The 144,179-nt window shown below is 41.1% G+C and overlaps 3 protein-coding genes across 3 annotated transcripts; 1 reads left to right on the top strand and 2 right to left on the bottom strand.

Annotated features, from left to right (window-relative positions):
- Nucleotides 1-13,935: 13,935 nt before the first annotated feature.
- LOC104040318 (myosin regulatory light chain 2, smooth muscle minor isoform) lies at nt 13,936-18,873 on the bottom strand. Its single transcript, XM_009506523.2, has 3 exons — nt 18,690-18,873; nt 18,354-18,515; nt 13,936-14,688 (listed from the first exon to the last, which is right to left on the bottom strand). The coding sequence occupies exons 1-3, from the start codon at nt 18,871-18,873 to the stop codon at nt 14,516-14,518; spliced, it is 519 nt and encodes a 172-aa protein (XP_009504818.2). The 3' UTR covers nt 13,936-14,515.
- Nucleotides 18,874-31,715: 12,842 nt separating this feature from the next.
- On the bottom strand, nt 31,716-39,381 carry LOC104041849 (myosin regulatory light chain 2, smooth muscle minor isoform). Its single transcript, XM_064442931.1, has 4 exons — nt 39,242-39,381; nt 33,557-33,754; nt 33,221-33,382; nt 31,716-32,217 (listed from the first exon to the last, which is right to left on the bottom strand). Exons 2-4 carry the CDS (start codon nt 33,738-33,740, stop codon nt 32,045-32,047), a joined length of 519 nt encoding a protein of 172 aa, XP_064299001.1. The 5' UTR covers nt 33,741-33,754; nt 39,242-39,381; the 3' UTR covers nt 31,716-32,044.
- Nucleotides 39,382-60,578: 21,197 nt separating this feature from the next.
- On the top strand, nt 60,579-141,472 carry MYOM1 (myomesin 1). The gene is made up of 40 exons (XM_064442930.1): nt 60,579-60,717; nt 64,185-64,673; nt 73,878-74,015; nt 78,205-78,415; nt 80,106-80,263; nt 84,254-84,346; nt 85,275-85,363; nt 85,489-85,551; nt 87,773-87,937; nt 88,528-88,689; nt 92,072-92,213; nt 94,358-94,557; nt 96,204-96,260; nt 96,636-96,760; nt 98,275-98,458; nt 99,474-99,648; nt 101,671-101,792; nt 102,711-103,037; nt 104,613-104,809; nt 105,570-105,696; nt 106,447-106,631; nt 107,684-107,798; nt 112,666-112,822; nt 113,753-113,859; nt 113,981-114,025; nt 117,900-118,036; nt 118,913-119,057; nt 119,681-119,740; nt 119,996-120,063; nt 120,640-120,753; nt 121,378-121,465; nt 122,208-122,246; nt 122,340-122,445; nt 124,180-124,343; nt 125,775-125,811; nt 126,126-126,148; nt 127,782-127,837; nt 134,207-134,422; nt 137,274-137,397; nt 138,634-141,472. Exons 2-40 carry the CDS (start codon nt 64,246-64,248, stop codon nt 138,843-138,845), a joined length of 5,361 nt encoding a protein of 1,786 aa, XP_064299000.1. The 5' UTR covers nt 60,579-60,717; nt 64,185-64,245; the 3' UTR covers nt 138,846-141,472.
- Nucleotides 141,473-144,179: the final 2,707 nt, after the last annotated feature.

The raw sequence follows: 144,179 nt of genomic DNA, 5'->3' as shown, positions 1-144,179 counted from the left end.
CATTTGCCCTTTGCTGAGCCCTGCTGGTTTACTCAGTAGCTATATACAGCTGTCTGCTGTAGGACGTTACTGGCAGTATAGGGGTCTCTGCCCCTGAAAGCCCATGCAGGACAGCAAAACAGTCCTCACCAGCCCAAAGTCCTGGTCTTAGTCACATAATGATGTTGCAACGTAGCCTTTGACAACAAAACCTATACACAGGAGATTGTTTTGTGTAGCAAATATTTATCCTGCATATCACTTTTAGGTCACAATTTTACCTTTAAGTGCTCTGTATGACACATTTGTGTCTGTCTGTACAGTTAACATCTGAATTGAAATCTGTAGGGTCACTTCCAGGGTAAGAATGAATCTGCATGAGTAAGGATGACAAATGGCTTCATAAAATTCAAGAGGCAAAGCAAGACAAGATTAGAAACAGGGCAGTGCCATCCCTGCCAGGTAAGTCTGTTGCCTTCTCTCACCAGTTGCAGGGGTTTGCAGCCGGTTCCCAGCCCACCTGCCCTGGCCCCAGCCCACATGCGGTGCTTACCTCCTCCCTCCCCAGGACCCCTGCCCTGTGCAGCGCTGCTGTTGTGGCTGTTGCCTCCTGCAGTCCCAACCATGAACTCCACAGACTGTTCTTCCATCCATCCCCCTCTCTCTCTCCCTTCATCTGCTGGCGCCCTTTGGTTGATAATGCTCCCCTTCCCTGCAAACCTTTAGCTTTACCTTTCCCAGCCTCCATCCTCTGTCCTGCGGACAGCACACAAAACAGTGCTCGTTAGAGGGAAAAGAGGAGGCTTGATCTACACACCTATTTTCTAGGTAGAAAAAGCAGGGGGGCAGAAAAGACAACAACATTTTCACTTGATGGTGTTCCTTTATTTTTTGTGCAAGTTAGTTGTATATGCGTCTGAATGGATTGTGCCAGCCATACGGATAGCAAAACTTCCAGTTTCCAGGAAGTTTCCTACTTCTGATTTAAAATGGATGTCAGAGTTCTGGGGTTACACTGTTAAAACTGATCACAGAGGAGTGGAATAAATGCAAACACTTGATTTCCACATGAAATATTAAGTAAACTTCTCAATGAAGCAAATCAGCAGAACTGACGTGTGGTTTGATCTGAATTTTCCTTTGTGGTTTCTTTTGTCTCAGTCTGATTACGTTCCATACAGTCAGTTCTGTTCTTGCCCTCACAGGGAACAATTCTCTTGCTGCCTCCCAAACCTGCTCCCAGGCTCACCTACCTGAGAACCCAATGGAAAAGCTATGTTTTTCTGTAGTCTTACCACTCAGAAAATGACCGGCCAGTGCCTTTCTGAACATACTGTTCCTATTTCAGCCAGATTTCATCATCTTGTTCCATCCCTTGCTAACCTTTCTCCTCTGGCCATTATGAACATGAGCAGTTATATTTGGCCTATTGGTATCTCCTTTCAAGACCAGGAACTTTCTCCGCACCTCAGAGTATCACAGCACAAAGTAATTTGGGATTCTGAAGTAGAAAAGATGAAGGTAATAGCTTTCCTCATCTGTCAGATATACTGATGCCGCACTATGCTATGGTGCTCTCAGCAGCACACTAATTTCTGTCATTCGCTGCTATCAGAAGACACTAATAATCCCAATTCCCTTTTCAATACCAGTAACTTTCATCTCTCTACTCAGCTTGTCTTCCCCATTCGGCCTTTTTCCTGAGCTCCATGCAAAGAATTTTGATCTTTGTATTAATCTAAATTCTCTCCTTCCTTCAAAAGCCCCCCACCAACTTCTACTACAACTAGTTTGCCTCCTCCTGACTTGTACCAGTAGGCTCTCATGCCTTCCCATCACTTAAGAAACCCCCCTACAACATTTGGTCTGGGCTCACCGTCATCACTATTATTGCCCATCGCACAGATTTCCTGAGCTCGCTCTGTAGCGGGAGCCCCTCTGCACTCTCCTCTGATCAATCGCTCCTTTCATGTTGACAGTCTGACTGCTTCCTGTTGAATCTCAAAAGCTCCCTTTTCAGCGAGCGAATCATGAAAGCACCTTTGTTTCATCTTTCTAGTTTTGTTTTACCAAATACAGTTGAAACTAATTTTAACCTTTATTAATCTTACGCAGTAGATAATAACAGTATTACTAATGCTTCCTAAAAACTCTTGCTAGTTTTTTTTGTGTTCTTGAACTTGGTACCACCTTGTGTACTAATTACTGCTTATATACTAGTTATGCAGGCATCCCCCCCATTAGGATACCTGCTTTCCTTAGTCCGTAGTGATTCCCTTTTAGTACCATGACTTTTCTTCCATGGCAGCCTGGAAAGGTTGTATCAAACCGTGATATTTAGTCCTAATTCTTTCTCCTCTGCAATCATGTCAGCTTGCACGAAAAAGTATTTCAGTTGGGTATATTCTGACTGCTTGGACTGGATCAGGAGCTGTGAGCAGATTATCTTGTGCCGTTCTGTAGATTCACAGAGCTTAGATAGAAACTGGGACTAGAAAGGTGTGGAATGTGGCATGAGCTGACATAGCTGAAATTGGTTTAAGAGGATGAGGAGAAGCAGGCTTGTACCAAAATGTGCCAGGAGAATGGGAGTGTGCCGACTTGCATAGCACCAAAGCTAAGAGCAGGGTGTCTTAGGATGCAGCAGGTACGCAAAGGGCTGCCTGGGTCATGCAGCTGAAAAACGGACCTATCTATCTGACGTGTGAAGTAAGCTCAATCTACTGATTCCAGACAATTTAAAAGGAGAGCTGCAAACAAGCAGGCTTGTTGCATAACTGAGACATACATCAGAGAATGAACCACTGGATCAATGCCTTGCCACTGATGGAACCACAGGTGTGGAGCCAGAGCCAGTTCACTTTCATGACTTGCCATACCCATGCTACTTCTGCCAGGATCTGGGGTAAGGACAGACGAATTCGTCCGCAGCATGCTGTAAAAACACTGACAGAGCTACACAGCTTGCTGCAATGTTACAAACCCTAAGCACCACATCTGGAAGAAATGGAATGGGGTGAATGCATGACTTCACTCGCACAGGCCCTTATACGCTCCCTTCCCCTTCTCCCCAGTGCTTGACCATTATCCTGTCGTTCTCCATTATGGTAAGCTGGTACAATGGGAGTGTATTGAAGGTGTGCCTCTCTCGAATTAATCCCGTACTGGAGAGGCACTCTCGCTGGGGAGCTGAGGGCAGAGAAAATCCATGCAAGGCAAAACAGCATTATTTAAAGGCATGGAGACCCATGTGTTGGCATGCTTGGGCTGTAGAATTACAGCTCTGCTGAGAGCGAGCTAAAACTTGGCAAGGCTGGTGTCTGAGGGTGGGGTCGGGCAGGAACGTGAGCAGAAGCAGGCGTAATGTGTATCACAGACTTGGTATGTTCCTATGTACCACCCCCTCTCCCCCTACCTTTTATAGTTATTTAGGCTTGACAAATGCTAATCCTCTAAATTGGGCTTAAAACTTGAAACGTTGCTTCAGGTGCTTTGGCACTGAAGACCATTCTAGGAGTCTGAGGAGCTCTTCTACAATTTTCCACACATTGTGGGCCTAGGCTATACCTGCTGTAGAGGGCTTTGGCCATCCTTCTGTTGAATGTTTAGGACTGTTTGAAGAGGGGGCAGGTCAAGAGAGAGAACGCATGAGAGCTGTACGTTGCAGGTGTTTTACCCAGGAAGAGCAGGTCCAGATTTGCCCTGTGACCTCTTCCCAGCTGGGGGAAGCTGGGGGAAACTGGGGCATTGCTTCCCAAGTTATGCAATGAAGGAGTTCATCCCTTGCCTGCACACACCTCAGCCTCATCAGCAGTTAGTTACAGCTGTGATGGAGGTTATGCTTATGCTCCCCTGGAGGTATAGTGGAGGAGTCTGTAGATGAAAGGCAGAAAAGAGCATTTTTCAGTCAAGCCCCCATTGCCTGTGTGTTATCAAAACCTACAGAAATTCACCAACTAGAAGTCTAGCGGATGGAAATGAAAGGTGTAGACAGCCTCTTTCTCTTACCTATGTCCTTGCAGAACACAGTTTCCAAACCTAGCCAACAGAAAATCAGGAAACCGGCACCTTAGCTCTGCATTTCCATTAAATGCAGATAGAACAGTTGCCTTATTTAAAAAACAAAACCAAACCAAACCAAGTTCTTCGTGCCTGGGATAATTTCATACTAACAAATCAATTTTTTAATTCCCATCCACCCCATTTAACTGGGGCTTATTTGCAATGACCTCTGGATAGCCTGAGATCATGCTGCCACCTTGGGATTTTATCCTTAGGAAGAAGATTTTCTGTCCACAGAGTTATAACTTCTAATCGTACACCAGGCCTTAACAGATGAGAAGAATATATTCCTTGAAGTAGGACATACTTAAAATGCAATAATCTTTAATAACTCAGACCCTATGTTACAAATTGCCAGATTGCCATGATGACTAATGCAGCACATGAAGTCCCATCACGCAGTTTGTGTCACCAGTACTAGATCCAATAAAAAGATAAAATTTTGTATGCAAAATTGAGACTGATGTCAACCAACATACTAGGAAGGGAAACCTCTTGATTAAACAAAACGAAATGCCAATGATAAGGGTTTGTACAAAGTAGAAAAAGAGGTGGAAAAATAAAATAAATCTGAACCCACTTTTATAGTCCAATAAGAAGGATGGTTCCTGGGAGTGAAGGCAGGCCTGGCCTCTTCTGAGGAATTCTTTGCTTTAAACAAAATGCACAATCTGTGTTGGGCCTCACACTGAAGAAACCCAATGTCAAGTTCTTCAGGAACTTCTGAGTTACAGAGCTAGGCACACATGCTGTCTCCTTCTGTCTTCCCTTATCGTCCCATGAATCTGACCCACCCTTAAAAGTCCAGCTTCAACAGGAACAGTAGAAAAAGGTCTCATTCTAGAACAGCTTCTGGTATAAGAGCCTTGAGCCTTCTCAGGCTCAAAAGGAAATTGCACCCAGGTCTCTACTAGCTGCGTGTAAGCTCTAGATACGGAACTGGAAGGCAAAAGGCATGAATCTCTTCAGTTTTGATTTAGCCTGAGATGCCACCGTGCTTGTGCTTCACTCAGTGCTGTCATCCACCCTTGCTAAACATGTTCAGCCTATGGTTGCTGGACTCAGGCTGTGAAGGAGTAGGACACAAGTAAGGCCCAAAGACATCGTCCCATTGTAGACCGCATGTGCTTTAGATTGGAAACGACAATGAAGCTCTTCAGCTCAGCCTAGAACATTAGATATTAATCTTCTAGAAAATAAATGTAAAAGGCCACTCTAGACAATCAGGCCTGTAAGCCATTAGAACAGGAAAAGTACAACTCACTCTCTTAAGAGTTCAAAGCCTAGGTTCAGTATGGATTGAAACCCGGAAGTTTTAAGGTCCTTTACAAAATCTGTGTGTCTGTGCTTCTGGGACATTGGTAGGTGATGAAGTAATTTGTTACCTTAGTTATCTCATGTTCTCAAAAACAGAAGTTCCTTTCAAGCACTTTAGGATGGAAACAGATCTTCACTTGTTAAAAAGTGAGCTGCAGGCACAGAGCCAAAATTTGCCTGTCAAACTTGTATGAGTACTGGATTTACTTGTACGGATGTAGGTGAGGATTTGGCCAATACAGCTTGCCCCAGTCCCAGATGTTTTAAATGTCAATAACATGCTGTACTCTGGGTAGCTGTTAGAGCGAGGATTGAGGGTGTCTTGGCAGGAAGGTCAATAAAATGTAGTTGGACTCAGCTCCTAGGCATCTAAAGCCAGTCTTGCTGAGGCTTCAGCACTACTTTCACCTATGTGATTCATGTTTACATAGCCACCTGCAGCTGTAATTACCTGGGTTAAGTGTGAGGCTCGCTGGGAGCCTCTCTGATGGCTCTTAGTAGCTCACTAATTTGTGCTACTCCAGGAATTGATTCAGACCTCATTTCCTCTTTCTCTGCGTGGAAGGTCTTAGCCTGCTGACACCCAGTCACCTCAAGCTCCATGCACACATTGGTTCTATGCGTTCAAGCATGGTGCCAAAGCAAGACCCAGCATAAAACAGACTTCTTTTGCAGCTGCAGTAGCCGAACATAATAAAAGCTGCATAAGATGAGATGAGCTCATTTAAGCCACAGTTTTGGACACCTGAATACAACATGAGGTCTCTGAGGGGGTGTCAGAGCTGCAGGAATACCAGAGCGCAGACCTGTAGGCTGTGCAGCACAATTGACATTAAACAACTAGACTACTTATTCATCCATGCATGGAAAGGTCAGCGGAAACTTCAGCATTTCCACAAGGAAACAAAATCCTTCTGGTACTTTATGAGAGACTTACCCTCATTCTCTTTACAACACACTGATGTGGAAGCCTTACTGCTCAAAGCAGACAGCTACTGAGGCTGGAAGGTAGCGCTCTCACCTGACTGCTTGGAGGGCTGTGGCTCAGCTATAGTCGGAAGCATGCAGACCATATGGTGCCCAGGTGATGTATAATAGCATTTATTTAGCAGCCTGGAGATCTGATGTTTCAGCGGCTGGAAAAAGGAACAATTTCCCTCTAAACAACAGTTATCGACAGGTGCCAATGCTTGCGTTTGCCCTTTTGTGATACCATGCCCTTGTAACTCAGCCAAGAGCTGCACGGAGGAGCCGTGCAGACAGTGTCACAGAATGTCTAGCAACTTGATGACAACATAAGCCAAAATGCAAGATAAAGCACAGCACATAGTTAGCAAACAAGGTACAATTGTCTCCTTTTGTCATTAGGCTGTGGGATAAGAAAGGATGAGGCAGCCTTGGAATATTTTGGTTGCCACTTGTTATCTAGAACACTGCTAACAGAAAGCTGCTAAATCAGCCTAGTCAAAGCCAGAGGTGGAAATGATGTTCTGATGAATTAGAGAGGGCCTGGTGGAAGCTATTCAAACATAGCTTTTGTCACCCCTACTCAAAAAGTGCTTATTAGTTTTACTATGGAAATGCCTTAAGACATTATATTCCCCCCCCCCCCCCCCCCCAGTTTTGCTAGACACTGTACAAACACAGAGAGTGACCTACTCACCTGTCTGGAGCTCTGGGAGCATTGGCACAGAAGTTGCTTCTCAGCCAGCTTATTTTTAGTGTAGTAACATGAAATATGCTCAGCCTAATAGCAAAATACCTCCTCAAGTCAACTCAGGAGTCTGTCTGTCTTCCAATAAAGACGTAGCTTATTTCAGGAGTCCAAAGTACTTCTGACTATGGATTACAGGACAGACTGGCTTTCCCCAAAGTTTCTATCTTAACTCTACTTTTTTTATTACTTGGTTATGGCAATAGCATATTGTATAAGATTATATAAAACAAGATTGTACTGTGCAAAGAGCCCCAATTTATTTAATCAATATGTCTCATGGTGTCTGGATGATTACATACAAAATGCCAGGAGCAAAAAAGCAATAAAAGCAACAAGACACTAGAAGTATTGTTCAGATAGTTGTGTAATAATCTTAAGCAATTTAATTTTCTGTGTTGAAAGCTAATTACTTACTTTAGGGAAAGACCAATTTAACGTCTTGAGTCAACTAAGTGGCTGAGATTCATTAAAAGGAACCCGTATCACAAATACCTTCATGCCACATTGCTTTTATTTCCAGGGATAAAACTTCTTGCCCCCTACCCCCAACCAACTTCTGTTCTAAGCAGATTTTATACAGTCCTTTTCTCCATAGCTTCTGGGAACACAAGCTTGAAACGAACCTTTGTGGACGGTGTAAGAACATGCCCAGATATCCTAGGTGTCTGACATCTGCTGCATATAGCTGAGAAATGCAAGAAGATTCACCAAATGAAAATGACAACTGCCACAGAGATAAAAATGGGGCAAACTGTATAGGAAAGGCATTAATGTAGTAATGATTAGAGGCTGAAACTCAAGCAAAATGTACCTTTAAAAAAAAAAGTAAAAAAAACCCAACCAACCCAAAACTAAGAACACCAGAGTCAGGAAATGAGCCAGAATTACGTATTGGTATGTAAAGGTAAATACTGGAAACTCACATAATGTTGCTGAAACGGCCTTTTTAGGTAAGCCTCACTGAATCCAGTACAATTTCCCTGTAGAAGAAAAGCCTGTGAATAGGCTTAAGGGAGACATGGAGGGATTGGAAGGAGAAGAAATAACTAAAATAAACACCCCCTAACCTGTTCATAATAACAGCATCTTCCAAATGCTTTCCTGGGTTTTATAGTCACTTTAAAAACCACCAGTAGGTAACAAAAACATTCCTGTGAAGGGTGTGTGCGAGCACTAAATCTGTCATAGGTAAGAACAATCCAGAATCAGTCACATAGGTGTAAAGTACCCTTCCAGTCTGGAAAGTGGTTGTGAAAATAGGCAGCCAGCAGCCCTTCGTTTGATATTTGCTCTTTCATAGCAACACTTGAGATTAGTGGTGGAAGAGGCATAATTACCAGCCCTGAAAACCTGCCATAGGGTTAAGATCTTCCAGGCATCACTAGTAAGAACGTCAGCCAAACCAGTCTCTTATTTTCCTAGCACATTTACCTAGGACCCTCAGGTGACAGTTTTGTCACACGTTGCCCGATTGCTGTGCACCCCGAGATGTGCACGAGAATCTGATTTGCACTTTCAGCTAAGAGCCTGAAATGTCTGAGTGTACCGACATCCCATTTAGATACTGCCAGCATTTTCAAAGCTGCCACTGAATTACTCCTTAATCCTGAAGGTGCTTGAATTTTTACTCATCAAAATTTGTAAAGTCTGCCTTACAGCTTATTAGCTGCTTTGAATCTTATCTCAAGGTGAGGCCCAAGGTGTGGTACACAGAGTAGGGAAGGGAATGCCTTTCTTGCTTGAGGGCCTCAACCCTTAGGCATGTGTAAAGCTTGTAACAGAGGGGTAGATGCAGGCCCCTGACATGTGGAAGTCATGTGGAAGACATTTAAGTGCTTGCATAAAGGACAGGAGGCGGGGTGGGGGGAGAGAGAGAGAGAGAGTGAAACATCAAATATGAAACAGAACCCTGAAAGAGCTGCTGTGGGTTACCAAAGTAAGGCACTACCTAAAGAGCTGACTAGGCATTGGTGTCCAGTCTCTGAGTCAGTCAGAAGGCTGACTACTGGGATCTCCACTAGAGAGTCATTGCTCTGATCAGCTGCATCAGGAAATACTTCAGTGTCTTCTCTTTCTAGTATTTTAATCTTCATTAGTTTAGATGGCTACTCCGTTACCCAAATGCTGTGTCCAGAGCTTGGGGCAGAAAATTTCAGGGGCATCAGGCTGCACACATTGCAACAGGAAGAGAGTTAAACCAACTATTTCCAACAAGCCTCATCACTGTCTTCTGATTGCTGCCCCATCCACATTGGAACTTGCCTCCAAATTCTGCTATGGCTGCTACCAGGTAGGGTTTCTGCTAATTGCGCTGTTATACCTCATACATCATGGCAACAGTTTATCCTCCTCTTTGGGGGTTCAGGTAGCCCATAATCATCTTTCAATAAGTGAATCAGAGTTCTGCATTTCTGCAGTGTATTCCTTACTCATCCTTTTGTACAAGGTTGATGACTCCTCCTTCCTCTCAGGTCTGCGTGTGGTAGGACATCCCCAAATACGGTTGTAACAGTGCTGCTGTTCTCTGCCTCACCTGAGCAAAGAGGCTGTGGAACAGACGGATGTGCTAAAAAGCACCAATAACAAACACCAGCAAGGCAGATTCAGTTCGCATACCTACATTTGTTACAGCAGAGAAACTAGTTATTGTTAGTTACATTCCAAGATTATGCTCAATTAGCTACAAAAAAAAAGTCGAAGTCTGAAAGAAATGTTGTCTTCTGACAATTGCAAATTGCATTGCTACCTCTTTATTTTTTCCTTAATTAGTAGAGGAGGAGGGCAGGCAAAGTAGAAGGGTTTAGATTCATGGCCAGGTTCCCCTGTTTGCCAACAGGATAGCAAGAACGGTGTTTTAACTTGTGTTTCGCACAACATATAACTCAGGTTCTAATAAATATACAATACCTTATCCCCTGAGTCAGTAAAAGAAACAGGCAAGCACTAACTACAAGTAATTTTGTTCTATTTAATTCTCTTCCAAAAAATGTACCACAAAGTTCATGAGCTTATCTTGCTAACATGAAACTTGTCAACTCTTCTTTTAACTGACTCCAGCCCTACAGTTTTGAAGATTGGCAGGACTTTGGGGCATAGAGCTGAGGAGATTTCTCAGGAAATCTTGTGTATGTGTGGGGGGGCAGCATGCAATGACTGTGGTCTCACCATAGCTTTTTGCAACCGCTTCCAATGTCACAGTGACCCGCAGTTATTTGAAAAGGAAGTTTCCAGCTGCAAGTATCTTTCATTTGCAACTCCTACCTACTCACTGAAAGAAGCCTGCTGGGACTGGTATGCATTCCTATTAAAGCTGTGTGAACGCTTTTTTATATTTTTAAATACTCTGCTTACATGACAGTTCTGATCTCGTGACGATTACATGGCAACTCTGGTTAGGTTTGCCTTTCACAGTTAATGACTGCTACTAAAACAATTTTTATACTTAAGCAACGGGATGCGTAGAGTGGAACTAGAGATGAGTCAGCAGTTAGCTGAGGTTATTTGAACAGCAATACAAACTATGCCTGCCGCTAGGAAACAGTCCACAAAGGTCATACCAAGTGCCTAGTATTTAGACGCTACCACCCTGGAGATACGAATTCTCTTGAGACTCTCATGGTTTTTAGACCAAGCATCATTCTGTTTGACATTTTGATGTTGTCCTGTTAAACACCCACTGCTTGGTACCTGGATGACAGGGAGGAATGCCCCACATCACTGGTACTATCCACAGTGAGGCATGCCTGCCAGATTGACAGGCGCCGCTCTCTCCCCATCTAGGGGGGGTTAGGCACTAAAATTAGTAACTATTAAAATAAGCTTACTTAGTAAGGATCTGCTGAATCTCCTCAACAAGAAATACTGGAGAGAAGGTAAGAAGTGACCACTACTCTTTCTGCAGGACTTAGGGCTGTAATGCCCACATAAGGATAGCACAGCTTACAAAATGACTGCCCCCGGTACAGAGGTAGCAGAGTTGCTCGAGGATAATCGGGTGCTGAGCTACAGCAGTCCACAGCGCACAGCTTTAAAGCAGAGTAAAGGCAGTGACAACCTTTACAAGTCGTCACCTACACCGACGGGGAGTGCCTGTGTGGCGTGTTAGGCCAGATACAGGGTGTGCAAGACAGTTCCCTGGTGAGGCACTGCTTCTCACAAACAGCCCTGGAGAGGAAAATGTTTACAAACACTCCTGGAGAGGAAACGGTTTATAAGCTGAAACTCATTTATGGTTCAGCTTTGTTGCCTCCGCAACCACAGGAAACAAGCACACTAGCCCACTTGTGAATCATAGCTTTTGGGAACTTTACCTTGAAGAGCAGGAAAGTCTTTCTTCAGGTAGAATTGATCCCTTTAATCCCTTTTGCTGGGATCACTGCCTTCAGCGCCTTCATTTGCCAAAAAAGGAGGGAGAAAAAAAAGCACAATAAGAAACACAGCTGCTTGTGATGGTTCCACCCTCCCTTATTCAATTGTTCAGTGGTTTAACATTCAGCCTGAATGTTGCAGACCTACTTTTAATTCTCTCTTCTAGCTGAGAGTATTCAAGGCCACATTGTTCCAGCCCTCCACTCCAGTGACCTAGCTACAAAACAACGGAATTAATATTAAAAAAAAAAAAAAAAAAGAAAAAAGAAGAAAGGCATCCCACCATGAATGCCTTCATGTTCTGCTGACCCACTTGAGTAAGAACACTTGGAGATTCTGCGAGGCTCTTACTGAGACTGATTTTGCCAGGACTGAGAACTGCAGTTACTCTACAAAACCAGCGTTACCAGCTGCTGACGGACACAGACTTTAAGGCACCTTCTGCATCAGGGGTGAGCGGGGCGGGTGTTTAAAATTTCTTTGCAAGAGAAATCCCAGGCCTCTGAATTACCCACCAAGAGTCCGGTTTTTATCAGTCTCTCTGTCATGTTTGTATCAGAGCATTAAATGCCATTTAAACTTGAGAGGGTAAAACAAAGATTCTCCCGAAGGCAAGGCTAAGAACAATAGCATTAGTGAATTACAGTTCGTCATCACAAGAGCAACCGGCATAAAGGCGTTGCTATATAGTGACATCGCCCTGGCCCATAAGCAAGAACTGGGGTTTAACAATTAGCATTTATTGCTATAGATAAATACCAGCTGCCTCACTCCGAGCCTCAACAGTTTAGTTTGTATCACAGGTTTCAGTCTTTCATATGTAAACAAAGTTATGCAAACATATAAATTTGAATTTTCAAAGCTGATGTTAACAAGGAGAGCGCTTACGGAGCTACGGAGAAATGGAATGCGTGAGCAGCAGCAGCGTATCTGGTTTGAGTTACAAGGAAGGCCCTTAAGGCCTTTTGAAACCCAATCTTTGTCAAACATACACCACATGTGTGTTTGTACATACATCCCTGTACCAACAGCTTGCAGATACCTCTTTTTACCCTCTTCTGTAATGAATGAATTTGTTTAACGAGCCCGAACGCAGCGCATACAAAAGCTGCAATCTGAAAAATCCCGGCAGCTAGCCTTGGCCGCCCTCGGTGCGGTGGGAGCAGCGCTCCTGCGGGAAGGGCCCGCGTCTTCCCCGCCGCGCCGGGCCGGGCCGGGCCGGGCCCAGGCGCCCTTCGGGAGCCGGGCAACAAACGCCCCTCAGCCGCGCGCGCGCCAGGCGCTGCGGTGCCACCTGCTGACGGCCCTGGGGACCGGCGCCAGGCGCGCCCCGCGCGGGGCAGGCCGCCGCTGCAAATCCGGTTTCACGGGTACCTTGCAAAAAGTCTTTTCGAGTTTTTCTCTCCGCCCCCCTCTAAATATAAATAGCTTCAGGGAAAAAAAGCAGCAACTGAGAGAAAACCTACTTTTGAAGCACTTGGATTTCTTCTTCTGTCTTCTCTGAAAGCGTTTTGAACCCTTCCCCCCCCGCCCCCCTCTGCTTTTCAGCACCTTCCACTGGTCTTACAGGCCTGCTGCTAGCATCCTGTGACCCCTGATGCGCTCGCACCCTTCCGTCCTTCCGCAAAGCCAGCTGGGACCGAAGTAGAGCAGAAGCTTTGGAGCTTTTCCTTAGAGGTACCAGTGAATGATTTTTATGGCGTTGACCTTCTCAAAAGATGACAGCCCTGGTAGGTTATTCATGAAAGAACAGTGTGTTTCTGCAACAAATAATCACTGTCCTCTAAAAAAACTTATTAGAAGTTCAGTTCGCAATGGCAGCCTACCAAGAAACAGCAAAATGCTCCCAGCCAGATGACATTTCTTAATTCTGTAGCCTAAATTCTGAAGGGATAACGATGTAACTGCTAGAAGTGACAGCAGCAGCTCTGATCATCCTTTCTCTCAAGACCAAAAAACCAAAACCACAAGTATTCAGATTATGGCGAAGTTGCTTCAGAGCACTGCAGCAAATCTGCAACGCATTCCATACCACAAGAACTAGAGCATATAATTATGGGAAATGGAACAAAAAAGAATGCCTCCTTCTCACACACCCAAAGCACCGCTCTCAGCAGCAGCTCTTAAAAATATATCGTGTATTGTTTCATTTGGAAAGCAAGAATAACATTTTTGGATAGAAAACAAAAAGGACAGAGAAAGCACACCTTCCTTCTTCATCCAGCCCCGTTCTCACTGTGCTTTAAAAAAAGATGGGAAGAGAAAAGAAAGGGAAAAAAAAACAGTTGCAATGAAATGTAACGAATTCTATGTTGTCAGTCCTGCAGATCTGGTAAGCGGCATCACTCAAGCATTCCACTCACACACGGTGTCTCTTTAAAAGAAAGTGCTAGGATTTACCATCCAAGTTTTTAAAAAGCAGTATTAATATTGTTCTCAGTGTCAAGAAACGGAGGCGCTAAGGTGGTAAAATACCCCCTCAATTACATCCGTAAGATTTAAAATGTTTAATGTGCAAGTCGTGGACAGAAATAATTGATTTACAATCTACTAAAATTCAAAGGATGGAAATTTCTTCATTGTATACGCTTCACAGTAGTAAGTGAAATACTCAAGCCACTGAAGTACAAACATCGGTATGCTTAAGTGACTTATGCTTCATTTTTAAGGCAAAAACAGGTAACAACACAACTGCATATAGTTCCAAAAATATTTACAGATATGATTAGATAAACAGTCCGCTTCTAGCATGAGAATTTTAATGATGTACTTAATACAGCAGTGGTTTGTTTGAAAAGTTACCATTAAAAATGTAAAATTAGCTAGGATGAGTAGCACTGACATTTTCACCTGGGCCTCCACACTCACAGATCTGTGTCCCTAAACCTCTATCACTGTGAGCTGTCCTCTCTTAGGCGTGCCTGAGCAGCCCGGAGTCCACAGGCAAAAAAGGTGGAATGCTAAAAATGTATGCAAAAGGTCCCAAGAAGAAAAAAAGAAAATCAGATCCCAAGAAATAAAATTAATGGGGGGAGCAGGGGGGAAGCTATCTGCAGGTATCCAGGGACTTGCTCAGTCATCCTTGTCTTTCGCTCCGTGTTTCAGGATGCGCGTGAATTCAATGTAGTTGAAATTGCCCTTTTTGTCGATGGGTGCCTCTCTGTACAGCTCATCCACCTCTTCATCCGTGAACCTGTCCCCCATGGTCGTCAGCAGCTCGCGCAGGTAGTCTTCCTGGATGAACCCTGGAATGAGACGTACAGAGAGAATCACAGAAGGGAAGCCATTTCTTAGCCAAGTCTTCGAAAGCGGTAAGAGAGACCTACAACAGATATTCAATTAACTAATACAGCATGTAATATATGCGCTTGCACCAAGAGTCCAAAATACTTAACTGAATTCTAAGGAAATTCCGTGAATGCAAAGGGGAAGGGGGGAAAGTCTGATGTGTTTCATAGCAATTTGTGAAAAGAGGGCCTGATCTCCTGTGATCTAATAATACCTGTTCGCATCTACTGATCTTCAACAGCTCAATGTGGAAAAACAAGTTCCTGTGACTGCCGGTCTCATTACACAAGACGTTCTCTTAACTGAATTGTATTTTTCTTCACTTAAATAGATATATTTGCACATCCTTTATAAACTAGTTTCCTCTGGGGACTAAATAACCACTGGTTGGCTCTTCACTGCTGCACAATACTATTGCTGGAGGTGGTTTTTGTGGGTACGGTGAACTGCTGGCAAGCATCCAGGGAAAGAGTTTGTAACAGAAAAGACAGAAAAGACAGGATTCAGCAAGTTAACTCAAGAGGGGGGAGTAACGTTTACTGTGGAGAGGTAGAGGTGGACAAGCCAGTCAAAAAAGGTAGGATATATTATTTATTTTATGCTGAAATACTAGCAGAAGATTTTGGAGGCAATTAACAAATATATAAAAATGAGCAGCTGCTAAGTATGTTCTGTTAATTCAATTTCAATAGGTGGGCAGAACCACCAGTTGCCAAATAATTCCAGGAAAGTTTAGAGATGAAAGAAGGAATGTGCATAACAATAGGTAGACAGTGAATGCAGAAACTGCTTCATGTTGAAATAAGACCTACCATGCCTTTAAATCCACAATACTTGCTTCATTTGAGAAAGACATCGGTTATTGAACTTTAGTTGGAGAAATATCAATCACAGAACAGAGGAGGTAGAAGTAGGTTCAAAAAAAAACCAAAACGTAAACTGTGCAGAACAGCTGAAAATCATATGTAGACACCCACATCAACTGATGTACATTCAATTAGAATGTGATTTAAAAAAAAAAAAAGTTCTGCTTTTGAAAGAGAGTTCAATAACTGAAGCAGAGTTCATTAGAGAGACAAAGCCAAACAGGGAATCAGGGGACTAAAAGGCAGTCAATGAGCAGGACAAATTATCATGGGGTTGGCGTATGCTGCGGGGAAGGGAAAGAAAACGCGTTTCAACATACGCTAATTAAACCAGCATCATATCCCAGTGTAGAGAAGCCCTTAATTGCTGACTCCAAATGAAGAAGGCTAACAGCAATGTTCCACTTTAGAGATGGGGAGAATGTTCAGTTCACCAGGCCCATCTTAATCAGGTGAAATTTTGGAGTTGTCTCTTTGCAGGTGTGCATAAAGAAGGGGAAAAACCAGCTCAACAGATTAGGCTCTCTATTTCTGCAGTCCTACAGAGACCAAGTAGTGATGAGAGATGACATAAGGATTAGTATTCAAAGAATGCAAGGCCTTTGGTGCTGCAAGTTTAGCCTGAAGGACTTAAACTGCTTCTGTCTGAACAGCTAGGTGCTTAAACACTGAACTAGGTTGCCAGACGAGGAATATACTAAAACTTTTAGCAGCACTGAACTGTAAAGGGAACAGTACTCCCACTCTCCCTCACACACAGCTTCAATATAGATGGAGAGTAACACATTAATGAAGCACAATTTAAGATTCAGCACAAATCAGATGACAATACAGGATCAAAGAGCAGACAAAAGATATACCAAATGCAGACAGATGTAACTTTTATGCTAATTTTGTAGTACTACATACAGTAGTAATGCTGAAGCAATACACCCAACTAGATTGGCAATACAGGAAACGTAAGTAAAAACCAACAAGTACAACTACCGTATCCTCATCAAGGGGATCTGATTTGTATTATTCTCTTTCAGACGAACTACACTGATGTAGAGCTAGAAAATCAGGCCCATAACACACACACGCGTGGTGATTATGAAGTGGGAGGAAAAAAAAGGAAAAGGTTTGACATAGCTGGAAATGCTTTTGTTCAATTTTAAAGGGAACAAACTGATCAGAAGTCAAATGGGAGAATAAAATTAATATAAAGCAAACATACCATGGGTTCTACAAATACATCACACAGTATTTTGAAGACTGCATTTTGACTATTATGAATCAAAAATCAATAAAACAGCATAACTACCTAACATGTTTCCCGGTTAAACTTTGAGGATGGCCTAAGACACAAAAGAGACTGTTGGAATCATTATCCTCAAATCATCCTAGGACTAGACTAAAACATTTACTACACAGAGTTGAAAGATAATAAAATCAATCTTATCAGTACACGGAGGCCTGAACTAGTAACTTATTGTTTACATAGACGTAGGTTACTGTTCAAAAGAACTGGTGGCACAATCATTTTCTTTATATTGTAATTCGCAGGCTCTTGTTTTGGTGCACACAAAAAAACCCTGTGGCACAATGCGTCAGACTACCTGTGGAGAGAAAATAATTAACCTACTAACAAAAATTCCTTCTCTAGGAGATGGTAAAGAGATTTCCCTTGAGAGGGAGGAAGTCAATTAACATTTGAAAAGGCCTTACCAGCAGAAAGCCTGTTTACCTACACCTCAGCAGGAAGGGGATGCTCTTTGAAAAGGCAAAAGGTGCTAAAAATACACAGACTGAAAATAGCTGTTTGAAATGGAATAATATCCTTTGAAAGGTTCAGAGCACATATCCACAGGTTAGATTGAAATTTTGTGGTGGACGGCTGTGAGGAAAGTTATAGGTGCAGTGATGTCTCCAGTACAGAGGCTATATAATTTCAGCACGCCCTAGTGAGACGTGTTCACATGTCAAAGCGCTGATATTCTGTAATAGCACAGAATTGCCCTACAGATTCATCCCTGGCTGCTACACAATTCTCTGGAATCTAAACCTACGTGAATAAATAAATAAATTTTAAAAAGCATAAACTCTGACCTCAAGATGATAGACACAACCTTGAAAGTCTGATATAGTAAAACTGAGCTGTGCATTCTTCTTTCCCCCCAACTTACTCAGTCCAAACCCCACCCGGCTTTTATCTTTAGATTATTAAGGCTGCAGCCCTTCCTGCAACCTGAAAGCAAACAGACCTGCTGGTGCGCGCATGACACATGGCATTTGTGATCAGAGCCATAACATACACTAGGCAACTAGAGTTTACATAGTCTGGACAGCCTGCCTTGAACTCAGATGCATCTCAGACCTCCTGCCGGGGGAGGACAAACTCTGTTGTGTTACGGATTTCACATCTGTTACCTTTTCAGTGCCACGCTACCCATTTTAATTCCTCAGCTTCTTAGACCAAATGCATCTTATTTTGCACTTTGAGGAAGACGCATGCTGCCCAGTTAAAACACTCTTCTTCAAAGCCTCACAGAACATCATTACTAGTAGTCCTCAGTACTCACACAGAACAGCCGGACTGTTTTTGCTCTCACTGAGTAATAAGCCAAATTCTCATTACTTGGTAGAATATGCCATCTAGAAGGATTACTGTGTCATTGTTCATTTATAAAGGCACAAAAATCAGCATACTATTTAGAAACCCAAATAAACAGCATAAAAGCATCCCCCCCATCCCCTGCCAAGTGGCTGAGTTTCACCTGTTGCTTCTTCATCAAAGCAAGCAAAAGCATTCCTGATGACGTCTTCTGGATCGGTGCCATTTAACTTCTCTCCAAACATTGTGAGGAACATTGTGAAGTTTATGGGGCCTGGAGCCTCATTCATCATGGCATCTAGGTATTCATCCGTTGGATTCTTTCCTGCAAATAAAGGCAGCTTTAGCTAAAGCTGGTTTAGCTTTCACACTAAAAGAAAAAGTAATCTGAAGAGCATAACACAAACTGAGACACCTCTCCTACGCTATCCCAAACTCAACATCTTCATTACAACAGCGTGAATTTCCTTGGCAACCATAAACAGCAAAGCGACATTACCAAGGGAGGCGAGCATATCGTGCAAGTCCTCTTTGTCAATGAAGCCATCCCTGTTCTGGTCGATCATGTTGAAGGCCTCCTTGAATTCTTGGATCTGCGACTGATCAAACATTGCGAATACATTGGAAGTGGCACGCTGAGGGCGCTTCTTGGTGGTCTTTGTCTTTGCCTTTTTGCTAGACATGTTGATTTTTGGACACTAGGGAGAGAAATAAACACGGTAAATATAATAAGATCAGAGTTAGGACTAAAAAAAAACCAAACCTGTACTAAGGTTTACTGTTAAACTTTGCAGATAGAAAACACCTCTAACACACTTCCATTTCCTCTCATCAGAACACACTTCCCTAATCAAAAAGGCAAAAATAGAAGCAGAAAATACAAACGAATGAAAGACTGACTCCTAAACAAATAAAGTCACTGAAAGAAGACATAAGTTAAACTTGATTTTCAGCCTTCAAAGGGACAGCTTTGTCTGGGATCCTTTCTTAGTACAGACACTTGCAAGGAGGGAAGTCAGAAGGGTCTCCAGCGTAAAAGAGCAAAGCGAGGTTTTGAGAGCTGCGTTAAGTCTGTGAAAGAGCTCTGTATGCATATGGCTATATGATAACTGTATGGATATATGATAACTACCCCTAGGTAGTAGGGGAAGGAAAAACACAACTCAGTTCACCTGAGCCAACATTGAAGCCCCTACACTTGACAGCTGACAGCAGTAAATTGATGCTTTCTTGTATAATGATGGGTCTCTGTCCTTGCCTTCCATTATTTAAAACACCTTAAACCTAGAAGAAAACTGTGCAAGCTATATTTCTGCTCATACTGGTAAATTCTGCCTAATCTCCATTTACTTTTACGCATTTCATTTTACCTGAAATATACCACAGTCAGCATACCTGAAAGCTGACTTCTGCTGCCCACTCCTCTAAGCAAAAAGGTAAAAGCAACCAACTCATGCTGCTTTTGCTCGTCTCCCTAGAAAAACTGCTCAGAAAAAGATATCTTCATCTGTAACACTCAGCTTGGGGTCTGAACAACCCAGGGCAATGGCCATGCTTTGGTCCACTGTCATTTAATTGACCTGTTGCTAAGCCTGCTAAGGCTTCCATCGTACAGTGCTGCAGAACAAGCTTTAAGATTTTAAAAATCGAACTAGGGGAAACTGCATTTGTTCTTTAGGGTAGGCGGGAGGGGGAAACCTACATGCCGCCCCTTTCAGCTTTAACCACAGAAGGCCCTGACCTGAAAACAACCTGGCAGCTACCCTTTGCCCTAAGCTTGGACTTGTGGGGAGAATTGAGCTCAGCGACAAAGCTCAGCTCACCGGTGAGCTGAGGAGATTTTTTAATTAAAAAAAAAAAATAAAATTATCCCCTCGATCTCGCCGATGGTTAAGGCTGAGGCTCCGGCAGCCACATCCTGCCAGAGCCTTAGCCTCAACTGTCGGGGATGGCGGTGGCGGTGGAGCCCGGCGCCATCGCTTCTCCTCAGCAGCGGCTGCCCCAGCAGCTGCCGCCAACGGTCGCCGGTTCGAACGCGTCTCCCAAGGGTCACTCTCCTCAGCCCCTTCCCGCCCCACCGGCAGCACCCAGACCCTCCCGGCCTCACCCCAACGATCGCTGCGGGGACCCGGTACGAGCCAGACGCGGAAGGGAGGAAGCGACCGCAGCCCCGGTGCTTCCCGGTGAAACCATCGCCCTCCAGAGCGGCGGGTGGGGACGACCGGGGCGGGCTGACACCGGGTGGCGGCGGGAGAAGCAGCGGAGGGCAGCGAAGCCTTTTCTCCTAACGATCGCAGCGCCCACCCCGCTGCTCGGGGGCCGGCTGGTCCGGGACATCCCTGCAAACGCTTCTCTCCCACCCCCTCCGCTCCGGCAGCCTTGGCGCAGCCCGGGGGAAGTCGCCGCCGCCGCCGCTGGGCCCCGGGCGCCGCCTGCAGGTACCGGGCGGTGGGGAAGGGAGGGGGTTCCGTGGGCTGGGGACGGTGGGGGGAGCTCAGAAAGTTGATGAAGAAGGATAAATCCGAGCCGCCTTGAAAACGCCTGTCTGAGGTCGGGGGGCCGCCGGTGCCCGCCCCGGGTGGGGATACGCTCCGGGCTGGTGGTTTAAGAGGTGGAAACGTAGTTCTGGAGGGGTTCTTCGGGTCAGCGGGTTCTTCCCTTGTGCTTATTTTTTATGTATCACGTTGAAGATGGAGCTTCGGTCCGTGTTCCTGAAGCCTCAGCCGGCGGCCGCGGTGCTGACAGGTTCACGGTGTCACAGCAGTGAGGGGAACGAAGCCTGGCCGTTTGGTAATATACCGCCTGAATTAAGTGTGGGCAGTTACCCTTACCTCCAGTCTTCCTCGGGTTTCACGTAAGGGATCAGAAAAGTTCCAGTTTGCATCTTTAAGTCTTCTAAATGAGTACTCCCGCCTGAGCAAGACTTACAGCCTGTCGCAGCCGTAGATTATAAGACCCCTTGGAGGATTTATTCTCTTCATTATATTTTCTTCATTAAAACAGTGCAAAGGATAACACTAATTTTTTTGCTTTCTTAATTTACTGCCTTAGGGTCTCAAAGAAACCGAGGCACCAGCTCTTTTTAGTGCTCCCCTGAGGCTGGGGTCTGAAACGACTTCAGAAGCAGTTTGGTTTTAACCCCTGACCGCTTCTGCATTTTTGAAATTTTCCTGAAAAGAACGCTTATTCACATTTTGCATATTGAAGTCCCATGTAAATCACTTGGGCTTCTAGAAGCTGTTGTTTTGTACAGAAACAGATACTGAAATATTATCAGATGGGAAAGCTGCGCTGTCTGTTCATCACTCTTTTAAATCCTTTCCTACCTACTAACAGTTTTGTTGGTATACACTCCGCATCTTGGTAAACAATAGCTCTTAAGGAGGAAAGGAAAAAAATCGAGGAACAGGCTTTTACTGAAATTGCCAATTCTATTTACAAATAGAAATGGTTTACATTTAGGCAGTGTACATATGAAAGTTAATATATTAATACATAATCTAGAAGTCGCAGTCCCAAATTTGAAGGGAGGGACTAACTGCCAAAAGGCCCAAGTTTCTTTCCCTGCCCTCCCCTCAAACCAGAAGAGTTACTTCATGAGGTCTGAGAATTTGGCCTAATGAGCTTAAAAGAATACTTCCCCAGTGAATTTTAATATCACTCTTCTAAAATTTGCCTTGAAATGCAAGGGAAAGAAATAATCAACTTCAATGAATCAAGAGAGAGCATGCTTATGGAAAAAGTATTGGGGAAAAATCCTCTGTACTTACTAGACATGGTGCATAGTTTCGGGATAATTATATGCAAAGTGTGAGTGGGCAGAAAAGCAGTAGAAACACCAAGATAGTATTAGAGTTATTAAAATACTCCATGGTAATCTTCAACAAGTTAATTGTGTGTTGAAATTTAATTATGAAAATAGCTATTTGATATCTTAATTTAAAAATCTTTTATCATTTGCTGTAAATTGAAGCAGTGCTGCAAATGTACTACTCCGTATTGTATTGTTTTTTATGCTATTAAAAAGGTGTTGCATGAAACCTGTCAACGTGTATGTTGTTCCCACTGTTTAACTTTCAAAGGTGTGAGAGTAGGTGCAGTAATATTAACCGCCCAGTATGAGATCAGGTCTTAGTGACAGAATTGTCTGTCTGTATCTCCCTCTGTCTCTTAAAGCTTTTGTCTCCAATTTGTCACATCGTAATGGAATGAGAAGCAGTTGTTAAATGCAGACCATTTTCTGTGCAATGTTGATCTAGATATTGCTTTTACAAATGGTTCAATTTTACTTGATTCCAACACACATGATACCGCTAAAGAAATTTAAAGGGGAGAGAAGGGATTTGTTTTGTCTTTCAGAATATTTGGAGATTATTGGTTTTTTACTCATTGACATAAATCTCTAAAAGAAAAAAAAAAAGTAAAGGTCTTTTTTTGTGAATGTATTAGCTTGCGCTTCAGCTTTTAATGAAGAAGATCTGTTGTGATGATCTCTCAGGTGAACGCGACTTTGTGTCTGCTGTTTAAAACTCCCTCCGGAGAGTTTGCTGCTTGAGAATGGTACCTGTGAGCTGCCCGCAGCCCTGAGCAGCCCTTAGTTCCCTGTGGTTGTGCATCCCTGGCTGTTGCTGGAGAACAGGGTGGCTCTAGTCCCGTTTCCTGCTGCCTTACAGGCTGTGTCTGGGAGTGCAGTGATGCCACGGGCTGTTTCTTGAGCACGCAGGCTCTTCCGTGCTCCCGCAGCGCTCCCCGGCTGCAGAGAGAGCTGTGCTGGCAGATCGCCCTCTGATGGGAGAGCAGGCCTGGTCTTGACGGCGGCCTTCGGGCTCTTCTAAAAGAACAGTCCAGGCACATCCTAGGGAGAGCACGTTCTGGGAGGCCCGGGGTTGAAGTGGGCAGCTCTGCTGCTAAGTGATTCGTCCAGCCTTTTGCCACCACCCAGGGCAAAGTATGGCCAGAGTGAAGGGTTTCTCCAAGCGCCCTGCGGCGAGAGCGTGCCCCCCCCGCCGCCCGGTGCGCAGGGCAGCCGCGGCGGGAGCTTCTCGTGGCGCGGGCGGGCTGCGCTGGAGGGGCGCTCTCGCAGCTCGCCGTGCTGTACTGAGAATGGTGCCACCTGCTGGTAGGCTCCGGTTTCATACAGCGTTTGCTTTGTGGGCTGGAGAAAAATGCTTGCGCTGCCAAATCCAAGAAAATATGCCAAAAATTTGTTTGTTTCTCAAGTACCACATAACTTCCTGCAAAAACCATGCAGAATAGGAATTAATTTATCCATTCTGAAAACATGGGGTTTTTTAGATGCTGAGCTCTTACCTCCTTCAGTTTTTCTTTCTACTACTTTTTCCTTCATTACTCCCACATTCTTTCTCATTTATGTCAGTCTTGTGTAAGAAAAAACCTTTTTAAGCAAAACATATAAAATTTCATATCCTTTCCCTCTAAAATACTCAATCCTTTGGTGTTGTTGAAATGTTATCCTAGGCTTGTTTTCTTTGGATTGTCTAAAAGCCTTCAAAATTATCTGTTTCATGCTTAAGTTCTAAGGCTCTTTCAGACGGCAAGCAATTTACAGTAAACCTTCTCCCTGCTTTTATTTAACTCTCTCCATTTCCCCGCCTCCGCTGAGTTATGATGACAGTGCAAATACTTGTGATTAACTTGGTTGCTTAATGAAGCAGAATCAGTCTTTGTCATATGATGTTTATTATGAATCTAATTCATGTTAGAGAAGCAGCTGCACTGGCTCACAGTAAAAGTCTGCCTAGTCCTGTCTGCCCTGGCTGTAGAGAGATGTGTATTCTGGAGCAAAGTCCTGGCTGTGCTTTGGTGAGCTGCCATTCCTGTAGACTGTATCTGCACTGCCTGCTCCACAAAGGCAACTGCACTGAACGAGTGGGAGCCAGGGGACTGCGGTCATGGTGTACCGCTTGCTCGCTGCAAGGCCAAGAAAAATACCATGATCGTCCACAGCAGCTGCATTTGGCCATACACAACAGCAAGGAGCAGAGCAAGCCTATCAGGATTGCTCAGGCTGGACTTTTGCTCAACATTCAGGTCTTGCTACCTCCTGAGAAGGTGAGAACTGTGAATCTGGGGTTAAATGACATAGCCCAAGTCTCACCCTCATTTTACAGCAAGTCAAAATCGCCCCATAAAGTGGGGAAGGGGAAGCCCAATAGTTGTGTCCTCTTCCTGCTTCTTGCATTTCTGGGTGGAGCACCACTGGGATGTGTCTGCTGGTTCCTTGGATGCCTTCAATAAGTAATAGATGCTGTGCGGTCTCTCCTGCCAGGTCCCTGAGGGTTTTATTGTTTGTTCTAGGGTTGGTTTGTTTGTGTGGGGGTTTGTTTTTTTGTTTGTTTGTTTTGTTTTTTTCTGAAACTTGGAATAATTTTTTTTAAAATCACTTTCACACTATGCTTCCTCTTCTTTTTGGAGCAGAAAGAGCACTGAGTGCTTTTAGCCTGTTCTTAAGGGGAGAGCAGCAGCAATGGCCATATGCAGGTATTGACGGACAAATAAGAATGAGGGAAGCCTATGGTATCTTCCCAGAATTCTCTCCCAACCTCTACTATTTTTAGCTCATGGAGGGGTAAGCCACCCTGTTTCAGATCTGGTATTTAGTAACCCATGAGCTTGCCTAATATGTAGTCTGTGGACTGATGTAAATTTAGCATCCACAATATCCTTTGCGTGTGCTTTTTGGATGCCTCTGCAAGGTTGCTATATGTTACGTGAAGAACTTCACCTTACTATTTTTGAACCTACCTATTCCTATTTTTATTCGATGCTCTAGACTTTGTATTGGAAGAAATACTGAGGCTGAATTGTGTGCCCACCTCTTTTGTATTACTTGTGCTTCTAGAGAGCTCTTGGTGTTCCGTCAGCTGTAGCAGAGTCCTGCTTAGGTCATTTTTTTGTATAGCAGCTATTCCATACCCTTGGTCATCATAGAAGTAAGACTGAGGATATGCATAGGAAACAAACAAAATACTATCAAAAAGGAGACTAGGTGAAAAAGTCTATTTGTGATTTTTGCATTGAATTAAGCGTTAAAGATATGTGAGAGTTGGATATTTTTGCCAGTTAAGGGATTTTTCTGAGTGTATTGTCACTGTTGAGACAAGTAGCAAACGCTACTTAACAGAGGTTAAGTATTGACAGCACAGTCAAATATTTCTAAATTTTGTTCTAAGTAATTTCTAGGTCAAACCAGTCATTTAACAAAAGCAGTTTGACTTCACCTAGTATTTTGGCTCATCCCGCTGCCTTCCTGTCCCTTCTCCTCTGATTCCAGCTGGCATCTGTTGTCTCTGTCAAGCTATCCCAAGTGCAGTGCCGTATCCGTCAGAGTGACAGTCATTCTTTTTGTGATGCTGGGAGTGTCCCAGAGTTGTTCTGGAACTTCTCCAAAAATAGCTCCAGCGCTGTGATCCAAACGGAATGTATTTTGGAAGTCATGAGTGAAAGAAGGGATTCTGAATCCATGTCTTTGCTTGGGTCTCTTGGAGGGCCTCAGAACAAGGCTTCTAACCGGCTGCGGGGTATTCCCTGTTTTCATTCAAAGAGCTCATGAGTAAGAATGGTAAGTTACTGCTTTCCCAGGTGGTCCCTGCCACAGTGTAGGTGCTGGAGCATGAAAAATAAAGGCTCTCGGAGAATGTACTGGAGCCTAGAGAAGGCAGATATATCCTTTCTCCATACTGAAAATGAGAAACAGGTGTTCTGACTTTCTGGTAACTTCCAGAGTGCATAGCTGAGGAAAACGTGAGAATATAAGTTCTCTAGAGCATCGTATGACAATGGTATGCCAGGGCCAAGGACAAAGCAGAGAGATGTAATGGAACGTGAATAAAATAAAGTCAGTCTCTGAAGAGTTGTAAAACAGGAGAAAATTATTTATATTTATATAATTATTTAAATCTGCAGCTCCGTCACTGTATGAATGGGCACTGAAATGTGTTTGACGGAGCATCAAGGGACTGGACTCAGCAGACAAGGTGCTCCTTGCATTCCCAAGTTCAAAGTCCTTTATTTATAAGAACACAAATTTAAAAAAAAAAAAAAAGACAGGCAAAGTTGAAAAGTACATCTTAGGCTGTTGATTTCTGCTAGGTTTTTGTCCCCTGCTACCTTTTCTCCATGATAACGAAGTCACTGTATTGCCACTTATGGTGTATGTCCGTCACTTGTTTTTTACCTCATCTGCTAAATTGCAATAATTTTAGCCAAATCTTTGTGGGTTTTTCTCCCTTTTGCACTAGTTTTAAAGAGAAATATTGCCAGACACCCTGATTCCACAATGTTTGTAAATGAAATGGAAAAACAAGCATTGATAAAGTATTCTTAGTAAGAAGAGAGTGAGTCCTCTAATCTTTCAAATGCATGCAATTAATTCTGCTAAACCTAAGGACACACATACGGGGCTTCTCCTCGCATGGTAAATTAGTGCTTGTATCTATCTGACAATGTGTATGTACAAAGAACGCAGATGACAAAATCTGCTCAATGCTTGGCCAAAGGCCTAAAATGGTATTTTAAAACATACCCAGAAATAAAGAAGGGTTATATTTAGTCAGGTGTTTGACATAAAAAGTAAGCTGTTATCAGTGTTCTTCTTAGGTGATGCCTACACAAGTTTGGTTGGCTGCTGGAGCAATTTCAAAATCAACACACTTCTTGTGGGGTGGTAATACATTGCCAGTGTAAAAGCTATTGTGTTAGAGATGGTTAGCTCTCAGTTAAGGAAGAGGGATTCGATAGAGAAAAAAACCAACCCAGTATCTGTTCGATACAATGCTAAATCAAGGCTTAAGTTGCTTGTGTCGGATGCCAACTCTATTTTAGCAAATACTAAGGCAGGGCTCGCAGGCCCCATTTTACACCCACTCACTTGAACATGCTAGAGAGAGGCTGGACATTATCATGAAATGCTGCCTTTTAACTCCCAAGGACCTGTGCCCACAGCGTTCATAAAGGAATAAACAAAACAAAAAAGTAGTTGAATACTTAGTGAGGTTGTACTCACTGATGCCCTAAAACAGTCAAAGCGAGGAAATTACAAATTAAGGATTAAATAAACCTTGCAAAATTGAGCAGTGACATCTTACAAGAGTGCTAAAATGAATGGTGCTGTCACACACCGCCTGCTCCTTTAGGCACACATATTATAGTTAGTCTTGACCTTCCTAATCCTATAGTATTGGTAACTGACTTTCAAGCTGTATGTGCAGGGCTGCTCTACTAAGGGACCGAATCACGGCTGCATGGCAGAGGAGCCTGCGTGCAGTGAGCGGTTGGGATTTTCCCGGAGGCAGTTCGATTTCCTGCTCTCCCATTAATCGCGTGCTTCCGAGAAACATGTAAACATCTTCCCTTGGATTTATTGCATTCATACCACCTGCATGACCCCGTAAGCCCTGTGATGCAACATCTATTATGTATGGTCTGTTCTCTAGGGAATATCACACATTTGCTCTAAAAACATTCCTTGGCAGCATTTTTTTCTGTATTGTTGAACATTGCAATACAAGGTGGTGGCTTTTTTTTTTTTTTCAAGGTCTGGCACAGGAATTCCCGAAGGGTGTGCCACCACAGCAGCCTGCCTGCTTTGTCTGCCCACAGCGCCTCAGCTCCCTCCTACCCAAAACGAGTGGTCCCAGGTAATGATGTGTGCGCAGGCCCATGGGCTGCAGAGGGAAATAGGAGGAGCTGCCATGTGCCACCACCTTTTTTTTTAAGATGAAAAGTTTTCTAATATATAAAAAGCTTGAAAAAAACGTGATCTCTGTGGAATTACTGCTCAGAGCGCAACAAAAATGAAATGAGCTGTGTGGAATTTGTTGGTTCCCCCCCCCCCCCAGTATTGCTTTTCAACATTTCATGATAATTTATTTTTAAGCTGCATTTCAAGAGGCATCTACTGATTTCTTTTTGCCTTTATATTGTTCCCAGCTTCTGTAACACTGTTTCTGAGTTAACATCATCCTAAATATTTTTTTCTGAGGGAGGAGGTTATCTAAAAATGACAGTAGAGTTTGAAAAATTAAGTAAGCAAGCCAAGATAAGAGCATGGGTACATAGGCAACACCAACAGCAGATTGATATCTGGTATCTAAAATGTTCCCGACTCTGCTTTGGTTGTTAGTCACCCGTTATTTGGACTTGCATTGTCTGAATGCCTTCAGTATGGTAAAAGCTATTTGTTGCCATTTGAAACCCCCCACGAACATACCAAATAATAGGTTAGTAATGCTCCGGACAAGAAAAGGCCACAGCCACAAGACACATGTGATGACAAGATTTCAGGTATTTTCCAGCTTTTGGAACAATTGCGCAGGGCAGGACACAAAGGCCTACTGTTACTGACATCCTGTGCCAGGATGGGGCGCATTTCATTACATTTTGTTTCTCATCATATGAGAGTGACCCTAGAAACAAGCAATCTAAAGATAGTTCTTTGGTCAGCAGTGAAACAGATCCTCACTTCAGAGCATACAAACACCACCTCTGTGACATCAATTAGCTGCTGAGCTAGTGTATTAAGGTGACTTCATGTTGTCAAATGCTTCAGTTACCTGATCACTGTGTGATAAAAGATGGTTTTATTTGCTTAAATGCAGCATAAAGAGCAGAAACAAGTGGATCCTGTGCGGTTAAGATGTTGCATAGTACCAGTATCTCCAGCAACAGTCAGAGTAGGGGGCTGGGGAGGGGGGGAAAGGCAGCAGGCAAGCGCATACTGGCAGCCCTTCACACAAATGTCGTCCTCTCTGGAGGTTTCTCATGCAGCTGCAACAGCTCTTTGGCTTCAGTTTGACCTTTGCGGATGTAGCCTTAGAACAGGGTAAATGGGTCATGTAAAATAAATCACTGCTTTTCAATAGTGCTTCACAGGGCATTATATATCACTGTAGATGTAAGACTATTAAATGTGTGCATCAGCCTATGAAAATAGTTTTTAATCATAAGCTTAGTCTGGCGTGGAGCTCGGAGACCATTATCTATGAACCCCAAGGGAGAAAAGATTAGGTTCCAAGATTTTGACTGCAAAATGCTAAGTCTAAGTCATCAGAATCTGAAGCTGCTTCAGTGACCAAAGTTATTTTTATTTTTGGAAGTGGATTATTGATGACACATCCCTACAGCCCTCAGCACGCAACCTCAGCTGTCCGGACATTCCTCGCTGCCTAGCTACAGAATGCATCTGATGCTCTTATATGGTCTTTTGGCTGGGTCTGTCGGTCACGTAGCTCTCCAGCAGTTAAGGGGTTTGCACCCACTTGCAGGTTAACTGGTCTCCTGTGTTACAATACAGATACTAGGGAAACCTGAGCGTGGAAGGTCATCATTGGTTAGACCCCAACATCCTTGGAAATTCTCTCTCAATAACTTATCTTCCTGAATAGGTATCTTAACATTAACACAGTTCCCCGTCCCCATCCCTAATCTAGAAAGCAGCCAAGAACGTAGCACCCGCAGCGCGACAAGGAACAAAGCAGCTACACCCTGCATTTCAGCTGGCTGTTCAAATATTGAGAGCAGCAGTTCACAAGATTTTGAAGTGGACAGTTTCCTCTCAAGGAGGGTAACAGATTTACTTTTATGTAACTCATATTTTTCATTTAAAAATCACTACTTCAAAACTTACCTCCAGCAAGAAAAATCCAGCTGGTCTATCTGCCCATTACTCAGTGTAACTAACATACCAGCGCCTGAAATTTACTGAGAAGACAGGATCAGGAAAAGAATGGTTTGGGGACCCAGTGCTCGTAACAGAAGAAAACTGATCCTCTGAATCTTACACCATTTAGACAGTCAAAGCAGAAAAAAAAAAAAATCGAGATAGTCTAACATCTCTCTGTAGCACAGGCTGCTTGCACATATGTGCATGGTATTGAATTGCATAGGAATGACAAGATCAGTCTAAAGAAGTGACAGTGTAAATGTTCTCCAGCTTGATGTTACATAGCAACATTTCAACAGGACAGTGTTTCCTGCATCTCTGCACAGTTCTTTGTCACATGGGCATTGTAGGTGAAAACTTCCATACATACTTGTAAACTACCTTCCAAAAAAAAATAATAAAAAACATCAGCTGTTGCTAGAACCTTGCAGGCACCCCATGGAGAAACAGCTCAGCAACCTACTGAGGAACACAGAGTTTAAAAACAAACTTTTGAGAAAAGGAGCAGGTGTGGCAGTCTGAAGCAGTATAGCAAGGAGCATAGTCTGGGTAGGAGAAAAAGAAAAATGGAGGCTAAGTTCCAGTTAGCAGACAAAACGCAAAATTGGGAAAAAAATGGCTGAAAACTCATTTTAAGCCCAGAATTAGAATAAGCCAACCTGGAATTAAACAAAAAACCCAAACAAAAAACCCTAAACAGAAAGCATACCTACTGAGCATGCTTTGTCAAGTAAACTTATTTACAAAGCTAAAGCCAGAATATCTTCAAGAACTGCCATACTGGGAACACAAGGAAGATGAAGTAACCAAGCCACCGTGCTACCACATGGGACACAAGACAAACCCTCCTTATAGTATACGCTGTCCCAGCTTTTACAAGCCCTTAAGCTGAAGAAAAATTCTGATTCCTAGGGGCCTTTTAAGTCATGTGATATAGCTCAGGGCATGGTTTCTGGATAAGAGGTCATCGCTTTAACTGGCAAATATGGAGGTACGATAAATTCCCCTTATGCTTTTCAGCTTGCAGTAGCCAATAAAATGAGACACATTGAAGGACATGGTCATACTGAGAACAACCTTCCTCTTTTCTTGGTATTTGAGACAACAGCATCAGCACAGCTGGTTTTGAATGAGCCTTGCTTGCTTAAAAGCCATCTTACCCATGCAGCTGAGGAAAGCGTATGATCTTTTAAAAAGTAAGAGGGACTTTAGCACGTGTAAGGTTTTACCAAGTTAATTCTCAGAACTCCTTTGCTCACATTCTCACATACACATTAAAAGCTGCAGAACAGTAAAGTGTTATGTAGGTTTTCTGACCATGTATTGCTGTTAATTAGCACCAGCACAGACACTGTAACTCAGAGACAGACCCCTTTGCACAAGCTTCCTTCACCAGAAGGGCAAGAATATGCCTAATTCCCACTTACTGACAGCATAAAAACTTAGCAAACAGGAATGCAAACTTTGACATGAGAATATTGCTTAAAAACCTATCAATATTACATGGAAATAAAAGCTGGGCATGATATCTACTTAAGAATTTAAGTGTTCTCTGCTGGCAATTAGGCAACTGTAACAATCTTCCCTAACCAGTTTTGTCTAATTACTTACACCAGTCAGATGCCACTTCAGAAACCCGAGGTAAAGAGATTTGTATAGCTGCATTTTTAAAGACACCAGCACACACTGCTAGGAGCTTTTCAGAACCGTGTGAAACTGCACAAAACATTACAAAAATTAGTTTTCCAGCTTGATTTGCAACTGCAAGTGAAATACAATTAGCACACCTGCATTTGTAAATGCAGAATAGAAACGTCATTCTTCACAAAAGAGTTTGAGGTATCTTATCTATATAGCAATCTTTATTTCAAAATGGCATTTATTACAAAAAAATGTAAAAATCCAGCTAAACCAGAAATGCTGAGATTGTTTTCCTGGGCTATCAAAGGTCCGTGGATCTTTGTCCCCATAGCCTTTCCCTCACAATATTTTTCCCCGCTTCCAGTCTGATTACACAGGTGCAAATGCGCCTAAATGGCCTGAAATAGATAAATACATTGAGAAAGGCAAAAGCTGTAAAGCTAAATGCATGCAACAAGTTCTATCAGGAAGAAACCCTCAAAAAACTTAAGTGTAAAGCAGAGGTAATCTGCAGGTATCCAGGGACTTGCTCAGTCATCCTTGTCTTTCGCTCCGTGTTTCAGGATGCGCGTGAATTCAATGTAGTTGAAATTGCCCTTTTTATCGATGGGCGCCTCTCTGTACAGCTCATCCACCTCTTCATCCGTGAACCTGTCCCCCATGGTCGTCAGCAGCTCGCGCAGGTAGTCTTCCTGGATGAACCCTGGAACACAGTGTGAGAGGACATAAGAAAAAAGAGATTTTGTATTTATCTGCGAATACATGGATGATAATTTCTTTCTTCAAATTCTTTGTTTCAATTCAAGACACTTACAGTCTTTGTTGCCAAATTAAAACATAGCCATTAAATCCTATTACTATCATTGCCAAATAATTACAAGCGTTCAATCAAGTCAAGCCTCTTAGTTAATATGCATGCTCTCACTGCTTCAAGTAAAGGCCATTTTATGATTTGCCCGTGTTGTCTCAAAGAATATACAAGTTTGTCAGCATGCATACTGGACCTTCTTCCCAACAGCAGGGCTATACTCCCAGTAGCACTGACAGCCTTCTAACAACTGAGCATGCCTAATGAAAATCACTAAAGAAAAAAAATATGGAACTTGAGTACCAGTGCTCAACACGTCCATGAAACACAGGCGAGTTTGAAATATTTCAAAGATTTTAAATTGATCTTAAATCAGTGACAAAACTCAGATTTACTAGATTGGTTGCAAAGAACACATTTTTGACATTGTTTATTAAACAAGCAACCTCATATAACTTCTGATTCCTTCTATCAGCACCCTTGTGAGTCACATAAGGTTTTTGTTGTATTAATTTTCTTCTCCCTTAAATGCAGCTTAGAGGGAAGGTTGATACAAGCTGCTCACAGAAAACAAGTTCTTCAGAAAAGCACAACAGCTTTGAAGACAAGGATTCCCCTTACAAGAGTTGCCCCAAAGCTGAATTAGAAGTTAGGAAAAATTTAAGACCCTGGTTCCCAATCAGCATCTTGTTCTCCTTTCTCCTGTCTTGAGCAAGGGATTTTAAGTTTTATAGTGTTTGAAAAAGTAACTTCAACTGCTGAGGATATATGGCATGATTTTTAGTTTGCAGAAACCAATTTTAGAGCTTAAAAATTCATCACCACTCTATGAATACAAGTATTTATTGTTATAAAACTAAGTAGAAATAATACACACACTGTTATTTTGCCCACGTACCTGTTGCTTCTTCATCAAAGCAAGCAAAAGCATTCCTGATGACGTCTTCTGGATCGGTGCCATTTAACTTCTCTCCAAACATTGTGAGGAACATTGTGAAGTTTATGGGGCCTGGAGCCTCATTCATCATGGCATCTAGGTATTCATCCGTTGGATTCTTTCCTGCAAATAAAGGCAGCTTTAGCTAAAGCTGGTTTAGCTTTCACACTAAAAGAAAAAGTAATCTGAAGAGCATAACACAAACTGAGACACCTCTCCTACGCTATCCCAAACTCAACATCTTCATTACAACAGCGTGAATTTCCTTGGCAACCATAAACAGCAAAGCGACATTACCAAGGGAGGCGAGCATATCGTGCAAGTCCTCTTTGTCAATGAAGCCATCCCTGTTCTGGTCGATCATGTTGAAGGCCTCCTTGAATTCTTGGATCTGCGACTGATCAAACATTGCGAATACATTGGAAGTGGCACGCTGAGGGCGCTTCTTGGTGGTCTTCGTCTTTGCCCTTTTGCTAGACATGTTGGCTGTTGGTTCTAGAGAGACAGAAACATGTCCAAGATTTAGCCTTATTAAATCAGATTACAAGTCCTTGACTGAGAGATGCATAGAGAGATATAAAATTCATGTTTAAGCAAGTACCCCAAAGTATACATTTATTTTAATAGTTCTTGCTCTATTTTCTTTCATATGGACTTCATTTGCTATCAAGCATAATGCCTTCCAGGATTCAGAGACTGGCACTGTAGGCCCATAGCAGGCTACACTGAAAAACTAATCAAATCATAGTTCCTGAAACTCAGTGCTTGAATTATCAATTCAATACCCTATCTGCATCACCCACAAATGAAGACAACTACATACTTAGCAGTTTAGGAGGCACTGTTGACCTACCACATAGGAGGATATGGGCTGCCAACATAGCACAGTATATAGCGGTTAAATAAATCAAGCCGCATGCTCAACTAATATTTGGGGGATGGAGGAAGAGAAAGTATTTTAGGCTCTGAATAGCATTTTGTTAGAATAGCTGCTGTTAAAAGAGCAGTAGGATTTTCAGGACACAGAATGTTTCTGACAAGAGCCTCATGGTTTTTGTGAAAATCATTGGATGGCACAGGGACTGGGAGAGAGATCTGCCAAAGAGCTCCTACTGCAATGCTTTCATCAAAGCCAACTAGAGGATCGTGGTGTTAGAAAAAGGACACTGACGTGGTTCAGAAGCACTACATTGCTATTCTCTTACACAGTGGAACTATTACATACTATACACACAAATGCAAGCGTACTCTTTTAAATTAATTGACATAACAGTTCTAAAAATCTGGATTGTTTCTTTTAAGTTATCAACCTTTTAAAACATTTATATATTCTTACAGAATCTTTATGGAGTTTCATGTATCACAAACATACTAATTTCATTGTTTCCCTTGAGGTGTCAAATGAAGAGAGAAATGTGGTAGTTTCCATGTTTTAACAGTAATATAAGGGTAGAAGTGAGACTTTCAAGTTAGCTGCTTCCTTTTAGCTGCGAAGAAACATATACTGTTCAACTATGGTTGACAGTACAAACACAAAAAGCTGAGTCATTCACTGAAATGCAAACACAAAGACCTCATCATTGCTATTGGATCAAAGTAAGGTAGACCCTTTTAAAGTTGTTTCTAAAAGTCTTGTACACCTCTGTGCCTTAGTTTTATCTAATGCAAGCAATCCATGCTGCTATAATCTTTTATTATGCCCAAACCAAGCATTATGCAAACCAGATTCCTTCCATCCTCAATTTTGAATTTGACAGGAAGCACCTGCATCAAGTGCCATGAAAGAGGATAAATTTAAGTTTCACCTGTAGACACAAGAATGCCAATATTTTGAAATTTACAATCAGTATTAATTTTGTAATTTTAAAAAATTATCTGGTCAGAAATGCAATTCTAAATCAGAGTCACAGCACAGTTCTATGGGTTTCTTAGATAGTTTGCTCAAAGTTACTACTATCTGTCAGACTCCTGAAAAGCAAGACTGAAGTCACTAACTTGGATTCATCCTTTAACAAAAAAAAAAAAAGGAGTAAAATTAAGCAAAGTAAATCCCTTACATGGTCAGCCAATCCAATTTTCAGGCAAAAAGCAGTTAGGTTTTTTTGTTTTTAATTAAAGGAAAGACATTTTACCTTGCTTTGTATCAGACACATGACATGCTGAACCAAGCATCTGGATCATAAAAGGATATTCCATGGTTACGTCCTTCTCAGTCTGTCTACAAAGAGTGTAACTGATTTCCCTTGCTAATTCCACACTTTTAAATCCTCCGTGCATATACAACATTCTTCTGACGTATACAAAAACCCATTATGTCCTGAACTAAAAATAGCCTATGAAATGCAACTGTGCATCATTCAACTGTGAGAACTGAAGTTCTCTTCATTGCATTCACTAACCACAGGCTATCTGAGATGTCTGGCCTCCAACAACACTTCAACAAATAAATATGAACTCCTGACATCTAGATATTTATGAAGACAGCTGACAATAAAGGTAGCTTGCTTTCAAGCTACAGTCAAGTGTTGTGCATAACCTCAGTCATTTTCTTACCTCTGTAAACACACTCATGCAAGTTACTGCAAAACTCAATTATTGATTAAAAGTTCCACTACCTAGAATAGAGTCAAACAATCTCTGTTAATAACTGATCTCTGAAATAATTCATAGTTTTCAGGATATGGCCTATTCAAATTAAACAAAAAAGTTTACTTTGCATGTGCTGCAAGGCAGCGCTCCCGGCAAGCCACTACCTGCAATTCCCTCAAGTATACTTCAATCCAAATTGAGAAGAGGTAACAAAAGGAGACTACTGCTGACTGTAGCTACACATGGTAGGAAGGAAGCCTGTTTGTTTCTAATTCTGTTTCAGAAGATTGCCATATCAGAATACTGTACTAGAGAAGATGAAAATTTGCCAATGCTTGCATTACTATTTTCTAAGTTTCTCTCAACCAGGCTTGGGAGGCAGCCATACAGAATACATGACTTTCACTTGAAAAGACTGTCAGCCTGCATATCGTGTCTAAGACTGTAGTGCCTTTCAGCCCAAGTTTGGTGCAGGTATGCCTGAAATGGTAAAATACTGTCTGTCTGGGCCTAAAAAGTGGTGGCGAATTGAGTTAAATCCAGTTGGTGACTGGTCACAAGTGGTGCTCCCCAGGGCTCAGCAGTGGGACCAGTTCTCTTTAATATCAATGATCTGGATGAGGGGATTGAGTGCACCCTCAGTAAGTTTGCAGATGACACCAAGCTGAGTAGGAGTGTTGATCTGCTTGAGGGTAGGAAGGCTCTACAGCAGGATCTGGACAGGCTGGATCAATGGGCCGAAGTCAACTGTACAAGGCTCAACAAGGCCAAGTGCCAGGTCCTGCACCTGGGTCGCAACAACCTGAGGCAGCGCTACAGGCTTGGGGAGGAGTGGCTGGAGCTGCCTGGTGGAAAAGGACCTGGGCGTGCTGGCTGACTGCTGGCTGGACAGAAGCCAGCAGTTTGCCCAGGTGGCCGAGAAGGCCAACAGCATCCTGGCTTGTATCAGGAATAGTGTGGCCAGCAGGAGTAGGGAAGTGATCGTGCCCCTGTACTCCGCATCGGTGAGGCCGCAACTCAAATACTATGTTCAGTTTTGAGCCCCTCAGTACAAGGAAGACGCTGAGTTGCTGGAGCATGTCCAGAGAAGGGCAACGAAGCTGGTGAAGGGTCTGGAGAGAAAGTCTTATGAGGAGCAGCTGAGGGAACTGGGATTGTTTAGCCTGGAGAAGAGGAGGCTGAGGGGAGGCCTTCTCACTCTTTACAACTACCTGAAAAGGGGTTTTAGGTAGGTGGGTGTTGATCTCCCAGGTAACAAGCGATAGGACAAGAGGAAATGGCCTCAAGTTGCATCAGGGGAGGTTTAGATTGGATATTAGGAAAAATGTCTTCACTGAAAAGGTTGTCAAGCACTGGAACAGGCCACCCAGGGAAGTTTTTGAGTCACCATCCCTGGAGGTATTTAAAAAACATGCAGATGTGGGGCTTAGGGACATGGTTTAGTGGTGGACTTGGCAGTGTGAGGTTGATGGTTGGACTTGATAATCTTAAAGGTCTTTTGCAACCTAAATGATTCTACGAAATACTGCACCCAACGGTGGAAAACTATTAGAAAGAGGGTGATAAATTAGAACATGTTCAGAAAAACAAGCACATCAATCCAGTTAGCCAAAGAGATCAATTTACAATGAAAAAGTTCCAAGTGTTTACACTTAGTATTATCTCTTTGTGTACAACAGTGAATGACGTAACAAGCAAGAACTAACCTCATCTGAGTCAAGCACTGGACCCACTAGTTCTAGAGAAAACAGTATTTCAGATGAGAAATCCACCAGGTCATTTTTATTAAAAAAAAATAATCATGATTTTGTAATTGAAATAGGGTAAGTATAGCCTGAAAATAGAAGAATTTCAGCAGATAAAAAGTGGAAATGCTTCACATTAGATAGTACAAGTCATAACAGGCAGGTTTAGTCTGTTGTTTAACACTATGATGCACTGAATGGTCTGGGCCTCGTTTTGGAAACTGTTCAAGAAACTTCTAACTTAAGATCTTGCCTGCAAGACTTACCATAAAGTATTTCAAAAAACGTAACCTTTATTTAGGAAGATTTTCACATATTAAAAACAGTAAGTTGTACCCATTGGACTAGAGACATAGTAATAGCACTATGCTGCTCCTGTGCTGCTTGTACATATACATTCATTTGCTTAGTCGAGCAGCAGCAACGGATACCAAACTACAGAAGCACAGGAAGTCATTACACTCCTTACCTCTGGGAAAACGATAAACCCTAGGAGACAAAACCAAGCAACTAAAGAGCTTGAGTCAGACAATAAGGTACAAAACTTTACAACCCACTAACAGTGGTGCAAGTTTAGAGGCAGTGGCCGGAAGTTATGCTTCAGGGAACAGCCTCGTGTTCCAACAGTGGTTTTCTGACTGCAAATGTTTATCACTCAAAAATAATAATAAAAAAAAAAAACAAAACAAAAAAACCAAACCACAAACGAAAAACAAAAAACTGAAACCCAACCCTTCCCCAACAGAAAACACAGACCCAGGAAAGTCTCCAGATAAAATTTAGTACTGTACTGAATATTTTAACACTGCCAATTTTTGGGGAACTTTATTAAACTAAGATATAACAGCCACCTTCTCTTCAATCACCAAATTCAAAAGTCAGCCTCAAAGCTAAATCCCAAGTTCTGTCCATGCAATCAGTTACGGCATCAGGTACCACCACCACCACCAGGAAGAGACGATAAGACCAACGCACTCCAGCAGATCTGTGCCAACGCTCAATAAAGAGCAGATTACACTTTGAACAAAATACCCTATGCCATCTCACCTAGTCTCAAAAACCACCCATATACACTCCTCGTTCATAAGTTTTCCTAAAGGCTTGTACAGGACTCAAACCTGCCTCAACACCTAGTTTTTGTGACTCAACAAATCCTCTGTCCGCAAGTTAGAGAATGGAAATCACTATGAACTGTCCCCAGTTGCTCTGTTTCGGCCGTAACCGTTTCAAAACGTAAGCAGGAAAGGACGGACTCACGACCTCCCCTGCTACCTCAGCCTCCTCCAGCCGCCGGAGGCCGGACCAGCCCTTCCCATGCTCCAGCAACGGCGAGGAAACGGCTGCGGGGGATCGATGCGGCCGGAAGGCGGCCGATCCGAGCCCCGCGGGGTGCCGGTGCCTACGGGCACGGCCCATCGCCTGCCCCGGCTGGCGAGGCGGGGCACCACCGGGGTAGGGCATGTCCCTCCCCGTCCCCGCACCACCCGCGGCTCCGGCCGGGCCCGTCAGCGGCGAGGGGACGCCGCAAGCGACCCCCGGCCGGCTCCTCAGGCGGCCCCGCCCCCCGCCCGCCTGCCCCTGGCTCCAGGCCCCGCCAGGAGGCCCCCCTCCCCTCTCTCCCCCCGCGCTGGCGGCGGCCCCGCCTCACCCGGCGGCTACGGCAGAGGGTCCTCGTCCGAGCGCGGCGGGCGATCAACGGCAGCAGGAACGGCCGCGGCAACAGCGCTTCCGGAGAGCGAGCGGCCGCCGCCCCGCCGGCACAGAGGAAGGAAGACGGGGACGAGACCATTCGCGCGGCGGGGAGGGTGGTGGGGGTGACGACGAGTCTCGTCGCTTCGGCGGCACCACCCATGCAAGGAGGAATCCCGCGGTGAAGGTCTGCTTCGCGCCTCCCCTCAGGGGTCTCTGCCGTCCTGGGTGGGGATGAGGCCAAGGTCCCGGGCTCGGCCTCTGTCGCCTCCCCTCCCCCCGCCGGGGAGCGGAGCGTTGGTGCAGCGCGGTGCGGTCACCGCATTCCAGAGGCGGGGGCGGGGGCAGCGCCGTGCCTGCCCTTGTAAGGCAACGGCGGGAGTTTCCTGCTCGCCCGCCTCGCGGCGACGGGCGGGACGGGGCGGGGCGGGGCGGGGCGCGGTGGGGCCGGGGAGGGCGGGGCCGGCCTCCGCGGCCGGGGGGCCGCGCGTCTCCCACCTCCCCTCGCCTCACACCGGCCCCAAAACTGCCCCTCCCAACCGCCCGCAACCGCCTTCCCGCGGGCCTCTTTGTACTTACGGTTACAGTTGTCTCATAAGGCGTCACAGACCTCAACTCTTCCCATTTTCCGACATAAAACGAAATCATGCTCCCTCTTGACTGTGAATCTCCAGGGCAGCGCGGTGGCGGCGCGGGGGCAGCCGGTCACCAGCCAATAAAACGTAAAAATACGCTTCATTACGCTGTCGCACGCTCTCAGGAGGTGGCACCTCGCAACAGCGGAGGGAGCTGATGCATCTGGAAGGCTGTTATTAGCCAGCTAATTCCTCGCCCGTCGTGGGTCCGGAGGCTGTAAGGCTGCGCATCTGGCCTGGTTTCCCAAGTAAAAGGGCTTGTGCTGGTTTGTCGCCCATACGTCACCCCATCCCGCACTAATTCTTACCTGCCTCAGCCGATGCCAGCAGGTGTAACAGGTGGCTGGAGGCCTCGGGTGTACTCAATTCTCACATAGTTTGTGAAAACGGTGAGAGATTACCTGTATTTCTGACCTTACGGAGGGAAATAAACTGCACTGCATGAACGGGAGGTGCAGCAGCCAGGCTGTGCCTCCCAGGGGGTACCCTGGCCGGCCGAGAGAAGGGTGGGGGTGAGAGCGTGGCTCGGGGGAGCATCTCCTCTGCTCGGCTGCCGAGTCAAAGGAGAGCCGCTTGCATCGTTTCCCCTGTCGCTGGTGCTGCTGGGGTATTTTTCATTTATAGGGAAGCGGAGTAGTTTCTCTCACATCTCCTGGCCACAGGCCGCCCGCTTGGAATGAGGCTTCTGCACCGTGACAGGTAGCGCCTGACCCCAAGCGCAGGCGTTTCTGTCGCAGAGCAACTACACCGTGGAAGCTGAGACAACCTGAGGCAACCTGGAGCTGAGGCGACAATGCGGAAATGTGTCGTTCCCTGTGCTGCGTACAAAAATCGTGCCTGTTCTGAGCCACTTTTTTCAATCTTTGTTTCTTATGTTTCTAGAGTCCAATACTTCTACTGCTGGAGTCAGTGGCAAAATTGACATGTAATTTAGCAGTGTTAGCCTTGATAAGAGCAGGAAGGGGAATCTTTATCTACGTTAGAGGTTGTATTTTTAACCACCAATGAAATGAATAATACTCGATAACGATTTCCTAATTTTTTCCTTCAGAACTTATATTAACTCAATGATTTATAAGTATATTTATTTTAATGACCTGTTCTAAAATAATTTTTTAGCTTACCCAAAATTGAAATAATGAAAAATGTACTAATAAAAGAAAAATCAAAGGCTAAAGTGTGCAAAATTAACATGTCAGAATGAGCCTTCACACCTGAGATCTCTGTCTGAAGTGTCTGGATATGAGTAACAGCCAGGTTTAATATTTAACATAATGAGCAATACTTAATATGTTGACTAACCATGGAGGACTTCAGTCTATACTCTAAATTACCATAGGTGAGTTTGCCTTATTGCCCATTGACCTTTCATAAGATCTTTTTCTGAATCATTTCTTCATGGGAAAAGGTGTGCAACCTTCTATTTGGAGAAACGGAGAAATTTAGAGACTTACTAGATTTCAGGCATCTTTAAGAAATGCAGATGGCAGTAATAATGATTCATGAAGAGCAATCCTGTTTCTAGGAAAAAAAATAATTAAGCAGTTATAAAAAAATGCATTGTTTGTTTCTAACACTCCTCTTCATTAGCTCTCATTAAACTTCTTTAGCCAGTATAAAAGCGTCATGAGTTCCACTTTACAGATGGTGAAACTGAAGCACAGGTGGGCTGAACAACCAGCGATACGCAAAGGCTCCAGATGAGAATGTAAAAGGATATTCCATAAGTAGTTTCGGAGTCTTACCTTCGATGGGATTTAGAAGCTTGCATGCTTCCAAAACGCTTATGAACTTCCAATCTTTGGACACCTAAATAATATTTACTTTAAAGTGACTTACCTGCTGCTTCCTCAGAGGCCAGAGGTCCCTAAAGGAGGAAATTTTCCAAGGCTGCTTGTAAACTCAGCCTTGAATATATGCTAGACAGGCTAATCCTTCTTGGTTGTTGTCTCTTTTGTATGCATGTATGGTCTCATTGCAGTAAATACACTATTAACGGAGCAACCACACGCCTCACTTAGCTGACAGGCAATCTGCCTGAGAACTCCTCTGCGGTGGCTTGTTTGGGGAAGGGTCTGCCTTCCTGGGCTTGCTCGGTCACTGGCATCATCGTGGTTTGCATCTTCTGTGTCTTTTCACGCTCCACTGTTGCGAGGATCTCCACTGCTGCTTTCTGTATGCTTTTGGGGAACTTCTCACTCTCAGTAATACCTTATTCTGCATGTAGACTGGTATTTTCCACTTGCATACAATACGATTCCCCTCCATGGAAATTATCATATTGCAATCCAGGCTGGCAACGGCATGTCTAAATGAATTATATCAATTTACCAAGAAGAGTGTGCAGCCAGCAAAATCCTGGCCATACGGAAGTAAAGGGCCAGAATGTCACACCTCCTCGTCAGTGTGTCTCCTCTGTGAGGATGTATCTTACTGGGAGAAGGATACTTTAACGAAGTGCATAATTCAATGAAGCTCATGCTTCATTAAAAAAAAAACAAACCGAAACAACTCAGTGACACCTAGAGCATTCGAAGAAACCAAAGCTAAGCACTGCCCTCCAGTAGATGATTTACCTACTCTAACCATATGTCAAATTTAGCAATATGTCCAATGCTTTTCAAATGTTTTACTATCTTTGTCTAGAAATAAAACAATTACCAAAGTAACTAAATAATAACAATAACAAAATAAAATATAAGAGTAATAATAGTAGTAATAGTAGTAGCTTAATACATTTGCAGCAAAAGTCAAGATAATATATTATTTCATGATATTCAGTTATACAAACAATAGTATAGTCAGACTACTAAATAAAATAAACCAAGGAAGCAGGACTACAGTTACATTCTGGGAATTGCCAATACTGACAGTCAGGAAAGAAGTAACGTGCTCTAACTTGTCGCCAATTCCAGCAATCAATACACACCTTCCACGCTACAGTGAATAATGTAAGTTTATTTAAACAGTGCAACTCCCGCTGACAGCAGCACGTGGAAGGCGGGTGCCACGTTGTGGGCCTGGCAGTGCTGTTCCCAGGGAATTCCTAGCATGGGAATATGGCCATGCACCTCACGGACCCGTGAAGATGTGCCTGGGGAGAAGTCAGAGGTGCTGCTGCTTGCTCACTCTGTGCAGGCTGGGCTGCTTTATCCGTATTGTCTGTTTGCTTCCTGCACAACTCGGACGTCCCACTCACAGCTGAAGTAAAGAAATAGTTTGAAAATGCAAAGTGACATCAACACACTTGACAATAGACCAAACAAAGTGCTCTCTAAGCCGAGCTGCTGTTCTCCCACACCATGAGGCTGTGAGCAACAGCATGTGGAAGAGTAATGGCCAAAGTGTCTGAAGTGTTAAAAAAGAGCACTGTGGTGGGCTTTCCACACTGAATAGCTGTGTCCATGTAGTGAGTTAGTCCTCTGGTCTTGCTGAACAGCAAATAACTACGAAGTAATGGTTAAAAATACAGTTACCTTTGATCACAGTATGGTGGATGACATTAGATCTTATATTTATCTTGCTCTTCCCAGAGACTTCTTTCTGCTACATTTCTTTCTTCCCAGGCCACATTACATTTTCCCCAGCCATGTTCAGTGCTACAGGAACATTTTTAGTTTGAACATCTCTGCAATATTCTCTTCTTTTTAATCTTGCAAGTGCATCTCTCTGCCATTTTGCACAGTTGTATTACGTGTGAAGTAGATTTGTCCTTTCGTTTTGGGACGAAACCTGGCTCTAAGGTGGAATGCAAGCAGCCGGGCCATGCACTGGGCATTGCAAGGCCTGGAAGTGAAAGGAATAGCAGCCCATCCATCCCCTATGCCCATTCTGCTCTGTGTCAGCTTCTCTCACACCTTACTTATCTGTGGGCAGGTTATACAGGTTGTGCAGTGACTGGGGGTGCACAAAGCCGATGCGGATGCTGTGTGAGCAGATTGGGTTCGCAAGCAGCACGGCCACGTTCCCACCGCACTCCCAGGCTTCCCTGGTTGGCAGGCAGGACATCCCCGCTCTCCGCAGCAGCATTCCTTCGTTTGTCAAGCTCCTATTGTAATCTTTATCCTGTAATTTATATATGTCTTGTGCTATAAATGTTTTATTTTTTCCAGGCTATTTCTTTCCCTGGTAGCTGTTGACTACTAGGTTTAAGATGAAATAGCTCTTACCATTGTGCCTTCCTCCAGGAGGAAGATGTCTGTTTCTACCCTACTCTATTTCTGTCTCTACTACTTACAGCAGTAGTCTGCTACCTTTCCTTACTGTCCTTTCAAAGTCTGGGACACAGAAACTCCATCCACATCTGAGGCATCCCAGCACCGTGCATCTGGGCTCAGAGTCCATCCTCCCAGCAGCTCCTTTCTTGCTCCACTGCCAGAAACCCGCACCAGAGCCCTGCTGCTGCCTGCTTTCAGGCTCTGGGGAGGCTGAGGATGATTTGTTCACTTTGATTTTTAATTCTGACCTTGAGCTGGGCACGTTTGTGTCGCTACAAGCCACCTGTGATGGAAGCAAGCAGCTCCCGTCCCAGCTGTCACCAGCAAGGGGAGCTCCTCTTTTGGGGAGGACAGACACAGACAGACAGGAACAGACAGAGAGAGAGAGACAGAGACAGACAGACGAGGTCCGGTACCACCACAGGCAGGAGAGGACGCTGTAAAATGACATTAAATCGTTTTGGGGCTAAATCCTATCCTGCTGCGGCCTGGAAAAGGAAAGGGCAAAACCCTACAAGTGCCACAGGCTCCGGGGTGACATTTGGGGTACTTCTGAGTTCCTCAAATGCCTGTAGCGAGTGTCTGCCCACCTTTACCGAGATAAACTGCTGGCTGCTTTACAAAGTGGGGGTCTGCCTTGCTATGGTATCCCCTCTTTGCTTCACAGCTGTTAATTGCTTTTTCCCAATCACCAGAAACTTACAGAAGCATCTCCAGGCTCTGTTTGTGTCAGAAGCTTTCCTGAGAGCTTGGTTTATCACAGCTGTTGAAGCTCTGTGAACCCTGACATCACGGCTTCACCTGTGATGACACCCTGAACAGTCTCTCTGGTTTCAGAACAGCCTGGGAATCAGTGTATTCATTTTATGAAAATCCCGAATATTTTTTTTTTTTCTGGGATGAAAATAATTTTGGTTTATGGTGTTGCCATCAAAATCGCAAATGCAATAACAGGTACAACATCATAGTAATCAACAACACCTATGATAAATATGTTTTCTGCTTGTATAACAAAACCAGTCTCCTTGTTTTCAGCAGAGGTACCTGTGTAAGCGTGATGAGCCAGAGCTGACCTACCATTTGAACAAGGTTTGCAAATCTTCTTCTGAATCTGGAATGAATTTAGAACAGGCTGAAAGGATATTTTTAATAAATCTGGGTTGAAAAATACACTCAAGTGTTTGGAAAGTATATGAAAACAAATATTCTAGATTAGGCCAAGAGCTGTAAAAAATGAGATTTGGGGTGAGTTTCATTCAAACCTGAAAGCCAATGGAGAGCTCATAGTTTATGAACCCTTTTAATCAAGAATTGAGGAAATGAGGACATGGACACACTGAACAAACAAATTACAACGAAAAAATGAGCAAACAAACAGAGCAAATTAAACCCAGCTTCACAAAGCTCTAAGGATGCTATCCTTCTCTAGCCATGCTTCCCAGTCCAAGTCTACCTGGATATCCCACAGGAACATGTTAACTTTGATGTTAGGCTTAAGAACATGTTCTCTCCCTTGTGTAGCATAGGAAAAGTAATGAGGACTTAATGAGGACTGTGAAAAATTGACGAAAGACATAAATGCTTTTAAAATAAAATATTTTGCAATTTTTCTATCTGTAGGCCTTTCCCACTGAATATTATCTAGATGTTCTGCTTGGACCCAGGACTCCACTGGCTCCCTGTTGCCAGCTATGGAAGGTAATATGATTTTTTCTGTTGATGACCCGGGAAGATGTCTCAAAAGCCCTTGTTTAGAAAGCTGGCTTTTGTTCTTTTTAAAAGGGCATCTCACTTTAAAACACAAAGCATTAAGTCTCTGGCCATTTTACGCATGAAAGCAGCCTTGAGACCAGAAACCAGCTGATAAGGTTGAAATGGCATGTGTAACTTGATTCAACCTCTCCAACTGAAAGTGGGGATAAGGAAAAGCATAATCATTTTCCAAACGCTCCACCCAAAACTGTAGTCTGACCCATGGCTCCAGAGTGATAATAGTGGACAGAAGCTGATTGCGAATGGTAGGGGGAATTGAAAAAACTGTTTTGCAATCCCTCTAGATCGTCACATTTTAAAGGTAGCCTTCTTGTGAGTGTCTCATTTTGCAGAATAGCTGCTGACAGATGATGGTCCCCAAGAGTGTGCCCCAAAAAGGCTTCCTTGGGATAACTGACTGATGTAATAATCCTTTTTTCCCTTTTCCTTCCCTGGTACCAATTTCAAGGAAGAGAAAAGCACAAGCTCCTACTTTTCCAACTGGAAGTTCTGAAGCCCTTGTCCGGCCCTTTTCCCACCAGACTCCGCTTGCCCAGCCCTCGCTGCTTTCTCTGGAGCAGCTGTTGCAGGGAACATGGGACTCTGGCTTCATTGCTGCAGTTTGGGTCTCCCCCGGCTCCCGCAGCCTCCTGGGGACGTGCCCCACTGCTAGGGCAGGCAGCGCATGCACGAGACCAGGCGCTGCTCAATTGAGCTTTGCTGGCAGGCAGACTTGTTCCCATCTTCATTAGCAACCTGGCAGCGAAAAAAATTAATTGCTCCACCAGGAATTTCTGGAGCTCATCAGCAGCTGTTATTAACCCTCTAGCAGTCATTATGCAGCTGCGCTTGGTCGTAAGTCCCTGCTGGCGTCAGCAGAGGGAAGGGGCATATTCCCTCTGTATTTACTCTGCCAGCTGGTGTAACAGTCCCTAGAGAGCTATAAATAAAAAGTAAAATTTTACAGAACTGCAGGAGGGTAAGCAGAAAATCAGCCCTATGACAGGAAGCCCCTAATACCTTTTGCAGGGCTGTTCTCAGACATGCCTTGCACTTAGAGCCGGGAGCTGAGGATTCAGCTGTCTGCCCATCATCGCTGTCAGAGCAGCACACACCATTCCACTCTGAAACCCCAAACACAGGACATTTTTGTTGCTGGGAAATGTAAAGTGCCATGGTACGCTTAATAAGTTAACCTTGTATTCTGTAGGCAAAATGAGAAAAATCTGATATCGGCTGAAAAATTTTCATTGTGTGTTTTATTTTAATGACACTTTCAGCCTGCAGAAGTAATGATAAATAAACGTATTAAAAATTTCAAGGTATCTCCGAAAAAGCTTGATGAAACTGTTTCTTCATCATATATAGATAAATAAAAGAAAATACTGGCAAAAGTCTTTAAGAATAATACATTTCTGGTCCCAAAATATTGCCATTTCTCCCCAGTGTGGATTAATTGCAAAGATTTTTCCCAAAATCCCATTGGAATCTGAAACTTTCAAGAAGTTCAGCCTCTGCAAGCTAAGTAACCTAAAACTTTATATCATAAAACCACAGAATGTGAAAATAGGCTTGAACTATTCAGCTTGATCTCTCTCTCATAGCTAACTTTAATTTTCTTTGGCCTTTGGCCAGAGCTAAAGAGATGTTTAAACAAATCTTTTTATGCAAGAGCAAATACAGTAACTGTGGCTAAACTTCAAAGAACTGCCAGGAGGTGATAAATTATCAGCAGATGGGCTCAAATTTGGACCATCTCATAGAAAATAAGACGAAACTAGTGGACAAATGCTTTCCCTCTGTTTTTGCATGTGACTATAAATAGTAAACAAAGATAAGCCCAATATTTCAGCTGTGCATGTTTAGTCCTTGGGTTGGTATCAGCTTCATAACACAGTGAATCAAATGAACTCCAGACTCCACAGTCTTCTAACTTTATCTAATAACTCTGAGTGTTGTGGGATCCCTATCACTGTTCTAATTATTCCTATAAAGATTATGCTGTTATATGTAAGAGTGTTTCTAATTAATCCAGGGACTGTATGTACATAGAGATAATAACTGTAGAGGCTGTCTTCCTTCCACTGTTTTTCTCATGATAGACATAAACATTAGGAATCGTATCCGTTGGGGTTAGCAGTGTAACAGGCCATGCGGAGCGGCATCTCTTGCAATAAAGAGATTGTGTTGCAATTATGTTAGCCACATTTTAGGATCATGTACAGTGCATGCCTATCCATAAAGAGTACGGCCATCTGTGTGTAGTTCTCCGAATTACTCATCTAGCCTCTTTTAATACACAGGGGATGAGTGCTGGAGGAACTATTATCATAAGAAGTTCAAAAGCAGAAACTACCTGGACAAAAGAGACTTTTCCGCCCCATTGTCAGCTCACTACCAGTAACAGTGAGGTCAAGTAATAAGGACATATGTAGACAATGATTTTTATAATACTCTTATCAGAACAACTCAGAGACTCACAGAAAGACAAAAATCAGAATGCTGGTATCTCTCCAGCCTCTTGAACTGGAGACGGTTAATGTTAATCACAAAAGACGTGTATCTAAGTACACCGGAATGAAAGATGTTCTGTGACAAAAATGCATAATTATTAATGCCAGATGCCAGGCAGGTTTCAAATGGCTGCCAAGCTGCCCGTGTAGCACATTTACTGGGTGAGCAGGAGAAACCCAAGCAAAGCAAGGAGATCACCAGGCTTCCACTTGTTGCAGAGAACTAGGTTGCAACATCTTCCTTGGTTAGCGAAGTTAATACTGGCACTAAGTAGGGGTGGACCTGCTCTATTGAACAAACTCTAAGAGAAACAGTTTTCAGAGTAAGGCGTAGCTATGCAGCAGCAAAGTGTGACTCAAAAGCTTTAAATACCAAATAGTTTGCAAATGCATTTTGGAGAAAGATCTCCATTTAATTGTGCTACAGGGAAAGGAGAGAAAAAAAGAAAGGAAAAGATACAAAGCGAGTTATATGGCAGGATTATAATATTTGCAAATTTGACTTAGATGACTGGAGGCTGAAATACATTTCCAGCGCTATATTCTCTGGTCAGTCTTGCACATATTTGGTTCTTAGGTCGTATCTCCTTGTCTCCTTCTACTTCCCTGGGCAGACTGAAAAGACAGAGATCACAGTGTAGAAAAGGCAGGGAGAGGATAATCCCTGTGTGCCCGGACCCTACCAGAGCCATTCCCTAAGGCTGTGTTCAGGTTTGGCAGCCCTACACCTGCCTGCTTAAGTTGTGATAATGTTGAATGAACCTTTAGTTCCTCATGAACTCTATGTCCACCATTATAAAAAGCTGGATGTTAATTAAGTGTATATGCAGCTCACCCAGTGAGTGCGGTTCACAAACTCCCTGAATACTACATCTTGAATAGTAATGCCCTAATGTATAGTCTTTCTTCCTTGAATCATTTTGGGATTCTTAAGATGTGGCTTTCCCAGGTAATTGCTTCTCCTATGTAAAATTTTTTGAATTCCAAAATCAATTTGACATTACAAACTTGTATTAAGAACTTGTGCTGAGAAGGGGCGGAAACTAAAGAGTTTTGTGAACTGTACAGTTGGTTTCCATTTGCTCGTTAATTCAAAGTTATTTTCAGTGAAATAATATTATGTTTGTACGTGACACTTGGAAAAAAAAACTAAAAAATAAGGCATTGCTGTGTTTGCTAGAGACTGTGAATACCAATATTGCTTTCAGCAGTTTTCACTGATCTATGCAAATAACCGTGTGGTCGATTAGCTAGTCTGAGCTAGTCTGAGTTTACATTCAGAATACTGACCTATTAATTATACACATAATTCAGAGATGTGATGCTCTGAAAATTAATGTTATTCAGCAACTTTAGTGAGCACATTCAAATTTTAAAATGGCTATCATTGCCACAACTCTGTGTTCTCACAGCTCGCAATATCTGTACAGATATTCTGTGGATTGGTGTAGAGTTTGTCGGGTCCACACCCTTTATCTGGACATGCAGCTGAAGACCTAACCATGTTCCTGGACATCATACGCTTGCTAATATTAAATGTTTGTAACACTGTGAGCCCTCATGACAATCTAGCAGTGATGCAGCACTAACCCTTCCTGGAGCTATGTCCAGAGATCATCCAGATGTCAAGTTTTGCCATCTTCAGAAATCCTCCCCTCTGGTGACAGCACCCAACTGACTGGAGGGAAACCTATTCTCCTGAGAGGCTTCCACCAGCTGCTTCCTTTCAGATGCTCCAAGCTCAATGACTTGAGCTCTGCCACTGATTTTCCAGGGTAAGGCAAAGATTGGGAAGCATGAGACAGGGACACAGAATAGGAGATGAAAAATTGGGCAAGTAAAAATACCCTTGAAATCTTCTTTAGAGCCTGTCACTGTCAAAAGTCAACCCTTGAAGAAAAGCTTTTCATCCATGGGTAGACTGGAAACTTGGGCAATGGAGCAAAATCACTTTGCTTGGTGCCACTGATAAATTGCTGGCTTCGGGGATGACTTTGGTCCTAACAGATCTGAACCGGTTACAATAGCAGAATTTTATTTTACTGTTTAAACTGCAGAGATTTTTAAAACAAATCTGTCATCAGACCTCCAAATGATCTGTTGTTATTGTTCTGCAACTTTCAGAGTACTGGCCACCTGTGTGCATTGGGGTTATCTGGAGGAGTTCAAACACCAGACTGTAGAGCCAGAAATAAGTCACAGTTTTAAAAAAAATGCAAGCAAAGAATCAAACTATGATTCTGGAGGGGAAGCCCCAGATTTCTGAGCATCTATGGATGATGCTCCTGTTTCTCAGCTGTTAGAAGAGCCAAGGACTATGACAGGTTGCTCAGGGAGGTTGTGCAGTCTCCATCGCTGGAAGTTTTCAAGACCCAACTCAACAAAGCCATGGACAATCTCACAGCTGAATCTCACAGCTGACTCTGCATTGGGCCACAGGTTCAAGAAGACACCTCCCAGGTCTCTTCCAACCTGAATTATTTTGTGATTCTGCAGTTCTCTTTGTGGAACCAAATTGCCATTCAGATGTGCTTTACTGTATGTTGATAGTAAACTAATTACTCGAAATTATTAGCTGGACTAGCATTATGGTACCCTGAGATGGAAAAGAGTATGCAAATTTCTACAAACATGAGGTTGGTTAGAAATAATGGCCAATAGAGAGATCACAGTAAAATGATGGGACACTTGTCCTCTGTCTAGCACCAGTAATCTTATCTTCAAAAACGTATGATTAATTTCTGAAATCCTTCACTCACACATAGGCTTAATTTTTTCCAGGAGAGGTTTTTCTCTGCTGAAGATCAGTAATGACTTTCTTGGCAACTGAATATTCTTTCAAGTGCGTAAATGCAATCCAATAAAAGTAATAATCGCTCTTTTATTTTACTTCAGACATGCAAACCAATCAGAGTAGCTTAAAAGGCTGGTCTTGTACTGCTGCACACAATTCAGACTCATTAGAGAGAAGTATGATTGAAAACCACAACTGAAGTAGAGCTAGATTTAGAATTTCTGCTGGTGATGCATTGTTTTAAATAGTAATTCCCTCTGGTGTAAGGGAAATTTAGAAATCAGTGTTTTGTGCAGCCAAGCAATATTAAGATCCTGTGAAGAGCAAAATACTCAGGGGAAAGAGAGGAAAAAGAGAATAAAATAAAGAGCACAGATTAGCAAGACAAAAAGTTCTATAAAAAAGAAGAAATATGAACCAGTCTTCTGATTTTTACCCCATGGGTAGGATGCAGCGGTGATGGTTACAGACTGGGAAAATTTCCAAGATTTCTTTGTTTTGGTAAAGGAAGCAGTACCAAATTACCAAGTTGGCCAGCAAAATGGGTTGTTTTGCCACAGTCTTTGGGTGAATTTGTTTTCATTGACTTCACAGAAGAACGGGAAGTAAATCGCATTCTCAAGGTTCATTTTTTTTATCTGGTGTGGAGAATGTTTTTGTCTCAGCCTACTAGCAACACTTGACAGTTACTCAACTATGAGAGCCTCCAGCAGGGTTTCTCCAGCTCATATTTACTTAGTACTTTAGAAAAGCCAATGGCTGCAAGAACAGGACCCACAGGAATGGAGAAAATCAGTTTTTCCTTTTACAAACTATTATATTGCAGCTGGGATTTCTTTCAGATTCCATATGAAATTATTTTCTTTGTCTGCTACACTGACCTCTGATGTTTTTGACTTTTTAAAATAAGAATGATTTAAAATTAGTTTCATTTATATTTGCAGTCTTCCTGCCTGTTTTCAAATATGGCAAGAATATAAAACTTTATGGGCTAACATTCAGTAGTTCTTTATTTCAAAATTCATAAAATGGGTAAAAAAAAACCCCAACTGTTCTTTCAGATAGAAAGAGGTCCAATTTAAAACGTGTAGGCAATTCCAGTTTAGCTGAGATGGCCATAACAGGTACTACAAGGAAAAGCTTTGACATACAAAAATAAGAATTGGTGAAAAATCCAGGCTCATACATAAAAGTTAAATGAAGCAATATTTAAAATATAAACCAACTAGGAGATGTGAGATACAGTATCATACATTTAAAATGGTGATTCTTTTGAAAGCACATCAGCATGTGGAAGATTTTTGACAAATGATTTCACACGGGAAGCTTGAACCTCACATCTCTCCAGCTCCCACAGCTCTGCTGTGATTTATGCAAAGCAACAGCAATCATCATCAGATTTAGAAAAAAAGAGACAATGTTTCCCCTTAATGATTTGCATATTCTGAATAAATTTGTATTACATATGCCCATCAAATTTGCAAGCACATGTAAAATCTTTGTACAGTTTCCACACAGAGACTGAGCAGTGACAAAGCGTGGAAGAGATTCAAAGTAGTTGGTGTGAAACAGTAAAAAGATTTTTAATAGAAAGATTTTAGCTCAGTTGGACAATGATTGGTTTTCAACATCCCTTTTAAATGACTGAAGCACTAAACAAAAAATATGGTAGGTGAGAAGCTGAGTATGCAGGACGGGCCAGGCCATACACTCAACAGTGCTACAGCCTGTGCTTTGCACAACAAAAATGATCCATATGTCACTTGTTTCTGCCATATTATGTCATATTCAGCCTTTTAAAGCCTTATTTAAGGTTTCAGAAATTGAGCTCCTGGGATACCATTTATCTATTTGGCAGCATGTAGGATGGTAACTTTATTTTTCCAAGACCAAATAAGGCATGCCAAAGAGAGAGAGAGGGAGCAGGTGATCCACGTGCATCCACGTCCAAGTAGTGTGGATGTGCAATGTGCTGGGAGAAGTGGTAGAATGTATGGACATGTAATCAGGCACAGGGACAGAATTAAGGCACAGCCTTAACGTAAGCACAGCCTTGACGTAATAGCACTCTTTGTATTAGGTCAGTAATTTTCTTTTTTGTTGTTTTCATTAAGAGGGAGGGCTTTTTTATTATGTGCACTGTGATACGCCTCATTTGGGCTTTAACAAAGCCTTGATGACCTCAAGTTCTTACGCTGAAAAAATAACTAATGATTTGTCCACACAGCCATCATCTAGAGATATATCTGAGGGTACTTTAAAGTAACTAATTCATTCAAGCTAGCTGTACACCTGCACCAGTGCCAAGATCAGGGCTGACTGAAAAACTCACCCCAAACTGTAAATAGCAGGTGAAAAGGTGTTATGCCGAGCTTTGTGTTGCCAGACCATCACTGATGCTGGATTTAGCTAGTTAAATCTAGCATGGATAAATCTATACTTTGTGATAGCTGTTATCAGGAAAAAAAAAAAAGAGATGTTCTGCTTTTTAAGCCAGCTGCTTGTGTAGGCAGAGGAGGATAATTTAACAGCTGAAACTCACCCCCTGCTTGACCCTCCCCTGCCCTGTAAGTTGCTCTGGGTACCTCCTCTTAGTTCCCCCTCTCGCAGTCACAGAGATTTCTTTCTCTGGCAGTGAACCTGTGGTCTCTTTTCCTCGGGAGCTACAGGAGCCAGTGGGGTTTGGGCACATCTCTTGCCCGTATGGTGTAAGTCTCCCACGCAACATCACTGCAGCTTACACAGTGGAAATATCAAAAGTGGTGTAAATGACACATCCAGAAGTAATTATTTTTCACTGGTGGCATACACAAGCACAGCGTTTTGGAGAGGCACTTCTGCAATTTAGTGTGGCTAAGTGACTTGGAGGAGATGGGTTTGCTGGATTAGGGTTTGCATTTTGCCACTGTTGTTTAACCTTACAGTGAGTTACGAGGCTTGCTTTGGCTATAAAGGTGCTGCGTTTTGAATCCCAGTCATTAGAAACGAAGCAGTGGTCCTCTGCTTCTTTCCAGATGCAGTGGGGAAGACTGCTGCCACCTTGCTAGCATGTCCTGCTGAAGGAGATTTCACAGGAAGAGGCATGGTCGTGCTAACAGGACATTGACAGCTCCTGGTAAAAAGCCAGGAACAAGCTATAGCGAGCAAAAGACAGATGGGAACTAGTAACTTTCGACAGCTTATAAAGTAACCAAATACAAACTGATTTTCAGAGAGTCAGTAAAGGGTGAGGTCTCATCTGTAGGACTAGCATTATATATATTCATTTTTTTAATAAAGGACTTCGTTAAGCCACCACAACTTCTCTTATAAGTCACATGAGTTATAACATCATAAAATAACTGATAAACAACAACTGTTAAGGTGAAATATCCCCTTGGAAAGGATATTACAAACCTGTCTACTGTGTGATTTCTTGTATCTTTTCCTGAACCATTTAGTACTGACCGCCATCAGTCAGGAAACTGGACTGATCTTGCCCTGCAAATTCATATATTCTCCAGTCCTCGAAGCATCTTATTTTGGCTGATGCTGGTCCCTTTTGTTGAGTCTCTGAACTTGATCTTGCTCAGAAACATAGAAAACTTGTCCTACAGCATGGATGGAGAAACAAGAATATTGGCCCCTCACATAAAAATCAGAATGAATCCGTTTCAAAGTTAAATACACTGCTGCCCTCATGGAATACGACTGCACCGCAGCCTGAGGCAACCAGCTATAGCAGATGTTTTAAGTGACTGGAAAAAGCTATTAAAATAATTTGATTAACTGTCTAAATACTTATAAAAAGTCCTGGTGGGTTTGGTAGCTGTCTCAAATATAATTTGCTGCTGCAACTCATGCTGTTGGTGTTGGAGCTGCATCATTTAAAGCTAAATCACACATGGCAAATAGTCACCAGAATTATCTGACTTGTGCCTTCACCCATCAGATCCCTCTTCCTCAAATACTAAGCTCCAGTCTATTTTCCTGTCTTGGTCTTCACCAGGTCTTTTTGCATTATGTCCCCAACCTCTGTAATAGTTTTTTGTTCTTAACTGAGGTTCTAAATTTGATGGTTCTGTCCTGCAGGGAGTATTGAATAAAACAATCAGTTTGTAAATTTCGGATGCAAATTTTCCTCAATACTTTGTTCAGCTTAAATACTGCATTGGAAATAATTTCCAAGTGTGATAGATAAAACCATTCTATTTTTCCAGTAAGACATTGCCACTATCCTTTTCTTTAATGGAAACATATGACTGATACAAAAGTATTTCATCATCCAATGTGAGAACAAGGAAAATGAAAATTATTATTGCATTCTGGGTGGTAAATTTGTGTTAGCTGTGCCTGAATGATTGTGGTAATGATTATTGTAATACCTGAGGCAATTGCTTCATATTATTGCAATAGTGCCTTAAATCTGAGTGAGATGATATCTAGAGTTTGTTTTCTTTGTATTAAAATAGTGCAATTAAATAGACTTTTGATAACAGGAAAGGGGAAGGCAATCAATACAAAGTCACTGTTTAAGTGTCCAGGCTCCCTGGTGACAATGAGGGCTCCCCACAGGGTCCACCAGGGCAGGGCCTGGCAGCCAGGTCCTGTCCCACTACCCCAGCAGGGAGCAGAGCAGCCTCGGGGCACCTGGGCAGCCCCAGCCCCGGGCATCAGGCACCTCCATTTGGCCAATATCCTGGCCAAACTACTTAACTCATATTTTGAAGTATATTATCTGCTTCTAAAAACTGCGTAACTAAATGGCAAGAGCTCAAATATTAAACCTCAGTCAAGTTTTCTGGCTTTGGGTTATCTGCAGTTGGAGCAACTCTCTGGTCCTTCAGCAGTTGTGTGTCGAGGTGTTTTGGCCAGTCTTTCCAAGATGCAAACCTAGGGTGAGGATTACAGAAACTATCCATCATTATTGGAATAAAGATATTGAAGGATCTGTGGTGCTTAGGAAAGATTGACAGATACAGTATGGGACAACATTTAACAACCATCTGTTTTGGTATGTCATTTAAAATGACAGGAGATACAGTGGACTGAAAAAGCATGTAAGTGCCAAAGGCACTTAAAGAAATTATAAGAATTCAATGTTGGAATAGCTCTAGGAGTCTGCGATAGACTCTCAGGGTGAGGTTTTAATATGAACAGAAACCTTTAAAATGTTACAAAGGAAAATAAATGCTGCCAGCAACTGACTTGTTATGGGACACTTCCAGTTCCCAGAGAGACGCTGCGGAATAAATGTTACTTATAATGGTAAGGCAAATATTTCTGTATAATGAAAAATTGATCTAGGCACCAACAGTCAATAGCTTGAAAGGCTTTTGGAAAAATCGTGCTTTAAAACAGGTTTTGAAGAGAAAGCTACTACACATTTGGAGGAAAATGCAAATCTGGATGGAATGCGCTCAATAAGAATAAATCATGTAGCCCATCTAGGTCAAGAAGAACAAAATCAAGAACAGATCAAGTAACCTTTTTTTTTAAAATAAAATGATAAATCATTCTCCATACAACAGAAATGCAACTGATTGAGCCCATCTAGATTTGATACCCTACCACCTGGAAAGCTCTTAGTTAAAATGGAGAATTTCCACAAAAGGTGTAGACCAGACAAGCCCTACACTAGCCCAATGGCTAGATGAGCAATACCACGTTTTGTTGAGAGGGGAAGAATTAGGGGAGAGACTTTAGTGGCAAAGGAGCAGTCTTGGGACCAATATTTAATGTTTTTACTGGTGATCTTATTATCAAAAAATAGACAGGTGCTAATGTAATTTACTGACTATGTAACATTGAGGGGCATCTGCACTACAAGGAATAATTAGAACATTATATAGGAGCAAAGCTTAGAGTAACAGAGATGAAATTCAGTAGTACAAAGTGTAACGTCATAAGATGCAAGATGTCATTGGGTTGCCTCAGCTGGAAATGACAGAGGACTAAAGAGATCTGAAGACGTCAATCAAGTCAGAATGAGCTGCCAATGTAATGTATGGGTGAAAAAGACCAATGCAATTCTAAAGCTTACCAGTTGAGCTTTTTTCCCAGCACAGACAGAAATGTGTTACAGTATGAAAGTAATGGTTTCTAATGAAACTTCTTCCAGAGTACTGCGTACGGTTCAGGCCACCCATGGTGCAGAAGGATAACTTCAAGCAGGACGGGGTACAGGTGGGCTTTGCTAAATTTATGAAAAAAATTATTTTCCATCATTGCCTGTCAGTAAGCAGAAGGAAGGAGTGCAGACTGGTCTCTCCTGTGCATGCATTGGCAGTGAGGAAACTGGGACCAGAGGTGAAGCTGTGCAGTGGTCCTGTCTGGAGACCTCTGTACATGGAGGAGTCAGTAATCCACACAGCAATTAACCAGAGCATGACCAGGCCTGTGCTATGCCAGGTTGTGCTGCAGGTAGAGCATGGCCTTCAGGCTGTGTTGTGCTGCACACATCCCTTGGCTGCAGGACAAACTCTGCCAACAAATTGCACAGAGGAGCTTGCAGGCAGCTCCCAATTGGTACCAGCAATTACACCACCTGCGTGGCCTTGCCTGCACTTGTCCAACGGTGCAGCAAGAAGTTCTCATGTAAACATCCTTTCTGTTTGACAATAGAAATAATAGAGTTGTTTTCTTGTAAGGAAATCCTATAATAGCTCAAATGACTGAAATGTGGGGTCGACTTCTGCTGACAGGGTCTTTATGGTGTGTTGCACATGGGTTGGAGTCCCGTTTGATGTTACACCGCTTGGGGCTTCCAGCATATAAGGGGATGTAAGATTATCTATACTAATTTATTCTTATGGTGTTAGCTCTAATACATAACATTTTGACTGATACCTTAGGGACTCTGAATGCCTTTCTTACAGGGGTCGTAACGGACCAGCACCTCCTGATGTAAAACAAGCAGTAACATTCAGCACACCTAATGAAAAACTTGCACCAGTGTTGGTTCACTTCACACCTGATTTATTTCCCCCTACTTTTGCATGCTATTGAGGCCAAACTCTCAAGGTGCAGTAAGCTGCTCTTAGTCCCTTCTGTTACAAGTCTGACTCCATGTGAAATACATGAACTGAGAGTGACACAGAGAATAAGCAGAAACAGAGATTGACTCTACCTGGAGATTAAGACCTTCTCATGGGTGAAGGTAAGGGAACACAGATCTCCCTTGTCTTCAGTGGGTTGGGAAGCCAGCGAGTTAGGGTATAATGGAGAATAGCACATCTTCCCAAAGCGGCTTTTTTTCTGGAGAAAAATGTCTGTGGAATCTGATTAATACCCACAGCTACAGGATGCTGTAGCTCTCAGAACTTCAATAGACAAAAAGTCTAGAAAGCTGTTTATTCTGCTGTGTCAGGTTCTAAATTCATCTTCCATCTTTCCCATTCAGAAAAACGAACCGATCTCTGGCACTATGTAATTCTAATTAGACAGAACTAACACTTCCAAAGACTTTTTCTCCCAGGACCGGTGTGACTAAATGTGGATACAGAGTGCTGCAGGGATTCCCAGACTTACAGAGCTCCAAGTGATTTGAATCATACACTTTGATATTCAAAGAGGAGTTAAGTGGTTTAAAATTAGCTGTGGATATTATCTCATTTTAAAGCCAGATAGAAGTGTGTAAATTTAAGTGCCAAAATAATTAAAGAACCCAGAAGATTTTGCTGTCACACAGTGTCTCCATTTTATTTACAGAATAAACAGAGCCAGCACAGAATTTGAAAACTGTATTGGACTTGGTAGTGCCATTATAGCCAGAAAACCACTGGAAAATGTTGTTTAGATTTTTATGTCCCACTTGTCATCTATACAAATTGTATCACAATGAGAACAGAGAAACAAGATGTTTAATTGTTTTCATTTCTCTACATCTCTCTCTGAAATTTTCAAAAGCAATTTGCATGTCATTAAGTCTTTCAGGATGCTAATACAAATGACCCATATGGAAGGAGTGGATCAGGAGTCTGCAACAGAATCCAGGAGTCCATCCATTGAGGCCCCTACCTTCTCTAATTAAAAATGTATGTCATAGTCCAGATACCATTGCTCAGCGGCACTGCTGTTGGCACGTAACTGGGGGGAAGAAGAGGTTATATTAGGGTCCCCAGCTTTCATGCTGCCTGTGGCAGGTACGGCCAGTTTCCTGAGCCAAGATACAATTTTTATGACTGTACAAACTTTTGCTGGCCATACTTTCTGTGCTTGGGAGCAAAGACCAAAAGCCCATATGGTTCAAGTAGCTGAACAGCTCCTGGTGTGGGAGATCACAGAACCTTAGAATCATAGAATCGTTTGGGTTGGAAGGGACCTTTAAAGGTCATCTGCTCCAACCCCCCTGCAACCCCGCCTTCAACTAGATCAGGTTGCTCAGAGCCCTGTCCAACCTGACCTTGAATATTTCGAGGGATGGGGCACCTACCACCTTGCTGGGCAACCTGTGCCAGAGTTTCACCACCTTCATTGTAAAAAATTTCTTCCTTATATCCAATCTAAATCCACCATCTTTCAGTTTAAAACCATTACTCCTTGTCCTATCGCTACAGGCCCTGCTAAAAAGTCTGTCCCTATCTTTCTTATAGTCCCCCTTTAAGTACTGAAAGGCAGCAACCAGGTCTCCCCAGAGCCTTCCCTCCTCCATGCCGAATAACCCTAACTCTCTCAGCCTGTCTTCATAGGAGAGGCATTCCATCCCTCTGGTCATTTTTGTGGCCCTCCTCTGGACCTGCTCCATCAGGTCCATGTCCTTTCTGTGCTGAGGACCCCAGAGCTGGACGCAGCACTCCAGGTGGGGTCTCATCAGAGCGGAGTAGAGCAACAGAGTGACCTCCCTCAGCCTGCTGGCCACACTTCTTTTGATGAGCTGGGGATATGGTTGGTCTTCTGGGCTGCATTACATGTAACACCTTGTCAACAGAACAAAGAAAGCACATTTTTATTGAATTGCAACACATTTGCTGCTAAGTACTTCTCTAGGTTGTCTGTCATTAAGCTAGAATATCTGCATTACAAGCACTGTGGCTTGGCATAAAAAAAAAAAGGAATCCATAAAACATTCATATTCTTGTACCATGGCAAAGGTCAATACAGGGACTGGTTTTTTCTGGTTCATGACACAAAACATTCTTTTCCTCTCCTAAATCTGATTTAACTAAGGAAAAAAGTCCTAAAAATTATTTTGAATTGGAATTCTGATTTTGTAGTGAATTTAGTGAAGATACGGAATAGGGAGAGCTCAGTTTGAAGCTGCTGTCATCATGTCTTTGCACAGAGATAGCACAGGGTATCGGTATCTGTCTCTGTCCCTCTTCCTCTTCGATGCTATATTTATCACCCCTCTGGCCATAAAAGGTCTGGACTGGAGCTCTGACATTCCACTGACTCCAGGCATTATTTTTGTTCTGGACCTTGAAGTCCAGTCCTTACCCCTCGTCCTGACTACCTCCTTCTTTGCTGGCTTCATCGTTGCTGTATTTTTCTGCTCTTCATCCGCTTGATAGCTATTCAATTTGCTGCCATTCATTTGGGCCCTGGTAAGTGTTCCTTTATGACAGAAGATTTTATGTGTTCAAATATTTTTAACCTGAATCTGTAATGCCGAGTTGATAGTAGCTCCCTTTATTCTTCTTAGCTCAGCAGTTATTTGAAGGACTTGTGGACATGAACTGAAGACATCTGAGGGTGAAACAAAGCAAAATAGTGCAAGGGTTCACTTATCAGCTCAACTATCCTTGCATATTGTCACAATACTCACAAATGAAGCATGGGTTACTGAGACACAGGAGGAATTTGTCATGTAACCTCCTTTGGGCTTAGAGAATGTGTAAATAATCTAAATATTTTCAAGTTGCATAGCATGTCTTGTGATCTGTAAAGCCATTGACTGAGCTGAAGGAAATGTTATAATTTTTTTCCTGCTTATAAGTGTTTCTGTTTTTTATGTATTTCACTATTTTCCCTGGTTGATGGAGTAGGTCTGTAAAGAATTACAGATACTGATAAACAGAGCAAGAGGCAATGCCAATAATGTGTAGCCACAGCTATGAACAAGTACAGAACTGTCTGTCTGCTCAGTAGTCATTTTGAAAATTCAGTTCAACAGCTGCTAACATATAGCTCCATTTAGCTGCATATTCATCTAATTATGGCCACTAATATTTTTAGGCCAAGCTCTGCAGTTACAAAAACCTACTGGATTGTTGCCCTCACACTAAAGGGGGCTGATCAGTGAACACAGACTGAGCAGGCACAGGTAGCATGAATTTTATAAAACTGAAGAGATGGAAGTAAACCCAATAATCAGACAGTATTCCAAATAAAATCCTTACAAGGTTCAGAATTTCTTGTCATCTCCAACAACGTCACACAACTATATCTGATTAGACTAGAGTAACTAACTGATCCTGGCCTGTAAGCAATGCTTGATGTTTCAGAGGAAATAGAAAACACAACTCATAGTGTAACAAAATACCTATAAAAGCAGTTTCCTCTTATATGATGTGAGTAAGAGTTGGCCTTTGATTTGAACCAGGAGAGGTGACTTCATGCTCAGCTCCTGCCTTACTACCTTAGTTCTTACTCCTGTCACAGACTCCTCCTCTTACTCCTGAGGACAGTGAGGTCCAGACCTTATATGTTTGGAAGAAAAAGGTTGCCTTTGTATGTTTTAAATATGTTTTATGTCCTCTGCTTGTTCTTTTGCTCTGATAAGATGTAGATGAAATGCCTCTTTTAACTCCTCCTTAATGGGCAACAGATACTTTTGGATCACCTTCCTTCCTTTGAAACCTGGAAGATTGTGGGAATCCCTGAGTGACAGGACTGAAGGGCTGTTGGCATTGGGGCTGTTGTATCCATGATGAAGCCAGCCAATGCTGCAAATAAAGCTGGTGAAGACGAAGGGAGACAACTGTAGTACTCTGGAGAAGGAAAACAGGATATTTTCATGTTCTTTCCCTTTCAGTGTGCAAGACAAGACTCATCTTTATGCCTTAACTTTGCTTAGCAGAGATCAAAGTGGCTTGCAAACCCTCAACCTAGCCCTGTGGAGCTGGGAGAGAAAGCAATGAGGGAAAATAGAGAAGAAATCTTCTGAAACTAGGGAAATTAAGAGGAACTACATACTACTGAAAGCTAACAAAGTGAAATGAATAACAACACAAAATATTGATAGGTATTAGAAACAAGGATATTAGACAAAATAATTGTGTTCTTTAGATTTACATGAAAAAATAGCCAGCAGGAGAAATAAGGGAATTAAAAAGGAACATCGGCTTTTGCCATAGAGAACAATAGGCTAACACTCTTTCCCATTCCTTCCCCTTCCTCAGATAAAAATAAAGTAAAGGCATAAACTGGTTTCCTTGAAGTCACAGTTTTACTGTGGTCAGGATATCAGCACTGTCTTTTACATACTAAAGACTTCTGAATTTCTTTCTTACTTGTTGACTTTCTGTGAACAAGTGATCTGTTCCGGTATCACACAAATGGCGGTTCCCTTGGGAGAGCCCTGAAATATAAGAAAGATGAAACATTGGGGTTTGGGGTTTTTTTTTCATAATTTTCCTTAGTCAGGGTGAGTACCTGAGCAGTTACCAAAGAGAACAGTTTGTAATTTGTTGACTTGCTATCAGAACCAAATACTAAAGAAAAAGCCAAGGTCTGAAAACTAGGAAGCATAAAGGCCATGGAAAAAATACCTTGATTTGCATAAAATCATGATTACACTCCAGCTCTGTAAATGTATTTTATGTTAAAACATCAGATCATTGTTCATTAACATGAACAAAACCAGAAGCAGAACAAGTCTCCTGTTGTGATTGATATTAAAAAAACCAATAACAAACACCTCTCACCATTGTTTTTTTGATCTTTAAATTCTTCTATACATTTCCCCACTGTAGCTCATTTCTATTCATAATCATGTACTTTTTAAGGGACAATCCTAGCCATGTTGTAAGCCTAATCACCAGTGATAAGAGAAAGAAAGGTTCTCATAGGGATTAGTAGAGGCAATCTTGTGTGTCAAAGAAAAAGTCAGGTTTAACAACAGCAAAATAAAACAATAACAAAATAAAGGCTGAATTGCCAGCTTAAAAACCAAGGGAAATCCTTTCTGCACTCAGCCCTCATCCCATTTTGAGAGGGGAACTACCTCTCACCTGATCAAATTTCCTGCTATGAGTGACTGCAAGACAATCTACTGATGACTCTGCAAAGTAAAACTTAGATGGAGCTATTGTCTGGAGGAAGTTTCTTGATGATCTTGAACATGACATTCTAGGTGGGAAAAAAAAAAGGTCATTTGGACTGAGGAGAATGATCATTTTACTCATTGCATACAGACTGTATCACTGATTAAACTGTAAAAGTATGATAAGCCATTTTAAATGCATCTCTAGTATCACATACAAAATAAGCAATGTAATGCATGTTTACAGAAAAAGTGACATCCTTCTCAATCTTAGTGTTTTTAATTCACTGTTAAAATATTAAATGGAATATTCAATTCAATCTGAAAATTGGATTACAAAAATTAATGAAATGTTAATATGTTTTTATTTCAGCTTATATAATCTTGTTGAAATTGGTCATACCTCTTTAAATAATTTATTACTTTATTCTCTGTTTTGTAATTTAACAAAATATTTACACTATCTCAAGAAGCTGAGCACATAAAATTTCATTAGCTCGCAGTAATGAGTGGAGAAGTTGAGCATGTAAAACGTGAATAGTTTGCAGTAACAGGGAGACAAACTACAAATGAACTGACACAATAGTGCAAGGTTTTCTGGTCATGATGAGCGACATAGGGTCTTGAAACTTAAATACAAACCTATCTGAAGGTCTAAAACATATCATAGAAAGATAACCCTAAATTCATTGCATTTGATTTTTGAAGTTTTAAGTTTGTGTTAGTTTGTATTGTTGTGTATTATTTGCATGCTAACTCAGAAGTTTATTTAAAAGTAGTTGTTATGTTTGATCTTTTCTTTTTCAGACACTGTCCTGTTTATTTACATTCAGAAACGTGCAGTAAAAAACAAAATTAGACGACACCCATGATGTCTTTACCTTTCTACCAAAGACACCATGACCACTATGACCGTGCATACCGCCATAAAGCACTGCAGTCCACTGTCAGCCAGTACCAAAAGGAAACAAAGCGCAAATCTGCTGTCTATGCTCAAGGATCTACAGCTTACGCTAGGGGCTCTGCAGCCTATCGCCATGCATCTGCAGCAGACTTCAGCCTTGACTCTTCAGCGGCATACAGTCATGGCTCTTCAGCCTATGACCTTGAGTCAGCAGCCTACAGCTACGGATCTCAAGCCTATGATCACTCCGCTGCACAAAGTAAAAGATCTGCTGCCTACAGTCTTGACTCTGAATCCCTCAGCAAGAGCTCTGCTGCCTACAGCCACGGATCTGAATCCATCAACAAGCTGGCTGCAGCCTACAGGCTGGGATCTGAAACCTACAGTCTTGGGTAAGTAGATCTGCCTTTGAAACAATATTCTGAAACAAAAACATCCAACATCCAACCACCTCCCATTGACATCAATGACAAAGATCTCCTCCTCTTCCACAGAATTGCCTCTGTAACTTGGTGTTAATGTGTCTTCCAGGCTTGATGTTTTCCTTTGGCTTTGGCAATGGGAAAGACTGTGGTCAGCTTAGTTTGTTGGATTAATTTGTGTGTGATGGTTGGATTGGCAGAAGAACACTGGCAATGCTGATGTGGCTGAATGATGACATATTCATGCTCCAAACCGGTTACGCATGAGCCACTTCTCCTTCCAAGTTGTTTACCCATATAAATACAGCTGACCTTAACGTGCAGTGTTGAGATAGCTTTTGCTTTGAGGCTGGCTCTTATCTGGCCAAGTTGGAGCAGTAAAAGAACTTAGGGCTGTTCACACAAGTTTGAGCTGACATGTCCATACATCATTAAACAATTCTTCTTTGGCCTAATGGTTTCACTTTTATGCTGAGTGATTCAAGAAATTTGGATTTTCACACTGTGTATTGGTTGAGGCATACTATTTCCGAAGTAGGAATACCCTGAAATGTTTATCTTGCACTAGAAGAGCAGCTAGGCTTAGCTGCCATGTTTTCTGTTTAATTAAGATAATAAATGTTGCTCAAGCAATTACATTAGCAGAATATTTTAGATATCATAGCCTCTCATTGTTTGTATGTATCTCAGAGATTTACAGAAATTAGGGGGGTATTAAAGTAAGATTAGAGCAGCTGTTAGCAATAGAGGAAATGGTCAACAAATTATAGGCCAAAACATCTGCTTGCTGTTACATTAATACAAAATTTAGAGTATTATTAGCAGAACTGATCAAGACTTGTCCATCAGAAAATTTAAATTTTGAAAACTGAATATCCTCCAAGGATTGTGGATAAAGATGGAATTTTCGGCAAAACCACTGAGGGAAAGACTACCTCTACTGCATTAAACAATGTCTTGTGATTACAGCCTTCATCTGGCTTTCTGCAAGTTCAGAGTCAAGTCTATTTGCCAGGGTCTGTTCAGGAATTTGAACCTCAGGCCGTTAGAGCCCAGATGAATGACTTGACTACTTTACTGTCTTGGGCTAGGTAATATCCAATCTTTGCTGTCAGAGCAATTTCATTTGTGCAAATAATTAACCACAAAGTGGAGCAGTGAGAAGCTCATTTATAATCTGCTGCTGAAGGGAAGCAAGTGAGATGTTGTGACTGAGAGTTATGCTTCCAGAGAGAGTTGGGTAGGGGAAGATATCCCAAATTTCAGCAGTGATCCTGCTTTGCCTACACAGCCTGTTGCTGACCCTACCCCAAAGCCTCCTTCTTCTCATAGAAAATGTTCCCATAAGAAATAAGAACATTACCTGAAATTGCAAAATATGATTGTAAAAAAAACCTGTTTCTGTGTCCCAGATATAAACACTTCAGAGACTCTGGTTTGTCAGATGAGTTTCTTCTGAAATCTGTATATTCTCACCAAGAACTCCAACGTCAGCAAAGTAATATTAAAGGAGATGGAATTGTGTAATTGAGGGAGAACTTAAAACATTTCCAGGTTTCCTGAGGTTTTGTTCAAGATAATAGCTTTTGTTTTAAAATAGTATATTCAGTGATACTTCCAAGCCGCTCTGTAGTACAGGAGTTGCCAACAGATTGATATACTATCCTGGTAATGAAAGATAAGAATGTCTCAGACGTAACTTCTTCTTTTCTGTGATCCTGTCCTTGTGTTGGAGGTTTGAGAAACTCAGTGCTGCTACGTAAGACTAGGTCTCAGGAGATTAGACCCACACAATTTGAATCTCTCTTGCACAAAACAATTAATACATGAGAGAATATGGTTGTGAATTATAATCTCAATTTTTAAACTAATTTTATGGTTAATATGGCCTCTATGTTGGTATTTATTTGGTTTTTGCAGCCCATTTTGCTGCCATTTGCAAGAGATAAAGTAGAACAAATAGTGTGATTACATGGTTAAATGTAGTGCCAATTTGAAGTAATTCTTTCCAAGCTTGTACTGTCTTCCTTAGACAGCCCAGAACACTTCAAGGGATAATGCGGAGACAAAAAGGATTACTAAAATAAATTGGGCAAATCAAAGACATTCTGTTTCCATCTGTATGAAAGGAGAAGTGTAGCAAAAAAAAAGATGAGTCTTCAAACTCTTTCAATTTTCAAAAAGTAGAAAAGGCCTTGATTTGAAACGCTGTATCTAAATGACCTACAACAGTGGTGGTTGCTTGAAACCTGAATGGACACACAAATCTAAATCCAGATAAAATTTTTTCAGCTAACAGTTGATGATTACATATCAATGGTTTTTAATATCAAAAGTACATTTATGTATAATGGATATAGGATTGGATATGGATATGGGATTAAGCCCCAGAGGAAAAGTATACTATTCAAATACTAAGCTTTTATTCAAGTCACTTCTTATTTTTATCTAAGGTAGCTTCTACTAAACTTTACTATATTTGCAAAATTTCTCATCCTTTTCTGTAGCCACTGTACAGAAGAGAGTGTTCATAAAGAAACAGTGTTCACATGCATTTAGTGCTATGTGAGGAATTTATCACGGGAAAAGAGTGGAGAAGGACTAGGGACTACGTAACCTGCAAGCCCTTGACCTGAACCCAATTCTCGATGTTGAAGCCTCACTTGAGTGGAAAACGTGACCAGAGCATGGATGTAGACAGCTTGAAGGAGCTGCAGCTTGCTTTTTCATGAAGACATAAAAGTCTCTTTGCAAGCGGGCTGTCCCTTCCTCACATTTCAAGTCTTCTTCACACCATGACAGCTTGAAGAAGTAAAGGGAGAGAAATGAAAACTGGCAAAACCAAGAGCAAGTACAGAAGCTTGCAGCTTTGTTGGTTACAGTTTGCCAAAGCTGCAAAACCCTGGGCTCCTCAAAGAAAGCGAGTCTTACTGTGTAGATTGCCACTTCACACCTCACTCTCCCTACCAGCTCATGGGGCCATCTCTAGCCGTACACTGTGTCTTTGGCCTCCGCAGAGCCCGGAGAAGCGGGGTGTGCTGCTTCCCCCAAGGAGCGGACAGGGTCTGTACCTGAGAGGGTTGGCAGCTCTCTCCCAAAAGCTGCTGTTGTGGCCACATGTCCTCTTCCCTGTCCCATCTTCAGGGGCTGCTGGAGTGGGCAGGTTGGCTCCTGAGGGAGAACCTTCTTCCCACAGCACCGCTCCATCCTCCATGTGCTTCTGAGGAGTTTTGAGTCAGGTCTGCCAAAGCTGCTTATAGGTCTACAGGGCTGTCAAACAGGACTGTTGGATTAAACCCATTTTCCTCTTTTTTTGGAAGCTCAGTCATTTGCCTTTACTCAAACTTTCACTGCTTTTCCATGTGCTATTTTCCTGGCCAGCAGCATCAGGTAATCCCATTGTGTCACAGACAGGTTATCTGCCACCAAATGGACCAGAGGCTCGCTTAAAGAGAAAACTGAAGTTATTGGTATGGCTCAGGCATTTGCATATATTTTGCAGGTCAAGCAAAATAGCAAAAGAGACATGGCATAATTCAGGTGAACCAAGCAAACAGAGGAGAGGTGTGTGACTAAGTTGCAATTAATTAGGCTGCCAGACCGTAAGAGTGAATGCTTTTCTGAGCAATATTGTAACCACGATCAGGACAGGGCTGGGTAAATAATACACTTTAAGAAACATGAGAAGACCGTGATCTTGGCACTGCTCATCCTTTGGTTTATTATAGGTGAGGGTTAAGAAGGTGGCTTCCAAAAGTCATAGCCAAGCATGGAAATTTTTTTTTAATGGGACCTGCTATGTGGAAACAATCCCCCTTTAAAAAAAATTGTTGTGGAAGCTGTGTTAGGGAGCAGCATGATTATTGCCAGCAATATTGCCTGGGCCTGTGACAAATCTGTCAGCAACTTTAAATGAGTATAGTCACTGGAGAGCACCTCTGATATTTAGAGGCTGGCTTTAAAGAGCTTTCTTCTGAAAATTTCTTTCCTGTAATTGGGTTTGCCAATCCACTATCTCCTCTTTACAGTGAGTAAATTCAAACATTGCATATTAGGAAAGAAGCGGCTGCTAGAAAGAGCGCCTGGAAAACGTCTCTTGGCTAATGGAGCTCCTCTGGCAGGTACAGCTGGTACAGCCATTGTGTGTATACCGAATGCATCCTTTGCTGCTGTCGGAATAAACTGAGAGAGAGATGTAACAAAATCATGCTAAGGACAAGATACATGATTTCCTAGAGGTGTAAAAGAGCTTACAGCCTTTTTATGCAGGGGTGGAATAACTAAGGAATAGGGTGTTGTGGTCCACTCCCAGAAAACATTCCTAAATCCACTGGGTCCAGACTCTCTGTGCAGGGTGGGAAACCTGTCCCTTCAGGCACAGAAACAAGGGCGGTGCCAACATTCTGACATCTGCTTGGGAGTTTCAGAGGCCGTGCAGAGTGGTGTTGTCTTTAGTTCCTCTGTTGGGCTAGAGGAGAAAGCTAATAGCATCTACCTGTTCTTTACATCTCTACAGCACAATGCCTGTGCCTTTAGGATTTACAGTCACCCAACTCCCAATTCAGTGACTCTACTAAGAATCTAGGAAAGAGCTGGCACTGATATTTTAGCATGCTGAAAACCATTGAGAAATGAGGACAGTAGGCTTGGGTCACCAACCTTGATAATGCAGTACAGATAGCATCTGACCTGGAAAAAAACATACATATGCTAGTTGGGCATATCAGATGAGGCTGAAAGCTGTTAAAAGGTCATGGTACTGTTCCTCCTTGTGAAACTAGAGAGCACTGATACCCTGCTCCTTATCCTCTGGGGAGATTCTGTTCCACATATCAGGTAAAAGGTTGGAACATTTCAAAATAAAGGGCAAGATTTTAGAATCTGTTCAAGAAAGCAGAGTCTTCTGTTGGGCTACCTAAATAATGGTTGTAGGCAGGGTTTGGTTTTCGTGTTGCACAGGAAGAAATAGTAATAACAAAAAAAAAAACAAAAACAGGGAAATAAACCTCCTGGTAGAAATAATGATCAATCTGTTTTCCCATGCAAAGATCTGCATTTGAATATGCATTTCTACTAGCATCTATATAGCTTTGCCTGAACAGAGGCAAATGATAAGAGGATTTGGAAAGGAGAAACATTTTCTGCTGGTTCAAATTTATTCATCTCAGCTCTTGGTTTATGCAGTGCAATTCTAAACAAGATTTTGGAGTAACTCTGGATACCGCTCTGCAAACACCAGCTGGATGCTCTGATGTGATCATGAAGCAACTAGAAATTTAGGAACATCTGTGAGAGAAAGTGAAAATAAAACAGAAAGCATATTGTGTCCGTGTGTTAATCCAAGGTGTGCTTGTAGCTGGAACTGTAGGTGCAGTTCTGAATACCTTCTGGGAATACTGTCTGTTGAGAGAAGGTAAGACACTGGGGGGGTCTTACCTCAGGAAGGAGGAAAACGTGGGCATGTAACGTTAATGTATAAAATAGTGAAAGGTGTGCAGAGAGCAAATAGGGAATGATTTTTCACTCAGAGCGCATGTAAGCACAAAAGACATTATAAAGTGGCAGATTAAAATGGTTCAAAAGAAAGCACCATTTTCAAATATAAATAAATTGTAAGCTCACTGCTACAGCCAGGACGCAACCTCTGGCTCAGGATGTCCCTAGGTTTGAAACCAAAAGGATTTAGCAAGGGAGGTATTTCTCCACATAAATTTTCTTTTTACCTGCTCTTGACTATTGCTGGAACAGAAAAATGGTCTAAAAGCAGCACTGGCACTATTCAACGAAACACTTCTCACTGGGGCCTTGCTCAGTCCAGCTCAAGTTTCTGGAAGAACAAATGACTGAAGTAAATTGGTCGGAGCATTGTGTTAGCAATCTGAGAACAGCAGACAATTACAGGATCTGCATGGATCCATTATTCAGTTCACAGTTATCATTTGTGCTTTTGGTAGCTGAGTGCTCCCTCTTCTATACCACTGCAAAGTATTGGGACCCAACACTTGCTCTTCGAAGACAGCACAACAACCTTGCTACAGCTACCCCTTCCAGAGAACAGAGAGGGGAAAAGGCATCTAGAAATGTGCTTTTCTGGTCCTGAGCACACACACACAAGGGCCAACCAAAGCATACAATAACATTAAGGATCCAGGAGTAGTAATCCTAATCCAGAAAATAATCAGGTGGCTGCATGAAAAGGTGCCTCAATCAAGAGACATGCAGTTTAGAAAACTTGGAAGAGAGTGGGAATCAGCTGTGCGTGTACGGTGTTTTTATCCTAGTCAACATACCTCAATAAAAGTCCTGTTTCGTCCCTGTTTCTCAGGCTCCATTGTGATGGTCATCTCTGGCATTAATCTGAAGGATTTGGGGGATATTTTCATAAAGCCAGCTGTGGAAGGCAGAAAAAATGAAAGCAAGATGTTCAACTTCAAACACTTGGAGTGCTTGATTAAAAAAACAACCATCAAAAAACCAGAACCTATAGCAATTTATTCTTTCCTTTTAAAATAATTTTAGAGAGCTATAAGTGAAAGATGGGGAAAAAAACCCACATAGGAAAGACATTGACAAATGGCCTAGTAGAAGTGATGGGAACTGCTATGTACGCTCCCCATTAATTCCCTACGTGAGCGTGCAGTCTGGACCTTAACTGAAAACTTAACTGACAGGGTGGCCAAATTCTCCTTTAGGAACAAAGAACTAGTCTGGATTTAACACTGCTGAAAATGCCTGAGCTGAAATTTTCACCACATTTCATCTACTTTTATGAAAATAGAAACTTCTTGACATTTAAATTGAAGTTCAAATACTGTGATCCTTCTCGATCTAGAAACAACCAGGAATCAAGTGGTCTCCTAAAGGGTTCAGCCTAAAGTCCCTAGGAAATCTGTTGGTAGAGTCAAAATTCCAGGGTTGTCCCATTTTAAAATAGGACAGGAATAAAAGTCACCTGTTAAGGAAAGAACTGCTGCTCCTTACAGACTATAGCCTTTGATGGTTCTCACCATGCATTTGACAACGAGTTATCCCAATGCATTTGTGGTTGACTGTAGTGATTGTACCATATCGTTGCCCAACCCAGGAGTGAGGCCACTGGATATACCCTGTTTCACTCTGCCTCTTCCTTTTTATTTTACTCTGCCTGGACTGTTCCCAAGTGTTTTCTGCTTGGATTTCTGTCCCTAAAGCTGGATCCTCCCCCTTTGGACTCCTTTCCTGGCTGCCTTGGGCAGTGCCTGGCACCAGACCCTGGAGAAGACAGCATCTCTCTCCTGTAGACTTGGTCTGTGCCTTGGCTGACCCAGTGGTGCCTGGTGTGGTAAAGTCCTGCAGTGTGTGCCACAGTCTCTCTCTGGCTGTGCTTTTGTTTGCATGGAAACCAGGATACAGAGGGAGGAGGAAGGAAGGAGAACTGGTGCATGGTTGCTTTTACACCCCATATCGAGCTTTTCTTGGCAATGGTGCTGTAGGCTTGGTGATGGTGGCTAAAACGTGGGCACCCTGGGAGCACAGAGGAGAGGACTGCCTCACCGTGATGTCGGACAAGTCAAATACAGTCCAGTCTGATGAGATGGGTCCTAAGCAGAAAGGAAGGGAAATTCTTACTGACGGTGCTGGGAGTGGCAGGGCAAAGAGATGAGGGCTGGAAAGCAGATGTGGGAGGGGATGTGAAGTTCAGTCAAGGAACTAGATGGAGAAAGAGAAGAGATAAGACAATAAGAAAGCTATTAAGAGGGCTAGAGAATGGGAGACTGATTTAACAGGCACTGGGTATGGAGTGAACTTATCCTGAGCAAAAGGACAGGCACAAAGAGGCAAAGGAAGGAAAGATGGGAGAGTGAAACTGGGCCTATGTGATCTCACACACACAGTCTCACATGGATAGATGTTAACACATATTTTGGAAATTAGGCACTCTTCCTGTTATGACTTGTGTTGGTGGCACATCTGGACCTTGGTAGTTTTCCAGGGCTGCAGCCTAAGAGAAACATTAGCCCAAGTATGTATCTGTAATCTCACATTATGTATGTGCAACATTCTCAGGGGCCCTGTGCTAGCATGAGTTTTGATCATATGTGTACAACATGCTGCACAGAGACACCGCTGTAAGCTACCCAGGGTATGGGAAGCAGATTAGCCATGTTAGTGGTACATGTCTGGGCTAGCAAGCCTTGCTGAGAAACCACGCGCCTTAATTCTGCTCCTGTATCTGTGCACATAAGTGGTAAGCTAATGCTGTGTAGACAAATCTCCAGATCAGAAGCAGACTCACATATTATTTCCTTTGGCGATGTTGAGATCGAGATGGTAGATACTTTGGGGATTTATATAAGGCTGACAGCTAATTAGGTAGTTCCACAGATCTGGGTGTTAGAGACGTGTTGCACTGGGAAAGGCTGACAGAGGTATTTGGAGCTCTGACAACACAATCTGTAACCATGTTAAAAATGACCCCAAAATGACTGCCTCAAATATTCTTCGCACTCTTCAGAATCCCTCCCAGGCTGGTGGGGAGGGAAAGCCTTCCCTTAGGTTTGCTCTTCTCTCTTTCCACTCCTTCTCCGTTTATCTGTGCTATGTTAAATGGTGTTACTTCACTCAGATCTCTGCTTTCAATGGATCGGGGTGGTATGGGAGAACCACGGGAATGGCAACACTGGTTGCTGAGCTGCCCTACAATTTCTGAATTTGAATTTCTGTAGAGAGGCTTAAATGCCTTACTACTTTGAATATATTTGCACACCAGTGTTTTGGTTGAGGACAGACAATTTCAGGACTGTAAATTTTGGAAAAGTAGAGGTTATGAGTCCAAAGACAATATTCGGAATTACTCAGTGGTCTCAGAGATTTCAGGTTGTACCAAAACCGGGTATACAAACACTCCAAGTCCCAAACAAAGAAGCTATTAAATGTGCATTGCTGTCAGGTATATTGTTTCTTCTCTCTGTTTAGATTTAATATCAAGGGGCATCAGCGTTATATTTGTAATGATGAGTTTTTCAAAAGTGCATTTAGTTATGTGTTTAATAACTCTGAAGCCATGGCTATTAAAAATTATATTTTCTTGCTTATCAAACAAGAAAGCAAAAATTTTTAGCACTTTAATTTTATTTTGGAGTGTTTCTTAACAGCTTTTTTTCTCTGAATTTAACAATATTATTTTTATTTCAGACTGAAAGATTCCAATTTAATGATTGAAGATCAATCCTATAAGATGAGTCCCAAAGCAAAGAGAGCAAAACAGAATTTGGTATCTGAGGACAAAGAGAATGAAGCCATAGACTACTCAGTGCCCATATTCACAGGACGGTATGTTAATTTTCCTTATGTTTGGTATCTTACTTCTGACTTTTTACTAACAAATTATAAAATAACAAATCCATTAATCTTTTTTTCACTCATGGATCTCAAGGTGATTGATTGCACTTCACATGAGTGATAAAAAGAACGAGAAGTCAACTGACTGGCAGAAAATCAGACATTGAACATCCAGAGCCAGGACAAATGAACCAAGGTGTCTGGACCTTGTTTTGAACACATTCCCAGGGCCACTTTCTATGAAATTAAGATATAGTTATAACCCTGCTTATTAGGAACTGGATGAGCATGTTGTCCATATTATTTGGCTTATTCTTTTGGTTGGAAGACTTGTTCTGCAATTCAATATCTCTTACCAAGCATTAAACATAGAAACAATGAAATAATGTGCTAATGTTTTGTCCTGGCACAGGGAAAACCTGGAATGAAACCAAATACTTTCTCAAATCCATCGTAATGATTCATCCTTATCTCACGTGCTGGTGGTATTTATTGCATGGTTACTACTGATGTAATACATCTCACTGCAGCAGTGTCCTCAGTAAAGCTGAATGTGAACTTTATGTGGAAGCCAGAACGACCATGAGCAAAGAGGCTCCCCTGACCTTTTTGGGGTATGTCATACCCATTTTATTAGGAGTCGCTGTCAGTTCGAGCACAGTCACTTGTTCAGATTAATACATACCAGGGTGTGGTGTGAAAACCTGGTTCCTGATTGGAGGCCAGGAGAAAAATTTCTTGCCTACCTGCAGTTGAACAGAAACCTTCCTTCCACTTGTCTTTCTTCTGCAGCACAGCATTTTTCTTCGGAAACTTCCAAGCTGTTTCTGGGAGCCAGTCTACTGTTTAATGTACACCCAATGTCACTTCTGCTTTGCGTCCAAACTTGTGCTTTCATGTGAAACTGAATTCCACCTTGTCAGTGGGAGATGTTATTGCTTTGGCCTTTTGAGCATTTGTGTTGCTTTTGTGATGAGACCAGCAGTTTTGGTTTTTATTAATTCCCTCCCACTATCCTGGAGTAATTTTTTTCTCACCCCTTGTACATTTCTGTGTCAGATTCACTGCTCTTTGATCCAACTAACATTCAGAAGCACACACTGTTGCCTTTTTAAACTGTTGTTTTGGAGTTTCAGCTATATCTTCTGCGATAAAAATACATAAGTACATCTCACACAAAACTTGTGGTAACATATTTTCAAGGCTTCTCACTACTTTTGCATCTCTCCTGGTGTTTCTGCTTACATAGAAGTAGATTTGCAGATCACCATCATCTGTCTCCCATGCCCTCAGGCACAAACATCTTCCCTTCTTGTTGTGTCTTGTTTCTACAAAAGTAAAATTTATAGTGTTGGCCAATAGTTGAAAATCATGACTGATGGCTAGTACTCCTGGATGATGTTGGTTTCTTTACAGGTCCCTTTGATCTTAACACGTCATGTTAACATCTTAACAAATCTTAACAAATCACCTTTTTCTAGTTCACTTTTTAAAAAAGTATACAGTAATATCTAATTCAGTGTGATCATGTGTAGCATCACTTATTTGTGTCTGTGCAATACTTTGGGGTCCTACATTAAAAGATACTGTTGGATTCTTACATTTTTATTACTCCTCTTCTTCTTACTGTTGTTGGCATCAACCTTACTTTTTCCACACGGCAGCTCAGGAAGTTGTGTGTGATTTTGTGCCACTGAAATGACCCAAATAGGTTGGGTTTTTTTTAAAATTAGTTAAAAAATATAAGAAGGGCATATGATGATTGTTACGGTGCCCAACTCAACATGGCATGAAATGGTTGGGGTATCTGTTTTAGGCATTTTTTCTGTTGGCATCATGTTCACGACTGCATGCCAAGACCACAGAAGTTGCATGCCACATTCCTGTCATTTATTTTTGTTTGAAAGATAACAGCTGAAGCCCATTGAACCATGTGCATGTTATATGTCATTCCCAAATTCCCCTGTGAAATTGATGTGTTGTTTCCCATGGGCAGATAGCTTTTACAAGGAATAGTTATTTATAAAGATCAGCTCTCTGTGGGTTCATCAGAGCTATTGCCTGTGCTGTTGGATGACCTTCAGCACCATGTCACCATTTCTATTATTTGGTTCTATTTCAGAGCCCTCAGATTCTGCTGTAAAAACCTCCCATGCTCAGATTATTCACTTCACAACTGCTTTTCTTAAACACCTAGCCTAATCCTTGCAAGATAAAATTAAGGACAGCCAGCCAGTATTCTAGATAATCAAACACCCAGAGCCTGATTTAATGTCATAGGTGCTAAAGATCCTGGATGTGAAACTATTTGCAACCACTAATAAGCCTACACCAAAGGACTGCGGATGGCAGATACCCTATAATTAATATTTTGTGTGTGCCGTTTGGGGTTTGATCCCATTGTCTCTGTTTGAAAAGAGTTTGCTACTGAAACCCCTGAGACTTGACTTCAGAATCAGTTCTTAAATGATGCTGTGTGCTGTTTCGAATGCATTCGTCATTTCAGGGAACATCTCTCTTTGATCTGGGAAGATTATAACAGGAAGAAATGATTAGCAAATCCAAATATTTAATACTGTTGATAAAAAGCACCTGGGAACCACTACTTCAGATGGCTAGGCTGAGTCCTATATTAGTCTGAGGATATCCATCAGCTCCGAAAAGATGCTTTATGCCTTGAGCAGCTGGTCCATACTGTGAAGTTGCTGAGGTCTTAACTACTGTAATTACGGAGTTAATAATGTCAGCTTGCCTTTGAAAGAAAATGCCACTGATTCATTTAAACTGAATGTAGATAGCTGCATTCATATTCATTAAACTGAGTTTTCAAAATTGTCCTTAGAAATCTCTGCCATATATCTGCAGCTTCAGATTATATTTGTGTGGGGAGCTGATGTGCCTAAGTGAAGGGAATCAATCGTCCCACTGATATGTTTAAGGATCATCCTGTTAAAGCAGCCTGAAACACAGAAAGTTCACGGCAGAGTGTGAACGCATGAGGGAGGTCAAAGTTCTGTGCTGTTAAGTAAATTTTTTAGTCTTTTGAGCAATTTTTATGCATAATTAAGTTTACAGCACACTCCACTGCTTGGCTGTCTTGCATCTCGCGAAACTGACTTCATACCCCAAGCATAAGGGGCTGGAAAGTTAATTATGGGCTTGAATCCAAATTTTCCTTGAGTGTTGAGATATGCCATCAAATGCATAATATTAACAATCTTAAAGAAAACAGGAAAAAATAATCATTGTCCCTAATCTTTTTCTTTGAAGCAGTAGTTAAGTGTTTTATGTTAAAATAGTGAGGCTGTGCTTGAGTGCATTCTGGAAATAAACAGAGGCTACTTTCTCTATAGTGCTTGCAAGATGGCACTTCATGAGAACTTAAACAGAACCTTTTTTCAGTGTGCCTTCTAATGTTAACCCAAATGAACTAAACTCAGCAGGAGGATATTGATGCTTCGCCTTAAGTCAAGGAACTCCCACTGTATATGCACTACTGTAGCAGCTATAATGTCTTGGCAGTGCCAAAACAATATGGCTGCAATGGCACTTCCACATGTGCATATGGAAACAGGATTGGACCCACTGAGAGTAACCGTTCTCTGCATCTTGCCCCTGTAGAAAGCCTGAGGATGCTTCAAGAAAATCCTTAATCATCTTCTTGAAAACATTTGGAAGAATAATGACCCTACAAACATTACATGATTTAATTTTCTATGAATAAAGAGAACTTTTTGTGATATACAGTAATGTGGTTTTTTGTATAAATCACAAATGAGGACATTGTTATACAGCTACAATTATGTCCTGCTCCTTTGGTAGTGTTATTATGAACGCTGCAGCTGTAAGTCAATAACTGAAGATCTGTGGGTATGCCTTACGCTAATCTTTATAGCTATGGAGATATAAAACCACAGCAGGATAATGGTTAAACTGAAAATGTGTATGGCATGGTTATACAGAAAGGCCCTGAAAATGGCCATGACTTTAGACAGTGAAATACCCAATCATTCTGCAGTACCCTTCCATGTTTCTGCTTTGAATCCATATAAGACCGTAAAAGCAGAAATATATTATGAAAGAGTGTGCCCACTCTAGTTGGCTAATTTGATAGAAAGTATAAATGGAATATGTTCTCAGCATTTTCCAATGGGATTCTGCTTTTTAAAAATTCTTTCAGAGAAGTGAGTGTCAGTGGGATCACAGACACAGAAGAGGAAAGAATTAAAGAAAGTGCTGCATATGTTGCCAAGAGGAACCTTTTTGCCACAGGTGAAGGAGTTAGTGTCAGCAAGGTGGCCAAGACAACTTCTGAAGAGGAGCATCGTGAAAAAAAATCAAGGAAAGTAGCGATCCGGGAGTCTGCTGAACGTGTGGCCCTGAAGAAAACGGTAAAAGAGCAGAAATGAACACCTAGGCTGTTAACAGCACGGGTCTTGTTTGTTTGGTGTTTGTAAAGTGCCTAGCACAACAGGGCTCTGATTTACACCACAGGAACTCACAATAATGGTAGTAAAAACCCGAAGTATTTTCAATGGAAATCTTTTCAGTCACTTAAAATCTTGTTATCTTGGTGTCAGGTGGATAAGAAAAGAGGCACTGTGCCTGAGGTAGGCACCAGGAACGCTTCTGTTATGCTGGGAGAAAGGGAGGGAGAATGGGGCCAGGGAATGCTCTTTGGTCATGCCTACACCTAGTTGAATGGCACAGCATCCTTCACCTGGACAATAAGGCATTTGCTGGGCAGAGAAGAAAGGTGCCAATGGATGTACTTGCCAATAAGAAGGTGATGGGGTAATTTCTGGATTTTTATGGCCTGGGAACAAGCTTGTACAAAGTGTTTACCCCAGAGTTTTAATCACAGGGTATAAATCAGGGAGGGAACTGCCAAAGACATCTGGAAGTGACTCTCTAGTTGTGGGTAGCTTTGATGTTATTGTGCAACTTCTTAAAAAATAACACTCAGAGCATGGTTACAAACATGTTATGGCCAGACTGGCAGAATATATCAAGTGCAAATTTGTTTCGTTTAGCAAATTTATTAATGATTTAGCAGAAGAATTGGTGATATGCTTATATCCTCATGACACGAGGTTGGAAAGAGTGTAAACACTCTGAAGGACAAGGTAAAAATTCAAAATAAGTTCAAAACCAGTGAAGGTGAAATTTGATAACAACCAATGGAAATTACTACACATAGAAGGAAAAGAACCAGTAAACAAGGAATGCCTGGCTAGGTGGAAGTAGATGAGGATCTAGGAGTTATAACAGGTCACAAATTAAATGTCAGTCAATTTAATGTCAGCCACTGCTGTATAAAAACAAATGCCATTCTAGAGTGTGTTAACAAAAGTAATGTCATTAAAACATAGGAGGCAATTATTTAATTGTGTTGGAGACTGTTGGACCTCTAATAATCAGTACTTACTGTTTTATGAATGTTGAGGACAAGTAGAACCTGTCCAGACTGAGAAACAACAATTGTAAAGAAAATAGGTATTGCGCAATTTGTAAAAGACCAAGAGGATTATGAAAGCTGTCTTCTTTTTACAACCTTAATACAGGGACCTGTAATTCTCCATATATGTGAAAGCTAGGGCAAAAATAAATAGTTTCGTTTGCAGAAAGCAAGATTTATAGTATGTTAGGATTTTTTTTTTCAGCTCTGTGGATAACCAAGCAGTTGAAACAGCAGGAAAGGTTTGAGAGCAGGTCTGTCAGAGATGATCTAGGCATACACAATCTTGCATTACAGCAAAATTACAGAAGACATCTGAGTTTCAGACCTATTTCGCCTTTCATGCTGTATTAAAAAAAATTAAATGTGGAAAATTATTTTACTTAAAGTAGTTTTAAGGAAGAAAACCCAGTAGAATCAAACCTAGCTTTTTTGGAAGGAGAGCTTCTTGAAGCTGAAAACTTGTTTTTCCTGACCAGGTGAGATAAATACATTAGGTATGTCTATTTGGATTTTAAAATTAAAATTACATAGTTTTTAATGCTCTTTAAAATATGCTTTTTGTGTATTAATAATTTGCACTTATAACTGCTGGAGTTTATAAACAAATGCTTCTTTTCCAGCTAGAAGAGACTCAGGCATTCCACAAAAAGCTGAATCAAGATAAACTTTTACATGCTCCTGAGTTTGTTATCGAGCCTCGTTCCCACACCATCTGGGAAAAGCAAAATGTCAAATTTCATTGTTCTGTGGCTGGCTGGCCAGCACCCCGTGTAACATGGTAAGTTTGCATCTCTAGCACTGAACGTCACCACATAACCAATATCTGAAGTCATCTGAGTGAATGTGGTATTTTTTCTGGAAAGATACAGGTTCCATAAAAAACATCAGGTACAGAGGCCTGTCAAACACCTTTCAAGTCACCATGTTCAAAAAGAAAGCAAAATATTAAAAGGCAAAATAATACTTTGTATAAAAAGAATAGGAATACATAGATTTTTTTTTTCATAGAGACATCCGATATATTCGTTCTGTCTGTTGATGAAGGAAAAAGCAGTTTAATTTATCACCAGTACTATCCTTAAAATAACATTTTCCAAATACTTCTGTTTAGTCTACAAATGCCTTTAAAGTCCCTGAAGCATTAAAGCATGCTTTGGTTAAGGACGAGCTGCTTGGCTGCTCAGCAGTTACAGTACTGAATGAAACTGAAATCTCCTGATGCAGGATGTTCATAGCAGACACATCGTAATTATTTGAAGTCAAAGACTGCAGGTAGATCCAGAACCACCCAAATCTTCTGAAAGCTTTGGAGTCTATTGGAAACTTTCTATTCACTTGAATGGTCCTTGGACTAAATCTTTACTGTAAGAACTCCAAAGTATACTCTTAATCATGGCTGAAGGTCTAACTTGACTCTTGGGTTAAAGTTCAACCTGACTGGAATTGAATTTAGCTCAATTAACAGTGACTTCTGAAGCTTTGGTGCCTCACCATCTCTTGAGCTGTTCTTATCTGTTTCATGCTACAAAGATACCATCACGTGGTTTAGAGAATAGGTAATAACTTTTTTTTAAACACAAAATGAGATTTGATGCTCATTATTTAATTTAAGATTCTTCCAGAATGTGTATATAAAACATATGTATGTGTCTGTAAAATGAACAGAGAACAAGCCTGAGTTCAGCGTTAAGCATTAATTAGGAGTAAGTCCTATGGAGATTCTATTTGTGGAGACAACAGAAAACATTTACCATATGGTGATGTTAAGTAACACTCATATTTTGCAATTTACTACTTGAATTGCTTAATGGACTCTGTGTTTATTTAGGTCTTAAAATCCTTAATCTCAGGGTTTGATAAAAAGTGCTACTAAGGGGTACATTAATAGGCCAGAGCTGATGCCCATGAATCCACTTGATCTCTCTCCTTAGATTATGACAACCATTAGCCAGGCATTGCATGGACACATTTTTCCCATCATGTAAGCTTTGTGAGTGTCTGTTTTGACATTCCTCCTAGAGAGGATTCCAGACAAATCCTTCGGGTCTGGTCTCAGCTGGATTTAGGAATGGTCAGCTACGCTCATGGCTGTAATCCAGCTCTGTAACCTGAATCCTAACCAAGAACGCAAGAACAGGGTCATTTTCACTTTGGTTGAGATTCACCTTATCCCAGAACCCTGACGTGGTTAAACCAAGCTTTCAGCTGTCTGCCTTTGCTCTCACTGTGAACCAGCCTTTCATCAAAGTGCTAAATGTAGATGGTGGAAATTAACGCATCATTTTACCCTACATCTGAATTCCAAAGGGATTTCAGATCACCGCAGGCTACTAATGGAAAAAAAGAGTTCACAGCCATTTCAGTAGGTGCCTTTGCTCTGAGACACAGAACAGTGCTGACCCGGATCTGTCAGCTTTCATTCAGTGTTTCTAACGAAATATCAGTTGTGTATTCCAAGCAGTCACCCTTTGTATAAGCAATAAAGACCTTTTCATGCTGTGCCTGAAAAAGTATAAAGCTTCATGAACTTTCTCTAGAGAAAGCCTGTCTGATGCAGCTGTTCTGACTCCCCTGGAAAAAGCATATGGAAAACCCAGGACATTTGAAACCAGTAGCAGAAAGCATAAACTATCAGTGCATAATGACAGTGGGACATTGCAGTCCAACATTAGCTAATGACTTGGCTGTTCTGGAATTTGCGTTTCCAGAAATAACAAGTGGTCCCTCTAACACATCTATTCTTTCCATAGATAAAAACAAATAAGTGAAAATCGGATCAACTATTTTTTACTAACCTGATAATGAAGACAAAAGTGAAAGTCTTCTCACTGCTGGCATGGCTAAGTTAAAGCTTGTTTCTGCACAGCACCACGTGCTACCAAACGCCTTTGCTGCCAACAGGATCCAAGGGTTGCCCAGCCCTTTGGAGAAAAGTTAAAGAGATTATGGAGTCAAGCCCTGTTTCACAGGATTTCATATTCCCTGGAAAATATTAGGAACTGATGGCATTATTCTATTTTCTAAACTATTTGACACAGTACATGGACTATAAAGACACCCAGACATTCCCAGGCAGATCAGTCTGGGGGGCATCATTACACAGGTCAGGCGAAGAGTGGTGGTGAATGGATTACTCTTACTGGACCCATGTATTATTCTTTGCTGTAAGTCAGGATAATACAGTAGGAGATCTGCAATGAGGTCAAGCATCTCTGCAACTGTTTGAAGTCCAGAACAGAGAGCATTGCCCTGCATTTCATAGACATCTTGCTGAGAGGAAGATCAGGATGAAAAGCATTAGAGGTTATGATCCTTGCTTACTTTGGCACTTGGAATAATCCCAGTGTATCACTGTGCCCAAATATTTGTAGCCAGGGAAATTTTCTTTATTCCACAACACTGAAGTGCTGAGAGGCAATTTTCAGATTTATTGTGGATATAGCTTCATCTTGAGATATATTAAACTAATAATATTCTTGTAAAAATGAAATTGCTTATTACTGACTTGTCTGGTGAAGTGGGGCAAGCCACTGACACCAGACCAGTTCCCTTTCCTGACTGAAAATCGTAAGAGATTTGAAATTTAAAATCTGAAATGAAGGAACAAAGCTGTTTGGCTGGATATCTGTTATGACTTATGAAGAGAAAGGTTTATTTAAGCTACATGAAATAAAAGATGAAGATACTTTTATCTATCATCATTTATATTTCTACTACCCTTACATATGCACCTTATAGAGCACAAGGAAAGCTATGTTAAAGAAGACACTATCTTAGGAAACATTCTTTCTCAATAGACCTCATATTGATCCCAAATGTACAGAATACAATTCAGTATGTAACTTTATGAGACTCCTATTACCAGTTTTTTCCATATTACTAGTGTTTACTTAAGACAGGATTCACTCAAACATTTACTTGGTTACACCAGGCATTGTCCAGAATGAGTGACTTTTTATGCAATAATTGGTGAGGAAGAATTGACCATGAACCACTGAACTCTCCTTCTGTGAGTCTCAAGCTGTTTATATGAATTCTGAAATCAGCAGTGCCAGCTCACTCCTGATCAGTACTGGTTCATTCCTTCAAATTACTTACTGGGAATTTTGAACAGCAAACTTTTTCTACCTGAAGATATACCTGTACCAGAAAACACTCATAGAGTATACCTGTAAAGGCAGAGAAGTTTTTTGTAGCACAGCTTCTGCCAGATCCCTCACTGCAATGCACTTTATCAGCAAGACAATTTTTCTTTACCAGTCTAACCCTGTTGGGGCTTCTGTCAATTTAGCCATGCAAGTAAAAAAAAAAGCCTTCTACCTGACATTTTTGTGAATATGAAGGTTTTAAAACTAGATCAAATATGCAAACTAAACAAAATGTGTACGATAGCTAGTAGGTAAGGATGCTACAGATTTTTCATTGTTTGCAATTCACAAAACTCTGAGATGTTGCTCATGTGACTCCTCCATTCCTTTACAGGTAGTAACATGAATTTCATGGTAAAATAAACTGATTCTCATCCCATTCAAGTCTTTTTTGTCCTTTTAATTAGAAAATAAATATCACCGGGGGCAGATCAAAGAGAAAAAGAGAAAGGTTAAGCTTCCAAAGATACGTAATGTCTTCCCAGCAAATTAGACTACAGTTTGGCTGGGAGAAACATGCAGAAACCAATGTTCTATTTCAAACATCAAGCACTTAACCTTTTAAAGTATGTAATTATACACTTCCGTTTGTGACATACTGTTTCTTTGCTTTTCCATAGGTACAAAAATAACGTGCCCATCAATGTACAGACTCACCCTGGCAAGTATATCATTGAAAGTCGATATGGGCTGCACTCACTGGAGATTAGCACGTAAGGGAATACTAGATAATTTAACAAATACCTTAAGATGAAATGTTGCTAGAGACTGAGACCTGCAAAATGTGAACAAATCTCTTGGGGATATGAGAGATATCAAGTTTGTACAGCTGAGGTGAATGCTGCCCAGTAAATGTTGAAGCAGTTCTGGTTTTCTTCAGTGGAGGATATGTGATTTACCTAAATGAGTAATTTATCTGGATTATTTTTCTATTTATGGCTGAGTCAGGAACACGCTGGACATTTTTGATTACTTTTTCCATTTGTCTGCGGCCTGAGTACAGTTAAACATGAGAAAAATCTAGTTCAGAGTAAAAACATGTGAGTTAACTGTTTTTCAAATATAGCAAAGTTCCTGATTCCTACTGAAATGAGGAACAGAACTGAGATGTCCTCACTTATACACAAGGAAGATCTTCAATGGTACTCATCCTTCGAATGAGAAATTTTTGCAGTCACTTTGCATTAAAAACCATCAAAAATATGAGACCTAATCACCTAATTTGACAATCAGCAGCAACCTAGATTTGACATTTAGATACTGGTAGGTGCCCTTTGAAAATATTTTATGATATCTACCATTTCTACAGCTTCCACGTTAGTCATGTCTCAGTAGGAGACAGTAAATTAGAGATAACTTAGATAAATACTATCAGACAGTTTTTTCCTACTTCTGCTGTGTTCTCAATTTCAAATCTGTTAGTGAAATTTGAAAATAGATATTTATTTCAAACACTGGACTTTTAACATTGAGAAAAACTTAATGGCTACAATAGGTCCAGTGTCCAGTGTGTCTGTCTCCCAAGCTTTTACTTCTTATAGATTTTACCCAGATTTCTGAGGCTTTCTTTAATATAAAACACAGGAGAGGCTATGCCAAGGAATAAATGCGTGCCCTGCCTAACCATTTCTATCATTTTAGATGTGATTTTGATGACACTGCTCAGTATCGGGCCTCTGCTATGAATGTTAAAGGAGAAATTTCGGCTTATGCTTCCCTCGTGGTAAAGAGTAGGTTTGCAAAATATTTGCTTTGGGGGGTTTTGTTAAGATGCACATTACTTATTTGGGTTTTGTGGCTCAGAGAGACTTTGCCTCTTGGTGATAGTGACTGGAGTTGTTCTTTTTCTGTCTAGGGTACAAAGGAGAAATTGATGCAAGTCTTCTGCATGCCGGAAGTGTTTCCATGCCTCTGGGCTGTAAGTTGCAATATATGTTTTTCTGACACATCCATTTACCGTAGTGCCATCATGACAAATGACTAAGTAGAATATTTTGGAACATTATTTAAAAAGGAAGCAGGTCTGATTTACAAAGTTACTGAGCTCTGCAATTTCAGGTGGTGTTGGCCTACCCTATAGAGGAAAGTGGCATTGCCTTCTAGGTCTATGGCTATTTGCTTATATAAGAAACATCCTTTTAATATGGCACTTTGCTGTGGAATAAAATCTGTCAAAAAGAGAGACATTTCATCTTTTGCAATATGTAAAACATGTCCTGAAGAAAAAGTTAGAGGGTGCATGTGCATAAGTAGAGTAGTTGGCTGAATCGTTCTTGATCACTGCTATGCAGTTCCATGCGTTGCAAAAATGCGTAGAAAAGAATCAAATAGCCAGAACCTGATTTGAATATTTTGGATATATAAAGGTAAAAATTGTAGTTTGTTTTGCCTGAGAACCCCACATTTTGAAGTGATTTACAGTATTGCATAGATACTTGCATGGTGTTAAGACAATCCACCCATGTATGTCATGTGCGTCAAATGCCCTAGGTGCCCTGCGCATGGAAGGCTTCACAGATGAGACTTATGGATGTTTCTGTTATTGTAGCAGCACAAAGAGAAACAGACATATGCTGCAAAGCCATACTAGCTGGCATTTATATACTGAAGCTCTGAAATAATAGAAACAAGATGAGGTACCAAATTACAAAATGCAAGGCCACATTAATTCCAATATAATTGGGTTAATACATTTATTATTATATATCATAATTATATATTAATTTATTATTTTGGCTATGGGAAAGACAGACGATGATCTGCATATATTCATTGATCACAGGAAGACTGATACCTATCAGTGTAGGGCAATTCTTGAAAAGGAAAATGTGACCCTAGGTTTTATCAGCTGAGCTGTTTTCAAAAGAAACATGGAAGCCCCTGTGCCATGTATGTGCAGTACAAGTGTAAGGCACTGTCACGGTTTAACCCCAGTCAGCAACTAAGCTCCACCCAGTTGCTTACTCTCTCACCCCCAGTAGGATTGGGAGAGAATCAGAAGAGTAAAAGTGAGAAAACTCATGGGTTGAGAGAAAAACAGTTTTATAGGTAGAGCAAAAGCTGTGCACACATGAAAAGCAAAACAAGGAATTCATTCACTGCTTCCCATGGTGTTCAGCCATCTCCAGGAAAACAGGGCTCCATCACACATAATGGTTACTTGGGAAGACAAAACACCCTCCCTCCAAACGTCTCCCCGTTTCTTCTTCTTCCCCCAGCTTTATATGCTGAGCATGGCATTATGTGCTATGGAATATCCCTCTGGTCAGTTGGGGTCAGCTGTCCCAGCTGTGCCCCCTCCCAGCTCCCTGTGCCCCCCCAGCCCACTCACTGGTGGGGTGGGGTGAGAGGCAGAAAAGGCCTTGACTCTGTGTAAGCCCTGCTCAGCAGTAACGAAACCATCCCTGTGTTATCAACACTGTTTCCAGCATAAATTCAAAACATTGCCCCATACTAGCTACTATGAAGAAAATTCACTCTACCCCAGACAAAACCAGCAAAGGCACTTAGGATATTCTGACTGGAACACTGCACAACTTGGATCACACAGCATCAGAAAAGATGAACTCAGGAGCAAGTACAGAAACAGGCTACCTGAATGCATGTGGGAATGGAGAGCTCATTTTATATCAAAACACACACACACCCCCCAAAGGCTTATAAAAATGAAGGCTGAGTGGGCACCTGAGTGCCCTGAGGTAGAGCAAGAAGTTAAAAAAGAGAAAGAGAAGAACCACGTAAGCTAAAGATCAGCTTGACCTGAACAAATCATTAATCATAGATAGAAGTCTTTTAAAGTTATAAAACAAACCTTATGCTAAAATGATAAAATGATGGATCTGAAATTTTGGAAATTCTGGAATGAAATTCTGCAGGAGCCTCTCCCTGATAAGATGAACTAGATGTAAGAATTAGAGTTTGATGAACAAAGAAATAGTTGATTCTCTGTGATAGCAAGAGCTTGGATTATTTAACACTGCAATTACCTCTGAAGAAGATGACTAAATATATATTGTTCCTATTTATACCTTAAACTTTACCTGAGGTTGTATTCATAATCAGTGGGTACTTCTGCTTCCTACACTTGCCACAAAAGGAAAGAAAAAGTAAACACTCAGATTTGTTTTCCCCTTATACAGTTGGCGTTACACCTCATGGCTATGCTTCCAGATTTGAAATCAGCTTTGTCGACAAGTTTGATGTAGCCTTTGGGAGAGAGGGTGAGACAATGAGTCTGGGCTGCACAGTTGTCATCAATCCTGATATCAAGCGCTTCAAACCAGACATTGAATGGTACAGAAATGGTGAGAATGTTTTACAAGAAAAAAATACAAACTTCTTTCATGTAAATCTTTACTTTTTCCAACATATGTGAATGTTATGACTTGGTCATCACCTTCTCAGATTTCCAAACAGTAATATTTTCTCTTTTTCAATTAAAAATTTTTCAAAATTTAATGTTTTGAAGTGGAACCACAATTAGAAAATGACAAAGCACCTTGAAAACATCTTCTAGGGATTTTTTTCTTTCGTAAAAAAAATTTAAATTGGAAGCATTTCTATCAGCTCCAACATCTGTGTGGCCCTACATAGCCCACACAGCTTTCACTATTTATTTATAAGCCAAGATATTTCTTAAGCAGTTGGACAAATATGTTGTGCAACAGCTGATAAAAAAAGTTGTTGCTTTCTGAAGTCACACTTTGAAAACGAAGACAAAATTGGCATGAGAGCAGAATTAGCTGTAATTTATGATTGTGTTCAAAGACAGAAAGCTGCATAATAAGAATGGTCTCTTGTGTATTTCCAGTCTATTCCAATATATTCTCTGTATTCGGAATCTATTCCTCAGTAGATCCAGCTGGTTCTCGTAATGAAAATCTCTAATTTCTAGGTGTTCTTATTACACCATCCAAATGGGTCCAGATGCACTGGAGTGGGGAGCGAGCTACATTAACACTGACTCATGCAAACAAGGAAGATGAAGGTCTTTACACTCTACGAGTGGTGATGGGAGACTACTATGAAGAATACAGCAATTACGTCTTTGTTCGAGGTAGGATACTGTCTTGTGAATGAAACTCACTACAGAAATGAGGAAAACAAGCTGGCAAAATCAGTCTCAGACATTTGGGGTGCTTTTTTCCCCAATAAAAAAACAAGAATAATTATTTTCTGTTAATAGATTCTAGCAATATAGCTTCCAATTGTTATCGCTGGAAAAATTAAATGCCTATCTCATGCGTTGGTGTCACCACTGGCTTTCTGGAGAGGAAATTTAGCGTGTTGATGCTAACTCACTACTTTTTCTTTATTTCAGCCTGTGAAGAGTACTGAATATAAGTCATAAAGATGAAAAATATACATAATAACTTTAAAATGTATTTTTGTAAACATCTCACTGCTAGCTAAACTCCAATCTTCTGATCAAGATTTTGTGAACCATTTGAGGCATTCCCTCTAATGCATAATGCAGGAAAAAATACAGTGGAAGGGAAGCACAAAGATCTGCACCTGGGGAAGAATAATCTCATGCGCCAGTACAGGCTGGGGCTGACTGGCCGGAATGCCACTCTTCAGAAAAGACCCTGAGGGTCCTGGTGGACACCACGATGAACATGTGCCCTTGACACAAAGAAAGACAGTGGCATCCTGGGCTGCATTAGGATGAGCATTGCCAGCAGGTTGCGGAGGTGATACTTCCCCTCTACTCAGCACTGGTGAGACTCATCTGGAGTCCTGGATCCAGTTCTGGACTCCCCAGTACGAAAGAGACATGGACTCACTGGAGTGAGTCCAGTGAAGGGCTGTGAAGGTGATTAAGGGCTTGGAGCATCTCTCATATGAGGAACAGCTGAGAGAGCTGGGGCTGTTCAGCTGGAGAAGAGAATGCTCATGGGGAGGGAAGTAAAGAGGACAGAGCCAGGCACTTTTCAGTGGTATCCAGTGCTGGGGAAAGAGGCAATGGACACAAATTAAAATACAGAAAAGCTCATTTAACATAAAAACCCACTTCTTTTACTGCAAGGGTAGTTGAATACTGGAACAGGTTACCCAGACAGGCTGTGGAGATATCCAAAGCCTGATTTGACACAGTCCTGGGAAACCAGCTCTAACTGACCCTGCTTTGAGCCAGAGATTGGACTAGGCGATCTCTGGAGTTGTCTGCCAGTCTCAACCATTCTGTGATTCTCTAAAGTAAAGCAGCAAAGTGTAGAATTAAAATATAATTTCTCTGGGTGTTGTTTGCTTATACCATGAAAAACTTCCTTGAATTTCTATTAAAGAAATATTTCTTTAAAAGGAGCCATGGCTATCAGGTTGCGTGCTGATTCTATATCTGTCCCAGCTGCTAAAAGCAGCTGAAGTGTGTAATGCTAATTCAAAGGCTCTGGAAATTCTTGGCTCTGAGACCATGCCCAGAATGGCACTGTGTTGCCAAGTCCAGCAGAGCTGTGTGAGATAACAGCCTGCTCAGAAAATATGACTGAGGCAGATGTTTTCATCACCTGAAGAAAGAGTCTACTGAAATGAGTATCTGTGGCAAGAAATAGAACTTGTCTTTCTTGCTTTGTTTCAAATTGTGCTGCCTATAAATAAATGATCACTCTCGTTCTTTTTACATCTTCTAGCAACACAGGTATGACCTGACTGCGAACCCACTACCCCTTCCACCAGAGTATTTTACTAGCCAATTAGTATGTTTGCTAAATTCTAATTAGATTAATAATATTCTCCATTCCTACTTAAATGGTCTCCACAGCCTCAGCTGGCTAGTATGTTCCTCACTGCTCCCTCTAAAGTGTAGACAAATTTGCTATAAATGGCTAGCTATGGTATCTAAGCACAAGCAGTTGCCTTTCTGTGTCACACATAGAAATCCCTGTGTTTCAATGGAAGTGAGCAATGCACTAAACAGTAGGTCTTTAGACAGGCTTAGAGCGCATGTGTGATTCTTCTGTCATGGCTACAGGTCAGCATTTGTCAACAAGCCATCACGGATTAAATCCTAGCCTCTCTGAGACTGATCAGCAATGCAGGTTGCCCCAGCTATTTCCCAGTCTGTCTTGGAAAGAAACGGGGGGGGTCTCATGTTCCATCAAGTGGTAAATATGGGCAATTAAAACCTTTCGTACAGAGATCATGGAAGACATATTGTTATTACTCTTAATGTTCTTATTATTTTATTATGTTAAATTGGATTGCTCCCTCTGTACATTATCATTTTTAAAAATGCATCAAGTTAGCTGTAATTAGAACCTGGACTCGGTAACTTTGGTGCAGCTTCAAAAGCTCCATGTGATGCTACTCTGTCTTTAAGAGAAGACACAGTGTAAAGTGTGTGTGTGAGAGGTTCTGAAGACTACTGTTTTACTTAATGAAGCATGGTAAATACTCTTATAAGGCATTTTTTTCTGAAAATCAAAAGCATGAAAAATAGGGATTACTGTATATTGTAATACAAAATCCTGTAATGCTTTTAAACATTGAACTTTTTAAAGAAGTCTGGGGTTTAGAAGGAATGTTTGAATAGTATTTATTAGCAAATTGGTTTTTTCTTCAGGAATATATATCTTCCTTGTCTGAGTCAGATCCTCTTTTAAAGTAGCTCACAACAGGGCTTGAAAAATGCTACATGTAATTGTACAAATTGATGTCACTCTGCAGAGAAACAACCTCTCTTCTTTGAAAATCTTTCATGCAATTGTCCTGCAAGGTTATTTTTCTCTACATGAAAATTACCCCATCTCACAAATCAGACTCTGACTGTGTACACAGTAAAATTCCCCAGTGCCCAGCACTGTGATCTGTTTTTTAAAGCTTTAGATAAGATATGTCCAGAAGCTGGTGCTGGAGTCAAGGCCCTTTGACACCAGCAGTCCTAGATTTGTGATTAATATTTGAAAGGAACAATATGCTCATCCTTATGAAGGTTATATACCTCAATGATAATGTATGTGCAATACAATTAGGCTTCAAAAGGCTTTGCAGTTCATAGCTAACCAAAAAAACCCCCAATGCCTATGTGTGGAGACAGGATGTTTAATGCAGTGCTGTATATACAATGGGTACATACTTTTGATTGAGCTATTGCCCGGCTGTAAGGCAAGACATTAGACTCTTCTCCTAAGTAGAACAGCAGGTAAATACATAGTCTGCCAAGTGTTTCTTTCAGCTATCTCTGTGGCAGCTACCTAACCAGAATGCATGTTGCTAATTTTATTTAAAATAACTGTAACATAGTAAGTATTTGTAAATGTGGCAAAGAGAAAACCAAAACCTAGAAAAACACTGGCAATATAAAAACAAATAATTTTTGAAGCTAGGGATGGAACTTCTTTTTTTGGCTCAGTAGGAACAGAGTTCGGTCCTTAAAGCTTAATAATTGTGAAAGAACTGTGGTTCACATTTGGAAATGTATATTTCCGTCCTCATAGATGCTGATGCTGAAATCCCCGGAGCCCCTGGTGCACCACTGGATGTGCAGTGCTTAGATGCCAACAAAGATTATGTCATTGTCTCCTGGAAGCAGCCCGCTGTTGATGGAGGAAACCCCATCCTTGGATATTTCATTGACAGGTCAGTGAGCACGCCAGACTAGAGAATTCGTATTGCTGCACATTCTAACTCAAAAACCTAAAAGCATATTGAAAAGCGTGCAAAAAAATGGTCATTGTTATTTTCATTCTTGTTGCTAGCCAGAATAAAATGACTTTTTTGTTTTAGATTGGCTGGGCCTGATGTAACTTTCATGGAAAGAATTATGTCCTGCTTCATTTAACTACTTAGAAAAGATTCTGCAAGACACTGCATAACTCAGCCCTCACTGCTCCTCGTGAGGCTTGAGAGGCCTCAGGACTTTGCAGTTTGGTAGCTTACAAGATTGGCTCCTTCATCAGACAGCTGTGGCTCCTTCTGTATCAATGCTCTACTGCCCCTTTCCAAATAGTTGCCACCTACCAGAAAGCAAAATATTATCTCAAAGGGAGTTGGATTTCTTTTATGTGCTGTTGTTTTCCAAGATCTTAGATTGACACATGCAGATCATGCTTATGTGTTTTTTCTCTGCAAAAACAAGAATTGGAAATAATTTTTAAAAATATGAAATCTGAATGAGTCACACAGTGGCAGGACTCCAGAAGGTCAGGATTTAATAAATTCAGTCACTATTTTGATTGCAATGATCTACAGAGCTGGTAATATTTGTTTCGATTCCAGTAACAGGAGTTCCTGTGGTCTTATTCAGATGCATGTAAAAAAAAACCCAAACATTTTATATATATATATATGTGTATATATATAAAAATATGCCAGTATATTATGCCATTGTATATACATAAATTATATATGAGTAAAAACAGAGCATTGGTTTGTGAAACAAATCTAACATCAGTACATTCAATTCAAATATAATTTTACTGGTTTGATAACTTATGAGTGCCAGTTGCTGCTGTTACTAGGTAGTGCTAGGTCTAAGCTACAGCTCTTTAACATTTCATTGAAAAATCCTAAACGAAAGACAAGACTAGACTCTGAAAAATAGAATCTCATTTTAAAACTAGGCTATTCAAGGACAAATGGAGTTTTTCTTTTTTCTCTTGTGATCACCTCCTTTATTCTACATTTGCTCCTAAATTCAAAGCTTTGTTGCTGCTCTCCAGTATTTGATCCCACTGAAGGTATTTAGGCACCCAAATATTCAGCCAGGGTAGCCCCTAACTGTCTCACACTGTGAGTGTGTTGCTCAAGGCAGCAGGATTGGTCTGTGCTAATGTTAGAGGTGAAGATCAGGCATCCTTCACCCCCAGCAGAAGCCAGGACCACAAAACTGCTCTGAGGGAGACGGTAGCAATTCCCGGAAAAGAGACACATCTACTAAGAAATCTGGGTAGGCACTGTAACATTCGCTTTGGCAGATATCTCAGCAGCAATAAAAAGTCTTTCCCGAGCTGCTAGTTCATGATCCCCTTGACCATGTTGCTGGATACTGGGAAGCCATGCCCACGGGCTCTTCCTGTCTCCCTGAGCTGAAGTCATTATGATCCCTCCCTGCTCCTGGTTATCTCTTCCTTCTGACAGAAACCAGCCTCCTGCCAGGTGTGAGGCTTAGCAGCAGCGTGACCAGCACCGCCTCGCTGGGTCTTGTCGTTGCAGTGGCTGCAGCCACCATACCACAGGCTCCCTTGGCGGCCCCAGAGGTGTTTGAAGCAGGGTCCAGCTGAATGCCTGACTTCAACCTTAGTCACAGCCATCTGTGTGCTGGGCTGGTCACAGAACTTAAAACGGAGGTCTCCACACCATGTGAAGCCCATCATTTTGCAGGACGTACAGTGGAGCACTGTGCACGAAAGATGAACTAGTGGCATTCTGGCAACTGCGAAAGATATATGTATTTCATGTGCCTTCATGTATGCTAAAGCTGACACTCCCTAAGCATCCTGGTGCATGCTCTGGAGGGTTTAAAGAGTGAAGTGAGTTCTGCTTGTGTCCCTTCCTCAGTTCAGGAAAGAAGGAGCACAGCTGCAAGCGATTTAGTGCATGCCCATCAGCCCTGACCCCCTTGGTGCAGCTGCTTTGATATCGCCAGTATATGGCGCTGCAGAGGAAACTGGTATGGATCAGCCAATGAACACAAACAGATGGTGAAGCTGTAAAGGGGGGTGGGTGGCCCGAGTCTGCATTTTTCCCTTCCCAGCACTGCTCTTGCTGTTTGTTCTTTTCAGGTGTGAGGTTGGCACCACCCACTGGACCCAGTGCAACGAGACTCCTGTGAAGTTTGCTCGTTTTCCTGTCACTGGTCTGATTGAAGGCCGTTCCTACATTTTCCGAGTCCGAGCTGTGAACAAAGCTGGCATTAGCTTACCATCCCGGGTGTCAGAGCCTGTGGCTGCTCTGGATCCTGCTGACAGAGCCAGGCTTAGAAGTAAGATGTGCTTTTTGCAGGTTGCTTTAGAGCTTTAAGAAGTCACAAATTAAAAAAAAATAATTACATCTACTTATAAGCCTTCAAATTCCCACTAGAGGGAGCAATGCAAACCCAAAATATTCTTTGGAGACAGCTTTGCCAAGAAGAAATCATCTCAGTGCTCTTTGCACAAAGTGCTCTGTCTGCTCAAATGGGTTTTGCTGGCTGCGGTGCTACACTCCAAACTTGCAGGAAGGGGGGAGAAAGCACAGGAGGACTAATTGCCTAAAAAGACTTGCTTTTGTTCAGCCAACAAAATAGCTAAACAGATCTTGTGAATAGTCTCTCTCCGTGCCACAGACAAGGGTGGCTGATTCTGTGCTCATGTGATGATCAAAGTCTTGCAGTAACATCAGCACAATACCAGGGTTGCCCAACAGGTAATTGATCCCAAGCTCTCTGCTGTAAAGTTAACATTTTACAAGTCAAGGATATTTTTCCTGTGGCCTGGCAATGTCCCAGACATTTTGCTTCCAAATCCACCTCTCTACCCATATGCCAAAAACCATATGCCTAAAATCCAGTTATTTCTACTTGTTTCTGAAGTTTTACTATTTAAAATGATCCAATGTGACAGGGTATTGTATGCAAAGCTACAGAGCTCCCACGGTCCCAGCTTGTATGTCTTACTCTATATAATGCTGCAAGCTACTGACTTCAGTCAGATGATCAAGGTTCCCATTCAAAATAAAAACAAAAGGCCAGAGGACGGAGGTTTGGCACTGCCAGGTAACATTGTGCTCAGACAGACATGTGAAACCTGAAGCCTGGGGGGAGGCCTCTTCTTCTCACTGAGAAGTGTGGAAGCTGTCTCAGGAGATGAAGTCTGGTCTTGGTGGCCTATTCCCATTATACCTCCTCCTCTTGTTCCCCATGATCCTCTTTTCTCCCTACCTGATCCCTCTCTGCTTGCATCTCCAATACAGATCAGCCAACATAAGGTGAAACATGTGGCAGTGGAGAACAGCATTTGCAAAAATTATCTCTGAAAGTGCGTTGACCTGGTTGATAGCTGAATACATAACTACAATAACTACAATAATATGATAACGAAGAGGTGCTGAGAGAGCCACCCAAATCATATCAAGTGGATATGTTGAGTCAGGCTGAGCAGTTGCTGTTCGTGACTGTGACCCATGATTTGAAAGCTGGTAATGAGAGGGAAAGTGGTTAAAAAGAGACAAAGAGCAGCCTGCAGGAATTTGGCTGTTCCTTTAACGAGTGAGCTGTTAAACCAAATGAATAAAGTATGGAAAATAAAGTTGAAGTTAATTCTCTGAAAATGATGAGCTGAGTGAGCCAAATACCTCTGTTTGTTACCTAGGTGACTTCAGTGATATTTCAGGAGGGCATAGATGTTTAAGTGGATTAAATTTTCTAGCTATATTGATTGCTGAGCTGCTTTCAATATTCAAGCTGGTCAGCCTACCACTAGCTTAGCTTAGTAGCTTGCAACATGAGCAACAGTCACAGCAGTAACCAAAAATGGAGCCCACGTGAATCATGCAAATGTTAGTTTTGAACCACAAAAGAGTTGGTTTTCTCATTATTTCAAAAGTTCCTGAACTCTCCCATTTCCATGATACCTCTGCCATTCGTTTCAGGTCACCCTTCTGCTCCCTGGACTGGACAGATTATTGTCACGGAGGAAGAACCTGCAGGTAAACACAGCCCTTTTGCTTACAAATGTCTAATGTGAAGCTGGCTGAGTAAGTAAGAAAACTCCCAGTGATTTCAGCGGACTTTGGCAGGCACCCAAAGTTCATTGTTCTGAGAGTCACTTGATCTTGAATAACTCCCAACTTGGTTGTCAAGGTGAGTTTCATTATTCAGGACGTAACAAATAAACATGCTTAGAGTTAAAAGAAGGATATTTTAAACCAATATTTAGAAGACTTTTAACTCTAAGTTTCAAAAAAATTCAGGTGTCAAGATATATTAATACTCCTATTTCTTAATTATGCCACTAATTCTGATACAAATATGAAGGAATTGAATCCCAATTCCCATTCCTATTCTTCTCCCCTGTTCTTCAGAGGGTGTTGTTCCTGGTCCACCTACAGACCTCCAAGTTATTGAAGCCACCAAGAACTATGTTGTGCTTAGCTGGAAACCTCCTGGACAGCGGGGCCACGAGGGTATCATGTACTTTGTGGAAAAGGTAAAATTGGACAAAATCAGAATCATGTTGTGGCAATCTTTTACATTTGTTTTGCCATCTCTTCTGGACTTTTAGTTAACTTTTGTTTCCACCTGAGACTTTCAAACTAGGGCCAGGACTAGAACTTCATCAAGATAACTGTTACTGTAGATTAAGATAAACTAGGAAGAAAAGAAAGATGGGAAATAGGAACATAGATGCAGAATGTGTCACACACTGTAATATCCTTTCATGAATTCTGTCATTGACCTACCCTGGAGTAGACAGGCTGACAAACTCCCTCTTTAACGAGAAAGCATAGAGCAAAGTCACATGTTTATAGATATACACATATATTTAAAATATTTTTAATGTATATACATATATATAATAAAAATTGTATAAATGAAGCTTTTCTGGTGGGACAGATTGTTAACATTTTGGATAGAGGCATTCTGCAAGTTTCTTGGCATCAGCACTTTCTCCTCCAGCTGCCTTTTCATATTTATCCTCTACATTAACTTTCCATTTGCTTCACCAACTCAAGAAAGGTGACAAAATTTATTTTCTAGAACAGTATCAGTTTTAATTTCAGTGTCCTGCTTTTCTGAGATGTTTTTTGCATGGCTGCTAGCCTAGAAAATTCTTCATGCCATCACCCTTTTAACTTGTGTCTCATGGCTCACAAACTTTTTTATCAATGCTTTTGCCTATCAGTCTAGAGGTGTCATCAAGGGAGACATAAATATCTTCCCATTACATATTTTTAATCTCTCTTATGAAATCTGGTCTAAATAAATGATTTTCACTTAGCAACAGACTTAGAGAGGATGAATATATGAATACTGAGCTTCCATGTAAGAAAGCTTTTTAATAACCTATTGCATGCTGAGTACTGAGCGCTAATGTCACATAGTCAGATAATGTTGCCCTAAGAATTTGAAATCCCTCAGAAACCAGAACCATTACTTGAAATTATCCTTAATGTAAATCACAGGCAAAAATTAATCATCAATATTAATGGTATCAATGATCATGGTATGTAGAGCTTCTAGCACAGAAATAAAAACAATTCACAAGTTAATTGCACATGTTAATTTTTTTTTGTGAAAATGAAGGTCAGATCCTGATTAACTCTGCAAGCCACCCCAAAAACATTAAAAGCATCTAGAAACAATGTGGTAATGTGAGAGTTTTGTTCTTTGGATGGTGTTGAATGTCTGCAGAACTTATTTTGAAAGTGATCCAGAACTGGGTGCCATTAATAACAACATTGCTTCCTTGCAGTAGAGAGGAGTTTAGCTATGATATATTAAAACCAGTAAGCTTTTATGTATGTTTTCTGGAGAAAGTGGACAGCTGGGGTTCATAAGCTTTGAAATACGCTCATTCACTTGAAAGGCCAAAAAAAGGAACGTGACTCCTTCTTCTCCATAGCAGACATGCGTTTGGTGGTCCGGGTAGAAAGCCTTGTTGGCTTAGACACTCAGCTTTCAGACACTCGTTCCCAATGTGGTTTCTGGGTTTGACTGCAGTGCGTTGCCGGCACAGAGGACTGGCAAAGGGTGAACACTGAGATCCCTGTGAAGTCTCCTCGCTTTGCAGTTTTTGATTTGGCTGAAGGCAAATCCTACTGCTTCCGAGTTCGCTGTTGCAATTCAGCTGGAATTGGTGAACCTTCAGAAGCAACTGAACCCACTGTAGTGGACGACAAGCTCGGTAAGTGTGTGGTTGTACATAGTAAATTATCTCCATGGTATCTTTTCAGTTTATGATGTAATTGTTTTGCCCGAAGACAGGTAGCTGCCTAGTAACTAATTCAAGTACGAAGAGTAGTCAGTGATTTATTCCCTTTAGCTAAAATAATTTTGGTTTGGGTTGTTGAACCTTTAATGTATAGTCAAATGACAGATGCAAACCAAGGGAATTAAGCTGCAAATAGTGATGCCAAGAACTGCAAAGGCTGCAAATACTGAAAGAAAAGGAAAACTCAAGGAAGTACAAAAATGTTTTGTTTTACTTAGAGTCTTTATTGAAAATAAGCCCAGACATCAGCAGACTCTAACCTTCTTTGTTTGCCAAATTAAACAAAAGTGAAGGATTTAATACTTACATGAATGCAGAGACTATTTCCACTGGAAGAAAAGCCAAGATGTTCACCACAGTAAAGCATCAGTAGCTTTGTCTACATTAGCAATTTCTTTCCAAATGGCAATGCAGATTTGAATCCAGTTCCCAGATTGTCTCCATTTACTTCATATCGGTTGAATTCTCAGAGCAGTTTGATGCGCATGAACTACATTCTTTGAGAGTAAAACAGCTTTTCTTGAAAAACACTTTAGATGCATTTTGCTACTTAACAGGGGCATTTGTTTCTGACTTATTCCGTGGGCTGCACAAAATCCTGCAGTGTGTACCTAACATATTTTCCCATTTAGAAAGCTCCAAATCCAATCTCTGGTGCAGATGTTCAGCAGAAACGAATAAACTAAATCTAATTTGAAGGAAATGCCCATAACCATAAGCAATGGAGACGTCAGTCAGAACCTCACCGTTAAAGGCTTGAACCTGCTGAACCTGTCCTGTTGTGTCAGATTAATCGATTGAAATCAGAAGTTTTGAGGGGTTAAATCTGTATTAGTTGTGCTAATATAATAAAGAATAGAATGTCACTCATTTTATTTGTAAATTTTGACTGGCTGGTCACTAATTTATTTCTTTTTCTGTCCCACAGATATTCCCAAAGCTCCTGGGCGTATTATGCCAACCAGGAATACAGATACCTCAGTTGTTGTCACTTGGACAGAGCCTCCAGATGCCAAGGAGCTGGTTGGGTACTACATTGAGTCAAGTGTAGTTGGATCTGGTCGTTGGGAACCATGCAACAACAATCCAGTGAAAGGCACGAGGTAATGGATTTTAAAGCATGGAAATTACGGTCACCAGTTTTTGACTTGCTGGATATATGTGCTTTCGGCCATTAGCAGCAGCAGAGTTAACTGTTCTGTGGTAGCCAGCAGGCTGGAATCTCGCAGGCGAAATTCATGAGAAGTTATAAAACATATTGCAAACTGTGAGTCTTGTCCAAAAGGAATTTATAATAAACTTTATATTAGAAACAATTAGTCAAGGGGGAGGAAACATAGACATTGCTAGTGAAGAAAAGAGAAGCAGCTTGCTAGTTGTAGCTATTGTACAGCTTATCTGTTTGACGAAAAACAGCACAGCGAGGAATTACTGAAATTACAAATGTGGAAAACTGAACTGCATAATGTTTGGATGCAAAGTCCTCTGTTTTGGAAGACTGCTGTAAACATTTCTGGACTGTATATCTAGAATGTCAGGAGGACATGTGGAATATATCAACTAACAATATTTATTTCTAACTGCTCTTTCACTTGCAATTATCAAGATATTAATGAACACTCTTAAATATTGGGTATATACTCACATTTCTTACCAACATGAAGCTCAGTCTCTAGTCAGAAAAAATAATCAAGATTTTAACTTCGCAAGATAAATCAGATTTGGTTTTGTTTGAATAAGGATGCAATCTTCAGAGTGTAAAGGAGTAATTGCAGAACTTGATCTCAAGTGGATTGATGTCAATCCAGAAGCAGTTCCTGCTTGTTATGACTGATTATGCTTGCCTGTAATTTCTATCCATGACAACCCTTAATGTAATAAGTAAGGCTCTGCTAAACACTCTTGGACCACCCTTGCTGTTTAGAAGGGCATTGTAAATGTTTAGTATATCAAAAGTACCTAAAAGCCCACTTGCTTGGACACAAGCACAACAATTTCCTCGAAGTATTCTTTTGTACATTTATATTGCAACAGCTGTATGTGCCAATATTATATAATTTCATACATACTTCTGTGTTTTATATTGTGGTTACATCAAGTGTTGGTGAAGTTTTGTGCTGTTTGCTTATTTTAAAATATGAACCATGATCTTTATTCACCGTAGAAATAAAAATATTGTTCTGAGTTACTATATATTGTGATGTAACTACACCGCTTAGGTTCCTATCACTGCATTTTTAGTCAATGCGATACAACGTATGATGCCGTCAGGCACAGGCTGCCTGTTAACTCTTGTTTTTTCTGGTTGAGTCAATCCCAAAGCATTAGCTGTAGCTCATAGTTGGCATTATACAGTATATTTTGATCTTTTGAAATGTGTTTTCTGCACACATCCTGGTGAAAGCAAATGATTTGGGAAAGTCTGGTAGAATGGGTAGAGAAAATCCTCCTCTGAAAATTTTGATTCAGGTTTTATTTTTTCCCCCAAATAAAATTTTTATTTCAAAATACATTTTGTTTTCCACATTATATTTGCTTTGGACATCATTGCATGATGTCAATGTTTGTAGTGCATTATTTTGTTATGTATAGAAGCAGGAAAGTGAAATTAAAAATCAGACACTTTTTCTTTTTTTAGCTCTTTTATAATGACCTGTAATCTTTTTGAACACTGCAATTTTTCATTTCTGATTGGAAGTAAATTATGGGATCTTGTGCTACAGGTATCTTTTACCTATGTCATGAAGATATCCCACAAGCAGATACAGACTTCATCTCTGCAGATGTTTGTATTGTTTCCACTAGGAAGTATGGGTTTTATATACTAGTAGAAGTAGGGCTGACCCTCTGGTAACACAAAAACTTGTGTAATCTTACGAAGGAAAGAGTGTTGGTAAATGGTATGTCTAAAGAGACATAGTTTTAGACATTACCTTCGTTGTGTGTATGAGGTGCTTAGAAACATTCTGCATTATCTGACCCTCATTTAAGTGAGTAGGGTCATGTTTATCCTCAGTTTTCAGAAACTAGGATAAATTTTATGGAAGAAATGCTTTCTTTTGCACCTTAAGATTTTTATTGTCTTCATAATACTTTCTAAGAATGCCTTCACTGGTTTGTTTTAGATTCATTTGCCATGGGCTTACCAATGGTGAGAAGTACATTTTCAGAGTCAGAGCTGTTAATGCAGCAGGACTCAGTGAATTTTCACAGGATTCGGAGCCTATAGAAGTGCAAGCAGCCATTGGTAAGCTATTTGCCATTGCTCTTTTAAATGGTAAATATGGTTTTTTTTCAATTAAGTAAAAAAGTTTTCAGCAGTTATTTGTAATTGTTTTATTTTACAATGCTGTCCAGAAATAATAATTTATCCATAACTCCTATGGTCTCACAGCCATAGTTTCACAGTCACTGCACGCTTGTAGACTGTTCACCTTCACCATCCAGTCTTCTTCAGGTGTTTCTTGTGAACCACTGTAAGAGAGCACTGCCAAGTTCACTTCATAGGTGTCCTGGAAAATGGAATGTCATTCTGAATCTGTAATGTGGTATTTATCACATGTAATGCACACCAACCTATATACAGTCAGTCCCTAAGAAATTTGTTTCCATACCTAAACCTAATAATCAGGGCAATGTGTCTTTTGTAAACCTTCTATAACCCCGTGTATTCTCCCTTTGTTGATGAATTACTTGTTTGCCACTGCCTGAACTAATCCATAAAGATTAATGAGATCATTGGGCTAAAATAAATTGCATGTCTGCAACACCATCACTCTCATTTGTATCAAAACTGCGTACCTCACAACCCTAGAACCTAGGGGAATTTTTTGAGATCATCATGAAAGGATCAGAAATATGACTTGGAAGATCTAAGACTAAAATAATTGGAGCAAAAGAAGATTACTATTAATTTTCCGTATTTCTTCTGCTCTGAGAAATAGACATTATTAAAAGAGCACTACCTGTGTGCAGGTTGAGAGGTATTCTATGCATCTCAAATTTTTTGTGAATTCAAGCTTAACATTCCGTGTGTAAAACCTGAGATTTGTCATGCTTTGTCTGAATTGTTCAATGTATGCGTTTCTTAATTTTTGTGACTAAATGAAGAAAAAAAGAATGTATTCTAATTCAAAATGTCTTTGCTGTTTTCTGGCAATTATAGGGGGAGGATTGCTTCATGGTGTGTGTCCTGAACTGAGTGGTAAAGCTGGTGGACTAACAGACTGCACTACCAGCTGGGAAGGCATGCATGAGTCCTCCCAGCCTATTTTTGACACAGATGCTTTGCTAAAATGCAATGCTAAATCTAATAGAGACACACTACCCAGCAGCTCTGACAAACTGGGGAGTACAGGAGACAATAACATGAGAGAAATTGTTAAGGACGCTGTCACATCCATACCACAAAAAGTAGCTGCTAAGCAGGCAAGTAAGTCTCAACCCAGGGATCTTTTGACACTGGAAAAAGGGACAAAGAAGAAAGATACAGGTGAGAGTTAAAAAAAAAAATAGATTTCACTGCTTTGGTACATCCACTTCAGACAGCTCTAACCTTTGCTCATCCATGCCACAAGTGAACGTGCTCTCCAGTGATGCGACTTCCATCGCACCCATTAATTACGTGCTCAACTCTCCGTTAAGATCATTATGCATGTAATGGTATCAGAGACCACTTTACAAACTTAGTGGCTACTGAAAGTGAAACGTATAAATCCATTTACTAATTTAATAGCTTGTTTGACTACATATTAATGTATCCAAGAAACTGTATTATTTCCAAATCACTTCAGTAATTTGTTAGGAGTCTTCTTACCTAGTCTCTGGGTTACGTACGTGTGAAGGAAACAAAATCTGATTATGATGGTAAGCATGAATATCTGTATTGTGTTAGCATACATGAAGATCCTTTGTGGATTTATGCCTAAACTACAGTTTATCCTCTGAGACACAGTGCTAATGAATGTTGTGTTGTACCTCTGACTGACAGCAATATGTAACGAGGAAAACCTATGAAGTTGAAGGCATATGCACAAAATATTGTCAACACCTAAACACCCATTGTGCCTGAGAAATGTGGGGCTTGAATGTCATTTAAGTCCTGGTACCTGGCCAGTGAACTGAATTTGTCCCCAGGCCTCTGAAGTGAGACTCAAAAGGCTTGCGCAAAGTGTTGAACAGAAAATGAAGTAGAGGCACCTGGGGGCTAGCTGACACTGATATAAAACATCAAAGAAAAAAAGAAGCATATACGATGTAGGATTTCCATCAAAAGTAGGTCTTCAGGGTCACAAGTAGGACTCTTCACTGGTGCATGACATATTCCTTATGGGCAAGCATTTCCCCACTAGATACAGAAAAGGGTTGGGATTAAGTTAATTATTTCTGTACTGTTAAAAAAAATTAAAAAGAGGATTATGCAGCAAATTTTTTAATGTAAGTTCCAATAACAGTCGTGTTCCATTTCTGGTCAGTCTACAGTGCCTATGATCATGCTTCCTTCCATTAAGGTAAGATCATGTGATGGGTGCAATGATAAAACTTGCACAGTGTATAAATAGAAAAGAAAAAAAAATCCTGAACAGATAGACTACATTCTCAGAAGGAAAGAATGTGGGCCTATTTTAAAAAAAGGACTTACAATTAATATTATATGTGTGGAAAAGGGTTTGGATTCAGCAAAAGAAAACAAATCATTGCATCTCCAATTCTTTTACTTTTCCTGTAATGTTAGTTTTAGTTCCTCATTTTTCACAGTTTTAAAGCTAGTCCTGATCACTTACATCAGAGCTGCAAGTGCAACACATTTTTTCACTATGTATCAGCTTGCTTTTCAAAAAACAAATGATCCTGAAAACTAATGCCTATGCAGTTTGGACTTTTTCATTTGGTTTATGGAAGCTTTTATCCTGCATTTCTTATTCCAACTCTAGAAACTTCCCTTGACCAAATAAATATTGTCCTAATTAGGAAATGCAGGATGGGAGCCACCTGAATATGGTAATTGAATGCCAGTCTGACTACTGAAATATTACTTCCTGCTTATGTATTATTCATGTTGAAACAGCTGCCCCATCTCCACCTTATGACATCATGGTACTTGAGAGTGTTCGTGACTCAATGGTATTAGGATGGAAACAACCTAAAGCCACTGGTGGAACTGAAGTTACCGGCTACTACGTGAATTATCGTGAAGTGGTTGATGGAGTTCCTGGGAAATGGATGGAGGCCAACATTAAGGCCATCAGTGAGAGGGCATACAGGGTAAGAGGTTAACTTCTGTTATTGCTGTGGGTGCAGACAGTATTTCCAAAACATATCTCACAGATTGGGATGAATTATGATTCACTGTACAGATTGCTTTTCAGAGGGTTTTATATCCATGATGACAAATTTATTTAGCTCTGTTAAACTTCTCTGCAAAATCATTTGTCCACTTATCTGTTAGTCTGGCACCAACTGTCATCTCTGAATGCACTGTTCTAGACGTAGCCTGAATTTTTGTAAGTGAGGCCCTCACAACAAATGGCATTCCTACTGGGCTTGGTGGACCTACCCCAGTGTTTGCTGGTGCTGGAACCAGTTCTGTGTCAGCTGTGGTCTGTGATTAGTTCTGGGCCCAATTTAGAGATAGTGCTAGTTACAATCTCGTTGAGCTGCTTTACATATGAAAACCAATGCCAGGACTGAGTTTCACCCTGCTGTGGGGACAACTCTTGCCTCAAGTGAACTTGCTCCGTACCATGAGACAGATTAGTATGATGGTTGAGCAATACCCTGCTCCCTCCCTGACTACCAAAGTGTCTGTCACTTGGAAAAGGGGTTGAGCGTGTTAAGACCATTCATGTACACTTCACCGATTAGAGGAAAAGCAAAGATAGTTATCACCTTATATACCATGTCAATAATGCTTTCATTTCTTCAGGCACTTAAAAGCATGCTCACATGTCAAATAATTGTCATCGCGACTTTCTCCTAAAGCCTTAATGTAAAGTTAATAAGCACCATTTTATTGATTCTGCAGATTCAAAACCTGAAGGAAAACATGGTGTACCAGTTCCAGGTGGCTGCTGCTAACCTGGCTGGGGTTGGGACACCCTCCCTACCCAGCCAGCCATTCAAATGTGAAGAATGGACCATTGCTGTACCTGGTAGGATCCTGTGTGGGAGGTGGAGGTTATTCACAGCCCAAGGGTGCTCTGTGACTGATTATCTAAGTTCTCAATGACTTCAGTTTCCAGGGGAGTCAATGGGCACTGCAGTTCATACCCAAGCTTGAAGCTCCACCACTTTGATTTAGTGCATTTACACTGATGCATTAAACAATCCCCATTTAATCAGTAGCATTTTACAAGCAGCTTGTATTTTCTTTATCTTTCCTGGTTGGTTTCTGTACTGTGTCTGCCACTTTGCTTCCTAGATTAAATGTTAGACATAAATACCTGCCTAAGGTACAAGACAGAGAAGAATGACGTCCTGTAACGCTTGTCTTAGTGTATCGCTGCAAAGGCCAAATCGCTAGCCTTTTAGCACTCATTGAAATGAATGAAAACAAGCTCTGTTGACTTCAGTGGACTTTAGAGCAGTCCCTGAAGCAGCACATTAGCTTAATCATTAACTTATTTCCTTGAGTTTGGAGATTATTTGTTGTTTTTGTTTGATCAGGAATATTTGATCAAGATACCAGATCTCAACAAATTGGATTGTTTTTTTGGCTAGTATTTTTAATAGTCATGGGTTGTAGTTATATTGGCTTTAGATGTGATACACAGGAGCTGCACGTGTTACGTCAGCTCTGGGTGTACAACATGGTGTCTGGCTTTGGTTTTTGAAATCTTATGCATTAGCCCTTTTGGGATTTATTTGATACCACAACTCCAACTTTTACTCTTACTTTTCAGGGCCACCCCATGATGTTACATGCACAGAAGTTAGGAAGGACTCTTTGGTTTTACTGTGGAAGGAACCAGTTTATACTGGTCGTAGTCCCATAGCTGGTTATTATGTCGATATGAAGGAAACTCAAGCAAAGGAGGAACATTGGAGGAGCGTCAATGAGAAGCTACTTCAAAAGAAATTCTTGAAGGTAAATAGCTTAAGATTCTGATACTGGTATAACAGTATAATCTTGAGGAAGTTAGCCTTCGATAGGATCATCCTGTGCTGATCATGGTTCCATTTGTATGAAATACATAGTGGTTTATATTGTGCTGAGGACAGACACGTGTAATGCCTGTATAGTGAGACAGGACAGTAAGTCAGAAGACAATCTGGTATGACAAGCCTAAAAATAAAAGAAAGCCCTGCTAAAACCAAATACCATTCTTATAACGCAGGAGGCAACCCTAGCATTTTCTAGTTCAAAGGGCAAAATAGGTATCACGACACAAAAACGGATGGCACAAAAACAAATGCTGTGATAATGTGGCAGGTGATTCTTTCTAATCAAAGTACCCTCTCCTCACATTTCATGGCAAGTTAAACCCAAGCTTTTTGCACTATTATGCTACATCATTTTGTGGAATGACTGCTAAATAAGGGATCAGCTGTATCTGTATTCTAGAGATACGTCTTAAGCAGGTTTTCTATTTGTATGCTTTTCAGAATATTTGAAGGACAACTCACTTTTAAGTGTGATCCTTTCATATATGTTTTAAAGGAGTATTTGCAGGTGTTACAATGTCAGTATGATTCCTTAAGCCACTACAATTAACCCTGTACAATTAAATGCCCTCCTGTTTCTAAACAGGTGTGGCTGGCGCTTATTACTCTAATAATTTAATTTTTAAAAGCCAGATCTACCTGCAGTAAAAGACTATGGTGTTTCAGAGGTCAAGGTACATGAGTTAAAAACATCCTGTTCCAGTAAGAATGTTCCTTTTGCAAAGAAATCAATGCCATTAATGATGCTAGATGTTAGCTATGCATACAAGGAAGAAGCAAGCCAAACAGATCAGTCACGTCACTCCGGAATGGAAAAAAACACCACAAGGAAGAAATATTTGTCAACTGGAAAAGGAGCAAAACAAAAAGAAAGGAAATATAACTGTCAAGCATCTAGACTGGAATTGTAAGGTGTGAAATTAAAATCAGTGTTTTGTAACACATCGTGCATGTATGTATATTTAATTCCTCCAGATAGGTGGCTTAAAAGAAGGTATGAGCTATGTGTTTCGTGTGCGGGCAACAAACCAGGCTGGTGTTGGGAAACCGTCAGATGTCACAGATCCTGTCATAGCTGAAACACGACCAGGTTTGTTATAAGTACTTCCTCTTTTTCATAATATTTAAACAGGCTCCTGTTTGTGTGATGTGTTTACATGGAGGCTGCATGCGAACAGTCTGACCCCTCTCAGGTCAAACTTTTTTACTAAGCAGGAAATGAGTTGAGGGTCATATCTTGTTTTCTTCTCTGGTATATTATAAGGTCTGAACAGATTTTCTTACTATAACTACAGGTTCAGGAATGTAAGCGTAAAATAAAGATGTAAGATTTGTGTATATCTATAGATAAATGCATAAGCAGAGGATCCACTAAGATCAGCTCAGCCAAAACATTCTACAGATGTAGACTTTGCCCTTCCTATAGTAAACCAGCTGTTTATTTTCTCTCTCTCCTTTCTTTAACTTATGTAATGTGCCTGAGAAAAGGGTAAAAGAAATTACTTTTTTCTCTTGGCTTTAAAAACATAAAGAAGTAATTTTGGAGACCACCTTCAGTAGGAATTCAAGTGCAACTGTTTGCTGGGGTCATCCTTGAAGGCTGGCTCCAGCATGTCTATAATGCCAGCATGAAACATGGGAACCAGTGAAGAGGCAGAATCTCCACACCTGGAACTTCAGAAAACCCCTGAGTTTTATTTAGCTACAACAGGTAACATAGGTGACTTTGATCAGAGTCAACACCTTTTGTCACAAAGTCCCTAACAGAAAATGCAAGCATGGGCTTATGGCTTCTCATCTACAGACTATTTTAGAAGTTGAGGGTCCTACAAGGTGGAAAAAGGAACTCCCAGATATTTCAACCTAATCTAGTATAAAGTTAGTATGACGCAACAAGGTCCAGGGGTACCACCCAGCCTGGAACCACCATACACCCTCTTTGCCTCTGACAAGTTCTCTTACTCTGCCTGCACACTCTCATATCTGATCCCACCTAGGAAGATTTCTAACAGCCCTAAAAGAACAGGAATAAAGGCAGGCAGTGGGCACGCAGAACAATGTGGGAGCATGAGTAGCAGTGCAGGGGCATAGGCAACAGAGGTGTCTCCCTGGGCAAACAGCTGCCTACCCTGCCTACATGGTCAGCTTGATAGCTGCTTCTGCCTGGAGTAATAGTCAGGGTTTATTTGGGATGGTATTGACTGTGAAGAGTTGAGCAAGCATGGCCAGCGATCATCAGTTCCCATTCCCACCCCGGCTGCCTCAGGAGCAATTCCCTGGGATTCTTTCCCTGTTTCTGACTCCCAGGTCCAATTTTACATCTCCTTGTCCTGCAGCAGCACTGGCCCGTTTCTCATATATGCCTGGCCCTTATGACCAGGGCAGCAAAAATCCTAAGAAGCCTTGACTTAGCTCTCAGTGAGGCTGTGAGTCAAGAAGATCTTAAGAAGAAGGTCTGAAGCTGGGGGGTGTAAAAGAACTGGAAAACTCAGAATGCGGAGACTCGGTGGAGGGCTAGTGAGGCTGGGATGGGAAGAAGGGACTGGAAGGAGTAGATGGTAATTTGAGAGTGTGTAAGACTGGGATATGAGGACAAAAAAGGATAAGTGTGTGAGTGAGAAGGGCTTGGGACAGGACTTTTCAAAAACACTATAGCCATAATTTCAGATCTACAAGCTGCTGAAGCACTAGGGCTTTTTCCACCACCTGCAAGCAGAGTAAGGCAAAACTTAGAAACTCATTCTTGAAAACAGCTTATATGCAGAAACCACTGCTAATAAGAGGATCAAACCACTGTTACTACTAAACTTTTGGTTTACTAATCCATTTTCTTTGAGGGTTAATAGCTATCTGTCAGACTTTTGATAAAAACTTGTTATGATAACAATCTTGAAATGTGCTAAATAAAGGATTGGTCATACCATTACAATTAAAAACGTATGAACGTAAACTCTTGTGAAGGTGATCATCATGACAAAAAAAAATTCGTACAGCTTTTTCAATGTTCACTCAAATGAGGCACATGCCCACCTGGCAATATGAACTTGAGCAGAACATTTGGTTTACAGACCACACTGTTAGAGAAGGAGGTACATCTCCAGGTCATGGCCCTTTTGCAAGCGAGGCTTGGGTTCAGAGGTTTGATGTCTGAGGGATCACAGGAAAGTCAGGTTTTGGCCCAGTGAAATCTCAGGGAAGCTGAAAATTATTTACTTGTACAAATCTGGTTGACCCATATTTTGAGCTGAGATCTGCAGGTACGGCATCCACTAAGCTAAGCTTCTTAAAAGCATTAAGAAAGGACAAAAGGCTTATTAAAAACAATTATTTAAGAAAGCAGTTTCTTGGGCAGGCTTCCACCTTTCTCACTCAAACCACACAAATCTCAAGAACAATGACACCATTTTTTTAAAATTACCACAAATCTTTTGGTGTTGCCCAATGAATGATGCCTTTATTACCACCTTGGATAGAGACAAAATATTGTCAGGTCTCTCTAGACAATTCCTGCTGGAATGTTGCTTTTGGCAAATGTGTAAAATCGCCAGATGACTGAGCTTTCTAATCAAAGAATGTAAGTAAATAATATCCTGAATGAAAATATTTGCTTTAATATGAATGGTACCAATTGACTCCATCCAGTGAAAAGCGTAAATATAACGATGCAATACTTTGCGTCCACTTTCTCTTGTTTGAAAAACACATTTAATTTTTACAGTTATCTTCTAAAATTGAATTTAAAAAGCCATCCGCATAAACAAATACCAAACCAGGCTATTTTTGAGCTGTAACTTTGTCTTTACACAAAAGCGTTTCAGTGTGTGGGCACCTCACAGGAAGCAGGGGAAAACTAAGAGCAGACTGCAACTCTTTCCCATTGTTGCCCTTAGTCCTTGTGCATCTTGGTGCAAAGCAAAATTAGATTCTGATCCTGCATCAGGCATTTGAGAAGGGCTTGAACCTCAGAAATTAATTAAACCTTGTCCCATTCAACTTTTCTGACTAGCTGTATTCAAAAATTATGCTATTAACTCTAGTCTTTTGAAGCTGTCTGCTTTATCTTCATGTTATCTCTTTCCTTTCAATGCAATAAAATGCTCAGATAAATGGAATTTGATATGACATCTAAGTATTTTATTTCTTATGATGACTTTAAGAGAAGCTCTGGATGATATGTTGAAACCAACAAGCTATTTAGAGGAGGAAAATTAAGACCACTACTACTATGGCAGCCTCTTTGGTTCCACTTTGTAGGATAGGTGGAGACCTCTGATCAGTAATTTAAATTTTTTTTTTTTTACTCACATAAATATTAGCGGGAAACGCCATCATCAGTTCTGAAAATAAATGCTATGCCTTGTTATTATAATGAGAATACTTGAAAACAAATACAAAAGATTCTGTCCTTCAAATGAACCTTCTGCCTGTAATTCTTTGCACATTGCATAAACTGACATCAAAAGATTCATGTGCTAATGATCTACAGGAAACTAAACACTAATGAAATGTCAAGTGATGAGTTTGCATATAATAAATTAAATTATAAAAAATTTGCAAATATGCTGCTGCCTAGTAAAATATTTGTAGACCCTCAGACTTCATTTATCATATATTGGTAGTTAACGTGCTCCATTACTGCAAGGGCTGGTAAATAGCAGTACCAAAATGGAAATATCAATCTCATCTTTCATTAAATGGTTATGGCAAATGATAAAGACTAAGAAAGCTGTGTGCACACAAATAATTGACATTACAGGAGGTACTCACAGTGCTGGAAAGGACGTGTATAGTATTAGGATGATGAAACACAGAAATCAATTTGCATGCTTAAGGCTTATTAAGAATTATGCTGAAAATAAAGCAGTTAATCTCTATGTCAGGAATAAGGCTCTTGTCTTTAAGGTACAATACACTGTGAAGAAAGCGTGTCATTAGCATTCTGGGCAGCCCAGCCTTGTCTTAAGCTAAGTAATACAACACGAGTGCCCTATTCAGATGCAAGATCCAGCTCAGAGCTGTTCGGAAAAGGAGGCTGGATGTTCTCCAGCACCTCTCGGCGCACACGCTCTCCCTGACATTCCCAGACAAGTTGCTGAAATGAAAGTTAATGCCACAGATGACGAGCTCACCAAGCTGCCCCAATCCCAGACAAAATTCCCTCAGCTTGACCGGGGTGTGAGGGGGCAGGATAGAGGTGCCTTCAGGTTTCTGATCTATCATTCATCCCCAGGGCCTTTTAAAGAACAAACTGGGTCACCTTATCCAGCTCAAGAAGCGTAGGTACTGGCAAAACAGGGTGGGCAATTTAAGCAGCTAATTGCAAATATTCACTCCCTTTGTGGGCCCAGGATTAATCCTGCAGACGGCGGCAGGGCCGGGTGCCAAGCACAGCAATTAAACCAACCTCCTGGAGTGAAGCCAGAGTCACTGAAAATGTGCCTCAGTTGCACAAGTGAGTCCTGATGGGGCAACTCAGTTGTTTCCACTTCTGCCTCCTGCACCTCTTCAAAACCCCACATTTGCACATGGTATTCCCTTTAGAGCTCTTACCTTGTTAGGGACTAAGAAATTATTGCTGCATAATGAAAGCTCTGGCTACCCCTTACATGGAAAATATTGCTATTTAATATTGCAAACATTTAGTGGATTTAGAGGCTTGCTTTTTTTTCCCCTTCAGGTTTTTTCCAGAGCAAATATCATAACTCTCATGTGTGCTTACACTTGCTCAAATAAATCAGTTGATTTACGATGCTCTTTAATCAGTTCCTTATTTTTATGGATAAGAAAAAGAAATGTTCTTGTGAATCAGAAACTGAGGATGCCAATGTTTGCAGCAATTTACGTGATGACTGAGAAAATGGCAAGGATTTGTTTAATCTACCCTATGAATGATACCTGTATAAATATGTTTGCTGGCTTCTCTGAGAAAGTGGAATCACCTTGTTCTGGCCTTTCAGGAACCAAGGAAGTGGTGGTTGATGTAGATGACAATGGAGTAATTTCCTTGAACTTTGAATGTGATCAGATGTCTCCAAACTCTAAGTTTGTGTGGTCCAAGAATTATGAACCAATTGAGGATGACTCTCGACTGAACATCGATACCAAAGGCGGAAAGTAAGAACCCTCGCGGGTAGAAATACTCTTGCATTTTAGAGATCTAGGCTGGTCGCAGAAATCCATCTTTTTCAATGTATGACCTCAGTAAGAATTACACCTGCCTCTGTTACTGGAAGGCTACTTTATGAGTATGTCATTCTCCCGCAGGTCCATATGCAGACCATTTGGAAATTGTAGCTTGCACAGAATGAGTCAGGCTCCCTGTTCAGGCAATTGAGTTATGTTTGGGCATAGGGAGAGAAAATCTTTGTCGTCTTGTAGCCTGTCAATCAAGGCAAATTATTATTATTCCTATTGTTATTATTTTAAGTCTCCAAAGGATAAAATTATCTGGCTGCTTGCAAAATACTTTTACCATGTAACAGTGTTGCAATCTTCAGAGGTGCTGGAGTAAGCAGGACTCTCTTATGACAGCATCACCACGGCCTGATTTGGGAGCTTCTGTAATGCTCTACTAGCCTACCCTGTTTCTTCAGGCTTTTAACAGAGAGGAAGAAATGCCAAAAGGACAGGTTCAGCCTATGAAGTACCTATGTGCTCTTCTAATTATAGAAACCATATAGAAAGAAATGGTGGCTCACCACGCTCTTGGTATTGCATGTGAAAATTGAATCACCCTGTACTTACAGTATCCTTTCACGCCCATCAAAGACTTGACAACATGTTTTTAAGCATGCTTGAGCTAGGTTAAACTAGCTATCTTCAGTGGTTTTGGCACTATCTGAGAGTTGTGCCATCTCCGTTTGTGCCACACACAGTAGGACCTACCCTGGTTTATACTGGCAGAGCCCTGCATTTGCCTGTTTGGTCTGAGCAAAAGCTAATACAAGACTATTTTTATCTGGTGTTATAGAAATGAATGAGAGATGAGGGTTTTTGTTCAGACTGATCTAATCTTTTTCTCAAAATGCTTTTTTTCCCCTAAAGGTCAAAAGCTACCTTTAAGGATCTTGGAGAAGATGATTTGGGAATTTACTCTTGTGTTGTTACAGACACTGACGGAGTTTCATCAAGCCACACAATTGATGAGGAAGGTAGACACAATATTTATGAAGCATGCTTGTTTTGCTTTCACATCTGTTTTTCCCTGCTGCTGTGTCTCTCAGATCCATAAGGCATGCACATCTCATATTATTTCTCTTACGTCTTTTGCAGAAATGAAACGCCTACTTGCTCTGAGCCATGAACGCAAATTCCCAAGTAAGTGAATCAAACATGCATGTGGGGGAGAGTTTTGCATGCAGTGGGGGGTCACAAAGCTCCTGCCACCATCAAGTAGGAAAGTCACTATAGTAATTTCAAGTGAAAGTGGTTTTCAATTGAAAGTCTAAGATTCCTTTTGTTTTAACTCTTTCTTTCGGTACATTTATATTTATTATCAGTATTACTAATGTTCTTCCCAATTTGTTGCAGACTACTGGACTAGGCATATAATGTCTATATAACAGTTTGAAAATAAGTATCCCACAGGCTTTGTTTCTTCTGCAGACCAGCCTTTTATACTTACTCAGCATACCTAACCTGATTTGAAAACCTCAATTTGAAAAATTCTCTATCATTACTCTAGCTGAAGTTAGCACAAGTTAAATTTAAGGTTAATAAAACAGGCAACTGTAGTAAATTAATCTATAATGATCTATATATACAGAATTTTCCTACTGAAATTCATTCCCTCCTTCTTTCCTGTAACACTTGACATTATGAACATCCTTCCTTCTGCTTGGGATGGTATTTCTGTCAACTCCACAGACCCCCTATACCTTTGTGATATCCTGGTAGTAGCACAACTTGGTTATTTTCATTGGAATGTAACTTCAATAATTGAAAAAATAATAAATTGGATTTTATAATGAATCTTAATACACACAACAAGATAAGACCTAAACCTTGTCTCCTTTTCTCTCACTGTGCTCTCTTCTTCTTCGTTCCAGGCACTAAAACTCTTGCCTGTGTTTTAACATCTCCAGCTTTGTGCATGCACTGCTGGCACCTCTGCCAGCTCAGCCTACATCGTGCCTCTCAGCCCTGTCAAAGCTTGGCCACAGAAATGGCCTGTCTTTTTGCCCGCATCATCTCTCTTTCTCATTTCCTTCTTTGTCTTTTCCATATCAGCTTCTACAATTACCAACATATTGTATCACCTTTGGACAGCTTAATAACAGCCCAAGCATCCCCTTGTTCACTCCCGCTCCTCCCAGTTGTTTCCTCTTAATTATATCTTCACACTGAAAGTTAGTCATCACAAAATCTTAGTGTTGTCGTATGTCCTTACTTGCTTCAACTCTTCTCTTCTGGGTGCTCTTCCACCCTCTGTGTTCATAACTGATGCCTCAAAATAAACTCCTCAGGACAAAGACCATGTCTTCTTTTTTGCCTCATGTTAGGTAACTGTACACGTCTAGCTGTGCGTGAGCTTCCAGGAGGCACAGGCAAAAAGGGAGATCACTGCAGAACGCATCCTCAAGGAGGAAACTGTCTTACTTGCTTTGACCACTCTAGACCCTGTGGACACTAAAAAAAAAATATTATAAATAGGGGTTAAGGTACACTTGTCTATGGCTATGAGGCCAGAAGAATAATAATGAGCTCCTATGGATCAGCATGAAACTAGTCATATCTCCAGATAAGCTGTTTGAGGGTTACTCAAATTCTCTGTGAAAAATAATTATTCTATTTTCTTCTAGTTGCTAGGCATTTCTGATTCCGCATAAGCTCTTGCATGTTGCTTTGTACTTCTGAACTGCATTTAATTGTAACTTCTGCTTAAAAACATCTGCAGCCAGTCACTCCATGGGAAAATGAGTTGCTTGAATAATGCAGCCTTACAGAATGCAACTACGTATGGGCACGATAGCGTATTGGTGCTAGGTAAAAATAAATTGTTCCAACTCTTCAATTTAGCAACTGCCCAAGGACTCCCTGTCAAGTGCTCATGGTATTTGTGATGCTATACAAATAGGCTGTAAATCCCTGTAAGCACGATGGCTGGAAAATGCCTAAAGTAGCTGTCAGTTGGTGCTTATGGAAATATTTTTAAATAAGACTTTTGCTCGTGGAGGACTGTAATGCAGATTCATCCCGTTCTTTTGGGCTGGGGGGTGAACAGCCTTTTCCCAAAAAAGAATCCTTTTGAATACTTTCAGCCCTTTATTTAATGACTTCTGAGATACCTTCCTCTCTTCCATGTTAGAATAAAGTATTCATAGTTAATTACATGCAAATCAAGCCAGGGTTTAAAATTGCCATAGAGCTGACAGTGAGACAAAAGCAGTGCAGCCTGATGCCAATTCACACCCTCCCCCTCTTGCTTCCACTGGCTCCTGTAGCATTTCAGTCGCTTTGTTTTAAGAAATTATGCAACATGTGAGGTTCCTTTTGTTTCTTACAAGCAAAGTGATGTGCTGGGTGAGGAAGCTTCACAGAGACTGTGTGCACTGCTGGGGCACACTCCTGTGGGGTTGTTCTTTGCCCTGCTCTCTCATGGTAACACTGTCCCCCCAGGCTCCAGGCTTTTCTCTTTCCAGTTAAGCCTGTGTCTTTTTTATAACTCTCTTTTTTTTCCTGTGACTGTTGCCTCACTTCCAAGAAGTCTTATTTTCACCAGAGCAGGTCCTGTGCCACTCAGGCATCAAAAGCATAGATGTGGATGTGGGAGGGCATAGATGGAGGGAAGGGGTGGGAAAAGGTGTGGGAAAGGAAGACACGGGGGTCCTCACCCCCTAACTTTCTTTGGTATTGGGGGGGGATGGAAGCTCTGCTCCAGAATGCACCCCAGTCATTTAGGATGGTGCAAATAGAAAGGTGAAAGAAATTAGACACTGCCTTGGTCCCAGCCCTCTCCTGGTGTAGCTGGGCCTTTGCGCACCTAAAGTTGAATGGAACGGAATAGAATAGAATAGAATAGAATAGAATAGAATAGAATAGAATAGAATAGAATAGAATAGAATAGAATAGAATAGAATAGAATAGAATAGAATAGAATTTTCAGTTGGAAGGGAAAAACTACCCTGTCATGGGATTTGTCTGGGAGGAGGCGTATCTTTACACTATCACCAGACCACTTCATCGAGCATTTTGCAATGTGTTTGTACACTGTCCTCAGCTGTTCCATGTTACACCTTTGCAATTAAGACTTTACAATGCTGTGAAAGCAGAGATTGGGGTAGAGTTCACATACAGCATATGTACTCCCTAGAGTATTATTTTGTTGAAAATTTGAATATCCGCTAAGATGCTCAGCTAAAAATTATGGAAGCCAATGAAATGAGCAATATCCCCCAATATCAGAGTCTAAATGCTCATGTTTAATGTTGTTCATTAAGATATATTAACAAAAAGTTCAAGTGAAAGCAAGCGACAGACTTTTGCTAAAAGAACATGGGAAAATAAATAAATAAATAACTATTAGACTAAAGTTACCTGTGGTACTCTTTACATTACTTTTTTTCTGCTAACACAGGGAATTGGTCTATATGCAGGGGCTTTCTATTATTCATAGGTAAACAAAATGTACTAGAGAGAGTGAGGGTGTGTTGTGATACTTAGTGAATTCTGGGAGATGGAGGTTCCACCCAGCAAAGGATCAGAGTGCTTACAAAAATCTCCCAACCTGCAGCTCAACAGCCAACTTTCTGATCTGGCTTCGTGCTTGGAGTTTTTTGGTGTTTTTTTCCACTGTGTTAATTCACTCTCACAGTAACACTGTTGAGTGACTCGTTAAACATGGGCCTATGCCATACAGACTCACATCATGCTGCAGAGATACTTGCAGTTTACCTTTGGAATAGATTTTGCATTGTATTAGAATGGAGGGGCACTGACATAACTCAAATCCTGAACACTTCCAGTCCATACAGACCTAGTGATTGAAGGAATAGAAGAATAAATCTCGTCTGTCATCGTACTTGTATGTGGGTGGAGAGGAATTCTGTCTATATGAAGAGCTATCATAAGCTCATTACCTTGCATACAGCATCCGAGTATGAAAGGAAGAAATGGCTTCCTGATTACAGAAGAAAACAGTTTTTGGGCACAGGCAAAGTATATACTTCATTCTTTTCTTTCTTCCTTGTAGCTGTCCCACTTGCCTCTGAGCTGGCAGTGGAAATCTTGGAAAAAGGAGAAGTGAGATTCTGGTTGCAAGCTGAAAAACTGTCTGGCAATGCAAAGGCCAACTTTGTATTTAATGATAAGGAGATTTTCAATGGAGAGGTAAGCCTTTTCATAGCTTACAGGTGTTTGCATTTTTATGAGTATCAATGAGTATTAATGTCTCTGTCTCCAATATACTTCCAACTACTGTTCCATACTAATGTATTTTCGTGAGAAATAACATAAGTCATTAAAAACACCACTAGAAATATTTTGTCTGTAGTCCTGAGCTCCAGCTGAATTCTACAGGATGCAGTTTATAGAGTGGAGTTAAATGACCTCCTGCCACCTTCGTGAGTACCACATGTTCTTTTAACTGGTGGGGACCATAGGACTTCTTGCAATAAGGTAGTCCCAGGCAAGCAGCTATTGTGGTCTTCAAAGAGTCACTGCAAAAGCCCAGATTCACCCTCTCTCCTTCATCTATGGCTCTAGGATACCCTTGTGCTCAGTTCTTACCCCTCTTTGCTGTTTGGAGGAATTTGTTACACCAAGGGAAAAAATCTCAAGTGGTTGTTTCCAGCAGCAGGGCTTGTTACTCCCAAAGACACGGCATGGCATGTTTGTGTTGCAACACTGATATTGGTTAGAAGGCAGAGATGGAGCATTCTAAAACTTATTAAAACATCATCGTCTCAAAGAAATTGTTATGTTGAAGAAATGCAAATCTAAACCTTTCTAATGAAAAAGAACATGATACTTCCCATAGAACAGGAATGTCACATGCTTGTATAGCATTAGTAAAGAGGCTTCACCTTTAACAGATTTCATATTTGGTTACATGCTTAGAGCTGGAGCTAGAGAGAGAGGCAATCTGAATAAGTGAAACTTTGAATAATGAAAACATAATTTCACCTAAAGATACCATATAAAATTTGGCAAATATTTTCTGACTCGGATATCCACTAATTGTTGCTTTACTTTCCATTCCTGAAGAAATATAAAATGAAGATGGACCAGAAGACTGGCCTTGTGGAAATGATTATGGATAAACTTGAGGACAAGGATGAAGGGACTTATACTTTCCAACTGCAGGATGGAAAAGCAACCAATCAATCCAGCCTTGTCCTCATTGGTGATGGTAAGCTAATTCATACTGCACAGTAGGCTGGAAAAATTATACCGAGGTTACCTCAGTTGTCATCTTCACTTTCCACTGTTTTCAATACTAATAGATATTCCAGTGGTTTTTCATGTCACAGTGCTTGCCTGCCTCATATAGTATAAGGCGTGTGTGTGAACTGAAATTTTTAAAGTGCTGGGAAGAAGGGGAATTGTTATAGAAATGTAAAATATTGCAGCCTGGCATGGTTTGCTTTTCTATGGGTGGAATGAAAATTTCAAATGTAAGGAGCCCATTCAGGCAGGAACAAGTAGCTGCACCTCTTACAACTCGTAGTGGCTTGCTGACTCCGCTGCTGCTCGTTCATCTTCCTACCGAGAGTGGAAAGCAGCTGTATGATTGGGGATTATGCTTTATCAGACACAACACATTAAACTCCTGATGACTGGAAGCAGCTAGGAAAGTTGGGTTAGCTGTAATCAGCTTCTGACACTTTGAAATGTTCAGTGAAAACCTGACCCTATGCCAGGATTCTCACTGACCTCCAAGGAACAGAGTTGCACCTGTTACAGTGACATTCGGTACCATAGAATTGGCACATGATGTTTAACCTTACATTTCTTGCTGGTTTTAATTCCTAGTATTCAAGAAGCTGCAGGATGAAGCAGATTTCCAGAGAAAAGAGTGGCACAGGAAACAAGGTGATAATATGGATATTTATAAGAATCACATATGCATTAGTCCGTTAAAAGTTTTTTATATTTATACATGTTAATTTGAAATAGATGCTTTTTGATCTGTTATATAGTTGCTTACCTTCTGAAGTAGAAATAGGAAAAATAAAACCACATTAAAATATAGCAGTATTCTTGTCAAGAAAAATACATTTGTCTTTGGTTTTGTATTGTGAATACAATTGCTGTGACCTTTAAAAATATATCTATAATTTTAAATAGGTCCTCATTTTGTGGATAAACTGGGATGGGAAGTTACTGATGACTGTAATGTGATGTTGAAATGTAAGGTAAGGTGCAAGGAAAACACTGAGTACAATGTTCAAAGCACTTTGACCTACCACTACTTAGATGGCGAGGGTGGGAAGGGACTAAAGACATGCCCTTTGCTTGTGTACTGCCAACTGCATATTGGATAGTGACTGAGCCTCTGAAGGCTAATCATGCTGAGGAGATTGCTCATTGTGTGTAACAAAATACCTTGGAAAACAGCTTGAACTTTTTCCTTCAGGTCTGTCAGCCACCCACCCAGTAAAAGGCACCTGAATAGGAACGATAGGTCTTTGTAAATCCTGGGACTTTCTCATTTTTGGCTGGTTGATGAGTGTAGAAATCCCCTGGGCAGGATCCACTGGTTCCCTGGGCTCCTTGAAGCTGTTGGCAGTTCTTTTTTCTCTCTTTTCGTCCCTGCTGTTTTCCCTCTTGCGTCCCTCATTTTAAAATGGACGCCTGCAATAACTCACTGCAATCAAGTTGTAAAGCTTGCTGTTCTTTTATGAGAGACTTGAACAGGCTAACCCATGCGACACTAAGCTCTCCTGTTCAAATGAAGACAATAATTACAGTGCGGTTTTCATCCATTTTAGGTGGCGAATATTAAGAAGGAAACACACATTGTATGGTACAAAGATGACAGGGAGATAATGGTAGATGAAGAACATGACTTTAAAGATGGTGTGTGTACTCTGCTGATATCAGAGGTGAGTGACCATCCTTGTTAGCCCTCAGCTGAAGTTAGTGCTATGAATTCAGATGAATGATATGATCTAACCTGATATTTCAGTAGAACAATCAAAAAAGGAAGTGGGTTTTAAAAATGGAAAAACTCACAAGGTGCCCGTGCTTTAGCTACAGAAAATATCTATATATAACTGCTCATTCCGATTTTCAGGAAATGATGACAGAAGAGATAATAAGCTTGTCACTTCCTTTGCATGTCAGTCTAACAACAGAATGAGACCACATTTACGTTTCAAATGGCACTTGTCACTCAGGCTTTCAGAGGACCACCCTCTTAGAGGCACCAGACTGGTCTGGTACCTGCATTCACCACTTCACCTCTTTGCTCTCCGTTCTTTGGCTGAGGAAGGGCCCCTATGGCTGGGGGCTCCCCCACGGCTGCAGGCCACAACCCCCCAGCCAAGGCCTGTCCAACCACTCCAGCCAGGAGCAGGGCAGCCGGGGGGCACCGGGTCAGCCCCAGTCCCAAGCATCGGGCAGCTCCCTGGGGTCAGGGGCAGAACATCAGCTGGGTTCAGGAGTAAAATCTAGATTTTTCTACAGTAACTGTTCTGAAAACTGGTTTTACTGTTACAATATTGCAGTTTTCTAAGAAAGATGCTGGCACTTACGAAGTCATACTCAAGGATGACAGAGGAAAGGACTCCAGTGAGCTGAAGCTTAAGGACACAGGTCAGAGCCATTTTCTGCATGCTGTCAGCCACACCAGCTAACAGGCTGACTGCTCGCCTGCAAGTGGGTTTGGGGTAATACAGGCAACTGCATGCATCACCTTCCTTTGGCTTTGCTCCTCCTGTGTATAAGATCACCTCATTAGAAAAACTGAGATTTTTCAGTTCAAATAATATTTGACTACAGCTTATTGCACCTGGATTTGGTATAATTTGGGGAGCATACGACGACTAACACTAAGCAAAATGATAACAGGTTTCCTCAGGGGACCATCAGTAGTATAAGACTACAGGTATAGAAAGAAATTATAGAACTAGGCAATTTAAAAATATATCAAATTTTTATTATGTTTTGCCATTCATTTATTTAGGGGCCTTTCCACTCATTGTGATTACTGTATTTTTAAAATACTTCTTAAGTTTCCAAGCAAGTGGAGAAAAACCTATCCATTAGAATGTATATAGATGGGTTAGCGTCTATATGAAAAAAAAAAAAAAGATAATATAGTTTTGTTCAGCTGCAGCAGTATTCATTAAGGCTGCTGTTAAATAAAGTCTGGAAATCATGGAATAACAGGCTATATTTCTGTATTACTTAGATTTCTAATATGCTTTATAAGATAGATCCAATTTTCTTTTTCAAACCTACTGGGGAGAGTATTTCAGAGCCAGTACTTGTCCTATTATTGACTGTGTTTGAGCTGCAGACACAGAGCCTTAGTCTCTGGATTTTATTTCCACAGCTTTTGCAGATCTGATGAATGAAGTATGCAGAAGGATTGGTAAGCACTTAACTCTCTTTTCAAATGAATGACTCATTGTGACACTCAATGAATGGCTGCATGGCTGCATAAAACCATGTGCTCTTCTTTCAGCTTTATCTGCCACAGACCTGAAAATCCAGAGCACAGCTGAGGGTATCAGACTGTACTCTTATGTCAATTATTATGTGGAAGATCTGAGAGTAGGCTGGGTGCACAAGTAAGTATGCAAAAGCTTTGCAAAAGTCAGTGCTCTTTTGTTTTTATAGATGCAGAAAGAACCTGGATATACGAGAGAGATGAGGCCCAGGTTTCTTCTCATCTCGCATATGAGTTAGTTTCAGTGAATTACACCCATGTGAAACTAGTACGAGAGTCAAGTGTTGGTGGTGCAGGGCCCTCCTGTTGTTTCCCTTGAGAAAAAGATAGTTCCACGCCATGGGATGCTGTCAGGAATGGGAGCTGCACCTTTCCTTGAATGAGGTTTAAGGAGTGATGCAAGTATAACCTGAGAGACTGAGAAGGTTTAAAAGAGGCCAGCACCATGGGTTAAGAGATACCTAGCCTGCAGGTCTGCTTGTCTAGAAGCCACAGTTCACAGGAACTGGGACAAGCAGGCACATCCTCTTAACACATGGGTCCATGTTTAGGAGGCAAAGCAAGTTTTGGCATGTGCCTGGGGCAGTAAATTACAGACAGCCCCTCCTGTGAGAGCTACGAACCTAACCAAGACAAAGAGAAGAACTGAGATTTTTTTAAAAGACTTTGAATGCCCAACTCCCCATAAAATTAATGGGAGTTGCATATCCAAATCCATGAGACAGCTTTGAATTCTTAGCCAGCGCAAAAAGCATGCACTGGAAAACCCAGAGAAGTAAACAACTTAGATTGGATTTAATAGTAGTAACATATTCGAATTACTTCAAATCTATTATTACTATTCTTGCTGCTTCAGGTCCTGTGGATGTGGTAGTAGTTAGTGCTTAGGAAGGAATCTGAATTACTGATCTCTGAATAAAACTCATGTAAATGAGGCACAGTATACCCAGGATGTGCTGTAGCAGTCTGGCTGTAATTACTGACACTGATGCTAACCAGCAATGCTGTCAGAGAAACGAAAGCAGTTTCAGGTTTACCTGTTTCTTGGCACCCATTTTGACCTGGTATTGCCAGGATTCCTAAGCATTTCAAAACTGGAAATGAATATGAAGTATTCTGGATTTCTTTCTCTCTCAATTTTTTCTCTCTCTCTTAATTTTTATAAACTAATTTAATCTTGAAGCACATCAAATTAATCTAGTAAAAATGTTCTTTGAATCTCTAGTATATTTAACGTTATCACTTTAAAGATAAAAAGAAAACAAGTAGCTTATTTGACTAATACATTTTGCTTTATCCAGGGCAATTAACCGCCTAGCTAGGAAGCTGAGAAATTTATATTTTTTGTGGAAGAAGATATACTTATGTCAAAGTATGTTTAAATGTAAATACCAAAGCAGAGCAGAGCATCAGAAACATTCCGACTAGGCAAACACCGTTTGTGACAGAAGTGGGGGGTGTTGTAGGTACAGCACTATGCAGTTTTGTTTTGCCCAAGCAGAAATAAACCTATGCTAAGAAGACAACATGAAAATGTGAGGATGCATGGATTACCCTTCAGGGATCTGGGGTATAAATTTGTATAACTCTTCTGTGGCTCAGGTCATAGACGTAAGATGCATAACCTTGCTGCAAGTTTTGAGGAGAGCTAGATCTTGAACGGGGAAAGACTGTCACATCAATTCTACCCACAGCTTTAGTAAAAATTTCACTTCAAAAGTTTCAAAATATGGTGGCATACCATAGCACCTTGGAAATCATCTAGTAACTGCAGACATACTCAGTGACTCGTCATGAGCAAATCCAGTTTATACTCCAGCAAAATGAAAGGGTAACATTTTTGTGTATTTTTCAGTGATACCCAGATTAGGTTTACAGATCGAGTGAAGACTGGTGTCACTGGGGAGCAGATCTGGTTGCAGATCAATGAGCCAACTCCACAGGACAAAGGCAAATACACAATGGAACTCTTTGATGGTAAAACAGGGCACAAAAAGACAGTGGATCTTTCTGGACAAGGTAGGCCGTTCCCTCTGCTAACATCATCTGTATGTGGGCATTACACTGTGGTAGGGCAGGAGCATCTACGGCAGCATCTTGCAACAGCCCTGTTACCCTTTGGATTGTAGGGTCTGTGTTTGTACCCAGCAGCCTGGCAGTGTTTGTGCACACAGTGCAATTTTTTTTTTCCCCAACCTGTGCTTTTGGGTCATAAATTATGAACAGCTTTTTCCTATTCCAAATACCCACTTACAGCTTGCCTACTGAGACGCCAGCCCAGTTCCTGAGCTATCTTACAAAACCCCTTGTGTTGCTGGCATCGATTGTTTTAAATACAAACTGTAGCACTGAATGCCTTCTGTATCTCTCCCTTCCAAGTAATATTTGGAGGAGGAAGTGAGGGACAAGTTTGTTCTGTTACTTTCCTACTGCATTTCTTTGATGGATATAATAGGACTCCTTATTCTTCAGAGATGTCAAGACTGGTCGCTTTCATCAACATGATGAAGGAATGTTAGGGGAACAGTTAAAATTATTTGGATTGACTGTTGGAAGCTTTTACTCTGAGAGACCTCTCAGATCCTGGGGAACAGATTAACTCCTTCCGAATTGCCGAGTTTCCATCCCCTGCCGTTCCCATCCCTAAAGCTTACTTTGGGTCTGCAAGCTCTGTGTAAGGGCAATAACCTTATAATCATCTCCATGTTGCTCCTTCTGTACTCTACCCCCACTTTCTGAGAAAAGAGATTTCTTACTCCCTTTCAAAGCAGAGAGGCTGACCTCCCACATGATGGTAGCTTACCCTGAATTTATGATGGAGACAGCAGTTTGCTGTCTGTTTTTTTTCATGGCCATCAGTGTGATGCTTCGGAGCAGATATGAAAAGCACTTGGGAAAAACAGATCTCTTGTATTCCATAAGCCAGTGGTCTCCAAAGTGGGGTGTGTGCAAGATGATCTGCTGGGGTGCGGGAAGAAAATACGAGAACTTCAGAGTACATATATATAATTTACAAAGAAATAAATATATGTATACTGGGGGTGCATGCTCAAAAAAATTTTACCTATAGGGGTGCACAATCAAAAAAGTTTGGGAAACCACTGCCATAAGCTATCATTTAGATTGTGTGTTGTGGGTTTCTTCCTCCGTTTTGTGAGATAATTTCAGCCTATTGCTCTCCCACTATCTCTTTGTCTTAAAGCCTGGCTTTTAGAAGAAAAAAAAAGTGTGTTTATGCATTCATATGTATATATAACAGTTGCCATATACAAGATGGCCTTTATTAGTTAAACCGTTCAGCATTTAGGGCTTATACAATATGCATGCATCCATACATTAATATTTCTTTAATGGTGTCTACATTTTTAATTTAGTTCTAAATTCTAAATTTAAACGTCTGATAATTTATCTCTGAACCTATCTTTAAAATTAACTTTTATCTTTACAAAGCATTTGATGAAGCCTTTGCTGAGTTCCAGAGATTAAAGTAAGTATTATTTCGTCTAAATACAGTAATGGCAGCCATAAAATAATAAGAGTATTTGTTTGTTTTGTGCTGGAGCTAAATATATCCTGTGAAAAAAATACTAGTCCTACAGAAGTCTGTAGGAGTTTTGCATGTGAATTCTTCAGTGCAATTTTTATATAACAGTTAGGTAACGAAGAATAGGCAGTATTGCCAAATGATGAGAGAGATTTTCCTTAATGGTTTAAAGGCAGTTAAAAGATAAATTATTTTTCAATCATTCTAAGTAAACCTTAACTGAAATTGGACTTTCTTTTTGTTTCTTTCAACTCCAGGCAAGCTGCGATTGCAGAGAAAAGTAAGTGGGCCTCCTTTGACAATAGTTGCAAAAAACTGTTTACAAAGGTTTTCTTCCTTTCCGGGAAGGTTGTGTGTTGGGAGAGAGAGGGCATGTATACATGTGTATGTGCATGTGCTCATCGCAAGACGAACTTGTCCTTACACCAAGGGGAAGCAAGGAAGTGACCTTTTAGTGATCTCACATTGGTGCACATTGCAGCTAATACCACTATAGTTATGGGTTATGTTGATTTTCCCAGTCTAAGCTCCTGATCTCTTTATGAGTTAGCCTTCTATAAAAACTATCTTTATTGCTGACATCTCTCGTGCATTTTCTCTGCACAAAAGTCACTTTGTTTTCAAAGACAGAGGAAATCACTTGGCTAGTTTTGAACTATCTGAAATGTCAAATGGCTCCGCATTGCATAGAGATGGGTAGGAAAGCAACAGTAGCTTTTGCATTGCTTAAAGACTGATCCCTGAATCTCCTGATACTTTTGCCTGTGTGTCAATTCCAACATATCAACTAAAACAAAAGTATGCAATAATTACTTGAGGAATAAGTCGTTAGAATTCAACTTGAATTATTAAGCTCAATATTCTCCCTATTTACAGCAAAATGCGTGGAAAAAATGTAACACATCAAAAAGTTCTCCCACTGCAGATGACTTTCAGACCTGTATAAAAGTGTGGGCAGAACTGGTACTTGAAATGTTTTTGGTGAAAAATGTGTAGAGAGATCTCAGCTGACTCCTCCTGGGCATACACTCCAAATAGAGCGGGCTTTGGAAAGGTACAGTGATCCCGACGAGTCCCAGCTGAGGCAGCACGAAAGGACCAGTAACAGCCCTGCCCTGGCCATTTCATTTCTAACCCTGGCCCACTCAGAAGGGGCTGCCATGTTAATTGATATAACACAGTCCTGTTCCTAGTCTCGGAAGGTTGTTATCTCTGTGCTCCAGAGCACATCTTTTACAGAATACATTAGAGGGGAACATTCTGTCTAGTCATTTCCTTCCTCTGCCAGGCTCCACTAAGACTCATAACGAACAAAATGCATACTCCAGAATAAGTGCAGCAAAGACTGCATGTGATCAGCTTATTTGTGTGTATCTAAGATTCCTATGGGATTTTGAGCTTAAAACTAGACCAAATATTGATGTCATTTACACCCAGATAGGTACAAAGTGGTGGAATTTCAGTGCTGTCACTGAGACTGCCTCTGTATTTCAATCAAAACCTAATCTCCACCACTTTATTAGCTGTCACTCATTTCCTTTTGGAAACACAACTTTTTTAGTTTATGACACTAAAAATTTAGAGCGCCAGATCTCAGAAATTCAGATTATTTTTTTTTTGTGCACTCAGAAGTAACACTGAATTGATGGCAAAATCTGCAGGACACAGCACATGTACTTTAATTCCCCTCTGTGAGTGACTGACACCAGCTATTAACACATCTTTTGCTGTGAATTCAACAGTTTTTAAAGTCCAAATGGTGTGCTAAGAATGCCAAATAGTTCTCTGCTAGCACAGATATCAGAGACAAGTTGTGCATAAATAAGGTAATATGAAAGAACTGGAGGGGAAACAGAATCTGGGACACAGTTGATCTTGAGACACTGAAGAAAATTATGCCTATTTATTTACAGATCGTGCACGGGTACTTGGAGGTTTGCCCGATGTTGTCACCATCCAGGAGGGCAAGGTACAGTAAATTAACTGAAGCTTTAGACAACAGCCCAACAGCTTGAATGCCTTTCAATGATGGGAAAATAGTCACCTTTTTTTTTTTAAAGATTCCATCTTTAAAATCTGCTACATTATTTATTCATACCCTGCCTTCTGTACATAATTCAACAGTCTTGGCACAGATGGGTTTATGTATTCAGGGCAGTGTCTTTTCCTAAGCATTAGATAAAAGTGAGATGACAATGTGAGCTGAGACTAAAACTCCTTATATAACCAGCTCTTTAAAAATTCATGCACAGGTTTCACAGTTAGATCCTTTTGTAACAGGCTACCAGGGAAGTTTTATTCCTTATTTACAAGATAGCTAGTCATTCTGTGTCTTACACAGTTAACTTCCTCGTAATGTGGCAAGATCACCACCCCTGTCAAGGCTGGCTTTTAAATGCTGTAAAACTAGTAAACCTCTAACTCAATTAGAATTGAGAATCAATCCCCAGACAAAAGAAGATAGTTTTCTCTATTTCATCAGGGTAGATGGGAAGGAAGTCAAAAGAAGTCACTGGTGTTACACTGGATTATATTAGCAGAGTTTAGCTGAAAAATTATTGTAAGGCAATCTCAGAGGAACACGGCTACATTGATGTTTGAGTGCAGAACAGATGACTCAGAAAATCAGTTCTCAATCTCACAACCTTTTCCCAGCACACTGCTTCTACAGGTTGCTGCATAATAGTACTGAGACCACTTCCCACTGATCTGCCACTAGCTGGTTCCTCTTCACAGTGTGGGTGAACATTGAAATAGGGCACGTGAATGTTGCTGGAAACCTGTAACATGACAAATACAGTAAGGCAGCTTCCTGATATTTCTGGCTTTATCTGGCAGTAGGTCAGCTGGGTTAAAAGTATTTGATTATAAGCTGAGCAGAACTGTTAAGAATCTAAAATCTTGGTCTGAATCACTTAACAATGCAAGATATAGCATAGCCAGTAGACAGTGGACTGCAGCACTTCTGGGAAAATTAAGAATGTTGGCATTACAAAATGAGATAACATTTGATTAAATACTTCATTAAAGGATTTAGCAGTTTGGGAAATGCTGCAGAAGCAAGAAGCACTAATATGAACATCGTAACTGAAGGTAGAAGGCACAAAGAAACAGAACGAATTTGCAGATTCTCAGCTAATAGCGCTTGTGCTTAGAGATGAGACTCTGCCAAAAGAGAGTTGATATGAAGCTGAGTATGAGCTCACTAAAGCAAAATATGTGGAGTTTATAAAACGGGAGTTTGTAAAAAAAGAATTGCAAAATCTTACCCAGACACACATTCTCCTTTGCAGCAAGGACATTTGTGATGTTTGAGTAAGTGACTGAAAAACTCCCAGAACTTAAGACAAATATCCTTGACCTTATGTTTCTGGATTCAGTAAATGATTGTTTTGAGAAACGGAGAGGGACAGAGAGTGATTGGGGAAAACACTGTTTGTTTGGGTGGTGTTGGCTCATCTCTCTATTGTTTGCATATATGCTGGAGAGCGGGGAATGCAGTTCTCTGTTGTGTAATTCATGCAAATTGCACAATCATAAAGGATTTTGAAAAAGAGTAAATGAGGACTGGCAATTGCAAGCTTTGATTTTGAATACAAGTGCATCCATAACTATAGAGTTATATGAACAGATTGGTACCCCTAGATTGAACTTTCAAGCATATGCATGCCTTAATCTTAAACTTAACACCGTGACTGTGATGCTATTTATTAGCTTTTTACATGTGAGCTGAAGGATATGTATGAGAACAAATGAACCAGTGTTTACCCAGTGTTAATCAAACAGCGCTCCAGAAGGCCTAAGAGGCTTCCACTGATAGACAGAAATGCTCTTCAGCAGTGTGATATAATTGGAAAAAGCTAAGTGTCAGTTCATATTAGGGAGGAATTTGACCTGACAGAGAATACTAGCATAAGTTTTGTGTACAGCCGACCAAATTGACCTAAGTGGCTGTTTTAATGAAGGCCTGTAAGTGAGTAAGGGGGTTTTATTGTTAAAAGGAGAGGCTTAGGATTCTGACAGACAGGCACTTTCAGACCTAGAAAAAATATGTTGCATCCTCCTGCCCACCAACTCCCCATTCTACCCTTCTGCCAGGGGTAGGTGCCCTTGTGGGTAGGCTGGAAGAAGGGAGCAGGTTCCCCTGATTGAGCTGCTTCAATTCACTCACTGGCCTCTTAGCCCAAACCACCCATGAATGTGAGTTTGTGCTAATATGCAAGAGGAATGGCAATACTTGAAATACAATGACACATCTCCCTTTGCTACCTGTGCTACCCTACTCATGACAATCTGCAGTGAAAGGCAGAAAAGGTAGTGGGGAGCATGAAGGGTCTGGACTTGCAGCTGCTGGTTGCTCCAAGTGCACATGCCTCAGTCCCTCAGGTGAAGACTTGTTATGGGAACGTCTGTGTGGAGCTCTGAAAGTCTGAGCTCCAGCTCAAAGAGATGGGGTTTACTAACCCAGTGCTTTTCAGATAGATCAGATTTCAAAATAGATTTCATTCACTTGCCACAATGTCTAGACAGGCTTCCAGTCCTTCTCCCCACCCCCTTGCCCAATCATCAGAGCCAGACAACTACTGGAAAAGGGGGATTATCTTGGAGGGGAAAGGTGCCCCTTCCCCCCAGGTATACAGGACACACTTTTTTAAAACCTGGATAAGGATATCAGGTTGAATACAGCATTGTAATCAGGGGGTTCAGTGAATAATAAAGATATACATGAGCAAAGACAATCTCTTGTCCAAAGAACAGAAAATCTGAAAAAGATAGTTGCAGTCACAGTGGGCAGTCACTTCTCCCTAGCTAAAGCTCCATAATTATGGAATTATCTTCCAGAAAACCAAAGATCTCACCATCTACTTAGTGAATGATAAGATACATCTCTGCACATTAGTAGCTGGAAAATAAATAATAAGAGTTGGGAACATCAAGAGGAGCACTGATGTCGAACAGGAGCTAGTGATGCAAGGTTAAGCAAAATGCAGCTTGAATCTCTTTGAATTAAGGAGTACTGACACCACTTCAAACACCCATGGTTTGAATGATGCCACTAATAGAGCTTTCTGGACATGGACATCAGCTCATCAGCATCTTGGAGTGGCAGCTGGGGCCACTCAGTGGTGACCTCCTGCTTGCTAGAGAAGACAATAAATACCGAGCACCAGGACCCATATGTAATGCCTGGCCGAGGCTTGAGGCTGAGGGCATGTTTGTCTTGAAAGAGATAAGGAAGAGGGGGAAATGTAAAAACCTCTTGTTTTCCCCTTGTTTTTAAAAAAGATGGACTGATATGGCAATTAAAACCACACTGACATTCACATCAGTGGGCTACAAGCAAAGGCAGTCAACAACCCCACGCGGTCACCGGCTGTAGGTACTGCAGGAAATGAGATAGGGGCCATTTCCACCATGCGGTAACCACCTCTGCCTTTCCTTCAGTGTACCAAGAATTATGCGTTGTTGATGGAGGACAGACTTGCCTCTCCCTTTTGTTTTCATTTTGATCCTTAGGTGATGTGGGATTTATATGATTTTTATTTTGTTGTCAGAGGTACAAAAATTTTTCATTTGTATAGAGGTATAAATTTTTTTCTACCTGCTCATTTCAACAGCCTTCTAGGTGTGTCTCTTCTGTCCCATCTTCCACCATCACTGCACCAGATAAGAAGCAGAGAGGTGAAGGGAATCACAGAATGGTAGGGGTTGGAAGGGACCTCTGGAGATCATCTCATCCAACCTCCCTGCTTGAGCAGGGACACCTAGAGCAGGGGGCACAGGAACGCATCCAAGTGCATTTTGAATATTTCCAGAGGAGACTCCACAGCCTCTCTGGGCAGCCTGTTCCAGTGCTCTGCCACCTTCAAAGTAAAGAAGTTTTTCCTCATATTCAGGTGGAACTTCCTGTGCTCCAATTCACTCCAATTGCCCTTGTGCTGTCACTAGGCACCACTGAAAAGAGTTTGGCCCCAGCCTCTTGCCACCCACCCTTCAAATACTTATAAGCATTGAGAAGATCCCACTTCAGTCTCCTCCTCTCCAGGCTAAACAAACCCAAGTCTCTCAGCCTTTCCTCATAAGGGAGATGCTTCAGTCCCCTGATCATCTTTGTGACTCTCCGCTGAACTCTCTCCAGTAGTTCCCTGTCTTTCTTGAACTGGAGGCCAGAACTTGACACAGTACTCCAGATGTGGCCTCACTAGGGTGGAGTAGAGGGGGAGGATAATCTCCCTTGATGTGCTGGCCACACTCCTTTTCATGCACCCCAGGATACCATTGGCCTTCTTGGCCACAAGGGCACGTTGCTGGCTCAGGGTCAGCTTGCTGTCCACCAGCACTCCCAGGTCCTTCTCAGCGGAGTTGCTTTCCAGCAGGTCAACCTCCAACCTGTACTGGTGTGTGGGGTTGTTCCTCCCCAGGTGCAGGACCTTGCACTTGCTTTTGCTGAATTTCATGAGGTTCTCCTCGGCCCAGCTATCCAGCCTGTCCAGGTCTTGCTGAATGGCAGCGCAGCCTTCTGGTGTATCAGCCATGCCTCCCAGTTTTGTATCATCAGCAAACTTGCTGAGGGTACACTCTGTCCCTCTGTCCAAGTAATTGATGAATATGTTGAACAGGACCAGACTCTGCACAGACCCCTGGGGAACACCACTAGTTACAGGCCTCCAACCAGACTCTGTGCTGTTGATCACGACCCTCTGCACTCTGCTGTTCAGCCAGTTCTCAGTCCACCTCACTGTCCACTCATCTAACCCACACTTCCTAAGCTTACCTACGAGGATGTTATGGGAGACAGTGTCAGAAGCATTGCTGAAGTTGAGGTAAGCAACATCCACTGCTCTCCCTTCATCTACCCAGCCAGTCATGCCATCATAGAAGGCTATCAGGTTGGTCAAGCATGATCTGCACTTGGTGAATCCATGTTGACTGCTTCTGATAACCTTCTTGTCCTCTACGTACCTGTAGATGACCTCTAGAATGAACTTCTCCGTCACCTTTCCAGGGATGGAGGTGAGGCTGACTGGCCTATAGTTCCCTGGGTCCTCCTTCTTGCCCTTTTTGAAGACTGGAGTGACACTGGCTACCCTCCAGTCCTTGGGCACCTCTCCTGTCCTCCATGACCTTTCAAAGATGATAGAGACAGGCTTAGCAACAGCATCCGCCAGCTCCCTCAGCCCTCATGGGTGCATCCCATTGGGGCCCATGGATTTGTGAGGATCCAGTTTGCCTAAATGATCTCTAACCCAATCCTCCTCAACCAAAGCCTTCCTTTCTCCAGATTTTCTCTCTCACCTCTGGGGCTCTAATGCCTGAAGGCCTGCAGTAAAGACCGAAGCAAAGAAGTCATTCAGTAACTCTGTCTTCTGTGCATCCTGCATCACCAGGGCACCTACCTCATTCAGCAGTGGGCCCACAGTTTCCCCAGTCTTTCTTTTACTACCGATGTATTTGAATTAATTTTATTAATTTCTGCGAATTCTTTTGAGAAGATTCCCATGGCACTGTGACTGGAGGAGGGGATGGTTTATACATGTCAGTATCTCCCAAATAGGAATTTTTCAGCTGACAACAAAAAAAGGAGGCCTCAACATAGCGTGCACAATAGACTCAGCAGCCTACAGAAAGTATCCAGCTGCCAGCAATCTCTCAACAACTGACTCTCTGACAATGAAGACACTTCCTTCAGTCTGATGGGACCAAATTCAGCCCTTAGACATATTACTAACATCAAAGGGAAATACTTAGATGAACACCAAAGAAAGGGTAAAGCCTGTATTGACTTCAGTTAAAAATAGTTTTATAGGAGTGCGTAAAAGAATTCAAGTCTGTTGGAACAGCTGTCAGGGCATAGTTTAAAAAGATCCTAAATTAAACAAAATATTCCAGGGACACTTTGTTCTTAGATATTTAAAAAGGCAGGCATACTTTGTTTACTTCTGTGGCAGACACATAGTGAGCTTAACATGAACAAATCCATCTGACGATTCCTCAAATTCACATTTCAGGTGTAACACACAAACGCAGATAATATCTAATTTTATATTAAACGATATGCTTGGAGAAAGCCCTACTAATGATTATGAGAGTAGAGAAGAAGGTCCATAAAATATTGAAAGGTTCTAATGGAGTTTTTGAATTAACTGTGTTCCTTCTTTTCCTTTACAATACAGAAGACAGAGAAAAATTATTGATCACTGATGCTGATATGCATCCATTTTCTAAAAGCAGGAAGCTAAATGGGGAGTGGAACATTTGGAGAGTCAGGCATCAAAAAAAAACCCACAGCAAATATTTACTGACTCTTATTTATAATCCTTTTGTACTTTATCTATAGGCACTTAATCTTTCTTGCACCGTCTGGGGAGATCCTACCCCAGAGGTCTCATGGCTGAAGAACGAAAAGTCATTTGTATCAGATGCTAATTGCATCCTGAAATTTGAATCTGGAAAAAACGTCAGCTTTACCATTTCTGCTGTGTCCACGCTCGACTCTGGAAAATACAGCATTGTGGTGAAGAACAAGTACGGCACAGAGACCAGCGATGTCACTGTAAGTGTGTTCATACCTGAGGAAGAGAGACAGTCTGAGCAAGAGAAAAAGGAAGAAGATAAGAAAAAGAAAGCATGAATTTAAGACTAGGAAACAGAAGTATGGGGGAGATTTTGGATGATAGGCTGACATAATGTGTGTGTGTAAATGGCTTTCTGCTTTAGCAGGCAGCCTTGGATTCTTCCGTTCACTTCACTTTTGCTTCTAATACACTTAGTTGTGCCAGGGAAGACAGGGCCTTTCCTAAATATTTTCTTACTACTGACTTCACAGAACCTAGTTGTAGCATCTTCAGCCAGGCCAAATGCATGCTGTAAAGACAGGTCAGCCATTTGACCCTCTTCCTGGAGCATTTGACCATACAACAAAAATGGAAAGGGTGAAGAATCGTTTCAGCGGAGGCAACTGATGAGGTAGATGGAAAGATAAAGAATGATCAAGGCACTTCTGAGCAACAGTTTAGACCTGTTCCAACTTTGGTAAAGTAATATAGATGGAATGTGTTAGAGCATTAAATCATGGAGAAATTAGTGCTGTGTTTTTTTGTCTACATTAAGGCCCCTTTGTATTGCTGTGTTAATTTAGAGAGGCCTTAATATGGGTGTCATTTACGTCCATAAATATTGTTTAATCTGCCCAATTGGGGTAAATGTACTGTAACATAAATGAAAATCAGGCTTAGGAGGCCAGAATACTAATGTGTGTGTGTGTCTGCAAAAATGTACGAACTCTCCTCTATGTTCACAAATAAACTGAATTCACTTCTTTCCTTCCATCACAAGCTTGTTTCACTGTCTCTTGTTTTACTAGTCACGGCTCTTAGTGCACAGTATCTTAGTGTCTTAATGCTTTCACCGCTGTAATGACCTCTAGCTTTCCTTTAGATCTCTGTTAATCTTCACTTTACTGTTCACGACAAAACCCACAATGGCACATCTTCACACCGTTCTGTCCAGACCTTCACTACTTCCCATCTCAACTCAACAAGGTATTTTTGCAAATTCAGGCACAGGAGTGGTCTCATGTGATTCAAGGGACCTGCTCATGAATTTTGATTTAAGGGTGTTAGGTAAGTATTTTGTTAGACTGAGACCTCAGTTAATTTCATCCAAACTTAACACTGGAGATCAGAAATAACAATTTACTCAAGACCTTTTAAGGCTACAAAAAGAATCTTCACTGGAACGCAGAAAAAAAATATGGGTTTTTTTCAGATAAAAATGTTTCAGACAGAAAACATTTGTACATATCTTTGAACACACTAACATAGGTTAAAAACTCCATGTCAGCTATTGTACAGCACTGCCACTGATTATTACTAGCTGAGGAAGAGCAACAGAATGTACCTATATGTCCATCCTGCTGGACATATATTTGATGTATACATATGACACAATATATATCATATATATACACATATATAGGATCAGAAGCAGTTATCGGCCCAAGTGCTAATTAGGAGAGCAATGTGCCATATTAATAATTCTTAATTAATAACTAGTCTCACAACAGCACAATTCTTCCCATCAAAATCTAAAGAACTAACATACATATTTTCGGTATAAGCATGATGTGTGCACCTTTCACATACTTTCTCTTGTTGTTTTTAGCTACTGTGACTGCAGAAATAATGCTGTTTCCCAGGCGCTCATATTGCTGCAGTATTGGCATTTCTGTGAGGATGCCACTAGTGAGGGCTGTACAGTTAATGCTCACTTAAATCCCTGCCATCTGAGGTTTACTGTCAGCTAACGTTAAAGGCGAAGTGGAAGCATGAGGGAATTCTTAATGGCTCAGATAACAAAGATTCAACACAGTTATCAGTGGTGAAAATGGTGATTTTTTTCAAATTTTAATAGGTTTTTAAATCAGTTTCTATAAAGGGCTAATGATTATGATCTTAATAATTTTTTAAAAACTCCAGATTTAGCTCAAATTTATGAACTACCAAAACACATTAGCATGCACTTATCTTTATGCATGAATAGTTCCACTGGTTTCAAGAAACATGTTAAGTTTGTCTGGTATAAGTCTTTTTTCTTCCAGAAGAGATTTCATATCATAGGGAGTTTTAACATGAAATCATGTAAAACTAATGAGCTTGCAGCATTTCACATAAACAGCGTATGTGTTCACATAGCCTTATCTCCTAAAACAGTTAAAACTCAAGTACCAAACTTGATAATTTTATTGCAATTTAAGGTTTGTGTGTAATTATTTACATTAATGACTCAATATCTGTTATAAAAAAAGTTCAGACTAGTCACAACAGATGCATATCAGACAAAGCGAAACAGCTTAATTTTTAAAATTCAACACATGAGAATATCTATAATTTGAGATACAGCAAGCTTTCTGAATTCAAAGAACTAATGTAAAATTATTTGATAATTTCACTCAGTATGACATGAAGCCCGTTCAAGGATGATAAGCAGGTCACTCCTCCTTGGTCCCAGGACACACACCTTAAAAGCAACAGTGTCACATGTCTCTCTCACCCTCCAGAGTGCAAACAAGAATATGACTAGCTCTTCGCAATACCTGATAACTGATGTTTATTACTTAGCATTAGCACAGTTTTAATAATGATTGCATTTTGGCAGCAGTTTATTTCTACTACTTTATCTTCAAAAATCTGTCTTCCTGTGAGGGAATATAAGCGGGCCACCCCACAGCTAACAGGCTGGATTCCACTTGTCTGTGTCAGAAGATGTATGTGTCCCTGAAAGTTAGAGTAATAGCTGCTTCTAAACATATTGCTGCCAGGGACTCAGCTATGGTAGTTTCAAACAGAATTTGTGATGCATCTACATTTCTCGCTTGTGCACTTTTTGTTCTTGCTTTGCTTCAGGTGATTGTGATTTCTGTGTCAGGACAGACTGACACAGTCCAAGGACACAATCAAAATAATATAAGTGTCTCTAAAAAGAAAAAAACAATGACAGCAAGCAAACAGAAGGAAGGGGAGAAGAAAGGTAAGAGCACTTTCACCTTTATGGTCTTCTACTCCAATGAAAAAATTGTTAAACATTATGTAGTTAATAGCCTGTGCCAATCAATATTTCTCAGGTCCCAAACAATCAAGTTTACAGTGTGTATGCTCTTAATTAACAACAAATGCAAAGTATGAATTGCCAGGTTAAACCTCAGTGAAAGATATTTAAATCAACACTTTTAAATTGCTTTTCCACTGGGCTGCGAGTTCTCACCTTGGCTCACCTGGCTGATGAAAGTTTTTTTAAGCTATAATTAATACTTTAAAATTTCTGAAGCAAAGACCTCCTAAGCATGTATATATACACAGATGGTGTTATTTTCCAAAGTGAGACTCATTTCAGCAGCTAGATGTTTGACATTTAACAAAAAAAAAAAAAAGAAAAAAGGCCTTGCTAATTAAGGGACCCCAAATGCCAAAGTGTTTTAGAAAACCCTGATCCTATAGCCACTACTTGAGGTTAATCAATTATTCTCACTTAATTTTATGTCCATATTGAATAGTAAAGTTGGAATTATAAGTGACCATTTTTTGTCCAGTTCAGAGTAAGGGTAGAAAATTAAAAGCTCTGTGGTGATTCAGCATTCTTGTATGTTACAGACTTTTTCTGTCTTTTAGGCTCTTACTATACAATTGCTACTTGGACATTGATTTATTCTTCACAATTACAACTCCCTCGTGTAGAGCATTTTAGCTCCAAATAAGGCTTAAATTCCAACATTATCAGAACATCTGTTTTATATATTTTTGCCTAAATATTTTTTCTTTGTATACAGGGTGTATACATGTTAGATCATTGCTGACAGAACATTTTATACTCTTATCCCCCTCCCCTTTCCACTCCTAAAGCAAGAGCAAATATTTAACTGCATTTCTTTCCTCTCTTGCCTTACTGGTATGGGTAACCTAGACACTTCTGAGCAGTCCTGTAAAATGAGATCACTTATATGAGAAACAACTATTTACATCTCTAAATGTTTTGCAGGTTCTACCACTTAATCTTTTTAATTAGAGACCATAAAGTCTTGGGCTTGCTTTTGGCTCTGTAAAAAGTAGCAATGTTATTCGTGATACTGAATCTTTTTATATGGGTATGGGAAGAGGAAAAGAACATGGTAGGATCGTAACCACGTGAAAGCAAAACCTTACTCTACATACCTCTGTGATGGTGAGCATAGTGAATATAAAGGAAATTTTATCACTTCTCCTAAATTAGATTTTATTAAGCCACACGTAGAAGAAATTATTGCTACAGAAGAGAAACCTGATCCAAATGAAATCCCCACTGCGGAAACAGAAAAGGATACAAAAAGCAACCAGAAAGCAGCAAAGATGACTGGTGGAAAGACAGCAGTAGCAGAAATGGTTCCTCAGCCCACAGAAAGCTTCGATAGGCAGGGAAAGAAACCACTGGAAAAAAAGCCTTGAGTAAATCCTGCTGTCCTTGAATGAAGAATGTGATCTTCTTTTGACCTGGATAATAAGTTCAAGCTGAGTTTTCATGGGTGGTAGACTAGCCATGATATTTTAACAGAAAAGTTTATTAGTGTTTTTTGTTAACATTTGTATTACTTCATAACTTTAAATGCATAGTAGATGGGCACTTATGTCTCAGTACCAGATCGGTTGCACTGCAGTAATTTCTAAGCAGCTTAACAATGATCCATGTACTGACAAGGTGATTTTAGTTACTGAAAAATGTCCACGATAAACAGAGGTTACTAGAGCAAATCCTGCCCAGCACTGACATATTTACTACTCTGTAAAAGAATGTTGTCATCAGTTATGTGGCTCTGTTAATTGATATTTGAACGTCATCACTGCTTGAGGCAGACCCCACCTACTTTCTTAAGGAACCCACACAGAAAGTCCTCTTAATTCCATGTGGGCTGGACTTTTCACCATGACCAGTTTGGTCACAAGGGAAGATCTTCAGAAACAGAACCATCTCCTATGGATGCGGGGGACCATAAGTAGGTTTTCTTTCGATGCAAGTTTCACGTGTACCTTTGTCATCAGGTGGATCAGGATGACATCTGGACATTTTTTTATCACCGAGACTCCCATGACTGCTTTTCAGTCCTCTTCATTAATTTCCTCCTGGCCTTGGTGAAGTACTAGGCATATAGCATTAACCCACAAAGTATCAACTGCCCCACATGCTGATTTTTCTCCACCCTTTTTGCTACAGCAATCATATTTCTGCTTCTAAGACCTGTTAAACCCACAGTCTTCCTTCCCCTCAGTGACTCAGAGCAACAGCTTCCCTTCTTCCCCTCACTAGGATCAGACCCACTGGTTTCTTATAAAGGAGTGTAGCTTCATTGTCCATGGAAATGAGGAATAAACACAAGCCAAGAATCTCTGCTTTAAACCTTTACTGTGTTCATTCCCATGTTTATGTGCTGAGGATATAAGAAAATATGACTCATTTGTGGATGCTTAGATACCTTGGAAGAAGCAGAGTTCGAGCTGAAAAACAAATAAAAACAGAGGTCAGAATTAATTTTGTTAATACACAAGCTAAGTTCAACCTTTAAGTGACTAGAATTCATTAAATACAAGAAATAAAAATAAGATATTTTAACTACTAGGAAAATACTTTTATTGATTTCAGCTCTTAGAAGGCTCAATCACATTATATTGGCTTTTTCCAGGTGGGTTATTGATGAAAGATTACTAAACTCTACTGATATTTCTAGGGTGTTAGATCTACGACAAATGCAGAAATCTGAAAACACAAGAAATATCAGTTTCTGATTAGAAACTGATCCTTATAGAATTGTTGATAGCATGAGAAAAGAAAGAATCTTAATAGTAAGTAAAAGTGTAACACCTGAGACACTGATATTTCTGATGGAAAGAAATACATTTCCTTCCAGAAGAATTCCAGCAGGGTTCTACTCAACAATTTTTAAAACCAACAGAAAGGTTCCTGCTGGATGAAATCCTAGTTAGAGAGCTTATATGGAGGCAATTGGAGTAACAGTTCTGTAAACAAGGTGAAGGATTTCGATGACCTATTCTGAGTGACAGAAAGATGTTGCATGCAACAGAGAAAAAGGTTATGCAAGTCAAAACATTGACTGCCACACAAAAAAAGTGGTGGGAGAAACTTAAAATACAGAGTGAACTACAACTAAAATCATCCTACTCGACTTAGGTACTGTTTGACATGTAGAGCTTGATTCAGTTCTACATTACATCTTGTTCTACATCTAGGTATTACAGGTTAAATCGGTAGGAAACTGGAGTAGCCCAGCAGCAAAGGATGTAAGCATAGGTCCTGCACAGAAACGCAGGAAGGAGCATTTCCATGGTAGGAGACTTGTTAAATGTGAACCTTAATGCATGTAGGTTCTCAGGCAACTGTTACAGAAAACGATAAATATCTACAGATGTGTGACTACATCACCCTGCCAGAGAGTTGAGAGTCTGGCCTTTCAAAATGTTACAAAGCTGCAGGTTGTTTCACACAACTCTTAACTGCTCTTTGCCCTGGCAATTATTTCAACCTGCCTTACCTCTCTAAAAATCCATCGCTTCTTACAGCTCCTTCAGGCTGGGAGTCTCTCCCTCACAAACATCAATGGCAGTGTGTAAGTTATACATAGAGCAGATTGTACCACTGAGAGCCTGATCCAATTCCTGCAAAATGCCACAGAGGTCTTTTCACTAGTTTTAATAGAAAACAAGCTGGATCTCAGAAGAATGTTCTAAAAATATCCCAAATCTCAGATTACAAAGCCCATTTTGCTCACTATGAAGCCAATGGTAGAACTCTCTTTTATGTCATTGTAGCAGAATGAACTCTTAGCTTTTTCGTGAAAGAAAAATCAGTATTTTCCTGATATTTCAATTAAAACATAGTGAAAATACTTCTAAAAATTTAAACTGAAATGCATTAGGGTTGGGTTTTTTTTTTTTTAAGTTTGGATGGTTCCTCAAAAAGCTGGAAATGCAGTCACATCTGGAAACTATTTGCTATCCAGAAGCATAGCGTTGTTACGCGTGGTAAATGAAATAAGACAAATAAACATATCAAAGATTAAAAAGAGACTTTTTTTTCATTTTGCTTATTTAAGCTGTACTTGTTCACAAATGTGTAACAAAATGTTCAAAATTAATGTTATCAGAATTCTTGAGTATATTAAAGTTTATTATGTTACCATGGTGAAATAATTTTTTCTTACAATCTAAACATGTAATTTATACTCTCCATTTTAACTATGAAAATTGTTTCAGTGTCTGTCCATTACATAAGGACAGAATGCAAATTATTTCTGAAGCAACAGAATCTCCTATCAAACACACAGAACCATTTGACTACATTTAAAATCAGACTGGTTGCAATGTTTATCTGAAGTGCCACTTCTGGACAATAACTTCCTTCTCACCTACATGTTCCATTACAGGACACATTACTCTTTATATTCAAATTTATAATTCTGTTATCAATTCATATTTTTGTGTTATAACAATCATATTTAACAGTGTGGGAAAGTGTTGCATTAAGCTGTATTATCTAACCACCTTCCAAAATTACAAAGGGGGGTTTTTGAAGATGAAAGAAGATGAGAAAAATAGGCTTTGCCTTCCACTGTAGTAAAGTGTCCTTGAGTTCTACTGAGAATTAGTTCTGCATTTGCTAACCAATTATCGAGCAAGATCTGTCTGTGGTCTGAGACTGACAAACCATAATTTGGCAATACATAAAGCCATAATCTTTGAAGCAGCTAGCTGAAAAGTGAGATCATCCTTAAACTAGTGTAGGGTGGACTCCTGCTCTGTATCCTTGAACAGTAACTATAAGGTGAATGTGTGAATGATGCACTTACACTGGCCAGACAGACATGTGAAACAAACCTTTCCACACAATTTTTTTTGCCTTGCTAAAAGGACAGTAAGTTTCAAGAACTGAAGCAAAATGTTGGCCAGGGAAAAGAGCAACAAAAGCTGTAAAGACAAAAACGTTAGTGAAAACTGCTCCGTCCCACAAGGGCTTCTGGAGATGAAGGTACTGTGAGAAAGAGGGTGAGGGGATGAGACCCATGGCAAGGAGAGGAAGGAAGACACCAGATTTGGCTGCAATCTTCTGCTGACTTTTCCCCTTGTCTCATTTCCCATTTCATTATTTGAGGTGTCTTTACTGTAATCTTCCTCCTTCTGCACATTTTCGAATGCAATGCCTTTCCTTCCCTCTTTCCCCACCCTGCACCTTCTACCTTCCATCCCATTTGATACGGCCATTTCCATTTGCTGTTTCATCACTCATACTAATAAGAGCAGAAGAAAACCTTAATTAGGTTGTGATTTTGGCAAGGTTAAGGAACCTCTTAACAGGAGGCCCGAAACCCTATCATATCTACTATCAGAACATGGTTTGTGAAACACCTGCTAATGATTGACGAAGAATGGAGAAATACTGCTCATATGAGACTTGATGCGAGTATGCTGACTTAACTAATACTCTAAACCTACAAACAAGTCAATCAACTACAGTCGGACTACGGGTGTGCTTAAATATTTTGGTGGTTCCTTACAGCCCTGTATCCTTGCAATTAATTATCCTCATTTTTTCCCCAATTGTTAAATGGGATCAAAAAGATAAAATAAACTAAGTTGCTGCATCCTGTCATAATGTCACTCTGATCTCAGAGAAGTTATTGTGCTAGTTGTGACTAAGCTGCAGAGATAAGGAGTCTCTCGGGTTTACTTGGGGTAAGACATAACATAGACAACAATTGAAAAAAAAAAAAAGTTTAAGGTTATCCTGACTGCTGTGATATGAGCAGGGGTGACGGTGGGTATGGAATAAATGACTGCTCCAAACAATGGTTTCTGGGTGTTGTATGCATACCAGCAGGCAAAATGACATAACAGTACCTCACCACCAATGTCAGCTTTTTTTTCCTTATGTAGCCAAAGACTCTGTTTTTAAACTACTGTAATAATTAAGCAAAGGCCATTTTTTCTTTCATCTACAAATATCCACAAATTGTTGAACACTCAGGGACCAATGCAAGCTGGGGGTTGGTACTAAATCCCTGCACCTACAGCTCTGTACTATCTGCAGAACCACAAATTTTCTGAGACTTCACTAAAGCCATGCCTAGCACCCTCCTTCCTCCCAGACCTCTGATTTACCCCTGGCACTCTGTATCCCAACCTGCTGGAGACACTGCATGGTTTCTTGCCTAGCCCCAAGCATGCTACGTCTCTCTCATACTATTGCTGCTAGACATGATCTGGCAGTTGAACTGCTGGAGAGCCAGTGATTTACATATGGCACTAGGCAACATGCTTTCAAATCATTTCCTCTCCACCAAAATAAAAAGTAAGCAGTTGCTCTCATCACACCCTCTCCTGTCCCTGACACTTGTGGTGAAAAGGCAAAATGAACATAAATGAGGTGGCATGCTTCCTGTGGCCTGGAGGCCCTGGTTTAACAACCGGTGAGTTATGGTTCAACAAGGACCGCAAATCATGCATAGATGTAGAGAGATCCTATCTATGCCACCACAGAGTGTAACTCCACGCAATCAGAAAGGAAACAAATCTCATTTGGTACAGCTGTGGAAAATGCAAGCCATTTTTACAGCTTGATTGTAATCTTCTGTGTGTAAGTGCAAAAGAGTAGAGAATACAAAAGGAAGCTACTGAGGCATGTCTACTTCTGTAGCCTTCTGATTGTCTGGAGATGATAATTTTGGAATGGAAAAGGTTACCTAAAGGGAAAACATTGTGTTTTCAAATAAAGGC

This window comes from Phalacrocorax carbo, chromosome 2, assembly GCF_963921805.1.
Source record: "Phalacrocorax carbo chromosome 2, bPhaCar2.1, whole genome shotgun sequence".
In the NCBI taxonomy this organism is placed as follows: domain Eukaryota; kingdom Metazoa; phylum Chordata; class Aves; order Suliformes; family Phalacrocoracidae; genus Phalacrocorax; species Phalacrocorax carbo.
This window is presented reverse-complemented; position numbering and strand designations above follow the sequence as displayed.

Coding starts and splice junctions, on each gene's coding strand:
- LOC104040318 (XM_009506523.2), bottom strand. CDS start 18,873: ATGTCTAGCAAAAAGGCAAAGACAAAGACCACCAAGAAGCGCCCTCAG. Junction 18,516..18,689: donor CGATATGCTCGCCTCCCTTG/GTAATGTCGCTT, acceptor CTTTATTTGCAG/GAAAGAATCCAACGGATGAA. Junction 14,689..18,353: donor CTTTGATGAAGAAGCAACAG/GTGAAACTCAGC, acceptor GTCTCATTCCAG/GGTTCATCCAGGAAGACTAC.
- LOC104041849 (XM_064442931.1), bottom strand. CDS start 33,740: ATGTCTAGCAAAAGGGCAAAGACGAAGACCACCAAGAAGCGCCCTCAG. Junction 33,383..33,556: donor CGATATGCTCGCCTCCCTTG/GTAATGTCGCTT, acceptor CTTTATTTGCAG/GAAAGAATCCAACGGATGAA. Junction 32,218..33,220: donor CTTTGATGAAGAAGCAACAG/GTACGTGGGCAA, acceptor ACTGTGTTCCAG/GGTTCATCCAGGAAGACTAC.
- MYOM1 (XM_064442930.1), top strand. CDS start 64,246: ATGATGTCTTTACCTTTCTACCAAAGACACCATGACCACTATGACCGT. Junction 84,347..85,274: donor CACTCACTGGAGATTAGCAC/GTAAGGGAATAC, acceptor CTATCATTTTAG/ATGTGATTTTGATGACACTG. Junction 92,214..94,357: donor CTTGGATATTTCATTGACAG/GTCAGTGAGCAC, acceptor TGTTCTTTTCAG/GTGTGAGGTTGGCACCACCC.